The 141,892-nt window shown below is 33.5% G+C and overlaps 14 protein-coding genes, 2 long non-coding RNA genes and 1 other non-coding gene across 26 annotated transcripts; 6 read left to right on the top strand and 11 right to left on the bottom strand.

The window, feature by feature from the left end:
• The first annotated feature begins 43,637 nt into the window (after positions 1-43,637).
• LOC105769218 (abscisic acid 8'-hydroxylase CYP707A1) lies at positions 43,638-46,946 on the top strand. Its single transcript, XM_012589699.2, has 9 exons — positions 43,638-43,960; positions 44,086-44,407; positions 44,604-44,753; positions 44,843-45,091; positions 45,287-45,376; positions 45,501-45,579; positions 45,778-45,884; positions 46,048-46,166; positions 46,543-46,946. The coding sequence occupies exons 1-9, from the start codon at positions 43,761-43,763 to the stop codon at positions 46,640-46,642; spliced, it is 1,416 nt and encodes a 471-aa protein (XP_012445153.1). The 5' UTR covers positions 43,638-43,760; the 3' UTR covers positions 46,643-46,946.
• Positions 46,947-47,773: 827 nt separating this feature from the next.
• LOC105769220 (thioredoxin-like 4, chloroplastic) lies at positions 47,774-50,092 on the bottom strand. The gene is made up of 4 exons (XM_012589701.2): positions 49,927-50,092; positions 48,726-49,344; positions 48,481-48,534; positions 47,774-48,100 (listed from the first exon to the last, which is right to left on the bottom strand). The coding sequence occupies exons 2-4, from the start codon at positions 49,194-49,196 to the stop codon at positions 47,981-47,983; spliced, it is 645 nt and encodes a 214-aa protein (XP_012445155.1). The 5' UTR covers positions 49,197-49,344; positions 49,927-50,092; the 3' UTR covers positions 47,774-47,980.
• Positions 50,093-50,380: 288 nt separating this feature from the next.
• On the top strand, positions 50,381-52,106 carry LOC105769223 (sterol carrier protein 2). Its single transcript, XM_012589710.2, has 4 exons — positions 50,381-50,689; positions 50,784-50,844; positions 51,594-51,696; positions 51,818-52,106. Exons 1-4 carry the CDS (start codon positions 50,564-50,566, stop codon positions 51,897-51,899), a joined length of 372 nt encoding a protein of 123 aa, XP_012445164.1. The 5' UTR covers positions 50,381-50,563; the 3' UTR covers positions 51,900-52,106.
• Positions 52,107-53,066: 960 nt separating this feature from the next.
• On the top strand, positions 53,067-55,611 carry LOC105769217 (alpha-amylase). The gene is made up of 4 exons (XM_012589698.2): positions 53,067-53,490; positions 53,569-53,701; positions 54,339-55,129; positions 55,222-55,611. The coding sequence occupies exons 1-4, from the start codon at positions 53,215-53,217 to the stop codon at positions 55,471-55,473; spliced, it is 1,452 nt and encodes a 483-aa protein (XP_012445152.1). The 5' UTR covers positions 53,067-53,214; the 3' UTR covers positions 55,474-55,611.
• Positions 53,237-54,339, bottom strand: LOC128041307 (uncharacterized). Its single transcript, XR_008196089.1, has 2 exons — positions 54,129-54,339; positions 53,237-53,744 (listed from the first exon to the last, which is right to left on the bottom strand). It is a non-coding gene; the product is annotated as an uncharacterized LOC128041307 (long non-coding RNA).
• A 712-nt stretch (positions 55,612-56,323) lies between the features above and the next one.
• On the bottom strand, positions 56,324-59,464 carry LOC105769215 (protein WEAK CHLOROPLAST MOVEMENT UNDER BLUE LIGHT 1). Its single transcript, XM_012589694.2, has 2 exons — positions 58,637-59,464; positions 56,324-58,451 (listed from the first exon to the last, which is right to left on the bottom strand). Exons 1-2 carry the CDS (start codon positions 59,423-59,425, stop codon positions 56,739-56,741), a joined length of 2,502 nt encoding a protein of 833 aa, XP_012445148.1. The 5' UTR covers positions 59,426-59,464; the 3' UTR covers positions 56,324-56,738.
• Positions 59,465-74,375: 14,911 nt separating this feature from the next.
• On the bottom strand, positions 74,376-77,328 carry LOC105770912 (UDP-glucuronate:xylan alpha-glucuronosyltransferase 2). 2 transcript variants are annotated; one of them, XM_012592278.2, is made up of 3 exons: positions 77,093-77,328; positions 76,347-76,980; positions 74,376-75,420 (listed from the first exon to the last, which is right to left on the bottom strand). In XM_012592278.2, the coding sequence occupies exons 1-3, from the start codon at positions 77,288-77,290 to the stop codon at positions 74,477-74,479; spliced, it is 1,776 nt and encodes a 591-aa protein (XP_012447732.1). In that variant the 5' UTR covers positions 77,291-77,328; the 3' UTR covers positions 74,376-74,476. The 2 variants fall into 2 exon arrangements, with proteins under 2 accessions (XP_012447732.1, XP_012447733.1); XM_012592279.2 differs by having other exon boundaries at positions 77,088-77,227.
• TRNAR-CCU (transfer RNA arginine (anticodon CCU)) lies at positions 76,149-76,221 on the top strand. Its single transcript has one exon. It is a non-coding gene; the product is annotated as a tRNA-Arg (tRNA).
• A 2,020-nt stretch (positions 77,329-79,348) lies between the features above and the next one.
• LOC105769559 (phosphatidate phosphatase PAH2) lies at positions 79,349-87,617 on the bottom strand. 8 transcript variants are annotated; one of them, XM_012590265.2, is made up of 13 exons: positions 87,178-87,615; positions 85,524-86,944; positions 84,536-85,304; positions 84,151-84,458; positions 83,944-84,053; positions 82,951-83,035; positions 82,622-82,708; positions 82,385-82,457; positions 81,613-81,656; positions 81,065-81,193; positions 80,877-80,972; positions 80,446-80,585; positions 79,349-79,712 (listed from the first exon to the last, which is right to left on the bottom strand). In XM_012590265.2, exons 2-12 carry the CDS (start codon positions 86,850-86,852, stop codon positions 80,529-80,531), a joined length of 3,087 nt encoding a protein of 1,028 aa, XP_012445719.1. In that variant the 5' UTR covers positions 86,853-86,944; positions 87,178-87,615; the 3' UTR covers positions 79,349-79,712; positions 80,446-80,528. The 8 variants fall into 8 exon arrangements, with proteins under 8 accessions (XP_012445719.1, XP_052487190.1, XP_052487189.1 ...); XM_052631230.1 differs by lacking the exon at positions 79,349-79,712 and adding an exon at positions 79,752-80,351 and having other exon boundaries at positions 84,151-84,446; positions 87,178-87,616; XM_052631229.1 differs by lacking the exon at positions 79,349-79,712 and adding an exon at positions 79,752-80,351 and having other exon boundaries at positions 87,178-87,613.
• A 3,322-nt stretch (positions 87,618-90,939) lies between these two features.
• LOC105769202 (BRI1 kinase inhibitor 1) lies at positions 90,940-92,290 on the bottom strand. The gene has a single exon (XM_012589677.2). It carries the CDS (start codon positions 92,012-92,014, stop codon positions 91,067-91,069), a length of 948 nt encoding a protein of 315 aa, XP_012445131.1. The 5' UTR covers positions 92,015-92,290; the 3' UTR covers positions 90,940-91,066.
• Positions 92,291-94,157: 1,867 nt separating this feature from the next.
• Positions 94,158-99,438, bottom strand: LOC105769198 (probable protein phosphatase 2C 12). Of its 2 annotated transcripts, XM_012589672.2 has the most exons (10): positions 99,198-99,437; positions 98,540-98,834; positions 98,059-98,230; positions 97,240-97,393; positions 97,093-97,156; positions 96,518-96,625; positions 95,932-96,057; positions 95,261-95,496; positions 94,870-95,072; positions 94,158-94,773 (listed from the first exon to the last, which is right to left on the bottom strand). In XM_012589672.2, exons 2-10 carry the CDS (start codon positions 98,735-98,737, stop codon positions 94,748-94,750), a joined length of 1,287 nt encoding a protein of 428 aa, XP_012445126.1. In that variant the 5' UTR covers positions 98,738-98,834; positions 99,198-99,437; the 3' UTR covers positions 94,158-94,747. The 2 variants fall into 2 exon arrangements, with proteins under 2 accessions (XP_012445126.1, XP_052487394.1); XM_052631434.1 differs by having other exon boundaries at positions 94,158-95,072; positions 99,198-99,438.
• Positions 99,439-104,255: 4,817 nt separating this feature from the next.
• Positions 104,256-105,997, bottom strand: LOC105769201 (uncharacterized). The gene is made up of 5 exons (XM_012589675.2): positions 105,672-105,997; positions 105,456-105,584; positions 105,203-105,367; positions 104,814-105,119; positions 104,256-104,691 (listed from the first exon to the last, which is right to left on the bottom strand). Exons 1-5 carry the CDS (start codon positions 105,948-105,950, stop codon positions 104,551-104,553), a joined length of 1,020 nt encoding a protein of 339 aa, XP_012445129.1. The 5' UTR covers positions 105,951-105,997; the 3' UTR covers positions 104,256-104,550.
• Positions 105,998-110,471: 4,474 nt separating this feature from the next.
• LOC105769200 (uncharacterized) lies at positions 110,472-114,106 on the bottom strand. Its single transcript, XM_012589673.2, has 7 exons — positions 113,762-114,106; positions 113,369-113,426; positions 113,073-113,153; positions 112,936-112,971; positions 112,404-112,643; positions 112,177-112,318; positions 110,472-111,582 (listed from the first exon to the last, which is right to left on the bottom strand). The coding sequence occupies exons 1-7, from the start codon at positions 113,950-113,952 to the stop codon at positions 111,089-111,091; spliced, it is 1,242 nt and encodes a 413-aa protein (XP_012445127.2). The 5' UTR covers positions 113,953-114,106; the 3' UTR covers positions 110,472-111,088.
• A 15,842-nt stretch (positions 114,107-129,948) lies between these two features.
• LOC128041229 (uncharacterized) lies at positions 129,949-131,570 on the bottom strand. Its single transcript, XR_008195941.1, has 3 exons — positions 131,381-131,570; positions 131,163-131,253; positions 129,949-130,162 (listed from the first exon to the last, which is right to left on the bottom strand). It is a non-coding gene; the product is annotated as an uncharacterized LOC128041229 (long non-coding RNA).
• A 1,249-nt stretch (positions 131,571-132,819) lies between these two features.
• Positions 132,820-134,177, top strand: LOC105771133 (probable carboxylesterase 2). Its single transcript, XM_012592536.2, has one exon. It carries the CDS (start codon positions 133,051-133,053, stop codon positions 134,056-134,058), a length of 1,008 nt encoding a protein of 335 aa, XP_012447990.1. The 5' UTR covers positions 132,820-133,050; the 3' UTR covers positions 134,059-134,177.
• A 2,229-nt stretch (positions 134,178-136,406) lies between these two features.
• On the top strand, positions 136,407-137,580 carry LOC105769286 (probable carboxylesterase 2). The gene has a single exon (XM_012589811.2). It carries the CDS (start codon positions 136,498-136,500, stop codon positions 137,455-137,457), a length of 960 nt encoding a protein of 319 aa, XP_012445265.1. The 5' UTR covers positions 136,407-136,497; the 3' UTR covers positions 137,458-137,580.
• A 293-nt stretch (positions 137,581-137,873) lies between these two features.
• LOC105769287 (26S proteasome non-ATPase regulatory subunit 14 homolog) lies at positions 137,874-140,616 on the bottom strand. Its single transcript, XM_012589813.2, has 6 exons — positions 140,420-140,616; positions 139,951-140,128; positions 139,727-139,808; positions 138,799-138,975; positions 138,543-138,710; positions 137,874-138,222 (listed from the first exon to the last, which is right to left on the bottom strand). The coding sequence occupies exons 1-6, from the start codon at positions 140,559-140,561 to the stop codon at positions 138,031-138,033; spliced, it is 939 nt and encodes a 312-aa protein (XP_012445267.1). The 5' UTR covers positions 140,562-140,616; the 3' UTR covers positions 137,874-138,030.
• Positions 140,617-141,892: the final 1,276 nt, after the last annotated feature.

The following is a 141,892-nucleotide window of genomic DNA, read 5'->3' as shown; positions in this document are numbered from 1 at the left end:
ATATATTACCTCAAACGATAACAGTTAGAGACAAAAAGCATAATGTAAATTAGCTAATGCCACTCATTTCCTATAATATTTTGAATTTTTGAAAGCAAAATGTACTCAAAATATTATTAGTTCTTTAGGTTTTTTATGAAAAAATTATTGTATAGATTAAACGTCTGTTATGTCCCATGTCAATATGATTTTATAGTATTAGTTTTAGTGCAACGTGTGTTGTATTTAAAATAATTAATATAATTAAAGTAAAAAATATTATTTAAATTGATAGACATAATTAAAATATTTTAATTATTTTGATCATAATATCAATATTATAACAATATATAAAAGACTTCGTTGAAATATTTAGGAGATTGTCAATTTATTGAATCATATTTTAGGTTAAACCGAGATCGTGAATTATATTTAGCTCATTAATAAAGATTACATAACTTAGAAAACATATATGAAGAATCGAATCAGATCAGAACAAGTCTATCTAATCTCTTGTATCGAGAAAGTTGGATTTGATTAAAACTTTATTATCTTATTGCCAACAGTCTATGCTACCTTGATTGTTATTATTATATTGTATTGGGTTATTTCAACCGCATTTTAGAAGGGACTGTAATAAGTTGATGTATTAATTATTGAATGCACCTTTAAAATTAAAAAATCTAAAATACAAGCATTTTTAAAATTTCTCATTGTTGGAAGGAGAGGGCAGCACCGGTGGTGATTTATGGCAGCATGTCTTGAGGATCCCGCTACTACCAGAACAGGTGGATAGGCTTGTTTTAACTCCGGACGACGAAGGTATTTTTACAGTTAAGAAACTCTGATTTATGAAATTTAAATAATATGCATGGATTAAAAGAATTAGTGAGTTGTATAGACAAAATGAACTATCAATTCAGTGAGGATCTCTAGACACACTTACATATAGCTTTGAAAACTAAATCTGTACTTTGATCGTCCACATTGTTCACTAAATTCAGTGAGGTTCTCTAGACACACACCATCTTATTTAACTTTTTTGACTAAGACTGTTACCGAATCTCTCAATTACAATTTATTCAGACACCAATGTAAGGTTTCTTTGAACTTCAAAAAGAATAGAACGTCCAATGCTTTACAAGTGAGCAATAGAAATACCATGGCTAGGTGACTCCAACCTTGTAAGAAGGCGACACATGCCCTAACTGATTGACAACACAGTTGGATTTAGGACAGATTTCCTTGTCATTTGGAGATTACGTAAATCAAATCAATGTCAATACGTGTCGAAAGGAAAGGACTAGAGGAATTCAGATTCGACACATGGTAATATCCCGTATCTTAGTACATTCTACATTTTCTTTCATGCATGATCGTTAACGTTGAGTTGATAACATTATTATATTATCTTCATGTACAAATTTGGGCAATCAGGACGCAAAAGGTTGTACCATGGAATTTGAGTTTATGGCAATTAAAGTATTCTCCAGTTGTTGAGCATTTTAAAGTCTGAGACACTGAACGACATCAATGGTGTGTTTACACACGCAAATTTGGCCCCATGTATTTGTTTCTTCGGATGATAGGGTAAAAGATCTAACATTTCTAGACATTGGGTTAGGGTTTTATCTACCGAAGCAAATTGCGTTTTATGGTATATTTTCAAAAGTAATTAAAAAGAGTCGAAGCCATGAATAAGGTCCGAATATATAAAAAGAAAGGAATTGTAATATAATTATGTCGGTTTTTGGTAATGTAGCAAGTTTTATATCAATGGTACATATTGAGCACTAGGGTTTATTTCTCTCATTAAAGCAACTATATCTTTCTTTCTTTTTAAGAAAGTGGTGGTGCCACATTTTGATAGGTTAACCAAATACTTTGGGACATAAAGTACTTAATAAATAATGGATACATATACATACAATCAGACATTATGATTGCTACATAATTTGTTCATATTTTTTTTTACTCAGCCAATTGATTACAGAAAAAGGCGTTGGGATCACCCAACCCATGTCAGTTCGAACAAGGAATCAAAAGCAACCAAACTATGCCAACAACCAAAAGAAATAGCAAACCCCAAAATAGATTACCAATATGCTCTAAACAAGGTATTCCTCGACAAACATGCTCTAGCCAAGGCTTCCACCATTCCATTCTTATCTTGATTTGTGACTTCAATCCGAACCTCAGCCATTCGCCTTAAACTTCCTTCAATATTCGCGAACAAATTCGTAAATGACCACGGCCGAAGATGACTATATTTCAACCAATCCGAAACAGTAATTGAATCACATTCTATGAAAGGGGCCTGCTCCTTCCGAATCAACTCTATAACCATTTCTGCAGCTTCTTTAATTGCCATTAGAACTGCCATTGCCAAGCCCCCCGCTGCACATCTACTAGAAAATAAAGCCTAAACCACCCTCTTATCATCCTTCAACACTCCATTATGGACATCTCATTCTTAACAACCCCTGCCAAATTGAACTTTATCCTACCCATGGGAGAAGGATCCCAAACTAAGTCCCGAGTCGTCATCGATCTTCCACCCATACAACATTTCACTGGCCAGCTCCACCAATCAAAGATACATTCATTATGGACAACTCTGGCCCACATTAACGCTCTCATTTTAGAATGAAACAATAAAGCGTCAAGAGTTGTAACCAACTTTTCAGACATTTTACCATTTCGAGATAGCCACACAGTCCAACAAGACGCCGCAATCGCCACTAACCATAAGCTTTTTTGCAGACCTATCAAAGGCATGTTCCAGCACAAAGTAAAGAACTCATCAAAATTCACCTCATTATTCCAATCAAAACTCCACCAAAATACGAGACTAAAAATTATTAATAAAAGGACATAGAAAAAACAAATGATTAACATTTTATGTAACTCTATCACTCCATGCACAACCACTAGATAATGGATCCAACTATTTCCCCCGCCTAATAAAAAAATCTTTCGTTGGTACACGATTAATTGCCAATATCCACATAAAATTACGCACTTTTGGTGGAACCTTCAATTTCCAAATTCTATCAAACGGAAAATCAATAGCACCCATTCCATCAACAGACAGCAAGTACGACAACTTCTTCACTGAGAACTCCCCCCACTATCGTGAATCCATAATATCCGATCTTCCATATCTGCGTTCAGTTCTAAAGTCCCCACCAACGACTTCAATCTATCCACCATGCAACTCTCTCTATCTAACAACTTTCTCGAAAAAACTTTATCCCATTGTACCTCTTCAAAGCTATTATTCGTAGCCCCTTCACAAACCAAACTATTCTTAACCGTTGCTAGTTTGAAGAGTCTTAGAAATTCCACTTTTAGTGATCAGTTCCCGCACCACACATCCTCCCAAAATAACACCAATTTCCCATTTCCAAGCACCCATCTAAAAGAATTCTGCCTAATCCAATTAGACACTTTCTCACTTTTGGAATTTTCCACAATAGCATGCCAAACTACTGACATTTGTCTTGGTCATCTTCAATCTCCAGTTTTGCTTTGTTAACCATACTTTGATTTTATCACCTTTTTCCACAAAGCATTTGCAACGACCCGATAGTCAGGGGTGCAAGAAAGTGAAGCTCGGGACTGATTTCCTGTAAAATGAGTTCGTAAATATTTAATATAAATATTTACGAAGTTAGTCTTGTAGCGAATTAAATTTTGGATAGTCAATTTTCATGGAATTAGAAATTGTTAAGGTGTAGGGACCAAATCGTATAGGTATTAAAAGTTGAATTATAGATTTAAGTAAATTAAAGGGACTAGAATAGTAAATATACATTTACTTAGTGATAGTGGATGACATTGGTAATATGTGTTATATATATATGCTAACTTAATATATATGTTATAATAAATAAATAGTATAAAATGTATGTATATTATATAATAATAAATAAAATAGAAACAAAATTAAAAGAAAGAAAGTGAAAGTAGAAAGAGAGAATACATGCAAATTAAAAAAATAAAAGAAAAAAAGAAATAGCAAGGGATGCACGGTATTAGGGGTTTCTAACCTCCCAACTTCAATTGGTTAGTTAATTTAGTCTTTTTTTTGTAATTTTTATGTTTTTGGAATCCCAGTACCTAGGGCTAGCCGACCCATGTTTTCAATTTTTAGTATTGCTTAAGATTTTAGATGTTGTCATTGTTGAATAGTTTAAATACTAATGGTTAAATTGATAGATTTTTAAGTTAGAAGTGAAAAAGGACTAAATAGTGAAATTATATATTGATTTTGAGCAATATGGACTAAATTGAGAAAAATTTGAAATTTAGGGGTAAAATTGGAAAATACGGAGCTAAATGTAGCTTAAAGTGAAATTAGTATAAAAAATAAAGTTAAATATGAAAATTAAAACGAGTCTCGATTCAGGGACTAAATTGATGATTAAGCAAAATGTGGTGTAAAATTTGAAATTTAGTGAAAATTGAGTTGTGTATTATTAATCTATTGTAATTATTTTATTCCGTAGCGAATGTCATTTCAGAATCCTCGAGTAAGAAAGGGAAAAACGAGGTCGACGTTGAGTAGCTCAGAATATACGGTTTGTGTTTCTATAATCCGAATTAAATAGTAGATTGTTGCATATTTAATTGTTTGCATATGGTAAGCATTTGAGGTGAGTACTTTGGTACTTTGGGATTGAATTGAATTCATAATTGATTTGAAATGGATTGATTTTGTATATTAAGAAATATGTTGATTATATGAATATTGAATTAAATATATGTGATAACATATATATATATGAGATTGTGACATTGATGTATTGAAAAGTGAAATGAAACCTTATTAATTGTTCCGGGCTAAGTCGGATATAGATGGCATGCCATAGGATAGGAAGAGTTCAGGAATTTCTTTGACCTCGAGTCGATGAGGCACTTGGTGCTAACTTGTTTCGATTTAACTGATGAGACACTTAGTGTCAACTTATATAGCGTTGGGCACAGTTATTACTTCAGATTTATCTGATGAGGCACTGGGTGCCAAACTGGTGTGTTGGTTGGATCTGTGTATCTGTCCAAGTCTGAGTCGTGTTAATAGGGAAAATTAAATAATAAATTTATGTGTTTGATATTGAGATGACAAAGTTGAGAAATGAAAATGAGATGAGAAATGAAATATGAAATGATAAAATGAGATCAAGTATGGATCAAAAAGATTAATCATGCCATTGCATGAGTTGAATTACCAAATGCTATATATATATATATGAAATACCATTGATATGTACTTGAACATGTGGAATCTAGTAGATGTAAATGAAGAATGAGTAAATCCGTATTATCGATTTGATATATATATGTTTATAACATTACTTGTACATTACTTGCATGTTAACTACTCTTATTAAGTTTAAATTATTCGTATTATAGAAATACCACTGAGTTATACTCAGCGTGCAATTTTGTTTTCCGTGCGCAGGTTAGGTACGTTTCAAAATATCGTTGGCTCAGCATCCAACCTCAATCCCGAGCTCATGTGTGGTGATATTTCATTTTGTAATGGCATGTACCTAGAGAGTCCTTTGTTGATGTTGTTTATAATGTGTTGACATTTTGGTTTGTTAGTGAAATGATGGTTGATTGTATATATGGTCGTGGTTGAGGCTATGTTGGTATGTTAGCCTAGTTATAGTTTTGGTATGTGTTTAGCTTAAAATTTGGTAGCTTAAGTAGCTAAATATTGGTTCAATTATGGCAAAATTGGTATGAATGAAAGTCTTTGAATGGTTGATGTGTTGTTGGTGTATTTGATGATATAAAATGTGGTACCAATGAGGGTACATTGGTTAGGCACTTAAGATAGTTGTTTTGACATGTTTTGATCATGTTTAATTGAGTTTTGAATAGGTTAAATGGTTAGTAATTGAGTTGCTTAGTGTCCAAGTAAGCATGAAATGGTAAACTTGAGTTTTAAGGTATATTTAGGTGCACATGGCCTGAGACACGGTCTATCACACGGCCGTGTGTCACACACGCGCGTGTGCCCTGGGCGTGTTGAAAAATAGTATAGTTGTAGTTTCCACACGAGCAGGGACATAACCGTGTGTCTTAAGTTAGAAAGTTACATGGGCGGAGACACGAGCTAGGACATGGTCGTGTGTCCCAACTTCGAGAGTCACACAGTCTGGGGCATTTCACATGGCCTAGCCACATAGCCGCGTGTCCCCTTTTTTAGGTATTTTCAAAAATGGCCCTAAACTTTCAAAATTGTTCCAAATTAGTCCCTGTCTATTTTTAAACTATTTTTAGGGTCTCGTAGACTCGAAATAGGGGTTATAAGAGTAACTTTTACTTTGAATTGGAATGAATTAGCAAACCTGGATTAAGTGAAGTAGGTTATTCTACTAATATCATCGAAGGTAGTAATAGTTGGAGTATGGACCAATACTCTGATGCTAATAATTGGAATATTCTTGTTATGTATTCAACTTCTAGCTTTCAAGAGGGGATAAATAGTGATAAGAGTGTAGATAGTGGAATACCAAGTTTAGCATTGTATAGTATGATTCATTATTAGATTGAATAAGACACTATTACGTAAATATTAAATTAGTATATATTGCTCTTGTATGATATAATGTTAATACTTAGCTTGTATCTTCGATTTTAATGGAATTAAATGTTCTAATTGGTTAGTAATGCTTGTGACCCTAATTTGACGACGGAATGGGATTAGAGGTGTTACATCATTTTTGTCCATAGCGAATCTCCAACCCCATTTTGCAATAAGAGTGCAGTTTTTTACCTTAAGATTAACCACACCAGCTCCTACCAACTTTCTCGATAGAAACACTCTTTCTCATCTTACCCTCGCTATTTTTCTTATATTTTTTGATCCTCTCCATAAGAACTGCCTTATGGTTCTGTCAATGCTATTAATCACAATAGTCGGTGCTTGAAATAAGGACAAAAAATAGATAGGAAGGGAAGACAAAATTAAGTTACTTAGCGCTACTCTTTTAGTAAAAGACAACGTTTTACACTTTCAACTTTCCAACCTCGTTCTAAATTTTTCCACAATAGGCTCCCAAGTAGCAATTTTTCTAGGATCAGCACCTAACAGAATCCCAAGGTAATTAAGAGGTAACGTTCCAATCTTGTATCGAAAAAGGGCAACCATACGCTAAAGAAATTCCTCATTTGTCCCAAAACCCACTAAACAAGATTTTGAAAATTAATTCTTAATCCCAAAAATGACTCAAAACACCTTAAAATGTGTTTCACATTATGAACTACCTTTTCATCAACCTTTAAGAAAAGAATTGTGTCATCAACAAATTGAAGATGAGAAAAAGATTGATCCGGAATAATGGAATGAATCCCCAAAATCAACCCCTCCTCTTCTGCCTTTACTAGTAACAAATGCAAAACTTTTATTACTAAAATAAAAAAAATATGGGGAGAGTAGATCCCCCTGCTGAAGTCCCTTACATAATCTGAACTCATTTGTCATCGATCCGTTTATAAACACCGCTGCTCTAGCTGAAGAAACACATTCTACTATCCACCCTCTCCATTTCTCTCCAAACCCCATGTAGAAAAGGACTAAATCAAGAAAATCCCATCTGATGCAGTCGTATGCCTTGGAGAAATCCAACTTTAAAATCAAACTACTGTCAATTGCCTCCCTTTTCTTAATCGAGTGGATTATTTTGTTAGCCACTAGAATACCGTCAAAGATCTACCTCCCTTTTATGAATGCACACTGCGTGTCACTCACGACCCCACCAATAACCTCACTAATTCTTCTGGATAATATTTTAGCCACAACTTTGTACAACGAACCAACCGAGCTTATTGGTCGAAATCAAATATATCAATCGGATTTTCCACTTTTGGAATGAGAGCAATAAAGGAAGAATTGATACTTCTTTCCAGCTTCCCTGAATGATAGAAGCTCGACATCATAGCTAGTAAATCTCCCCTAATCAGCTGCCAACTCTTTTTAAAGAAGCACATATTATAACCATCTGGCCCAATGCTTTAGAATCATCACAACTCCAAACCATCGTTTTGATCTCCTCCATTGTGAAAGGTTGTTCAAGTCGCAATACTTCATCCTCAGAGATTCTTTTAAAGTTTCGGTCTAACCTCATACCCCAATTCCTTCTAGGACAGCTGATGATAACACTCTAGAATAACGTATTTTTATGCATTAATCATGTATTTATTCTGAGTATGATCCTGCTAATTTGAGCTATTTATGATCTTTTATCTCATAAGGACTAAATTTGTGGCAAAAGTAAAATTAAGGGCCAAAAGCGTGAATTTAGAGATAAAATGGGCCAATGTGTGACACAAGGAAAAGTTGGTGTCAAAAGTACAAGCATGGAGGACACAAGGGTTGAAATGCAAAAAGAAGAGACTTTGTTCTGTTAAACTCTATTTTAATTATATTAGGATAATTAATATTGAGATAATTATTAAGGATTTTTTTTAGGATTTTAATTTATTTATCTTTATTTATCTTCAATTAAATGTATTTATCTTTTAGGAATTTAAGTAGGATTAGACTATCTCCCCTAGCACTATAAATAGGGGGTGAAGTGACTCAAAAGAGTAAACACTCTCTCCCCAAAAGTCTAGACTTTTGTTCTTCTCATATTTCCTTTCAATAAAATCTCTATTTTTATTATATTTATTTTTTTTCCACCATAACCACGAGCCACTAAATCCATCTAGTCGAAAGTTGTCGATATTCCCCAAAAAAGGGTTCTTGAGGCTTAGAGTTCGTACTTAGCCTCCTCACTGAGTACTCATCGTTTCTCCGTACTATGGGGCTGATGCTTCCGTCCATGTCCCTTAAGAAGTAAGATTTTCAATGTATGCAAAGGCAGTCGCTTTGTATGTTTTGGGAAGGTAGCACAGTCGGTTCGTTAGCTTACTGCGTCAGAGGTTGGCGAGCCCAATGGACAAAATGGCGTGGGATTCGCCATTGAGAAGCATTGATCTAACATAAGACAATCCCATAGAAGCGATTGTAGGCTAGAGTCAGGTTCCACTAAATCGTAAGTCTAAATCCTTGGAGTTGATGGTCGTAGGTGTCCTCTTCCACTATAACTGGCTTATTCGGTTTGGGAAGGATCATCTAAAAGCCGAGGATTGAACCCAAGGCGGAACGAGACAACTAGAGGCTGGAATCTCCCATAAGAATTTTCTTTCTCTCAACTCTATTTTTAATTACTCAAATTTTTGATTCAATATTCTTAATTCTGTTTTTATTTTATTTTTCGTTTCCAAGATCCAAACCTTTAATTCTATTATTTTTTATTTTTTCCAAGAACGCAGGTTTTCTTGGTCAAAATTCTACCTGGGATTTCACGGAACAAGACATTGTGCAAATCCAGTCCCTCAGGATTTGACCTTACTTCCCTTTTACAATTCTTTTTCATTATTTATTAGAGATAGGATATTTTTGGTGCTTTCAACGACCGCATCAGCTGAAGTGCTCATAGACTTTTTTCTTTAAAAACTTTAGGTCATTGCACCAACCCGACCCAAATCTAAGACCATAAATTGCCCTTTTTTTGCTATGATTTTTACTACTTTATGAAAAAAACCGAGTTGGCATCACCTTCTTTTAACCACAATAGCCTGGATTTATGATGCCATACTGATTCCCGAAATCTCATTGCGTCCCATAATTCCAAATTCAGTCGACTCTCTTCCTCCAATTCTTCCTCATTTAGATGCCTACTACTACCAATATCATCCCATTCCAAAATTTTCCTTTCAATTTCATCTATTTTCATGTCTACGTTTCCATCAGACTTCTCATTCCATTGCTTTATTGCCATCTTCAATCTTCTTAACTTACCAACCAACTTAATGTTCTCACCATTAAACCTTCCCCAGACGTCCTTAATAAGGTTAGTACATTCCCCTTTTTTGAGCTAAGCGTTAAGGAACTTAAAAGGATGGAGACCCCAATCTATAACAGCCCGATTTTGGGTCTAGTAGGAACAATGGTTTCGGGGCCACAAATCTGACGAGAAAAAAAATTTATTTTAAAATTATGACATGGGTTGCATTATGATAGAAAGGTTTCATGAAAATACTGATATGAAAATTTTATCGATTTAGTGATTAATTAAGGAAATGATCTATTTGTATAAAACGTAGAAATTGAATTCTAGAAGCTAGAAAGGTTAAATAGCTATGAAATTCAAAACTAGAGGTCCTTATATAGTAAATAGACTATCAATCAAAAGATGGTAGATTTTTATGGATGAATCATCCATGGAATTTGAGAAAAGAAAAGGACTAAATTGGAACTTGAGAAAATTAAAAGATGATAATTAATTACATGAACATATCATCTTTTCCTATCATCTTCTTCCCCAAAATTTACATGGAAACCCTAGGAGAAAGAAAAGAGACTTTCTTGGCATAAATTGGTAAGTAATCATGTCCCTTTTTTAATAATTTTTATATTTTTGAGATCGAGATAACATGTTCTCTTTATTTTGAGGATTTATTTGAAAAATTATCAATGTATGGAAATTGTGCCATGGGTGAACATGCTGAAAATTGAAAATTTTTGGTAGAAAATGAAAGGTTGTTAGTAAATAAACAACTTTTACAAAGTGATTTTGGGTGAAATTGAGATTTAGGGACTAAATGGTAAACTTGTGAAATTCAAAGGAAAAATTCTAATTTTTGTGAAATCTATGAACTGTTATAGATACATATGAATTTCGTTTAGGCTTGAAAAGGGGATTAAATTGCATGAATTTCATTCTTCGAGCCTAGGGATGAAATAGAAATTAATGAAAAGTTTAAGGGCAAAAATGTAATTTTTCCAAAGAGTATTTTTTAATTAAATTGAATAATGTGAGTGTTAAATAAGTTAAATGTGTTGTTATAAATCAAGAAAGACGAGAAATTGACCTTGATCGATAAAAAGAAAAGTGAGAAAAAGTGAAAAATTATGAAAGAGTACATTCAGAAATAAAACGGTTTAGACAACAACAGTTATGTGATTTTAAAAAATCACCAAAAATGGTAGAAATTGAATTAGAGGCTGAATGATATATGAAATTAAATATGAATGAGTCTATTTTCACATAAAAGAAATGGTGTACACAAAAGAATTTTATATTATGAGATATTTGAACTTGGGTGAGACAGGGGTAGAATGATTTCGGAATCCCCTGTTCTGACTTGGAAAAATCATTAAAAATTGTACAAAAATAATTATGGGTTATAATTTATATGTTTAAAATCCTCTTTGAATTTATTTTAAATATAAATAAACAAGTACATCATTAGAATTCTGTAAATGAGATAATTAATTTTTAGTGAAGAGAGGTCGGAACTGTAGAACAGTGAAACAGGGGAAACTTTAAATAATAAACAAACTGTACTTATTGGCTGGACAAAAAATTCTAAAAATTTTATGGTAAGAAGATATGTGAGTCTAGTTTTAGATAAAATTAACGGATCCTAATTTGGAACTCTGTAGCTCGAGATATAAATAAATTAGTGACTCTGACACAGACAGCTTGAATTTACATACAGGAAAATAGTGATAGTATGGATAATGTTGTTTAAATGTGTTATACATATTAAGGATGTGGAATGGAGAGGAGGAGGAGGAAAATTGGGAAATATATGAATGATTTGTGTATAATTGGTCATATGCTTGATTATAATTGATAAATGATGAAATATAAATGATGCTTATATTTGTGCATTATTGGTTATGGTTTAAGCTCATGTGTGAAAAATAAAGTTTCAGAGTATGTGTGTATGGTATATTCGGTATATGATTTGGCATGAAGTAATGTCATGAATTGTTTATGAATTAACACATGTTGGTAAGCGTGATACATGAATAAATGTTGTGCTCATCCATACTTATAATGCTTATGCTATATGTGTTTTTGGCTAACATATTTGGTGTACATGCTTAGGCTTTGGCCAAGTAGTGGCTGGATTATGCCACGTTAAATTTATAAGTTATGCATTGAAATGGTAAGTGCCTAATTGGAAATATACTTGTAATCATAAAAATGGTGGTATGGTTTAAATTATGTAATCTTTAGTGAAATGGTTTATCATGTGGTTAGTTCCAAAAAGAGTTATGTTTAAATACACTAGCTTGCGACTATGGTTGAATGATATGTTTATATCTTGTGTGATGTGCATAGGAAACGAGTGTGGAAAGGTAATGAAATAGTAAGTTTATATGGCTGAAATTTAATGATTACATGTTAATTTCATGAATTATATAATGTATGATGAGATATATTTGTTGATGAATTGAGAATAAAATAACAATGCGAAAATCGAATAAATGATCAAATTGAGGGGAACATCGGATTTGAGTACTTCTGATCAGTGACAAGTGATAAGTGGTAGCTTAGCTACACTTATTTGATCGGTGACAAGTGACAAGTGACAAGTGATAAGTGGTAGCTTTAGCTACACTTATCTGATCAGTGACAAGTGACAAGTGACAAGTGATAAGTGGTAACTTTAGCTACACTTATCTGATCAGTGACAAGTGACAAGTGATAAATGTGATCCATGTAAGACCATGGCAGGGCTATAGCTTCGGAAAGTGCTAAGTGATCATACACAAGACCATAGTTATACTATGGCAAAGTAGAAGTGAAGTACTCAATTTTCCGTAACCATTCCCTAATTTGATTAAGGATGGTAAGTGACAAATGGGCCCAAAAAAATTATAGTAAATGGGTAAGTGGTAGTGAATTTATACCAGGATGATGAATTGAATTGATGTTTTTATTTAAGCTAAAGTGATATTTTCATTGCAAAATTGAGAATTTCATAAATGAGTTAATGAATAGTATAATTGGTATAATCGATAAACGTTGAGTTAAATGATAAATATGTATTAGTATTGATCAACTTAATGATTTGAATTGTGAACATGAAAAATTTGTGAATTGAATGAAATGAAAATGAAGCATTGAATTATTAAGACTTGTGAATTGCATGAATATCTATCGGGTCTCGTAGGTCCTATTTATTATGAATATAATATTTTGAGGATATATTATAAAGAATTATAAAAGCATGTTAATAATTTGAAAGTTTTAATTTAGATGAAGTTTTATAACTCGATTAAATACTTTTACAAGTGTATGTGTTCTAGTAATGCCTTGTACCCTATTCCGGTGTTGAATACGGGTAAGGGGTGTTACACAATCAACCGACGAATTATATAGCAAAATCGATATATGACCGGAAATTGATCTGTCATATCCTTGTTGAATGAGATCATTGAAGCACACCAACCAATATTCATCAACAAGAAAACGATCCACCCAACTCATCTTATTTTTAGGGTCGAACCAAGTAAATTTCTTCCCCAAAAGCGATAAATCCACCACCTTACATTCGTCAATGAAGCTGTTAAAAGCCTTTGAGCCTGTAAGCAACCTCACACAATTACTCCTTTCACTCCACATAATGTACTCGTATCAATTTGAAAAATATTGTTTTTGTCACGTATCCCTAATCGAGCTTTGTTGACAGAGGCGAATCTAGGGGGCTAGCAGGGCGCCTGGCCCTCCTAAAATGAAAAATTATTATTTAGGCTAAACCCTAAATCCTAAACTCTAAACCTTTAAAATTTTAAACTAGTAAATGTAAAATTACACTTTGGCCCCCTAAAATTATAAAATTTCGATTTAATCCTTTAAAAATTTTAAAGATATAGCCTATAGAAAATTAAAATTTCATTCGGCCTCAAAAAAATTATTCTGGCTTCACCCCTATCCATTGACGTACATTCTTCTAATCGTATTATTTCATTCATATCTAAATATGTATTTTTAAGAAGAAATTGACGGATACGATAATATTATTATTATTGAAAAACGTTTTGTTGATCAATGTTTTGATGACTATAAGAAAAAGAAAATACAAACGAGAGGAGAAAGGTCAAACAAGAAATTAAAGTCGTAAATTATATTGCAGCATGTTTAATAATGTTTAATTTTTTATTATTCAAACTATAAAACTTACGAATCTAATTGCATTTATATATATATATATTAATTTCGTTGACTGTTGTTAACTTTGTGTGGTAATACTAAAATTCCTTAATAACAAATTTAACCTAATATAGACAGTACTATCTCAAGTTTTAAAAAGTAATTCTAAAAATATAAAATAATAAATTTCAAAATATATCTAAAATTTTTGGAGAAGAATTTATATAAATTATCAAAATGTTTAAAATATCAACAAACGTATAAAAATTAAAAATATATCTAAAAATTTCTCCTTTGGATAATTAATGCTTGTTTAGTTGAATTTTAATGCGGCATTTAATTCAACTTTTGGAAATATATGTCTCTTTTCAAATATTACATATATTCTAAAATTTTAAAACATTTTAATTACATCTTTAAACTGTCGTTATTATATTGATAAAGTTTTTCATTACTAAAATAATTAATTTAATTGTTAAATTATATACCAAATCTTATGTAACATAAATTAAAATAAATATTGTAAAAATAAATGTTACAAATATCTTACTTTTGAGGTTTTGAAGCTTTTAAAAAACTACCATTCTCTCTCTCTCTCTTTAATTTTAATCTATTTTAGTTTTAATTTAAAAATTATACGGCAACGTTTTATTTTTCTTTAATATTTATAACACATAAAATTTTACATGTCATTTAACGTTTATAGTAACAATTTCCATAATGAAAGGACCTAATTTACATAACATCAATAGTTTAGAGATATTATTAGAATGTTTTAAAGTAATTTGGAGATCAATTTAGAATGATGGCGGGGGATCTTTGATGCAATTAAATCTATTAAAATTTTTTAAATAAAAACTAAAAAGCTCTTAGATAAACTCATAATTCAACAGTTTCTCACGTCTCTCCCTCTTCCCCACCCCTTCTTTAACCATTCAATAGTTTTCCAGGAAAAACATCATCAAACCCAGATTTCAGCTAGCCTCTGCCACCACAGTCCTTTGTAGGCGTCGATCATCAAGCCAGGATATTGTCAAAATTCACCAACACCATCGTCTCCATCTCCTTATTCACATTCCATTTAGTTTTTGCTGAAAAACATTCAACAAATCTTTTATCTACAAAACAAACTTGAAGCTTCTATCGTCTTCCGTGGCTCCAAAAGTCATCAAGGTAATAATAAAATCAATCATAAAATGTATTTGAATTTAAATGTAAGGATTGCAATAAGATAAAAATAGATGCAATCACCTCTATGTCACGTAGTACCTATAAAAATCTCCGTCGCCTCACCTTTGGTTTTCGTTTTCTATATACCTTTAAGCTATTAGACATAAAAAAAAGTGGAATCACAAAAAATATGCCAAGGGATGAAATTCGACTATAGATTTTTATATATATTGAAGAATCAACATTCAAGAATAACAGAATTCATCTAAAATTATAAATATTTTAAAGTTGAATTTTAATTTATAATCACCATGTATAACATAAATGTTAAGACATCATCTTTTTGTCATAAAGTTAAGTATAGTTAATGAAGAAATAGATAAACAGGGTTAATGGAATAATTATATTGTAATGTATGAGCAGAATAGAGTTGAAGTAGTGTGTAATTTGGGAATGGTAGGAAAGAAGAGAGAATCGGGGGGGCATTCTCGAATTGGAAGACTCTGGAAATGGTCCACCCAGATTGGGACATGTGTAAAGATCCAGCTAGGTGTGACGGTGACGGGCACCACCTGGGGACATCAACATTACGCCCCGGAATCCTGTTTTGTCTTAAGAGCATAACAAGCAAGAAAGCAAAGGTGTGGTGTTGTGAGATGGAACAGGGTGAGAGCTCCACATAGTCAAGGGGCATGGGCAAACATTTTTGTAATGGCTTGGGGTGTCACCGACAAGAGGTGGGTCCCAGAGAATCAGTAAGCGCAAACAAGATGGAGACGGGATTTTGGGGTGGGAGCCGGAGATCCTAGGAATTCTCTTATTGCGTCAGGTGTTGAGCTGGATGCCACTCTTTCCTTTTGCTCAAATTAATCGCCTTTTGTACTTTTTCTTGGACACCAATAATTAAATTTATATACTATTATTAACCTCTTTATAAATGAAAGATGATGACATATTGTATTAATTGAGCGTCAAGTCAAGAAAAAAGTGATGTGAAACTCGTCGTCAACAATAGCAAGAAAAAATGCTGCTTGCTAAAAAGGTGACGTTAATGCGAATTTGAGACAAAACCCAGATTGATGAATAATTCTTTGCATGAAGTGAATCAATTTGATAAGAGGATCCTTTTAGGTTATATTTTTAACATACAAAAATGATAAATGGACAGTGTGTATGATTTTCACCTTTGACTTGATGAGGATCGACACGATGAGTTACTCTGATAGGTTATTAACAAATAGCAGATAATAATGGTCTTCACATCTATAAAATGTCCTTCCATTAGTGTTAAAATTTGGAGAAAAACATCTATACTAATATTAGATGATGTCAACCATCTCACACGCGGATAATATAAGTTTAGATGATTGTAATTTTTCACTTATAATAAATTAATTAATTCCAATCATTTGTGAATAATGATATGTTGTAAATGAAAAGATAAATAATACACCAACTGCTTACACAAGGATAAAATTATAAACCTTCGGACAAGGTTTTCAAGAAGTAGAATTTAGTTAAACTTGTACCACACTTAATAAAACCACCAATGTAGATGTATAAGATCTGTCAGCGAATTCTTAACACTAAACAATTTAAGGTTCATTGGCGGATACTATCCGCCTCTAAATGCAGTCATCTGTTACTTAGGTTTCCATGCAAATATTAGTCATGCCAAATCACAAAACACAAACAATTTCATACTACAACCAAGTTAGTTCACAAGCGGATACTATTCACTGTTAAGCACAAACTGTGCCGATACCCATTCATCCAAGCACTATTCACATGCAGCGACTTACATAACACTTGCATGTTTTGCATGGACTATTCATGGGCCCTTTCCTTGCGTTAACTTCTGATCCACGAAACACTCCAAAGAGCCACAGTTTCTTATTCACAGTATTGCTCCTATGAGCCAATATTTCATATATCCATCTAAACCTCCGCAAATCCTCCTTATTAATTCAAACACTTACGTGTTCCCCCGCAAGGTCAGGACATTCACCATTTGTGGTTTGCATTTACATGCCCTATTGGAGGTAAATCTCATTTTATATCATAATCTCCATACATATCTGCCATCACATCTCAACAATTTCCACCATTTCAGATACGGAGCTTGTACGCCAAGGAAAAAATCCATTCACAACCATTCATGCATAAACCGTCTTTATCATTTTAGTTCATTCTCATAGACATGCACGGTTGATTTTTAATAACATACTTACTTGGAAAAACAACGCTATCAGAAAATTAGATGAGATTTAATAGAATCACAAGTGGAACTCACCAGAGATGATCAAGATGAGCTTTCCCTGTAACACCCCTAACCCGTCTCCGTCGTCGAATTTAGGGTTACGAGGCATTACCGAACAAACACAACCATTTTTAAAACCAATCTGATCACAACATGACAATTTAATTACTTTCGTATAGCTATTATAATTTACAATCAAAATGTAGTTAACATCGTACTCAAACCTATACATGCCATAAGATTAAGTTCAAATTTTTAACAAAATACCCAAAAGAAGTCGATAGTGTGATGGACTATACTGATGATCCCCGAGCTCGTAACGCGTCTCCAAAATCTATAAAATCAAATGAACGAAAACAAACAAAGTAAGCTTTTATAGCTTAGTAAGTCTATAGCATAACAACAAAAATATACATATATATTAACAATTACTTATAGACAAATGCATACATAATTATCAACAATTAAAACCGGATATATATACACTTTATTACTTGCACACTTTCAATTCACATATGTACTTATCATGTGCATAAAATTTATCATACTCATATATACCAATCGTCTATTATATTCGTTTGTATATATATAGACTCATTTAAATTTATACTGAATACATAGCTAATACGTACATTCGAATATATATATATATACATATTCATCATATACATTTAAATGAGTACATTTATATATATATCCCAATTACATACATAAGCAATTATCAAACACATAGGCTCAACTTATATGTATTTAACAACCGCATATACCTAATGCACATATGCCTTTATTATTTGTATACGCCAAATGCATACAACTATGTTTAACCACAGCATAAACCGAAATGTAGATGTATACTCACCAAGCGTATAAAAACCTAATGTTTATGTATTCATCGATTTCATATAACCAAAATCATAGATATAACAATTTCATATTTTCACATAATTTAAATAGATTCACCGGCACTTAGCCTGCTAGGTTTTAAAACCTGATTCAGTACACCGGCTTTTAGCCTACTAGACCTATAGTCCGAAATGTATCACCGGCATTAAGCCTGCTAGACGTAAAGTCTGAATTATTTCACCGGCATCAAGCCTGCTAGGCACATAGCCTGCATAACTGAGATGCAAAGTTAATCTTTCATATAAATCTTTATAACACACATAGATCTTTCTCAAAAACTATATCTCGATAAGAATTGTTTTATATTCAACTCTTCATAGCAACCTCACGTTCGAACCACATATACATAATTCACAACATTAAGTTCAACTCAAGAAACTCAAATCCTATTTTCGATTCACATGTACAATTATATATAATTATTAACATTAGATTCAACTTAAAGAAACTTGTATCTTACATTCTAACCTCTTATATATATATATATATATATATATATATATATATTTCATATCATTTCATTCAATTCAAAACATTGCATCATTTATTCGAACCACATATACACATACAATTTATATCATTAAATTCAACTTAAAGAATTTGTATTACACATTCTAACAATATCATATATTTATTTAATATATGCTATTAACTTCATCTTATTAAACTCAAGCATGCACGATATAACATATTCAATATTTGTAAAATAAAATTTCAACATTCCAATTTCTACTTGTATATCCAGGTTAACAATATGAAAATAACAAAGCTAATTCAACTTATTAAACTTAAAACATACATTATTTAACAATTTATATAATTCATAAAATCAAATTTAGCTTATAGAACATAAAATTCAGCTTATAGAACATATATATATATTCTAATTTAATGACATACATTTGCTATTAGACTTACCTCGGATATCGTGGACACGATCGACTATTCGATTACTTTCGTTTTCCCGATCCAAATTCGTTTTCTTCGTTTCTTGATCTAAACATAATCAAATTTAACCTTTTATTCATCAAAACATTCAATTAAGTTCAAAAATACATAAATGGGAAAATTACCATTTGCCCTAACATTTTGCACTTTTGCAATTTAGTCCTTTTGCACAAAACACAAAATACACAAAATTTGCCCATACCACACAAGGGCTGAATATTCATGGTTCTCATACAAGTCCACACATTGCATTTATTTCACACTTTAGTCCCCCAAAAATTTAATTTCACAATTTAACCCTAATTACTCAATTTCATCAAAATTCAAAAACAATACATGTTAATCTAACAAATATATTTCATTTTCACCTACTAGCATCATAAAATTCAAGCATTCATCAATGGCACATTTCAAAATTATTCACAATTCACAAAATTAAGACATGGGTTTTGAAGAACACGAAGCAACGATCTTAAAACGTAAAAATTTTTAAAACCCAACAAAATACATACCTAAATTAAGGATTACAAGTCTTGAACCAAGCTTTTTTTTTTTTCTTTGTCTTTTGAAGTTTCGCTAAAATGATGAACCTTTTGCATGTTTCTTTTATTTTTATGTTTTATTATAACATATATTATCAAAATTTTAGTTTACCAATTTAACCTTAAATAATTAATATACAAAACATATAATATAAGGTCATTCTTGACCATTGGCATCCACTAACTTATATAGTGGGCTAATTGCATCATAGAACCTCCAAATTATAAAGACAACAACAATTAAACACTTTCATATTTAACCACTAAATTTTCATTTTACGCGATTTAATCTTTTTTATTTAATCAGACACTCAAACGACAAAATTAAAACACGAAAATTTCACACAATTAAATTCACACATAATAAACACACAAAATAATATTAAAATGTTTTTTTTAACTCGGACTTGTGGTCCCGAAACCACTATGTCCAATTAGAGTCGAAATCGGGCTGTTACAACTCTCCCCCCCTTTAGGGATTTTCATCCCTGAAAATCTTACCGGTGAATAGGTTTGGATAGCGTTCTTTCATTGCATCTTCTGACTCCCAAGTTGCTTCTTCAACTCCGTGTTTATGCCACAATACTTTGACTAATGGAATTTTCTTATTTCGTAACTCTTTAACCTCATGAGCTAGAATGTAAATCGGTTCTTCTTCATATGACATATCAGATCTAATCTCAATCTCTGACGGACTAATCACATGTGTAGGATCGGATCGGTACCTACGAAGCATCGAAACATGAAATACATTGTGAATCTTTTCTAGCTCAGGTGGTAACATCAATCTATAGGCAACCGGTCCGACACGCTCTATAATCTCATACGGTCCAATGAATCTCGGACTCAATTTGCCTTTACGACCGAATCTGAGTATTTTCTTCCACGGTGATACTTTCAAAAACACTTTCTCCCCGATCTGAAATTCTATATCCTTTCTTTTCAAATCCGCATAAGATTTCTGACGGTCCGATGCTGATTTCAGACTATCCCGAATCACTTTCACTTTCTGTTCGGTCTCTTTAATCAAATCAACCCCGTGTATCTTATTTTCACTGAGCTCGGTCCAATACAATGGTGTACGACATTTACGACCGTACAAATCTTCGTAAGGTGCCATTTTGATACTAGATTGAAAGCTATTATTATAAGCAAATTCAATCAAAGGTAAGTATCGTTCCCACGTACCTTCAAACTCGAGAATGCAACATCTCAACATATCCTCAAGTATCTGAATGATTCGCTCGGATTGACCATCTGTTTGCGGATGAAAAGCTGTGCTAAAATGTAGCTTCGTACCTAAAGCATCTTGTAATTTCTTCCAAAACCGCGATGTAAATCTCGGGTCTCTGTCTGAAATAATAGAAACAGGTACTCCGTGCAACCTCACAATCTGAAAAATGTACAATTCAGCAAGTTTATCAAGTGAATAATCAATACGGACCGGAACAAAGTGAGCCGATTTTGTTAATCTATCAACAACAACCCAAATTGCATCTTTCTTGCTTGGTGTTAACGGTAAACCGGATACAAAATCCATCGTAACTCTGTCCCATTTCCATTCGGTATCTTGACCAATTTGAAGCAATCCAGAAGGTACCTGATGCTCGGCTTTTACTTGCTGACATATTAAACATTTCGAAACAAAGTCAGAAATGTCTCGTTTCATACCATGCCACCAATAGTGTTGTTTCAAATCGTTATACATTTTCGTACTACCCGGATGAACAGAAAATTGACTATTATGGGCTTCATTCAAAATCATCTGAATTAATTCTGGATTTTTCGGAACACATAATCGGTTTCTGAACCTCAAACAGTCCTCAACATCAACTAGAAACTCTGAATCAACATTTAAATCACACTGAGTTCGTTTTGCAATTAAATCATCATCGGCTTTCTGAGCTTCACAAATCTGTTAAACAAATAAAGGTTTTACTTTCAACTCAGCTACTATCGTTCCATCATCAGACATAGCCACATGCGCGTTCATTGCACGCAAAGCAAATAGTGATTTTTGACTTAGGGCATCAGCAACAACATTAGCCTTTCCCGGATGATAGTCAATCACAAGCTCGTAATCTTTTAGTAATTCTAACCATCAGCGCTGTCTCAAATTCAGATCCTTCTGAGTCATCAAATACTTCAGGTGTAATGACCCAAAATTCACAAGCACCGAAAAAGTACATTATCGGGCCTCCGTCTTAGTAAATTGAGTTCGAAAATAATTATTAGAAATATTTATTAGACTAGTTGTGTGTTTAATTAGGTATTAATTGGGTGAATTTAGTTTAATTAAGAGAAATTAAGAAAAAGGACTAAATTGATCTAGGGGTAAAAGTTGAATTATAGATTAATAAAAAATAAAAGGATTAAAATGGCAATTAAGCCATTAATAAGAAATGGACGGTAAAAGTGATAAAAATCTTAGATTTTATGTTTTATATATATTATTATATTATATTATATTATATTATATTGTATTGTATTATATAAGTAAAAATAAAAAAATGAATGAAATCAATTAGTACAAATTTATAACAATTTATGAATTATTTTAATATGTTGGTTATTTATTTCGATTTATTTATAAATTGTTTGATATGTCCGGTAATGTCTCGTAACCCTATTCCGGCGACGGTTTGGGGTTAGGGGGTGTTACATTTTGTGGTATCAGAGCTATCGGGTTTAGTCGATTCTCGGACTAAATCGGGCTCAGAATTGAGTTTAGATGTACATGCCACAATCGAGTCAAACTGAGTCGGGATTTTTGGATGCTGATATAATTATTTGTTTTGTTTTATAGTTAAAATGTCGAATGAACACGTGGAAGATGTAGATCAAGAAATGTATATCAGAGATAGAGAATTGGATGAAACAGAATCAGCTACACCGAGTGTAAATCCATTAGGTAACCAACCTAATATAGAACGGGAAAATGTTAGAGACAGAGATGACTCCCATTTATCGAGAATTATAGCCGATGCTTTGCAGCGAGTAGCGGAAGCTGCACTGCCACGACATCTACTCCTACTACTAGGCGGGCCCCAATCAAAGAATTACGAAAATACGGTGCTACTGAATTTTTAGGTTTGAAGGGAATTGATCCATCCACTGCAGAAAATTGGATGGAATCAACTAAACGAGTTCTGCAGCAAGTAGAATGTACCCACCGAAAGAGCTTGATCTGTGCTGTTTCTCTACTGCAAGGAGAAGCCTATTTGTGGTGGGAATCTGTAATACGACATCTACCTACAGAACAAATGACATGGGATTTATTTCAAAAAGAATTTCAGAAGAAATATGTTGGGGAGCTGTATATTGAAGATAAGAGGCAGGAGTTTTTGATGTTGAAACAAGGTAACATGTCTGTTGTCGATTATGAACGTGAATTTTCCAGACTCCGCCGATATGCTTCTAAGTTTATACCGACACAGGCTGATAGTTGTAAAAGGTTTCTTCGAGGTTTGAGAGATGAGATCAGGGTACAGCTGGTGTCACATCGAATTACAGAATTTGTAGATTTAGTAGAGAGAGCGAAGATGGTTGAGCAGGTGTTGGGTTTGGATAAAAAGCCTGAGATAGCTAGATCGACTGGGAAACGAGCTGGCATTACTATTTCAAGTCCTCTACCGAAAAGATCCGAGAATTGAGCGGTTGGAAGTCAAGTTTGGATCGGATCGAGGAGATAAAAATCGAGGCAAGCAATTCTTTGTTTCCGGTAGTGTAAAAGGACCTTCACGAAATATTGATATCCCCATTGTGAACAACGTGGGCGAATGTTGGAGGATAACTCGACAATGTTTTCGATCTTGGTCTGAGATCATTTCATCCGGATTGTCAAAAAATGAAGGTGCTTTACTGCAGTATCTCGAGATCGGTATCTCTGCTAGAGGCGGAGGTCGGTAGAGGTAGTTCACTTTCAAGGGAGGAAGTATTAGGAGGAGCGGTGATATAGCTACTCAACGATCAAGCGAAAGTACCTTGAGCTTATGTTGTCGAACACGGAAGAAGACGGCGCCCACGATGTAGTACCGGTATATTCTTACTACATTACGAACTGTTTATGCTTTAATTGATCCGGATCTTCACACTCTTATATAAATTCAAAAGCTGGTTGAATTGGGAAAGTTAAAATGAAATGTCTAGAGTTTTAATAGAAGTGTCTAGCCCTTTGGGACAAAGCGTATCGTAGATAGAGTATGCGGAGATGCCCATTGATGATACATGGTAAAACGTTTTCTGTTGACTTGTTGATTATGCCTTTCGGTGATTTTGATATAATATTGGGTATGGATTGGTTATCCGAATACGGGGTGATTTTGGATTGCTACAAAAAGAGGTTTAGTATTCAGACAGAGGATGGAGACAGACTTGAAGTGAATGGCATTCATACCAGTGGCACGACACGTATTATTTCAGCAATCAAGGCTAGTAAATTGCTACTGACGAGGGTTGTACAAACATATCTAGCTTATGTTATTAATTCTGATTCGATTGGTAGTCAGTGTAGTCAGATTAGAACTGTATGTGAGTTTCCAGATGTATTCCCTGAAGAACTACCGGGCGTACCACCTGACAGAGAGGTTGAATTTGCTATAGAAGTGTACCCAGGTACAGCACCAATCTCTATACCTCCGTACCGAATGTCGCCCACTGAATTAAAAGAGTTGAAGGTACAGTTGCAGGACTTGCTAGATCGTGGATTTATTAGACCGAGTATTTCACCTTGGGGAGCTCCGGTATTGTTTGTTAAAAAGAAAGATGGATCAATGCGGCTTTGTATTGATTATCGGCAGTTGAACAAAGTCACAATCAAGAACCGATATCCGTTGCCTCATATAGATGATTTATTTGATCAGCTAAAAGGAGCTTCGGTATTTTCGAAGATTGATTTGAGGTCCGGGTATTATCAGTTGAAAGTAAAAGAAAGTGATGTGCCGAAGACAGCTTTTCGTACAAGGTATGGTCATTATGAATTTTTGGTGATGCCATTCGGATTGACTAATGCTCCAGCTGTTTTCATGGATTTGATGAACCGTATTTTTCAGCCGTATTTAGATCAGTTCGTGGTGGTTTTCATTGATGACATATTGGTTTATTCGAAGACTGAAGTAGAACATGATCAGCATCTCAAAACCGTGTTACAGATTCTGCGTGAAAAACAGTTGTATGGAAAGCTCAGCAAATGTGAATTCTGGTTATCAGATGTGATATTTTTGGGACATGTAGTATCGGCAGATGGAATCAGAGTTGATCCGAAGAAGATTGAAGCTATTGTTGAATGGAAGGCACCAAAGAATGTATCTGAGGTACGTAGTTTTCTTGGTTTGGCTGGGTATTACAGAAGATTTGTAAATGGATTTTCGAAGATAGCTTTGCCGATGACCAAGTTACTACAGAAGAATGTTCCTTTTATCTGGGATGATCGGTGTCAGAGAAGTTTTGAGACATTGAAACAAATGTTAACAGAGGCACCGGTTTTAACTTTAGGAATCGGGAAAGATTTCATAGTGTCTGATGATGCTTCTCTCCGAATGGTTTGGGTTGTGTATTGATGCAAAATGGAAAAGTAATAGCTTATGCATCTCGACAGTTGAAGCCACATGAACGTAACTACCCGACACGATTTGGAGTTAGTCTGCTGTAATTTTCGCATTGAAGATTTGGAGGCATTATCTTTATGGTGAAAATGTTACATATATACCGATCATAAAGTCTCAAATACCTTCATCGCAAAAGGAGTTGAATCTAAGCAGAGACGATGGATAGAACTTCTAAAAGATTATGATTGTGTTATAGATTATCATCCGGAAAGGCAAATGTGGTAGCAGATGCATTGAGTAGGAAAGGCGGTTGAATTACGGGCAATGTTTGCTCGGCTTAGTATTAATGATGATGGAAGTTTGTTAGTTGAGTTAAGAGTCAAGCCGGTAATGTTTGATCAAATCGAAAAGACAACTAGAGGATGAAAAGTTGATGAAGAGAAGAGAAATGGTACAGCTTGGTACGGTAGAAAATTTTAGTATTGACGAGCATGATTGTTTGAGATTTCAGAATCGAATTTGTGCTCCACTACTTACGAAATTAAAGAGTTGATTCTTGAGAAGCACATAATAGTATTTTGCTTTGCACCGGTGGAACGAAGATGTATCGTGACCTCGAGAAGCTGTATTGGTGGCGAGGATGAAGAAAGATGTAGTCGAGTATGTTGGTAAATGCGACTTGTCACGGTAAAAGCAGAACATCAGTGCAAGCGGGTTTACTTGACCTATTAGTATCCCCAGTGGAAATGGGATTGTATTACTATGGACTTTGTTACGGGATTACCGTTGTCGACAAGTAAAAAGAATGCCATATGGGTAATTGTTGATCGACTCACAAAGTCGCTCACTTTATAGCGATCGAGGCGATTGGTCACTCTGAAGCTTACGAAGTTTATATTCGTGAAATTGTTAGATTACATGGTATTCGGTATCAATAATTTCAGCATCGAGATCCTCGTTTTACATCAAGATTTTGGAGGCGATTACATGAGTCGTTGGGTACACGGCTTAATTTTAGCATTGCATTTCATCCATAAGCTGACAGACGGTCAAGCGGGTAATTCAAATTTTGGAAGATATGTTGAGAGCTTGTATTATCGACTTTGCGTGCGGTTGGGAGCGATATTTGCCATTAGCGAATTTGTTTATAATAATAGTTTCAATCTAGTATTCGGATGGCTCGTATGAAGCACTATATGGTCGAAGGTCTCGATCACCGATATGTTGGACAGAATTGAATGAAAGAAAAGTGATTGGGCCGGAATAGATTCAAGAGACAGAGGAAACAGTTAAAAAGATTAAATATAAACTGAAAGCAGCATTCGACAGACAGAAATCTTACGCAGATCTGAAACGACGAGATATTGAATATTTCGTTGGTGATAAAGTATTCCTCAAAGTATCGCCATGGAAGAAAATTTTGAGATTTGGTCGGAAGGGAAAATTGAGTCCACGTTTTATTGGGCCGTATGAAATTGTAGAAAGAATCGGACCGGTTGCCTATCGATTGGCTTTACCTCCGAAATTACAAAGGATTCATGATGTTTTTCATGTTTCGATGCTTCGGAGATATAGATCAGATCCTTCTCATGTTATTCCCACTGAAGACATTGAAATTCGATCTGATTTAACTTAAGAAGAAGAGCCGGTTCAGATATTAGCACGAGAAGTGAAAGAATTAAGAAATAAACGGGTTCCTTTAGTAAAAGTCTTATGGAGAAGCCATAGTGTGGAAGAAGCAACTTGGGAACGGAAGAGGCGATGAGAGCACAATATCCTCATCTCTTTCGGGTAAATTTCGAGGACGAAATTTATTAAGGGGAGAAATGTAATGACCCAAAATTCACAAGCACGAAAAAGTACATTATCGGACCTCCGTCTTAGTAAATTGAGTTCGAAAATAATTATTAGAAATATTTATTAGACTAGTTGTGTGTTTAATTAGGTATTAATTGGGTGAATTTAGTTTAATTAAGAGAAATTAAGAAAAAGGACTAAATTGATCTAGGGTAAAAGTTAAATTATAGATTAATAAAAAAAGGATTAAAATGGCAATTAAGCCATTAATAAGAAATGGGACAGTAAAAGTGATAAAAATCTTAGATTTTTATGTTTTATATATATTATTTTATTATATTATATTATATTATATTGTATTATATTATATAAGTAAAAATAAAAATAAAGTAAAAAAAAAGATGACAAATGTATGGTAAATATTGAAGACATGTGTAATAGTAATAATTACATGGGTACACTTGTAATAAAAATAAATATGTGCTTAATTAATAAGTAAAAGATTTTTTTAATATATTATTATTAATATTATTAGTTAAAATAAAAGATATAAAGTAAAAGAAAGAAAGAAACAAAGAAGAAAAGAAACAGAATAGCTAGAAAAGAAGCAGGGAAAGAGACGAAAACAGGGGAAGATAAGGGAAAGAAAATAAAAGGAAAACTAAGGATTTAAAGCTTCAAGTTAATTGGTAAGCTAAATTTAGCCCTTTCCTCTTCATTTTGATATTTTAAAAGCTTTAAAACAAAATTTTGTTGAAGTTAAGTGGAGGTTATGGAAGTTCATAGGTTTTGAACATGATTCATTTTGAACAAGTTGTTAAATTGATGGTTTATTTGATAGAGTTTCTAGTTAGAGTTGATAAAAGGATTAAATTGTGAACTAGACTATAAGTTTTGAATTTTAGGGATTAAATTGAGGAAAATTCGAAATTAGTGAAAAATGCTGAAAAATTAGTAGATAAATTTGAGTTTAGAAGAAATTTGAATAGAAATAGAGTGTGAATTAAGTTAGAAAAATAAGTAAGCTTAGTTAGAATTAAATTGGGAATAAGTAGGAATTGAATAAGAATTTTATTATTATTATTATTGTTAATATAATTATTATTATTTTTAATGATTGTAATTAATAGTGAAAATAATTATTACTTTCGTAGCTAACAAGGAAAAGCGAGGCATCGGCATCTAAAGGAAAAGAAAAGATCGTTGAGGAGTAAAGCGCGTATTCGGGTTTGTATTACTATAACTTAATCTATTTAATAAATGCTATATTGAAATTGTATTCATGAGACATTTAAAGGAAGGTAAGTATTAACATTTGAAATTAAGTAAGAATATGTGTGAATATTGAATTATATGTGAATTGAAATAACAGATGTTTTGTATTGATTGAATATTTGAAATTGTTGTGGAAATGAATTCGAAATTGGAAAAGTAAAATAATACCCTATTAACTTATCGGACTAGATTGGATACAAATGGCATGCCATAGGATTTGTGATGTGATGAGGAGATTTGTAGTTCGACCGAGAAGATGACTATGTTATTATATGCTTCGGTTTATCCGAAGAGGCATTAAATGCCTTATTGGTGTGTTTGGGAGGATATGATATACTGGTGTGTTATGGAGGATTTAAATTATTCCGGGTGTGTTTAGGTTGGATATTTTGGTGTGTTTGGGTGGAATCCGCGTATCTGTCAGAGTCCGAGCCTTGTTAATAGGGTAAATAATTGAGATGGAAATTTGAAAATGAGATTAGTTGATTTGACATTATTGAAAAATATGAGAAAGAATGTATGATATAAATTATGAATTGATTTAGTATGTAAATATTTAAATATATAAATTTAAGATTTATGGAATGATATATGAATATTTATATTTAGTTTAAAGTGATTTTAAAGACTATGGTCAATATTTGAAATTTTATTATTATTAAATAGTTTAATTTATAGTAATACCACTGAGTATAAAATACTCATGCTGCAGTTGTTTCCGTTACTGCAAGTTGAAAAGGGGTTAGAGTCTCGGTTCAGCATCCAGGACAATCCCGACTCCGACATAAAGATTTTGGTGATGTTTTCTTCCTTTAAGAGAAAGTGGCATGTACATAGGATTTATAATAGTTATTTTGGCATGTTATATAGTTTTGTTGTAAAGTAAGATATTATGTGTTTTGATGAGTATATTAGAAAAATGGTATAAGTTATTTTTATAGCATTGGTATCAAGTTGAAATGGCTTAGTTAGTTTTATGTGTTAATTAGAAATGATAATTGGATTTTATTTACTTAAGTTGTTATGTCTATATGTCAAGTAGGATTAAGTATATAAATGCATTGGTTGAAATCTTGAAATTGGGTTGGTTATGTTTGAAATTTTGCGGGGGTTTAATGTAAAAATAAGTCGAAATCTTTAAATTTTTATAAATAAAAAATAAAAAATGAATGAAATCAATTAGTACAAATTTATAACAATTTATGAATTATTTTAATATGTTGGTTATTTATTTCGATTTATTTATAAATTGTTTGATATGTCCGGTAATGCCTCGTAACCCTGTTCCGGCGACGGTTTGGGGTTAGGGGGTGTTACATCAGGCTTTTGTGATCGGAATAAACATGACATTTTTCACCAAACAGATAGTGGCGCCATATTTTCAACGCAAATACAATAGCGGCTAATTCCAGATCGTGCGTTGGATAGTTCTTTTCATGCGGCTTTAACTGCCTCGAGGCATAGGCTACAACTTTGCCTTCTTGCATCAAAACACAGCCCAAACCATTTAAGGATGCATCACTATAAATAACAAACTCTTTACCCGATTCTGGCTGAACTAAGACTGGAGCTTCAGTCAAAAGAACTTTCAATTGATCAAAACTTTTCTGACACTTTTCTGACCACTCGAACTTAACGTCTTTTTGTAGTAACTTTGTCATCGGGGTCGCAATCACAGAGAACCTTTTCACGAACCGTCTATAATAACCAGCGAGCCCCAGAAAGCTTCGAACTTCCGAAACATTCCTCGGAGGTTTCCAATCAAGTATAGCTGAAATTTTACTCGGATCAACCCGAATACCCGATGCTGATACAACATGGCTCAGAAAACTGACTTCACGTAACCAGAACTCACATTTACTAAACTTTGCATACAACTGCTTTTCTCGCAAAGTTTGTAATACAAGTCTCAGATGTTCGGCATGCTCATTTTCGTCTCGAGAGTAGATCAAAATGTCATCAATAAATACTACCACAAACCGATCCAGATACTTCCTAAAGATCCGATTCATCAAATCCATGAAAATAGCAGGTGCATTAGTAAGTCCGAAAGGCATAACAAGAAACTCATAATGTCCGTACCTCATTTGGAAAGCAGTCTTTGGCACATCAGAGTCTTTAACTCGCAACTGATAGTAGCCTGATCTCAAATCTATCTTCGAAAACACAGTAGCCCCTTTCAACTGATCGAACAAATCATCAATCCGTGGTAACGGATACTTATTCTTTATAGTCACCTTATTGAGTTGCCGGTAATCAATGCACATTCTCATCGTTCCGTCTTTCTTTTTCACAAACAAAACTGGTGTACCCCAAGGAGAGAAACTCGGTCGTGCAAAACCTTTATCACCAACTCTTGCAAGCTGTACTTTCAATTCTTTTAATTGATTGATTGTCATACTGATGCGGAGCTATCGAGATTGAGTCGCCCGGTACTAACTCAATACCAAACTTTACCTCTCGAATAGGTGGCAAACCCGGTAATTCTTCGGGAAACACGTCTGAATACTCACACACTACTGGCACAGATTCAATCTTCTTTTCGGTCACTTTACTATCAAGAACAAATGCAAGGTAAGCTTCACAACCTTTTCTCACATACTTCTGAGCCGACATCGATGATATTATTGCTGGTAAACCATTCAGATCATTAGATTCAATCCGAATAATCTCATCATTCTGACACCGTAGATCAATAGTTTTCCGTTTGCAGTTTACTATAGCATCATGCAGAGTTAACCAATCCATACCCAAAATTATATCAAACTCGTCGAATGGTAGCAACATCAAATCAGCCGGAAAACATAAATCTCGAATCATCAACAGACAATTCTTGCACACTTTGTCAACCAAAACACACCGGCCCAGGGGGTTCGATACTTTAATTACAAACTCAGTAGACTCAACAGGCAAAGTCTTACTGAATACTAAAGTCTCGCACACACAAGAATGAGTCAAACCAGGATCAATCAATGCAATAACATTAGTATCATAAAGAGTGAAAGTACCAGTAATAACATCTGGAGAAGAAGCCTCCTCCCGAGCTCGGATGGCATATGCTCTGGCAGGTGCACGAACCTCAGATCGAACTGCCGTGTCCTTTGTCCCTCTTTGACTACCACTTACATTACCCAAATGTCTTGGTGGTCTACCTCGTACTGACACATTACTCGGTCTGGTATTCTGCATAGTGTTTTGCTCAGCTACCATCGGACAGTCTCGAATGAAATGGTCCTTTGAACCACACTTAAAGCAAGATCGATCATGTAATCTGCAATCTCTAGGATGCCATTTCCCGCAATGCTTGCACTTTGATCTATTTTGTTGAACACTACCAACGCTAGCAACTGAAGTAGCTCGTGAACTCACAGGGGGTCGATCTCGATCTTACTTAGGAAACCCTACAGTAGCTTTAGATCGGCTATGATCCTCTCTGGATTTTCTTGAGGTCGACTGGAACGATTTACTAAATGATCATTTACGGGAATCTCGAGCTTTATAGTCAGCTTTCCTCTTCTCTTTCCCGAGCTCTTCAGCTTTACAAGCTCGTTCAACAAGTACTACGAACTCCTTTATCTCAAGTATGCCCACTAACAGTTTAATATCTTCATTCAGCCCATCTTCAAATCTTTTACACATAATAGCTTCAGTCGAAACACACTCTCGAGCATATCTACTGAGTCTCACAAATTTCCGTTCATATTCTGTCACTGTCATCCGACCCTGTTTCAATTCAAGAAATTCCTTACGTTTCTGATCAATGAATCTCTGGCTGATGTATTTCTTACGGAACTCAGTCTGAAAGAATTCCCAGGTCACTCGCTCTTTCGGAACCACCGATACTAGTGTATTCCACCAGTGATATGCAGTGTCCTGTAGCAAGGATATGGCACATTTCAAGCACTCATCAGGGGTGCAAGACAACTCATCAAATACTCGAATAGTATTATCAAGCCAGAATTCAGCTCGCTCAGCATCATCATCATCAGTAGCTCTGAACTCTTCGGCCCCGTGTTTTCGAATTTTATCAACAGGAGGCTTAAGTAATCTCATCGGATCACTTACTTGAGGTATAACAGAAACCGAAGATGGATTAGTCGGGGGTGGAGGTTGTTGTGCAACCGGATTAGTTCGAACATATTGAGTAAACCAGTCATTCATCATTTGGTAAAAGGCTTGTTTAGCCTCTCCTTCCTGGTTACTTGAGGTCTGTCGAGAATCTACCGACTCTGTCCCTTGTGCGGGAGCAGGCGCTATACTCTCAACATCATCAGCTACGGCTCGATCGGGATCTATTACTATACGAAAACACATTTTTAGATATCAGCAGTCATCACACTATCTCAGTATAAAAATTATGGCATGTATAGCTAGACTCATACACACTACATTAGTCCGAGAATCGACTAAACCGTAGCTCTGATACCAATAAAATGTAATACCCCTAACTCGTCTCCGTCACCGAATTTAGGGTTACGAGGCATTACCGAACAAACACAACCATTTTTAAAACCAATCTGATCACAACATGACAATTTAATTACTTTCGTATAGCTATTATAATTTACAATCAAAATGTAGTTAACATCGTACTCAAACCTATACATGCCATAAGATTAAGTTCAAATTTTAACAAAATACCCAAAAGAAGTCGATAGTGTGATGGACTATCTTGATGATCCCCGAGCTCATGTAAGCGTCTCCAAAATCTATAAAATCAAATGAACGAAAACAAACAAAGTAAGCTTTTATAGCTTAGTAAGTCTATAGCATAACAACAAAAATTTACATATATATTAACAATTACTTATAGACAAATGCATACATAATTATCAACAATTAAAACCAGATGTATATACACTTTATTACTTGCACACTTTCAATTCACATATGTACTTATCATGTGCATAAAATTTATCATACTCATATATACCAATCGTCTATTATATTCGTTTGTATATATATAGACTCATTTAAATTTATACCGAATACATAGCTAATACGTATATTCGAATATATATATATATATACATATTCATCATATACATTTAAATGAGTACATTTATATATATATATATATATATATATATATATATATATATATATATCCCAATTACATACATAAGCAATTATCAAACACATAGGCTCAACTTATATGTATTTAACAACCGCATATACCTAATGTACATATGCCTTTATTATTTGTATACTCCAAATGCATACAACTATGTTTAACCACAGCATAAACCGAAATGTAGATGTATACTCACCAAGCGTATAAAAACCTAATGTTTATGTATTCATCGATTTCATATAACCAAAATCATAGATATAACAATTTCATATTTTCACATAATTTAAATAGATTCACCGGCACTTAGCCTGCTAGGTTTTAAAACCTGATTCAGTACACCGGCTTTTAGCCTGCTAGACCTATAGTCCGAAATGTATCACCGGCATTAAGCCTGCTAGACGTAAAGTCTGAATTATTTCACCTGCATCAAGCCTGCTAGGAACATAGCCTGCATAACTGAGATGCAAAGTTAATCTTTCATATAAATCTTTATAACACACATAGATCTTTCTCAAAAACTATATCTCGATAAGAATTGTTTTATATTCAACTCTTCATAGCAACCTCACATTCGAACCACATATACATAATTCACAACATTAAGTTCAACTCAAGAAACTCAAATCCTATTTTCGATTCACATGTACAATTATATATAATTATTAACATTAGATTCAACTTAAAGAAACTTGTATCTTACATTCTAACCTCTTATATATATATATATATATATATATATATATATATATATATATATATATATTTTATATCATTTCATTCAATTCAAAACATTGCATCATTTATTCGAACCACATATACACATACAATTTATATCATTAAATTCAACTTAAAGAATTTGTATTACACATTCTAACAATAGCATATATTTATTTAATATATGCTATTAACTTCATCTTATTAAACTCAAGCATGCACGATATAACATATTCAATATTTGTAAAATAAAATTTCAACATTCCAATTTCTACTTGTATATCCAGGTTAACAATATGAAAATAACAAAGCTAATTCAACTTATTAAACTTAAAACATACATTCGGCTAACAATTTATATAATTCATAAAATCAAATTTAGCTTATAGAACATAAAATTCAGCTTATAGAACATATATATATTCTAATTTAATGACATACATTTGCTATTAGACTTACCTCGGATATCAGCGGACACGATCGACTATTCGATTACTTTCGTTTTTCCCCGATCCAAATTCGTTTTCTTCGTTTCTTGATCTAAACATAATCAAATTTAACCTTTTTATTCATCAAAACATTCAATTAGGTTCAAAAATACATAAATGGGAAAATTACCATTTTGCCCCTAACATTTTGCACTTTTTGCAATTTAGTCCTTTTTGCACAAAACACAAAATACACAAAATTTGCCCATACCACACAAGGGCCAAATATTCATGGTTCTCATACAAGTCCACACATTGCATTTATTTCACACTTTAGTCCCCCAAAAATTTAATTTCACAATTTAACCCTAATTACTCAATTTCATCAAAAATTCAAAAACAATACATGTTAATCTAACAAATATATTTCATATTTCACCTACTAGCATCATAAAATTCAAGCATTCATCAATGGCACATTTCAAAATTATTCACAATTCACAAAATTAAGACATGGGTTTTGAAGAACACGAAGCAACGATCTTAAAAACGTAAAAATTTTTAAAAACCCAACAAAATACATACCTAAATTAAGGATTACAAGTGCCGAACCAAGCTTTCTTTTTTTTTTCTTTGTCTTTTGAAGTTTCGGCTAAAATGATGAACCTTTTTGCATGTTTCTTTTATTTTTATGTTTTATTATAACATATATTATCAAAATTTTTAGTTTACCAATTTAACCTTAAATAATTAATATACAAAACATATAATATAAGGTCATTCTTGACCATTGGCATCCACTAACTTATATAGTGGGCTAATTGCATCATAGAACCTCCAAATTATAAAGACAACAACAATTAAACACTTTCATATTTAACCACTAAATTTTCATTTTACGCGATTTAATCTTTTTTATTTAATCAGACACTCAAACGACAAAATTAAAACACGAAAATTTCACACAATTAAATTCACACATAATAAACACACAAAATAATATTAAAATATTTTTTTTAACTCGGACTTGTGGTCCCGAAACCACTATGTCCAATTAGAGTCGAAATCGGGCTGTTACATTCCCTATCTTACAGGTTCTTTCGCTTTTATACTAGGGCCTTCTCTCATTTCTTTAGCTAGATAAAATTAAATATTCATTAAGCACAGAAACAATTGAACTTTTAATTAAAAAAAGGAATTGGAAACATGCAAATATTAACCTGAAATAAGTTTCCTTCCCTCCAAATTCCAGTAGAAACCTAGATAAATGATTCCTACAACCCTATCATTATCTGGTATTAAACTAAAGAAGGACTTAAGAATTTGCTAGCAATTGGCTTGAGAAAGTCTGTTACTAAACAAGTTGAAGGTTGGTACCTTCTTCACAAAGCAATAACACACTAGGCTTCTATTTTATAGAACAGGGATGAAAAGAGAAACAAAAAATAAAGTTCTTCTCCATTAAGCCTTCATCTTATTTATAAAGGACTTAGCCTATAATCCCACTATAGCAGGTTACCTAATCACTATTCATGCATACACAATTCCACTAATCAGACACCATTAACAAGGCTCTACAGGTGTCATGCAAAATGACACGTTCTTTACTAAGAGTTTGACACGTAACTGATACATGTCCTACCTACCCCAGTTAAACTGTTGAATAAGTATCTTAACTGTAAAAGAACTCGCCATTGGTGTGTTTATGCACGGGAGAACTCGCCAATGCAGAAGTTCGTCAAAACTAAAGATGCGAAAGCAAACTAGATGGCGGATCTTAGTGAAATGCTAAACAATTCCATCCCAGACTAGGTCTAATCTTGTTGATTAGATGGACTAACTTACAAGATTACGCCACCATGTCAACTAGTCAAGATGTGGATTCTAAAACTTGGGGTGTGACATGTTTCCTACAAATAAGAACTATGGAATGACCTAATTAACACATCAATGAGCATTGTTACTCCATCAAAAAAATAGTGGCAATTTATTTTTAGAATAAATCCTATTTTTTTACAAAAAAAAATCAAAAAAATTATGGTTCCTATAAAGAAAGTTAATTAAAGTTTTCATTTTGTGCATTCAATTCATGTTATTTGAGCTCACACTCAAAGTAAGCTAGGATTCAATGATAGTAGAGAAAGTTGTTTGGTAGAAAGCTAAGAAACGACTTAGACCGTCTCGCTCAAAACACAAGTAATAATTCAATTTAAGGTTTAAGAACAAAAATTAAACATTTATTGTGCAAGTTCACTATTTTCTTAATTGATTTTTCCAACAAAAAAATTAGTCATATTTAAGCAAAGATGATCAATGATTTATTGATGCTCGTGTAAAACATGAGGTTGCAACTCATTGTGATCATATTGAAGATAAAAAAAAATACTCCACCTTAATTACATGGAAAAGATTATTGCTGTTCCACGAGCTACAATCCTTATTGTTGAAGAGGTAGCACCTCGTCCCCTTGAATAAATTTGACGCATGTAACACCCCCCACCTGATTTGATAACAGATATGAGAAAGAGATGTTACATTTAAGCACATAATCATATTTTTAAATTGTATTCATACACTTGCTTTATAACACTTCTAATATACATTTATAGTTCATATTTACACTACCAAAACTAAGTGTTATATATATATATATATATATATATATATATATATATATATATATATATATCACACTTAGTAAGTATTCAATTGGAATGAATCTTACCTTATATATATAATTCAATTAATTTTAATAATATTTATTTACACAATTTCTTTCACTGTTACACTTAAACTTTTAATTCATTTTCAAAACATAAAATCATTTAAATTAACTTTATAACTCATAAATTTAACTTTAAAATATATTATCACTAATTAACTTTCACATTCACATATCAAAATATTTCTCTCATTCATAACATAAACACTTAGCACTTAATTCACATGTTCACTTTTATCTTTATTTTCACATATTATTACACATACATCTACACATTGTAACAGCCCGATTTTCATTGGCATCGAAAAATACGGTTTTAGAATCCCATTTTTATAAACCGAGCCCGTAAATATTAAATATCATTAATATTTACAAAGATAAGGTAATATTGTAAGGAAGTTTGGTTAAAAATTTTGTCGAATTAATAATTAATTAAGGGTTAGGGACTAAATCCAATCACTATAAAATTTTAATTGGTCAAAGGTTGGATGGTTTAAATAGCAATTAGTTAAGGATTTAAAATGGTAAAGAAACCATTTGTAATGATAACAATACCATCCACTAAGTTTAGTTAGTGTTATAATTAACTTAATTAATGACTTCCTAAGAAATTAAAAGAAAAGAAAGGTAAACTTCATCTTCCACCAAAACAACATCACACACATTTTGATAATCTTTTATATGATTTTTCAAACCTTTAGACCTCTAACGAAATATTTCGCACGAAAACAACATTGAATCTGTAATTTATAAAACTATCCAACAATAATATGCACTTGAAATACTTTTAATCCAACTAATTTCATGATAAAAAAACAATATAATTTTCATGTGATAGCATTAATTTTAGAAAATTCTAGTTGTTGAAATAATTGACCATTGATTTGACTGCCCCATAATGCAACCAAATATTTAGCACCGCTTCATTTCTAGCAAGATCAAGAAGCCAAAAGCAAGCTACCTATTTATTTTTACTTCTCTTGAATTAATTGGAAATTTATTTTTTCCAATAAACTCATTACTTATCCCCCATTTCTAACAACTTATCAATTCAGGTTTTCATGGAAAATAAAAATGTAATTTTAAGCCACGATTTTTTTATATAAATAAGAGAAGACACCATATTATCTTATATCAATTTATTCTTTATATAAGGAGAATCAAGTTTATCTTCTAAAAGTAATTTCATATATAACATCAAGAATACGTAGATTTAGTCAATTAACAACCAAGTTTCCTTCCCTTTTCACAGACTGAAATTAATAATATGATAAGTGATGGGTTTTATTACCTAACACATCAACATTTTATAATTTTAAATATAATAATTAAGACCACTATTTATCACATTAAATAATATTTTCATCTATTTTTAGAATATGCTTTAATTTTGAAATAAATTCTTTTTAATTTTGGAATAAATTCCATTAGCTATATTTTTCTTCCATCTATCATTTTTACTGATTTATTTTATAGGTGGTAGGTTTTTAATATTGGTGTAAATATAATTTATGTATTCATTTTATCATTTTGATCCTTATTTTTTGGGGTCATTTTGGCTTCAACTTTTAAATTTTAATTAAATTGCTTATTTTTTTTGTTAAAAAGCTGACTAAATTGTTAAAATTTAATAGCATTGACGTGGTAGCTCACGTGAATGTTATGCATACTTTCTTGCTAACATGGATAAATTTTCTAAAAGTTTTATGATTTTTTTAATTTATTGGTTTTTAAATATTTTAATTTTTATGAACTATCGTGTTCTACCATGCTAGTGACCACATTAATGTCGTTAAAATTTTAATAGTTCAATCAATTTTTCAGTCCAAAAGAAAATTTTTTAATTAAATTTTAAAGGTTGAGAACCAAAATGACCCCCTCAGAAAATTACTGAATGTCATGAGTTAAATTTATTATCACTCCTTCAATATTTGATATGCCATTTTATTTTTATCTACTTCTTGTTGTTTCTATAAAAATTTAAAGGGTAAACTGCACATAGGGTCACTCTAAAATAGGATTTGTCCTATTTTGGTCACTCCAAATTTATTTCTCAATTCAGTCACTCTAAATAAAAATAATTGTGCAAATTAGTCACCGTGGTTAAAATTTGCATTTTCTATTAACGGATTTCTGATGTGGCAAATAATTGACACATGACATTTTTTGTTGACTTTTGACTAAAGTTTAGGGACCTCCTTATGATTAGTCAAAAACTTTTCTCCACTAAAATTTATATAGAGGTCCCTAAACTTTAGTCAAAAGTCAGCAAAAAAATGTCACATGTCAGTCACTCAATGCGCTAACATGTCACATTAGCAATCCGTTAAAAGAAAACGAAAATTTTAACGGTAATGATTAATTTGCACAATTATCTTATTTAGAATAACTAAATTGAGAAAAAAAAATTAGAGTGACCAAAATAGGATAAACCTTATTTTAGAATGACCATGGGTGTAGTTTACCCAATTTTAAATCATCGAAAATCATTCTAATATCAAATATCAGAATTTAAAATTCAACATTTATTATTGTGTTTAATTTCTTAATCATATTATTTATGAAATGTTATAATTTTTAAAAAAATTAAAAATAGTTAAAAATACTTTAATTAATACATACAACTAACCCATTCGTTATATCGATTAAAAATTAGTTATTATATATAATTTGTAAAATTGTTTATTGAGTTGGTGTCACCATTAACCAACTCCCAATTCAATTATAAAATTACCAAAAATTCATTATTTTTACAAAGTAACAAATATTATTTTGAGGCTATATTTGTCTTTTGATATTTTATATAAATGTAAAAAATACTTACACATGATAGGATTTGAACCTAAGATATCATAATATTCAATGTCTTAACTTTTCCATTTTACCAAAATCTAATTTGACTTTTATGTAATTATTTATAAATTTATTACATAATTTTCACCCTTGATGATCTTTATTAAAATAATTACAATAACTAAAATTATTTCTTTACTATTAAAATAATAATAAAATCATTAAACCTTTTATTAATTCAAACGAGAAATGATTGTGTTAGGTCAAATTATGGTTACAACCCATCTATTATGTTTAAATTGGTATCTATTGAGAGACTCGACTCTTTCAAGAAAAGTCTTCAAAGTATAGTTAGTTGGATAGTTGATCGAACCTTCAACAATGATTGATATTGTCCCCAGGTTGAGCCAAGATTGTCTATTGACTCTTGATGAGAGCTCAAACTTAAAGCGGGGTTCACGGAGCGAGAGTGCCTCGTTGGATTGTATGAGCACCTATCAGAAGAACGTGCTCATCTTGCACCTATAGGGTTCAAACCCTTGACCTATAGCATATAGGTCACTATAAGAGAAATATGGTACCACTTGATTTAGCGCGCACACCACCTATTAGGGGGAGATACATGTCTTGCATTTAGTAGAATTTAAACCCTCAACCTATAGCCTATAGCATATGAATCATTATGGGAGTTATAGTACCCTAAACCTTCAACTTTCAACAAGTCTTTTCTAAAAAAAAATTTCAATTGAAATAAAGTTTTATGGAAGATTTCAAATTAACCGAATAAGATAAATATTAGTTAAATTTAGTTGAAGTACTATAGGGTCTCACAAACAAGTAATTGTAAAATCAATTTATTTGGCAAAGAGAATAATTTGGATGTTCCTCTGGTTTTGATCAGAGGTGTCTTGAATGACTTGGCCAATGGACCTGGAAAATTGTGGATGGAACTCTCACATTATTTATTAATTAAATTATAAAAATACCCTAATAAGTTTATATGCTTCGCCTTCATTGGTACAACTTTAGAGTCAGACCCCACATATTACACAATCTGATTTTTGGTTCCAGGAGGACCACGGCCATTATTTTTACTTTCGGGGATGAGGTGTAAAAATTCCAAGCAGTAGTAAGAGGAATTGGTTTGTTTTTATGCAATTCCAAAAATTCATGTGCCTATTTTTGTTTCAATTTTCTATTTTATTTATTGTGTATTATATTAATTTAGTTTGTAATTATAATTGTAATTGTTTGAATATATATATATTTTTATATTATAGTTTTTTTACCTAGTACCGTGTTTTTAATAAATTTATTACTATTTAAATAGTGACGTATTGATTAAAATTATTGGTAAAACAATATTTAAAAGATATAAACAAATTAAAAAATAAACATAAATTTTAGAAGATAATTTAATTTTAATATTATGAATATAGGAAGAAAAATTGAAAAGTAAAACTATTATAATAAAATTTAAAATAAATTTTAATTTTAGAAATCATGTATATCTAATACCTTTTCATTTTAGAAACAAAGTTTTAAATAATGTAAATTATGAAAAATAAAAAATAGTTGACTAATTTTTGTTTGTTGGGATAATTTTATAAATTTATTAAGGGTAAACTATACCACAAGTCATCTATTTATTGTCCCTTTTCTTTTTTGGTCATCCATTCCCATTAAGTGCCATTAAATCTCTGTTGAGACGATAACTTGACAGGAAAAAAAATTGTATAATAAATTTAGCCCTTATCATTTACATGTTATATCGATTTCGTCATAATTTAAAAAAAAAATTAATCCTTAAAATTTACAAATAATCTCAATTTAATCTTCAAAATTTACCTTTCTCTTTCACTTCTCCCATCGCCACTACCATCATTACCTCCACCTCCTCCTCCTCCAGCTTTCTCCAAAGAAAACTTTTTTTTTTTTTTGTTACCGTCGGTGCCCTCGGCAACAACGATGTCAGCTGGCAAAATGACTATACCGATGACCTCATTGAAGAAGAAAATGGTCTCAATGACCATAATGTTGTTCTTAAATGTGCTAAAATCCAAAACGCCATCTCTAAAGGTTGTTACTCTCTTCACTTCTCTTTTTAAAGCTTTTTTCGATCTGAGATTTAAAAAAAAACACATGAAACTTTTGGTCTTTCTTTATGCTGTATTTGTTTTTGGTTTTCACGTCTGAATTACTTAGCCGTAATGGTTTTTGAAAAAAAAAACACACATTTTTTTCTAGTTGCTGTGAAACATTTCAATTTTTATGTTCTGAAAATTTAAATCTTTACGTTCACATATATTATGTTATTTCTTGATATTTGTTCATTGGATTTCTTGTTTTGTTTGTATAAATTTTGGTGTTGTTTTGTGAACTCAGAAGAAAGAAAAAAAGTGGAGAAAAAAGGGAAGTTGTTTTTGGATAAAGGTGGGGGTGGAACCAACAATGGTAATGGCAATGGGGAAGTGGAAGAGGGAATTAAATTTTGAGGATGAAATTGAGATTATTTATAAATTTTGAGGGTTAATTTTTTAAAATTATGATCAAAATGATATAATATGTAAAAGTTAAAGGCTAATTTTTTATTATATCAATTTTTTAATTGTCACGTTATTCTCATATCAGAGATTTAACGACACTTAACGGAAATGGGTCAAAAAATAATTTTGATTTGTTGGGTGACCAAATTAAATAAAATGATAGTTGGATGACCAAAAAAGAAAAGAGGCAATAGTTGGGTGACTTGTTGTGTAGTTTGCCTAATTATTTAAATTCAAAATTTTAAATTAAATTAATATTTATTAGGTATATAATTTAATTAATATGCCATTATTTAAATTTAAAAGAATTATAATCTTCTATGATTTTTTTATTTTTAGAAAATGTTATATCACTTAAATTAAATTTAAAATCTTAAATTGAGACAGATTAAAACCAAAAAAGGTTTAAAGATTTTTAGAACAAAACTTTTAAAGATTATTTTTTTAGATTTTATTATTCATTTTAAAAGATTATAATTTTAAACAATTGTTTTTATTAATTTAAAAATAAAATATAAAAAATTATGTTGCCACATGTCAACAGGATAGGTATGACATGGCAAAAAAATTAGGCTGTTAACATCATATGGAAACTTAAAACCTGGTAATATAATATAAAAATATGTTATTTGTAATTCTAACCTTTTAAAAATAATAGTGAATAAATGGATATTTAAATATTAACATGTATGATTCGTTGCCTTTCTTAATATCAACAAAAATAAATGGTAATAAAGATAAGGATAGGTTTGAATTTGGTACATGAGCTTATACCTGGTGAAAATTGTCTGTAAAATAACGTCCAATGGTTTTTGGTGGATTTCTATGAATATCTTTTATGTCACATTGAATGACATACATACATACATACATATTTCCTTCTTGTCAGTATCTTTCTTTCAATTTTTCTATATAAGCGAATGCCTTCTCCTTCCACGAGTGACCATATAGCCAAACCTAGAAAATCTTGCATTTTATCGTAGAACGAGTAAGGGTTAACCTAATTTAGCTAACAGCTCTCCAAAGGGGGATCATTGTGGTCGACACAAAAATGGCTGGAATTCTTGTATATGCCACCATCTTACTTATGACTCTAGTCTGGTGTAGATTGTTAAGAAGACAAAAGAAAGGATCCCAAGGGAAAAGTGAGACCCAGCTTCCTCCTGGATCAATGGGGTGGCCTTATATAGGAGAAACTCTCCAACTCTATTCTCGAGACCCAAATGTATTTTTCGCTTCCAAACAGAAAAGGTTTTCGAAACCCTCCTCGCTTTGCCCTTCTGCTGCCTTTGATTCTCTTTGTCTTCTTTTTTCTCTTTTACTTTTTTTTTTTTTTGGGTGCTTTTTTCACTGAACTTCAGTACATGGTGGTTCAGGTATGGAGAGATTTTCAAAACGCACATATTAGGCTGCCCTTCTGTTATGTTGGCTAGTCCCGAGGCAGCTCGCTTTGTGTTAGTAACTCAAGCTCACTTGTTTAAGCCCACGTACCCCCACAGCAAGGAGCGTCTCGTTGGTCCAGCGGCGTTGTTTTTTCACCAAGGAGACTACCACACTCGTCTCAGGAAGCTGGTTCAAGCCTCATTGTCTATTGAGGCTATTCGGAACTTGGTGCCCGATATCGATGCCCTAGCAGCCTCTACCGTAGATTCTTGGCATGGGGGGCATGTCGTTAACACCTTTCATGAAATAAAAAAGGTTATTGTTCGGTTCAATGTCGTCGTCAAACAAATGATTGGGTCAAATAGTTTTTTTTTTTTATAGTTCTTTTCCCACTTTAACAAGTACTGAGACAAAACAGTTTTTCCTATTAAAATATTTTAGTTTTGAAAAGTTTTGTTTCATACTGTCTTTGGATCTCTCTGCTTAACAATTTGTCTCCAAATGATTGCAGTTCTCTTTCGAAGTTGGCATACTAATGATTTTTGGCCGCCTCGAGGCTCGATATAGAGAGGAGCTTAAGAAGAACTACTTCATAGTTGACAAAGGCTACAACTCCTTCCCTACAAACATCCCTGGAACTCCATACAGAAAGGCATTGCAGGTAATAAGCAAATCCAATTCCTGTTAGTTCACTCCAAAAATTAACCGCCTTCTTCCCTTTTTCCGGTGACTAAAACGGATTCCCTGCAGGCAAGGAAGAGGTTAAGTAAGATATTGAGTGATATCATAAGTGAAAGGAAGGAGAAGAAGTTGCTGGAAAAGGATCTTTTGGGTTGCCTACTTAATTCCAAGGCTGAAAAAGGCCAAATCCTAACCGACGATAAAATCGCCGATAACATCATCGGAACTCTTTTCGCTGCTCAGGACACAACGGCCAGTGTCATGACATGGATCGTCAAGTACCTCCATGACAACCCGAAACTTCTAGAGGCAGTTAAGGTAGGGCCTGGAACAAGCCAAATTAACCATTTTTTCCCTTTTTTTGCCGGGGTCTAGAACAGTCTCTCTTTCTGTATGATCACTATGCCCTCATTCATTCATTGTCTTTGTTGTTGAAATTTTTATGTCCAGGCAAGATCAGTACTACTACAGCATAAACTTAATAAAACTAATATGGTGAGCCTGTTTTTGTAGGCTGAACAAAAGGCAATTAAAATATTAACTGAAGAAAGCAATCAGCCGCTGAGTTGGTCACACACTAGGAATATGCCAATTACTTACAAGGTGACTAAGAACCGTCAATTACAATGACTTGCATAGTGAAATTTGTTCCTTCCTTGATTCCCTAACTTGGATTTGGCTACCCACTAAATCTGGCTAACAGTGGAAAGCATTTTGACATGGTCAGGTTATATTGGAGACTTTAAGAATGGCAAGCATCATATCCTTCACCTTTAGAGAAGCAGTTGCTGATGTGGAATACAAAGGTGAGGATCAATCGATTTATGTAATACATGAACCCCGTAAGTTAGATTTATTTGGGTGTAGACTACATTGTCATAAAAGTGCAACTTTGCCTAAAAATGGAACAAACATCCATGTAAAAACGATTAGACATGAATGATGATCCCTTTAGGTTTTGCTGCTGAAGTACTTAGCCTTGTCGACTCTAAATTTGCCAACAGGTTACCTCATTCCGAAAGGTTGGAAAGTAATGCCTCTGTTCAGAAACATTCATCACAATCCCGATTTTTTTACTGATCCGCAGAAATTCGATCCTTCTAGGTTTGAGGTATGTAAGTGTTTTCGATGTATACAATGTGTTTGGATATTTTCATTTATGGTTTTGGCATAAACGTTTATGGTTTATGATTAAAGGCGTTTCTCTGGTTGTAGTACATAAGATGAGTTTATCTCACTGGGTTCCTTTTTTTTTTTTTTTTGGTTTTGGGTAGGTTGCCCCAAAACCCAATACTTTCATGCCATTTGGCAGTGGAGTGCACGCCTGTCCTGGAAATGAGCTTGCAAAATTGGAGATGCTTATAGTGACCCACCACTTGGTTTCCAAGTTCAGGTATGTTGTTTGGAAATTAAAGTGCAAATAATATGCAATGCTCCTATCATACATACACACCACACTGCTTTTAACAGTAACTTGAGTGTTGGACCATATTCTCCTAACGGTCCCCTTCACCGAGATTTTCTTATTGTCACTGCAAAAAAACATTCTTAATCAAGTTTTAAGGGAATGTTCTACTATATGATGTTTTGAGACAATCCTTCAATGATATTCCTGTTCATGTGAGTGGCTATTTGAAGTAAGGTGACTAAATTCATTAAAATGATGGAAAGAGACACCAAGAAATCGAATTATAGACCCTTGGTGTTGGAAGGGGACTTGTTTCTTTGTAAATAACTGCTGACAGTAACATTTTTGTTGGGTTTTGCAGGTGGGAAGTGGTAGGATCCGAAAGTGGAATTCAGTATGGCCCATTTCCAGTCCCTCAGCAAGGACTCCCCACCAGATTTTGGAAAGAATCTACAACTTAGAAAGGCAAGCACCGATGCTGGGTGGATTACAATAACAACAGTAATGCAATGCTCCGCTCCGATTTCGCTCCCTTTGTCTCTACAGCAAAACTTTCAACTGAGCAGTTTCCATTTTTACCACCTGATTTATATTAAATCCCCTTCCAAGCTCTTCTGGGGATACCAACTTGTTTCCCATCCATCTCAGTTTTAGTTCATTCTCATTGTCATTAAAAGCCTTTTTTACTCCATCTTTTAGCGGCAAGCAAGTTGTAGCTCCAAATTTGATATTTATGATAATCGAAAGGTTTCAGTTAACAAACAAGTACTATTCCAAATTTTACATTTTGTATCTGCAAATCGTTTTCACAAAGGAGTAAACATAATGCTTTTGTATTCGTAGCTTGCCGTTTTCCACAAATCATGACCACACTTATGATGTACCCTTGGAGCTCTCTGCCAGGGGCTGCAAAGGATACATGTGTCAAACTACCATTGGATAAGTTGCAATGGATGTTGTCTCCAACAGGTGTGCACCCTTTGAAGCACACCCAAGCTTGCTGACCACAGTTTGTGCTGTCTTGCCCTTATGGACCCTACTAACTAGATGTGGATACCAGAGCTTGATAGCCTCGATTCAATTCCCATTTTAATCATTACCAGCCAGCACCAGCTTTGGCTGGCCATGATATTTTTATGCATCCTTTACTGATGTGGGGAACGCATTTAGTTTAACCCTGCTGAGTCAATCGAGTTCATAATGGCCTGCTTGCTTGTTTTCTTTTCTTCACATACTTCAAATCTGGCATAAGAAGATGAACAAAAGTTATCTTCATCCTTCCGAGTGTTGTATGTTTTGATTAAATCCTACTTAAACCACTCTCTTCAATTTGTTTCATTGGAAAATCCGTCTCCAAGACATGACATAGAACCTTATCATGCAGTGAGTGGCCAAGGAATATATGATCTGTATATATGGTTTTCCCCTCGTTTGAATCGTGTCATATTCCTGATCATCTAATTTCTAGATATGCCATATCTAGAGTTTGACTTGAGAGGTTCACTAATTTTTACAAATGCCATATCTAAAACTAAAAGGCTTCTTCATCTTCATCAGATAAATTCCAAGCATATTATAACTCAACACACTGCTGAAAATGAACAAGCAAATAATGCCATTGATCATAAAGAGCAAAACAATGGGGCAAAAAGAAAACAGTTTCACTATTTAAGTACACCCTGTAAATAATGATTACAGTAATAATATGTTGTATACCAATTAATCTGGTCCATCCATTCCAAGCATCTTATTGACTATTTTATTGCAAAAGCAAAGTTTGAAAATAAGGGAACCTTTGCTTAAGTATCTTGAGTAGTAGATGTATATTTCATAATGGCTTCAACAATTCTCTCCTTGTCTCTGGTTGGAAATGCTTCCAAGAGAACTCCATTCTTATAGAAGTGAAAAAGAGGCACTGCCTGCAATAATTCAGATTCATCTTAATATACAGTGAGACGTGACAATCATCTTTGCATATTAGGATACATCTAAAACATCCATCCTGATTTTTGTAATAGATGTAAAATTTTACCTTTCATACTGATTTCTTTATTAGCAGTTTGATTTAAAAACAAACGTTCATAAGTAGCCAAAATTGTTTTCTCCACAAATTAAGATTTCTAGTCTGTTTCAGCTATAATAGAATCATCCAACAGAAAAGACAGCAAGCAAATTTTGGTTACGCTCAAGTTCCCATATTCATCATAAATGAATCATCCTAAATAGCTGATAATTGTAACAGATTTGCAAAATAGTCAGTATTTGGAGGAATGGGATTAAATGTTCAAATAGAGATTACCCTGATTCTAAGTCTTTCAGCAACTTCAGACTGTTCATCATACTCATCGATTACCTGCGGAAGAAAACATATAATAAGAGCTCATGTTTTTGTGGCTCAAAATCCCCTCCTATCAACCATGAAAATTCTATCTTAAGCTCTTCTATGCTTTAACAGAAGCCATAAATTAGAATATAGGATAGATGCATGAATTATAAGCAATCAACAAAAAATTTCAAAGTTCGGGTTGTGAAAAAGACACTCACATTATGTTTCAAGAAAATTACTCCAGCATCTTCATCGCCAGCACCCTTGCATAACTTTGAGAACCCTTGCTCGATGTACTTACAGCTTCCACAAGAAGTCCGATAAAAATCTACTACAACTAAAGAATTAGTTTCTTTGGCCTTTTCAAGAATTTTTAAGAATTCTTCATCAGTCTTAAATTCTCTAACACAGTCCACAGGGCACAGATCGTCGTCTTCGTCAGATAATTCCCCTTGATTTTCATCACCCACACCTTTGATGCACCCGTGTTGTAATGCGTGGCTAATTTCCAAAGCATCCAAGTGGGAACTTATAGTTATAGATGGTATTTTGGCCCTCAAAAGACTAACATGACTTTGATGATGATGTAAGTTGGGGAAGGTACAGGCAATTCTATGATTGAATTGTCCATAAAGATTTTTTCTGAAAATGAAAGAGGCATTACTGTACAGAATATTCTGCTGTTTCATCACTGCCTACAGCAATCCCTCCACCACAGAAATATAAATGAAACCACCCAAAATTTATGAATTTAGAGGATGAACTTCAGATCATCTTTCAAGCATATATCCCTTGTTCCTTGAATGCTAATCAATCAGACTGCCATCAGTAAGTTCACTATATACATATATACCAACACAAACATACAAACCATCAGAATTTTCTCCAAGATTAAAAGCTGTGCTCTATTTCTAACGTAAATAACCCTCCATGGATTCATGATAAGTCTAAAACTGAATGACAAACAAAAATAGAAGGTATGATATAGGACTTCATATTCCCAAGTTATCAGAAGTGGAATAAATGACAGTGTTTTCATATCTTTATCCAAACTCCACAATCTTGAACTAAATAAAGCAATATCCACGTTCCACTTACACCCCAATTTTCTGATCTTCCTTTCTGTTTTTACTTTACTTCACACTAGGCCATTTTCTCTATGAAACCCACAGTTATTATTGAAGTTATGTTTTCTTTCTGCTAAGCAAAAGCATCCTAAAACTTATCGATCCACTGATAAGATCAGTTTATAGCTCATAAACACTCGTCGGTCCTCACATATTTGCGAAAAACATAAACTACAGGGAACCAAGTTTCGACAAGAACAGCAAGCTAAAAGTTATGAAACTGAGTATTAAAACTACGAGTTTTCTGCATAGGAGAGAAATTGAAGAACTTAATGAAAAGCTAGCAGCTTACCTGAGGGCAGTCGAGAGTTGAGCTTATGTCGATAACTGAAGAAGCTTCGAATGAGAAGCGGACACGCCACTACCATATCCGCTTTTCAAGTTTCGTACTTTATCCATATATCCCTTTATTCGCCTCTTCCTTAATTCTTTGTCTAAGTGGAACGTCTTTTGTCCCAAATGTTATTATACTAACAAAACCAAAATCAAATTTGCATGTAAAGGTGAATCAGCTGCTACTAATTAAATTGAAACCGTCTTTTCACCCTTCCTACTTAAATTAATCTTTGAATGACATGATTATTCTTGGAATTAGTTAGCAAAGCACAACTAAGAATCTAATTAGTATTAATAAAGTCTTTTAATGAGAAAATAAATTTTGGGTTAGCCCATCGATCATAAAATATCAAAACCCAAATCCTAAAGGCCCAAAAGACATCATCTTCAGGAGAAAAATGCAAGCAACTACTCTCAAATTCCATGCTAGAACTTTCATCCAATAAAAAAGTTTTTATTGGAAAGCGTGTCAGGTTTGATTATATCGCCTGGGAAACAGTCTCGTACGGGCGAAGGAAACAAATTTCAATCGTAAGCCCAAGCTAATTTCCAGTCTCTTCTTCTTCTTCGGTTTCTGTAATTTTGGTTTAATAATGGCGAATACCGAGTTGAAATCCGATAATTTGTTTGAGATGATGAAGGCTCACTTGGCTAGTGATGCTGGTAAAGAGCTCACCAAGAAGATCGGCCTCGTTTACCAAATCAATATTGCCCCCAAGGTCCATCCTTTAGTCAAAATTTAGCCTTTTTCCAAAATTTCAATTTTTATTTAAAAGCTTGCTTTAATTTCTGGGTTTTATTTATGACTTGTAGAAAATTGGATTTGATGAGGTTTCTTACATTGTTGACCTCAAGAAAGGAGAGGTTACCAAAGGTTAGCCCCTTTAATTATTTAAGAGATATTCCTTTTTTGTTAATTCAATCTTTTCTTTGTCTTGGTTGGGTTTGTTTATATGCTCTGCCTCTTGATTAGATCGTAGCTTGTAAATTGCGATGATGGAATATAGTTTGAAGTTTGTATCTTTTGCATTGTATAATCTGCTGAAGTTTTTGCTACAAAAGTTAATCTTTCTATTGGAAATTAAATTGCTTGCTTGCAAGTATCTGGCCTCTAGACCGCTGCTCCTTTGCTGCTACCTATAATATACATTTTGTAGCCAGGATTTTTATCTTTTTGTCATTTTTATATTTTTTTCAATCATGTTTATTTGGTTATTAACCTCTCTGTCTCTGCGATAATGGTAGCACAGCTGACCCCATTTCACTAATTCAATAGCTTCCCCATCTTTTTGCCATGGTAATAAAAATATATTAATTTTATGTCAGCTTGGACTGCTACCCCTTATTAGTTGTTCAATGGCTAAGGCCACTGATTTTTTCACCCAACTAGCACTTGAAGATATGGTGCTTTTATGTTAAAGATTAAATTTTCTGTCTCTTTGCCATATGAAATTGGCAATCTTGACTTTTTCTGTTTGTAACCGTTTAGTGTTTATTTCGGTTACTTTCTCCTGGAGATTCAAGTATGATTTTGTCAATTCGTAGACATATACAATCAAGTCCCCCTTCTTGTTTCGTCTTTCAATATAAAGATGTTTATTATCCTATCACTCTGAAATGCAGGTAAATATGAAGGGGGAAAGCCTGATGCTATATTTTCGTTCAAGGATGATGATTTTATGAAGGTTGCCACTGGAAAGATGAATCCACAGATTGCTTTTATGAGGTACAATTCTATAATTTCCATTTATTTTCCCTCTAATGTTAGTGATTTCTTTTGTCTCGGGGGATGGGGGTTTGCAATGTCGAGGATTTCCCTTGTTAATACAGTGATATTGATGATGCAGGGGTGCGATGAAGATTAAGGGGAGCTTGAGCGCAGCTCAGAAATTCACTCCTGACATTTTCCCAAAGCCTGCAAAGATGTGAGCAGAGATGCTAATGTATTATGTGTTAGTTCTTTCGTATGTTGCCCCAAGTGGGAAAATTATAAATGGACTGTCAACCTCTTTCTTTGATAGTACACTTGACTTTTGTCATTGCTTTATATATTAGATTACCAGATCGTAAGGCGACTAATCCACAAGGGTTTGGACTATAAGGTTCCCCAATACATTATATTGAACAACTTCGATATGTTCCTTGGTTTTTTAATAAATATAACTATATGCTTTGCTGGATCCACTATGGCCATTTTAATAAAATGATTGCATTAAGTACTCCAAGTCTGCTCAATGATAGCAAAGATGAAGGGAATTTTTCAATCGAGACTGAAAGTTTCGGAATAAGATGGCAATCGAAGAGTTTTTGTCTTTTTCTTTTGATAAATGCCAATTAAAGAGGATATGTTTAGCCAAAAATAATAGCCTTTGATTACATTATACTTAGATAAGTCAGAAATGAACAGAAGAAAATTTTCTAAGGATTTCCATATACTAAATATTTTTTATCTGCTGATCTAGATAGATGGAAGTTATTCAGCATTTGTACAAAATATATTTGACCATACGGTAGTAATGGTTTTTCAAATATATAGAAAAAAAAATTAAAATTTGAATATATCCATAAAAAAAAACATGTCTAGATAGGGGGAAATGCAGCATTGCATGTATTGTTTTTCTCGTGTGAATGAAGGTTGGCCGCAATTACTACTTATATATTATACATTCCTAGCTTTTCGATATTATTACGTCTCTTGCCATTAATCTCAAACCAGAACCCTTTCATAGGTTTCCAGGATCTGTTATTTCCTGTAGGATGGCGACGTTACCGGCCTATACATGCACTATTTTAAAAGGGAATTTTGCTTTGACAAAAAAAAAAAGCACTTTTTTTTTTTGCAATTTTCACAACTTGCAAGTTACAACGTGATTTGTGTGTAGGCAAGATAAATACTTATTACGTAAAGTAGATGATGAGAATTTCGTGTGAGAAAAGAGCTTATCTCCATGTATGAAATGACCCACCAGAAACCCTACTTGCGGGGACCTCATCGAGTATTCCCCTTTGGAGTGTCGTGGGAAACGAAGAATTGAAAATCGTTTTTGGCTTTAACTGATGAAGTCGCTACTCGCTACCCATGCACCACAATGTGCCTTCACTGATCGAATGTCCGCAAAATAAAGGGTTTTAGTGTAAACACCTTCCTCCTGATTATTCTCAGCTATGTCCAACATCTTTGGCTGTTTTATCCAGGAACCAAATAAAGAGGATAAGAATATGTATATGGCAATAATTAATACAGATGACTTATTTGCGAATCAAGATTGAAGCAAAGAAACATTTCCTCAGTTTCAGTGTTCACAATGAACCATATGTGCATTGTGTCATCTTGAAACAGGAATTGGTGCCTATATATAGCCAGAAGCATATCACCTTTCACCAAGCTCGTCTCATGAGGCTGAGAGAACGAAACATATATATAAAAATACAGAGAATGAGTTGTGTAACTTCACTTGGCTTCCTTTCTCTTTTCCTCTATATCTTTCCATCTTTGACATCTCCAAGCTTGCTATTCCAGGTATAGCTTGCACTTTGTTATTTCATCTACCCTCACGATTTATCTGCAACTCTGCGACTAATTGATGATGACATGTAGGGTTTCAACTGGGAGTCGTGTAATAAGGCTGGAGGATGGTATAAGTCTCTCAAGAACTCCATCCCTGATATCGCTAATGCTGGTGTTACTCATGTCTGGCTTCCCCCACCCTCTCAGTCAGTTGGACCCCAAGGTATTTCATGTTTCGAGTGCCTATTATTGATTGTGCTCCTGAGCTGATGCCAATTAAGATTATGTTAATTACCCTTAACACTGAAAGATCTAAGGAAAATTAATGAGTAAAAATACACCTTTCAATCAATTCATGCAATTATCCATAAAAAATGACATGTCACAAATTTGGAAATTTAATCTCAACATCTATAACTCCTTTCCTATTCTCGGACTGCCGCCTCTTTGTACTAAAAGAAATTTACCTTTCTATTAGTACTCTTCCCATGAAAGAGATATTACAGTTTGACCAAAATAAACATGAAAGTGAAAGATGAGACATTCCCATGTTTGTTGAGGAGGGATAAAGAGCTCGATGCTACTTAATCAAGGTTTTGGCTTTGAGCTTTATTGATGGAAAAGATAATGTTTGGAGAGCTTTAATTTACCTCCTATTTAGAAGCCCGGCTTGATTTCAGATTTGATCAGACTCAATGTGACTACTAAACAAGAGTGAATTTCAAATAATAAAAAAAATCGGACATGCATATACATAATCTCTGTTTACTTTCTGTCCTGTCTCCCCTTCTCTTTTATTGTATTACTTCGAATTGCTGTTAAGGAAGCACGTAACAAATATTTTTCCATGTGTGCTCCAGGATATCTGCCAGGAAGGCTATATGATCTTGATGCATCGAAGTATGGATCTCAGGCTGAATTGAAGTCACTAATAGAAGCTTTCCATCAGAAGGGAATAAAATGTTTAGCTGACATAGTAATAAACCATAGAACAGCAGAGAGGAAAGATGGGAGAGGAATATACTGCATTTTCGAAGGAGGAACTCCAGACGATCGATTAGATTGGGGACCATCTTTTATTTGTGGGAACGATAAGGAGTATTCAGATGGGACAGGCAATCCCGACACTGGACTGGATTATCCACCAGCTCCCGACATTGACCATCTCAACCCAAGGGTTCAAAAAGAGTTGTCTGACTGGATGAATTGGTTAAAGACCGAAATTGGTTTTGATGGATGGAGGTTTGATTTCGTGAGAGGGTATGCCCCAAGCATCACCAAAATCTATATGGAACGAACTTCACCAGATTTTGCTGTTGGGGAGAAATGGGAAGATCTTTCCTTGGGGCAGGATAGTCAAGATGCACACCGTGGAGCTCTCAAAGATTGGGTTGAAGCTGCCGGTGGAGTTGTCAAAGCATTCGATTTCACCACGAAAGGGGTTCTGAATGCTGCAGTGCAAGGGGAGTTGTGGCGGTTGAAGGATTCCAATGGGGAACCTCCTGGAATGATTGGACTGTTGCCCCAAAATGCAGTGACTTTCATCGATAATCATGACACAGGGTCTACTCAAAAGCTTTGGCCTTTCCCATCTGATAAAGTCATGCAGGGCTATGCTTATATTCTCACCCATCCCGGCACTCCATCAATAGTAATTTCTGTCATCCTCTCTTCTTTCTTTCTTCTCGTTTTTCATTATCACCATTCACCAACCCAGTGAATACTTGAATTTATGATGTGCAGTTCTATGATCACTTTGTTGATTGGGGATTAAAGGATGAGATTACTAAATTGGCAACCATAAGGAGAAAGAATGGGATCAGTGAAGCTAGCAAGGTTGATATTCTAGCCTCTGATTCTGATCTGTATGTTGCTGCAATTGATGAGAAAATCATTACCAAGATTGGCCCAAAGATGGACCTGGGCAACCTTGTACCTTCCAACTACCAGCTTGCTACCTCAGGGAAAGACTACGCCGTGTGGGCAAAGAAGTGAGACAGTGGACACAACTCAATGTTCAAATAGTGTCCCTCAACGATGTTCAAAAGGCTCATACTTGGTTAAATTTCTCAATGGCTATGTCTGTATGAATGTTACTGAGAAAATAAATAAATGAATATATGTTTAATAGTACTACTCTAATTTACTTTGTGATGATTGCCTTGTCAAAAATATGCTGTCAAATCTCTTAAACAATTTTCCAGGGGTAGTATAGCTTCAAGTTATATTTTTTTATGGAGAGGTTTTTTTTACAGAAGATTAGTATACATGCATATACAGGGCGGTAAGGAAGGAAAATAAAATAGAATAAAAAGTGAAAGAGAAGGGGAAGGGGAAAAATTAAACCGTGAAAAAGAAAGGAAAGAGAATAATAAAGAAAGAGATGAAGTGATGGGATTCAATTGCAATTTCAAAAGGAGATTTGATTGAAAATAAATAAAAATTTTCAAATCATCATTGGAAACCGAGATTTGATGTCAAATTATGTTAAATTTGTGGAGCAGTGTTCAAAATATATTATTTTGGTTGATGTAATTTCCTTTTTCATATTGTTTTGATAAAGCAACAGGCAAGTTTAACAGGGATCTCATGAATGCTACCATAAATCAGGAGGGCTTGAAAAGCTGCTATTGTTATAAGATAGTCCTTAAAATGTCTCCATTCTTGATAGTCGTTTCATGCATGATAACCAATAAGACTTTGATATGTCATAGTGTACTTGAAATTTCAGAAATTTTATATTTTTTCTTTTGCATTGATCTATTCCAATTGAAACATATCATGTTTTGATGACATTGTTTATGCTTCCAATTATGAATTATTAACACACAAACAATCCCTTACAAAAATATTTTTAAGAAAATACAGAACATAGTATTAGGGCCCCGCTCTAGATTTTATTCAAGATTTTTGCATCGGATTGCAGTTCAAGGGCCCAAATCTACTAGTTTCTTTAAAATTTTGTTTTCGGAAGGACTAGGTTAGAAATTTCTTAAAATAAGCATACTGTGAAGAACAAATCAAATTCTATCCTCGTAACAAACATCGCTTTTACAAGTGTCTCAAAAGCCTACACAGAACCATCTCCCTTACTCACTCCAGAGTCCAAATCCTTCAGCCATACATGATACAACCCTTCCCAGTATGCAAAAAAATGTTGTCAACTTTATCGTACATCAAAAAGATGTTCTCAATGACTACGATAACCCAGGAAAGAGGGAGGTAAAATCACAACAATAGGTACCGTATAACACGACACTTCATTTACGACTTACGTGGGACTTGGATGCACTTGAGTGTGACTTCTTCCAGGAAAAAAAGGTGAAAATCTTGGGCAATAATGACTTCTTTTTCTTTCTAAGCTTGGGTTTGGGGAGTGATTCGGTTTCTGTGGTGTTCCCCTGCTTACATGGCTTGGAGCTTGCTAAAGCATTGGGTTTAAAGTTTTTGGTTTCTTTCTTTCCTTCAGAACTTGGCCTTGGAGGGTTTTCCCCTTGACTCAATTCAGTAGCCTTTGGTTCACCCCTCCACTTTCTCCATTCTTGCTCAATACCAAACTTCCTTTCCCTGGCCTTCTCAGCCTTCACCATAGCAACTTTTAGTGCTTCCTTTCTTACAGCCATCTCTCGGCTTACTTCTTCCAACCTTTCCAAGCTTATTGACTCTGATTGCTTAGCTACCTCAACTTGAGATACAACAGCTTCCACCCTCAACTTGGCTTCTTCCTTTGCCTCATTTGCACGTTCACCGAGGTTATAGTACTCCTCTGTGGAAAGTGTTACACCAGGTGGTGAATCCACATTATCAATGCTTTTAGTTGATTCGCTCTTTTCAAATGCTTCGATTGCAGCTAAAGCTAACTTTTCCGAAGCCTTGGCGGCCTCTATCTCTTTTTCAGCTGCAAGTAATCGACTCTCCATAGCACTTGCTCCCGCCTTTACTTGCGCTGCTTCTTCTTCTGCTTTGTGCAAATCTTCACGGGCTATTTCAGCAAGTGACTTAGCCTCATCAGCCACTCGTGTTACTGTTGCCAGCTCAGCCTCCGAAAGAGCAACTGCACTCGAAGCCATGTGTTCTCTCTGCTTACTGTTGGCAAGCTCAGACTTATTCCTGTCAAGCTCTAATTTTAATGAAATGGTAGCCACCTTCAAACAATCCACTTCTGCACTTGCTTTTTCTATATTGACCTTGGCGTCTTCAAGTTCCTTCTGTAATGAGGCAACGAAAGCGTGTACATCAATGTGAGTTGTCGTCTTTGATGTCTGTGACTTATAAGAAGCTAACTCAGCTTTTAAATCAAGGAGCAGGGCTGAAGCAAAGTCTATCTTTGATTTCAGATCCTTTGCTGAATAAATTTGTTGATTGAGTCTCTGAAGCTCCTCCTCAACCTGTTTTAGTTCCTTCTCCCAATGCTTAGTATCTTGGTCTCGGGCCAGGGTTACTCTAATCCTTTTCTCTTCTGCTTCCACATGGGCAGCATGTGCAGACTCTAAGATCTCCCTTGTGGCAATCAACTCAATAGTCAATTCTTCCACCATTTTCTCAACCTCCTTTGAAGCAGAAACAACCTCTTCAGCTTTCTTAACCGCGGTATCTCTTTCATTCATCAAAAAAGCATATTCCTTATTTAATGTTTCTAACTTTTCTTTAACGAATTTCAGTTCCGAAACTGCAGCTGCATGCCTGGATTTAGCAACCTCAAGCTGTGCCCTTGCTGCAACACTAGCCTCATCTCCAATCCCGTGTTCCATCTCATCCACTCTAAACTTGGCTAGTTCATAGTCTTGCTTTGCCTGATTCTCTTCAGTTTGTGCTCTCTCCAAGTGCAGCTTGAGCTTTTCTGTTTGTCTCTTTGTGCTGTCGAGCTCCTTTAATACATTCATTTTTTCCTCTTCAGCATCCTCTGGTCGTTTCTTATATTCAGGCTTCTCTTTCTGTACTCTCACAAACATTTGTTCTACAAGCTTGCTTCTCTATAACACAAAAATAAATTTTAAGTTTCAGTGGAAATGAACAAAGTAGGCAGGGAGAAAACAAGAATTTATGATGATCAAATAATAGTGATAAAAAGCTTAACAAAATTAAAGATAAACGACATTCATTAGACATAACAAAAATATATTGCAGCATTGCGATTTTATTAACATATCTAATATACCTCCAAAGTTCGATTTCTATGAGCTTTCCAATCAACGATTCCTCCAAACTTGGAAACAGCTTCTTTAACTGATTCAAAAGGTGCTAAAAGATCTCTTTTTAAATCTACTTGCTTTTTCTGTGAAGGGCTAAAAGATTTAGCAGATCTGATCATCTTTCGATGATGCGGAGTGAGATCAGCGATTTGGGATACATGATCCTCATTTTTAGCATCTCCTGTCTTAGAGTCATTGATGGCGCCATCAAGCATAACAGGAGAACCATCAGGAGAGGACCTAGCATCAAAAAGGGGCAAGGTAAGCCCACTCGTTTTCAATTCATGGGCGGAAAGAGAAGGCAAAAGCTTGCGATTGTCGTTATTAATAAGCGAATTAACAACAGAATTGGCTTCTTGAGATTGTTGTCCATCAGAAAGTCTAGCTGGTTCTAAATGGTCATTTTTAGAATCTCCAACCATTGGATTGGAGCCAGTACTTTGAGAGGGTTCTTCATCAGAATTGTCATGAGTTCCCCCAGTCCTCGATTCATTCATCAGTCTACCCTGATGATCTGTCTCAATTTCAACTGACGAAGTTATATCTGCACATTCTGTTCTACTGTCTCCTTGTCCTTTAATTACCGACAAATGACTTTCAGGTTGTTTTGTTTCGTTACTTGCTGGACCTTTACCAGAATTATGGTCCATTTCTACAAGCAATGAAACAGGTTCTGAACGAGGCATCTCTTCTTCTTTTACATTCCCCATCTTTGAAGATGATAAGGTGTCTGAAACCAAGAAAACAGACACCATTCAGGGGACGTGGAAAAGAAACAAAAATTCACAGCTTAATCAAGATCTAATTCCACGAACAAAAGGAGCAGAGTTGAAAATCAGCAATTATATGTTTAACATAAAGAGTAAATTTTAGAAAATGAATTAGTGCCTACAACTGCATTCATCTAGTGTAGATCCTCAATTTAAGTTAACAAGTTTTGACCAAAGAAATCAGGAGCAAAAGTTAGAAAAAAAAAACATTAAAAATTAAAATGGAATAGAGGTTTTTTATGGGTTCAGCTGGGTCTAAGCCTGGTTTTAAAACAATTTCCAGGATCAAGCCCGGCCCTACTCATCCAAAGAGTATATTTCACTATTTAAAAATAAAAAAATATTTAAATTTTTTTATTTTTGAATAGTAAAACAGGTTAAACCAAAGCCTGACCAAAAATGGGCCAGCCCAACTGAGCCATCCTGCAGTACATGAACACCTCTTCTGGAAAGGTAGAACAATTTGTCATCTCGTACTTGTTTTCCTCTATCCATGTTGGCACATGCACCATATAGATGCCATCTTTTATTAGGCACAGATGTTTAATTAAAGAATTTCATGCAAAAGCCCCTTTCACTTAAATGTAAAAAGACACGCCAACTTTCATCTCAAGTCTCAAAAACAAAACGCCATTCAACCCCACAACTTTCATCTGTAATCTTGAATTCGATTACTAAAAGTTGGGGAATAAATGTGTAAAGGAAGTAAAAGAAGCTAAAATGTTAATCAAGAAGCCACAAATTATTTGAAGTCTCGATTGTTTCCGTCAGCCAAAAAGATGGAAAATACATAAATAAAACAAGCTTGATTACTTAAGCCAACGTCGTGATAATAAACTCAACCGACTCAAACACTAGTAATTTAAAAAAATTCTCAGAGCTTCATTCTCACAGAAAAAAAAACGCCGCTTAATTCATAATTAAAGCATCGATTGTCAGAGATTAATGAAAAGCTAATTAATAAATGTCATTCCAAAAAAAAGAAAAAGGAACTTACCCGTATTTCCCAAACACCAAATGATTGACAAAGAGTGAAAAGTAAGCGAATGATATTTGAGATTCAGAAAATCAAAGAGAAACGACTCCTTAATAAATAGAGAAGGGGTGAGGAAAATTTACGGCTAAAATTAAGAAAATGAAAGAAACAGAAAAAAAGCCAGAGGGATCACGCGTGCCTATCTATTTCTCGTCTCTCTTTTTCTTTTAACAGTTCAGTTCCTCTCTTCGTCGATATATTTTTTTATTAGTAGTTGTATAATCTATTAGTATTATTTTAAATTTTGAAGTGGAAATTCTGTTTTTAAACTATAGGAGTTGGCTTTGAAGGAGCACAATTGTGTTTCGGCCAAAGGAATCTCACATTATAAGTTGTTTTATTTAACAAAAAAATGTGATTTTAAAATTTTAACCACATTTCAGCTTAGCTCAAACCTCAAATCAGTTGGCTTCCCCAAAAATAAGAACGGAAAAGGTTTGGAATTTTTTTTTTTTTGGAAACAATGACGAGGATAGGACAACGCTGACTGACGGAAGAGCCTCTAAAGCTGAAATCGAAAATCAAATCATGAATGTTATATCAAAATAAAATAGTAGAGTTATCTCTCGTATTTTTCAACTTTTCTTTTTCAGATAAATTGTGTTTTTTTCACCTTAGAAAAATAATTTATTGTACATTTAGGTATTAGTTTTTATAAGCTTTCAGAGAATGTTGTGTTTACGTTTTGAGAGTTCTTATTTCGGATTGCGGCGTTTAGTTTATCTCCATCTTTTGTACTCTTCTTTTTTGTCGTTTTAGTGAAATTATCTTTACCCGTGGTTTTTTATCCTCTTCGGAGGGGGTTTTGTAACACCCCTAACCCGTATCCGTCGTCAGAACAGGATTACAAAGCATTACTGTAACACCCCTAATCCACATTCGTTGCAGGAATAGGGTTTTGGAGCATTACCGATCAAACAGACATAAATTACAAACATTTCTTATCATATTATATTTAGATCAAAAACCAATTAAACTCATACATATTGTTCCTTATTCGAGCCCTCGAGTCCCAAAATACGTATTAGAAACAAATCGGGACTAATTTGGAGACTCAGAGAATTTTTCGCGAAATATTAAAAATTTTCAAAGCTGCAGGGTTCACACGCCCGTGTAACTCTCACGGTCAAGAGACACGCCTGTGTCTCAGGCAGTATGGGTATTCGAAAGAGGGACACACGACCATGTCCCAGCCTGTGTCTATACCCGTGTAACTCACTGACTTAGGTCACACGGCCAAGCCACACGCCCGTGTGCCAGACCGTGTGCCAGGCCGTGTGCCCTTTCGAAATGGCCTCGCACTACTGTGTGTCTGGCTGTGTGGACTCAAAATGCACCTTAAACAACAAGTTTACCATTCCCTGCAAGCTTGGACAATAAGCAACTCAAAAATTATTCGTTTAACCAATTCAAAACACAATCAAATACATCCAAATCATATCAAAACTTACATCCTATGTGTCTAACCAATGTACCCTCATTGGTACCACAATTATATCATCAAATCATATCATCAAGTATCATTCAAGTCTAATTTGTAAACATGTCAAATTCAATCTATTTTGCCTATTTCATGTTCACTTAAACATTAACTTAAACATGCCATAATATGACCTCAAACATAAACACATATTTATATGTATATAACCAACCAATATTAACTTATAATCTTATTTACAATCAATCCACAAAATGGTTAATAGTTAGACACCTTAGGTACATGCCGACACAAAAAGGATAAACATCACCACGTTTGAGATCGAGATCGTTGTTGGATGCTGAATCAACGATCAAATTAAGTACCTAACCTGCGCACGAAAAACAAAATTTTACGTTGAGTAAAACTCAGTGATATTTTTATAATCTGGATATCAAAAGATATAAAATCACAAATATACAATCTAATTATTACAACAACCATATCACATTTCATTTGTTTCACAATATCTCAATTCTCATATTTGCTATATAAATAGTTTTTCACAATATAATACACATATCATTTAAACAATAATTTTGTTCATTCCATAACCAATTCATTAATACACAATTCATGTGTTTCAATCCATATTTCAATTCACTGTCCCATTTTCATTTCACTTACAATATCATCTAACATTAGTCATAATGCAATTTCAATTAATTACCCCTATTAACACGACTCAAACTCGGACAGATTCACGGATCCAACCAAAACACATCAGTTTGGCACCCAGTGTCTCATCGAATAATTCGAAGTAATAATTTGACACCTAGTGTCTCATCGGCTAAACCGAAGTAAATTGACACCTAGTGCCTCATCGAATTAATCCAAAGTAGTAAATTAATACTCAGTGTCTCATCGACTCGAAGTCGAAGAAATCTCTGAACTCTTCCAATCCTATGGCATGCCATCTATATCCGACTCAACCTGATACAGTTAATAGGGTTTCATTTCACTTTTCAAATACAACCAATATTCATTTCAATTCAAATAATCAATATATTTAATATATATACCAATTCAATCAATATAAATTTAATAAATTCAACACATACTAAATCAATTCATTTCAATTGCAAAACACAATAATCCTCACCCCAACACTTACCATATACATTAAATTGAATTATAACAATTAACAACTAAATTCAGATTATAGAAATACAAACTGAAAATTTCGAGCTATTCCTCGTCAACTTTATTTTTCCCCTTTTTAGTCGATGATTCCGGTAAGACGTTAACTACAAAATTAAAACAATTAAAAATATCAATACAACACAATTCAATTTCATATTGAATATTTCAATTTTTACTCAATATTTGTCTAAATTTCAATTTAGTCCCTAAACTAGACTAGCTTTTATTCTTGATTTAATTCTTTATTTTCATGCAAATTTCACTTTAGAATAAATTCAACTCCCTATTTTCATGCAAATTCCACTTTAGAATAAATTCAACTCCCTATTTTCACATAAGTTCTTAAATTTCAAATTTTTCACAATTTAGTTCCTATTACACAAAATTTACTATTTGTTCTACAATTTAATACTTTTCCATTTCTAACTTAAAATCTATCAATTTAGTTCATAATACTAAAATTATTCAACATTAACAACATCTAAAAACTCAATAATTTCTAAAATTTTGACATGGGTGGGTATTATTTAATCTAGAAATTCCAAAAACATAAAAATTACAAGAAAATGAATTAAATTGACTAACCAATTGAACTTTGAACAATTGAAATCTCTAGCTTTGTGTCTTTCTCCTTCCTTATTTCTCTTTTCTTTTCTTTCTATTTCGTTTAACCTTCTGTCTTTCTTTTTATTTCTTTTATTTATTATATTTATTTATTACAATATATAATATAATATATAATTAATAATTAAGATATAATATTATAATATATATTAACTTTAAGTTTTATAAATATCTATCTTATACTGCCTCATTTATAAGCAATGGCATAATTGCTTATTTAGTCCCTTTAATTTTTCTTTAATCTATAATTCAACTTTCACCGTTTATGCAATTCAGTCCTTATACCTAATTACTCTTAATTCATGCAAATTCACCTAACCAAAACCTAATTAACCACACAACTAAAATATTTACGAGTCTGATTTACAAAAACGGAGTCTCGAAAATGCATTTTTTAACACCCGTGACTATCGGGTCATTATAATTACCGGGGTTTACGGATCAACCATACATAAATTTCAAACGTTTCATTACATATCAATACTCATAATAAAACCAATCAAAATCATATATTTTGTCTCTTAAACAAGCCCTCAAGATCCAAAATACATATTAGAAACAAATCAAGATTACATCGGAAACTCAGAGAATTTTTTAGAAATATTTAAAATTTTCAACATTGTAGGGGTCACACAGTCGTGTGGTCAGGCCGTGTGACTCACACGGTCAATAAACATGCCTGTGTCTTAGGCCATGTGGGCATTCGAAATAGGGACACACGGTCATGTCCAGCCCGTGCGCAAACAGTGTAACTCTCTGACTTGGGTCACACGACCAAGTCACACGCCCGTGTGCCAGGCCGTGTGAGCATACAGACTTACATTTTTAAAAGATATAGGAGACATATGACCGTGTCACCTAGCCGTGTGTCACACACGGCTGAGACACACATCCGTGTCTCTACCCGTGTGGACGAAAATAGGTCATTTTCTAAGCCACATTTCTCACCCAAATTTACACTAATCTAGCCTCAACAAATTGGACACCAACGAACCATAACAAGGCATTAAAATCAAGCTAAAATCAAGTTTTAAACATATTTTATCACACATACTAACAATACAATTATACCCTAATCTCATATCAATATGCAAGTTCATTATATAAATAAAATATTATTCATAATATTTTCATAAACTAAATTTTAACCAAAATTGAACAAAAGCCTATACATGTCATATAAATCGTATTTAATATTTTAAAAACTACTGAGATAAGCTGGATAGCGTGACTTGAGTGCTGATGCGATCGTCCAACCTTCCGAAAATATACAAAGACATTAAACAACACATATAAGCTTAATGAAGCTTAGTAAGTTCGACGGGTTAAACAAAAAGCTTACTGAACCTACTATTACAAGCCAAATAAATTAAACTATTCATGTCAATTCCCTGTCATTCACTAATAATTTTCTGTCATTCATAACTTCTATCGATAAATACATCCGTATTTAAATCAATATAAAAAAATGAATAACATGTCTTTCAATTTCATTTAATAAATCACCTTACCGAAATTTTTCCATTCGAAGAATGACTTACGAATAAGAATACATTGTCAAGAAGCTCATAAGAGCTGGTCCTCCCGAATACGCCAAGAGAAGCTCGAAAGCTGAACAAAAGCTCGTAAGAGCTTAACAGAAGCTCGTAAGAACTGAATAGAAAGTAAAACACGAGAGTTCACAATAAATGTTAAACCCCGGTTTACTTGGGAAAAATTTTGTTGTCTCCTTCCAATACCATCATACACCAAAATACGAATGTACTCAAATCTCGCGTTCCATTCAAACCGAATATCCAATTTAATATTATAATTCCAACAATGATTCATTTCCAACAATAGAATAAATTCATAATATCATTCATAAAATTTATACAAATATTAAATTTTAACGGTACGAACTTACCAGGATTGAATTGTAGTAATTGTAGAAGTTCAGTGACTATTCTGTTATTTTTCCTTTTTCACGAATATCTACGGATTTTAATCTAAAATATAAAATTACTCACTTCTTATCATGTATTACAATTCATTTCATAATTAATACCCTTTTATTTTTGAATTTTCACAATTACCTAAACTTTTATAATTTTTCAATTTAATCCCTTAATTAGTTAATCTATCAAATTAACTATTTTTTCTTAATCAATAATCTATCCAAATATTCCAGGTCTTCATACAGCCCTAATAAACCAAAATTCACTATCAAACCCTAATATTTTAACCTTTTCACAATTTAATCCTAAAATCAATATTTAACAAAATCATTTTATAAAATCATCACACAACACAATCAAAGCTCTAAATCCATGTTATTAATCAAAAACATTTAATATTCATTAATGGAAACTTCCAAAATTTTTAATAAAATCAAAAACTAAGGTAAGGTTTAGTTGGACCTAATTGTAACAATCTCAAAAACATAAAAATTACAAGAAACGGATAAGAATTGAACTCACATGAAGAAAAAATATGAAGAACCAGCTTAAGCTCTCTCCTATGTTATTTTGAACCGAAAATTGAAGAAGAAAATGTCTAGAAACTTTCTAATTTCAGATTTGTTTTATTTTAGTTTCACCAAAATTACAATTTTGCCATTGAGTGACCTTATTGTATTATTTTTCTCTTATTATGCCGCCTCATCCATTAAATTTAGGTACAATTATTACTTAGGTCCTTATTTATTAATCAAACCATTTAGTCACTTAAATATTATAATTAGCAAGTTTGCATCTTTTTCAATTTAGTCATTTTAATTAATTAACTATCGAAACGTTAAAATTTTTACTGAAACTTTAATACCATCTTAATGTCACTCCATAAATATTCATAAAATATTTATGGCTCAGTTTATAGAAATGAGGTCCGATACATCACTTTCTAAAACCACTTGACCTAATAAATCATTATAAAACACAAATTATTAATTCAAAAATATTTTTAAAACCACATTTGACTTGTAAATGTTAAATAATAATATTTACAAATTTATTCACCGGATTTGGTGGCCTCGAACCACTATTTCTGACACCACTTAAAAAAATCAGGCTATTACAAGTTTTCCACGTAAAATATTTGTGTTCGATCTTTTCAATTTCTTCATTATTTTACTTGTTTGTTGCTTAATCGAGTTTATTCTCAACAAACTAGTATCAGAGATAGTTTGATTTTCACAATCAACATATTTAAAGATGGCAGCAAAATGTTTGATATTGATAAGTTCGATAACATCACAAATTTCAATCCGTGACAAGTTCGGATGATGACAATTCTGATTTAGGGAGATCTTGAGAAGATCCTTACAGAGAAGAAGCCTGCGAACATGGATAAATCAAAATGGAATAGGTTAGATAAAAAGACTTTATCCATGATTCAATTATGTCTCACAAATAATGTGTTACAAGAGGTTTTGATGGAGAAAATAACATTCACCTTATGAAAAAGGTTAGAAACGCGACTAAGTCTCTAGCTAACCGATTAGTGCTGAAACAACAGTTATACACATTTTGCATGAACGAAGGTGAGCACCTTAGATATTACATTAGTAAATTTATTACTCTTTTAAATGATTTAAAGAACGTTGAGGTCCAAATTGACGATGAATATCAGGCTATACTATTATTGTGCTCTTTACCCCCTTCATACAAGTCTTTCAAGGAGACCTCGATTTATGGTAGAGATAATCTCTCATTTGAGGATGTGAAGGGTTATTTGTTGAACAAAGATAAGCTTGACAATGGGTTTGGTTTGGATAGAAAGTCAGACAAGTAAGCCTCGATATTGGTAGCACCAAGGAAGCGAGACAATAGATGTCGCTATTCTAAAAAGTTAGGTCATGTCAAGGCAGATTGTTACAAACAGCGAAATAAAAAGGTTGTTATGAGCAACAAGGAAGATTTAGCTGGTGCTAATTTGGCCAATGAAAAGGGTGATGATTTATTGTTGGTGTTAACAAGTGAAAGCTCCGAGCTTACATTTGAGTGGATCCTGGATTTGGGGTGTTCTTTCCATATGTGTCCCAACAGGGATTGGTTCTCCACATATAGTTCAGTTGAAGGTGGAGTTTATGCTAATGAGGAATGATTCACCTAGTAAGGTAATCGATATTGGTATTGTTTAGATCAGGATGCACAACAGGATAATTAGGACACTGTCAGATGTCAGACATGTGTCTAACTTAAAGAAAAATCTCATCTCCTTAGGAATTTTAGACTCGAAGAGTTGTAGAATTGACATCAAGTCAAGCGACATTAAGGTATTCCATAGGGCTCTCATTTTGATGAAAGGTAAAAAGATTGACAGCCTTTATGTTCTGGAAGAATTAATGGTGATTGGTGAAACAGGACGTCCCTCGTCTGTTAAGGAGTCGAAGTCGACTCGTTTGAAGTAGAGATAACTTAGTCATAGAAAGGAAAAAGATATTATCGTTTTGTATAAGAGAGATTCTCTTTTGGGTGCAGGTTTTGAAAAGATAGGACATTGCGTTTGTGAAAATCAAACCTGAGTCAATTTTGATTTGGAAGTGCACAAGTCGAAAATTAGAAGTCTTCCAGCTTCTAAGCACAAATTTGACTTGATTAATATCTTGTATAGTTTGTGTAACACCCCTAACCCATATCCATCACCAAAATAAGGTTACGGACTATTACTGGAATATACAGATCAAATACAAATATTTCATATTATTTAACATTCATGTCAGAAATTATTCATAGTCTCTTATGTGAGTCATCGAGGCCCAAAACATGCATTAGAAACAAGTCGGGACTAAACCGAGTATTCGGAGAATTTTTCATAAAATTTCAAATTTTTTCCAATGTACAAGGGACACACGCCCGTGTGGTCAGGCCGTGTGGCTCACACGGCCAAGAGACACGCTCGTGTCTTAGGCCGTGTGGGCATTCGAAATAGGGCACATGATTGTGTCTAGCCCGTGTCCGTACCCGTGTAACTCTCTGACTTGGGTTACACGGCCAAGCCATACGCCTGTGTGCTAGGCCATGTGATTAATTCTGAGCATTTTGTTTTGAATTTTAAATATGCAGGGGACACATGGCCAAGTCGCACACCCATGTGCTAGGCCATGTGACACACACGGCTGAGACACACGCTTGTGTTTCTGCCCGTGTGGATAAAATAGTCCATTTTCAAGCCTTATTTCTCACCCAAATTTGCCTTCCACCTACATAAACACTTAAACATATTCTCAAGCCAATACAAGACATTCAAATCAAGTCAATATCAAGTCTTATTCATGATATAATACCTCTTATAACCAAGTTTACAAACTTAACTAACTTACCAAATTCACAAATATGCATATTTTACCAAATATGCTAACTCAATTTAATCGTCACTATATCAAATATGATTCTATCAATCAACCAATTCAAACACATGCATCAAACATGTTATAACCCCTTATATACATATTAAAATATGTCCATCACAAGTCATTTCAATGGCTAGTTACAACCAAAATATTTATATGCCATTATTGGCTATTTAACCTATACATGCCATTATAACCAAAACTAGCTTCATATTTATACCGAAATGGGCCGATGGATAGTGTGAGTGATCTCCGCCAAGCTTCCAACCCAACAAGCTTCTAAATTACTATAAACAAGGGAAAAATAAACAGAGTAAACTATAAAGCTTAGTAAATTCGTATAATAGGAAATTAACTTACCATTTAATTCACATTTAAGGTAAGCTAATTAAACATGCTAAAACCAAAACACATATCCTCATCAAGCATGTTACTCATGTAATTCACATGAATATCAAGAAACATAAATGAGCTCATCAATATTCAATTTCCGTAAACATATACTTTTCACATCAAATATCCATGAAACATGTACATAACATATATTTGTATTTTAAGTATATACTCATAAAATTTCGTCTCAATTTCTTAATATCTCATGTCAGAACTTTGCCCGTTGAATCATTTAAAGTACCGATGGATACACGGGTAATACACACTAAGTGTACAAATCAGTAATCTGTCAATTCACATTCGAGAATGCTCATAAGAGCACATAAACGGGAAGCTCTCTCTCAAGCCATATAACAAGAAGCTCATGTGAGCCATGTAATGGGAAGCTTATCCGAGCTGTATAACAGAAAGCTCATAAGAGTCATATTCAGGAAGCTCATGCGAGCCAATAACGGGTAGCTCCGAAGAGCCATTAACGGGAAGCTCCGGATAGCCATATATCGGGAAGTTCAAGGGAGCCATATCGAGAAGCTCCGAAGAGCCATTAATCAGGAAGCTCACAAAGAGCCTTTAATCGGGAAGCTCACGAAGAGCCATATATCGGGACGCTCATAAGAGTTGCGGTGTGTCCACAACACATTTAGGATCACAATCGATCGGAATGCTTCGAAGAGCTATTAACGGGAAGCTTGCAAGAACCATATAACGAGAAGCTCAAGAGGGCTAATAACGGGACGCTTTTTCGAGCTGTGGTGTGTCCGCAACATATGCAGGACCACAACCAATACGAGAACCCTATATCCATCGAATTTCATTTATTCAATCGAGACATAATGTTTGTCAAGCATTGTCGGATATAAGATTAATTTCGAATACATAGCAACAATACAATTCACATACACTACATTCAATATAATTATATAAATATACAATTTAGTTACACGAACTTACCTTAACAAGTGTTCGTGTATTTGTAATCTACTAATCCGAAACTTTTTCTTTTTCTCGATCTAATTCCGTATTTGGTCTATATAGATCTATATGAATGGATTTAACATCAATTTATATTCAATTCAATCCAATTCACATTTTAGGCAAAATTACCATTTTGCCCCTATACTTTTAATTAATTCTGATTTCGTCCCTAGGCTTAGAAAATGAAATTCATGCAATTTAATCCTTATTTCAAGCCTAGAACAGCCCATGTATTTCATAAAATTTATAATTTTTCCATGAATTTTACATCTTTACAATTTAGTCCCTAAATCACAATTTCATCAAAATTCCTTTTACAAAAGTTGTTTATCTATCAACAACCTATCATTTTCCACCATAAAACTTCATAATTCATGCATAATCATCCATGGAAAAACCCTAATACTTTGATAAATTTACAAATTAATCCCCGAGATAGCTAAATTAAGCTATTACGATCTCGAAAACATAAAAATCATTAAAAACGGGACTTGAATACTCACCTAATTGAGCCAAATAAGGTTGCTACCTTCAAGCTCTTCTAATTAGAGTTTCCATGTAAAAATAATTTGGGAAATATGATAATATGATGATATTTTCATTATTCTATCATTTATCATCTTTTATTATTTTACTTTCCAATTTCATCCTTTTCTTTATTTAATTTTCCATGGATGAATCATCATACTTATCTACTAATTCATCTTAATGGTCTATTTGTCATATAAGGACCTCAAATTTTGAATTCCATAGCTATTTGATCCCTTTAACTACTAGAATTCAACTTTTGCATTTTATGCAATTTGGTCATTTCCATCTAATTAGACATGTAATCGGTAAAATTTTCCTAAGGAAATTTTCATATGACATTCCTATCATACGATAGATCATAAAATAATATTAAAATAAATTCTCTTTCGGACTCAGATTTGTGGTCCCGAAACTACTGTTCCGATTTTACTGAAAACGGGTTATTACAGTTCGAGATAAGCTTGTGGCGAGATTTGACAAAGAAGGCGTTGTGGGAGTACGAGTTAAGGTGGAGATTTGTGGAGTTATGCCTCGTATTTTTCAACTTTTCTTTTCCCAATTAAATTATGTTTTTAGTTTCTCACATAAATTTTGATTAGTGTAAGTTATTTTAATATTATTTTCTCACTTAAATTCTGATTAGTATATGTTATTTTAATATTATTTTACCTACGAATTTAGCTTATAAATAGATCTTTTTTTTTACCTTAGAGAAAAATAACCCATTACACATTTAGGTATTAATTTTTACAAGCTTTAAGAGAATTTTGTGTTTACATTTTGAGGGTTCTTATTTCGGGTTTCGGGGTTCAGTTTTATCTTCATCTTTTGTGCTCTTCGTTTTTGTTGTTTTAGTGAAATTATTTTTGCTCGTGATTTTTTATCTTCTTCGGAGGGATTTTTCCACATAAAATATTTGTGCTTGATATTTTCAATTTCTTCATTATTTTACTTGTTTGTTGCTTAATTGGGTTTATTCCCAACAAATATGGTTCAAGATTAAGACTTAGATATTATTTATTAAACCGAAAATTTGAATTTTAAAATTAATTATTATACATTTTAGTCTTGAATTTATATTGTAAAATTATTTGATAAATTAGTAAAATTAAATATTGAATCTTATTATATTATTGGATGAAAGTAAATCTTGATTTTTAAAATGATTTATTTCTTAATTTTAAACATATTAATATAATATTTTATGTTATTTTAGGTAATTTGAGAAAAATTAAATATGGAAATCTGAATAGTTTTTCAAAAAGGTAATTTATTTGAAATATATATTTTAAATAAAATAAAATAAACAAATTTGAATTAAGGGATAAATAGCTATTTATTTTCTTTAAAATTTTATATTAACTAAAAATTAATATAATTATCTTAAAAAGATTAATATACTTATTAAACATATTAAGCATCTCTGCCTAAGATGCACTAAAAAAAAACATTAAAATTTATGAATTAAGCCTTTTGATTAACTGTTTCATAGTTTATCATTACTGTATTGAATTAGTAGTTAATGACCACTAAGTCAATAGGTCAAATGGCATAATAGATGAAATTTTAATATTTGAAGATTTAATTAAATTTTTTTGAAAAAGATGAATGATTTATTACATCCTTTAGCTTAAAAAATTAATTAATTATTAAATGCATCCTTGGAAACAAGGTTTTCTCCAGGTTGTTTAAGTAATTGGAGGGATCGAGATTTGTGTGAGAGTTTGGAGATAATTCTGTAAGTGGCAATAGAAAAAGTAAGAAAGTGTGATTTGATAGTATTATTTTGCCTAATTTTTTTATTTAAAATCATTAACCCATTGAAATTTTTTAACTAAATTTATGTTCATTGTAATATTATCTTTTCCGATTATATGACTATAAAATAAATATTATTTTTATTTCAAAATTTCACACAAAAATTTAATAAAAACATTTCAATTATATTAATAATTAAATTTAAATTTTAAAATCTGAAAAATAAATAAACTAAATTCTTTTCGTACAAAAAAAGGATAATAAATGAGAGTAAAAGTATTGCAAAACTTCTTATATTATAGTTTGGATTGCATTTCTCTTTACTAAAATTATTTTTCAATCATGTTATGGATTTTTATGATTATTTGGTTTCTCAAATATGTAATATTGTAAACAGTCTTTTGCTTCAAAATTCTCTTCACGTATGTTGTTTTGGATAATAAATCCGAGATTGACAACAAAAACTTGATTTTAATTTTCAAACTTGAAAATAGTGGAATATGCATAATTTTATATGCACTCTACAATATCTGATATCTATTTATACTATATATAAATGCAGGTACGCATGCTCTCTAAATAAGATTCCATATATATACAAGGTACCTACATAAATCTGCTCAACCACCATTTGATATAATTCTTGCCTTGCACACAAATAATCAAGTTTCTTGTGACACTGCTTCCCTCAGGTAAGTCTGTCATGGTGGTTGAGACTAGCAATCAAACAAAAAGAGAATTATTAAACCAAAGGCCGCTGCAGTCCGTTACGGAAAGGGAACTCATTAATTTAAACTTGTGTTTGCAGCAAATTCTAGCCTTTAATTAATATCCATTGAAGTCCTCCGTTAAATGCCTCAAACTTGCATCCCAAAACAATCCCATTATTTATTCCTAAATATGTTCAATCCTGATTACCCTAAGTCAACATCAGATGGCAAGTTTTTTGCCTCTAGATAAATGTATATAAACTGGTTTCCAGGTAAGTGTTAAATGGGGTAGATATTTAATTTTTAAACCCCTTCTAGAGGATCTTTAGCATATATGTATAAGATTGGGATTACTTTACCAAAAGTTAAACTTCATAGTAACATAATAAATATATTTTTAAAGCATTGTTGGTCAGTAGTAGACGGACCACCTTACATCAAGTTTGGCATTGTGTTCTTAGGGTGTATTTTATTTAAAAGCCCAAGTGTTTAAATAAATTTATAAAGCGGGAGTACTTTGCTTGAATGTGTGAAGTCATGATAAGCTCAAGAGTTAAATATGGAAAGACTCAAACTCTTTATCTATAACATATAAGTCATTAATGGAGGAGTATCATACCATTTAAGCAAATACTTGAGTTGAGAGACAAAGACATTTCGAGAATATAATATTAAATTTATTGAAAGAAAGATATACCTACTTTAAACAAACAACACTTTACAAATTTTATCTCCATAAAATCCATCATTTACAACTACATTATATGTCAATTTCGCGGAGTACATAATCTTCACTCTGCTCATGACGAGATCATGTCAATTAGAGCGAATGCGAATTCCCAGAGGAATAAGAAGCATCAAGTAAATTCTATGCTGCATGTATTATACAAAGAACTTAAACGCTGTAATCAATGTCTGCTCATACAAATAATATGGTAAAGCTACGAAGGCATAAATTATAAGGAAAACATCTCAATAATGTATTCCTACAAAACCAAATTAACAAAAATATTCATCAGAAAAGAAAGAAAGAAAAAAAAAGAAACAATCACAAATTCTAATTGATCAAAAATTTTCGCCTTGGGTCTGTAATATTTATCTTCCAATGCTCATCTTGGAACCCTTCCTTTTCAGCCATTTTCCTATCCCAGTCCAATTCAATCTTTCTTCGCTCTGTCAACCCACACTGCTGCTGCAACTTCTCATCCATGGCGTCATAAAACTTCCACCATCTTTGATGTGCCACATCGCTGGCGTAAACACGTTGGTCCCCAATGTCCCAGTTACAATCGTAATCCCTGTAACAATGCCAAGGCTTCAACCCCAAGTAATGAATGGAGTAAACTTTGGGTGGGTCGGCTGCAAAAAGCTGGCTCTTTAAACCAGTTTCAACGGTGCTGTTGGCCCAGAAGTTCTTGAGAAAGTTCACTCTCCTCGGCAAACGATGCCACCAAACGAACACTTCATTCAGAAAACCTTGGTCTCCTCCATTGTACGAGAATATTTCCTTACGTTTGTTCATTAAAAGCTTAAAGGTGCAGTTTGATGGCTCGACCACCATAATACCCGAATTGAAAATCCAAATATCGTTGCCTGTAGCCGTCATTTGAGGGAAATGGAAAAGGAGATCAATGTTCTTTAAGACAAGGATGTCTGCATCAATGAATATGACCTTGTCATAATCCGTCATCTGCCATAGCCTGAACTTGCTGTAGTTGTATTCATTGTAGGTGCCTTTTTCGGCTCGAGGGTTTCGAATTCTTTTGATGAAGCGCAGTTGCCACCCGGCCGCCTTGAGTGCGTCGCGTTTTGGCTCCGTGATGGACCGGTCTAGGAGAAGGATCAGGTCACGGTTGGTGCCGGTTTTTAGGAGACTTTGGGCAAGGGTTATGGCACCACAAACGTAGGATTCAGATGAATGGAGGACTGTGACATAGGCTTCACGCTTGGCGGCACTTGTCGCCTGTTGGATCTTGGAAACATCAAATACTTCGTCGTTTCCTGAAAATGTTTATTCGTTGTCTCTCCATTATTGCATGATTCATGGAATTTCAATCAATTTTGGGTGCTTAGTCATCACCAAACTGGACTAATTAGTGCTAATCAAATTTACTGCTGCAAGTAACGATGAGTACTAGAATGACGCATTGCTTGCAAATAAAGGAAAATATGATGATATATTGAGTTAACGTTAGATGTACAAATATGCTATCGAGCTTTGATTGCGAATGTTGAACTAAAAGAGTTAATGCATGTGACGAAAATTTGTTGCATTTACAATGATGAAAGATTGGAGTTGGTATACATAGTGGGAATCAAAGATATATAGAAATGTAGAGGGAGAGGTCCCCCTTCGACTTTTAGTTGACTAAATTGATTCCTTAGTCATAACTAATGAAAACAATTAGCAGAACATATAATTCTTTTTTTTAATTAATAATTATGGAAAAAAGCAGTGGAGCCAAAGACAACAAAAGCATAACAACTATAACTTAGACTTTGTCAGCAAGCAAAATCAATTTACTTGGAAGTTGGTGATGGTGTCAACATCAATTGTTTATAATAGTTTTTCTCCTTTATTTCATACTATTTTTTCATTCTTTCGTTTTCATGTCCCTACTTTTGATCTTCAACTACTTGCAGAAAGTTCAGTTAATTGATGACGAAAGTTGAAAAGTTGAAAAGACAAGTAATTAGAAGTAGACTAAAATAACATGCCTAAGCAGCGAGCGCCTGTAGCTCAGTGGATAGAGCGTCTGTTTCCTAAGCAGAAAGTCATAGGTTCGACCCCTATCTGGCGCGTTTGTTTTGCTCTTAATTTTTATATTCTTTTTAGAGCTGTCTATGTCTTCCATTCCTCAACCAATGCAAGCATTCATACATGAGGGAAAGAAGAAACAGAAGTAGGAATTTAAGATGAAGCATACCTTGTCCCCATAATGGCAAAGCCAGATTGCAAGAACCAATAGGCAAAGATACCTTTTCTTCTAATCTTGTTATTTCGGGTTCATAGTACCACCACTCACCTTCCTGTTTCACCAAATCATTGCATCGAAATACCTCCAACATTGGCCTGCACTTGCTCAGGAACACCACTTTCGTCCTCCAATTCCAATCCCTCTTCCCCTTTTTAACTGCCAGATTTGCCACTATCAGGTGAACTTGGAGCCTAAACACGTCCCTAGCCCATCCATCTACTGGGTACTCACACGGCAGTTTCGCCACTATCAAGTCCAAGTCATCGTATTTGCTGAAATCCGGCATTGGTATCTCAGGGCACATTGGCCCATCGATTTCTTCCTCTTCGTCAATCCATTCCGGAAACAAATCTTTCCATTCGAAAAGCTCCGATACTCGCTGGAAATGGATTGGGATTGTCTCTCCATGTTTCTCCCATTCACTGTAATCCTCATCTTCAAAGTTCAACATCCCAATCTTAACTCCACCTCCAATCTCATCTATGAAACTTGGCACTTCCAGCATTGTCAAATTCCTCTTTCTCTTTGGTTTCATGGCTTCAGTTTCTTCCAGGACTGCCTCCATCTTCACCCCTTTCTCCACCTACAACAATCGTATGAAATAAGACAAACAGATAATATGATATATAAACATATCATAATCATACATACATGCAAATCAAAACAAAAATGGAATTTGAGTCAGCTCACCTTACCTTGTGATGGCACTCACGCAAAGAGCACCTAACAAGCGATGCCGCATTCTGGAAATAAGCTGAAGACGATGGGCGCAAAAGAAGGGATGCATAGATAACCAGAAAGAAAGCAAGAAAAACCAGGTTGATTCTAATAACCAAAGCTTTTGAAGGAGCTGCCTTGATAATCTTTTGAAGAACTAGTCCCAACTCACCCATTCTTAAGCTAAGGTGTGCTACCTCAATGCGACCTCAATATATATATATATAGGTGTATATTCTGTATGCAAAATTATAATAATTATAACTACCTCTTTTATAGTTCAATAAATTAGAATACGAAAATTTTAGAGTAAAATGCAAAAGAAATCGAACCATTTAAAAAGCTCCACCTGTCGTTTCCTTCGTATTGGGTTTCCTTGTTAATAAAGCTTGTAATTTACTACCATCCCAGTCTTAATCCCATGCTGTTGGAAACAATTTCCCCTATCTTCCCAACATACCCCTCCTCAACACACTAAACTACAAATTTGTACGGTAAACTTGTACACCAGTTCCAATGGAACTTTAAATACCCTTTGTTTTTTTTTCACTTTAAAATTTCATGTTTTCAGAAGAAAAAAAAAAAAGAGTTAAATTCATTTTTACGTAAATATTACTTATCATATGCATGTGTACTTATAAGCTTATCAAATTCATTGCCTCAAATATTTCCTTTCCAAATGAAAGCATAAAATCATTCGGAAAATCCAACCCACCAATAATGATAAAATTAAAAGGTAGCGGCAACCGCTTCCCTACTTTTTCGGACCTCTTAATTTGTTAGCTTTATTTTGGTACATCATTTGTTTACTTTTTTTAGGTACAAGTAGGTTTTAATGGAGCATATAAAAATTATGAGAATAAATAAAGGCAAATACAAGGGATAAAAGGGTAAGAGACAATTTTCATGAAATATTTAGATGAATAATAATTTTAGCAGGCCTTCCAACAACTATTTGGTTGCCCTGTCAACTTCCTACATGCTCTGAAATGTCACTTTTAGCCCCTAGAAAAAGAAATTGCTCGCCACGTTCTACCATATCTGCTTCTTTTTTACAGTTGGTCACTTTTTTTTTTTTAATTTAAGGTTGTATTTTATGCCTATATATTTATTCATTTTGAATTAATTAAAATTAAATTGCTTATCATAAATTAAAATATTTTAATTTTTATCTTGTTTGAATTAGATTACATGAATTGGATTAGGAACTGATTATGGGTATTAATCTTGGTTTGGAGAAAAGCATTTAAATGATCGAAGAATCAATATGGACTAATCGAATCGAGTGACTAAATTAAATATTTTATATTTTATATTTTTAATAATTTATTTAATCGAACTGATTGTAGCGATATCATTTCGATTCTAAAATTTTGATTTTTATAATATCAATAATTAAATATAAAATGCTTTATTATATTTAACAAAATCACTATAGTGCTCAAAATTTAGGTTAGCAGTCGATATTTATCAGAACTCATCCGAAATTATTAGAAACTAGACGACCAAAGCCAAAATGAAAGGTGAACTATCAAAGTTTGGAAGTAAATGTCAACTTCTTCATTATTACAATAGATTTGGATTTGGGATATAATATAAATTTATTTGAATAAAAAGAACAGTTCGAACCTTGCTCCTTAAAGTAAAATGATGATACACCAAACATCCGGAATGCTTGAAATCCTGCATGCTAGTTGAATAAGCTATTGCCTATTGTATTTACTATCTCTTCTTTTTAATTTATTTCTTTGAGATTGTGAGGTTGAAGTTTTAAATTAGGGACAAAATTCTTCTCGTATTATTACTTTAATCCTACACTTCTTTCTTCTTTTAAAAGACATTGAATTCCTTATCACTTTAGTTGGTATATTTAATAACCTTAATTATCTCATTCTTGATATAATATAAGCCATGTGTGGTATTACCTCATGTTTTTCTAGACCAAGCGGCCTCGACTTTTTTGCCTAGCTCAGTGCGACAGCTAAAATTAACAGAATTTTATATATGAATCCCCAGTTGTCGTCCTTGACTGGTTCCTTGGATTTGTACAAAGCATCAAACATTATAAATTGACTCTGATCTCTTTTATGTTAGTTAAAGGCTCCAATATGCGTCTGCATGTTTTATTTATGGATATGGTATAAATATGAGAAGCCTTGAATCACTTCTACATCGGGAAGCCAAAACATTGTGCAAGGGACAGACAACTAGGTTTTGATTATCGGAAATTGCGATTAATACTAGTAGCTACTTTGTTGATGGTAAGCAAGGTATGAATGTTGACGAGTTCAATGAATGGTTAAAAGAGATTTAATGAAGACAAAGATAGGATAAGCAAATACGAGCTTGCCAACACCGAGAGGATGGTTTGCTGGGAGAAGAGCAAGCATGGAAGTGATGTCAATGGCAATGGCTTTATTCATGACAATGAGAGATTTTGTTTCTTCTTCTAAAGTGTTTTGATTCGAGTCCACATCCCTCTATTCCTTCCATTCCTTTCTTCTTCTTTGATATGTTTATCTATCTATATGTTGAGTTGAACAAGTTAATAATCCAAAATATCGACTAGTCTTCAAGTTGAATGCTATTATCTACAGCCTGAGAATAAAAAAAAATTAAAAAAAAAAACCCCACATCTACAGAATGAAAAGAATTTTCAATTAATTATACAAATTCATCTTGTATCAGTTTTCTGATGTATATACTCCACTAAATTCTGTAAATTGGATACAGATAATCTTATCTGAACTAATGATGAAAATATATTCTGTATCAACAATAAAAATATATATATATTTTAGAAAAAACAAAGATTTAAGAGTACCCTTTCTCCCTAGAGAGTTTTTGAGGAATGTGTTCTTACACTTTCTAACTCTGTCGAATCGCATGGATTCACTATACAGAAATATATATCAGAAAACTGCGACGCCAAATACAACTGAGATGAATGAACCTTTTCTTTTGTGCAAATTAATTCACTTTGGACAACGAGAGTCGGCCAGTCCTATATTTTTCAAGACCATGGAGGAAGTTCTTGCCAACAGCAATGGATCACACATATAACCCATAATTTCCCCACACAAGCTTGTGACAATTCTGAAAGATATACAGGCTTTAATGACGATACCTAGTTAGATCCCGGAAAGTGCAGGCTAAGAGTGGGAAGGTGTCGGAACATGTCTAATATTGACTGCTCTATGGAGTTATATAAACTGCAACTCAATTTCCAAGCACATCCTAGAATGTTATTGACACGATTCATTTCAGATAACTAGCCAACAATCCATCTGGAGTTTATAACAAAAAAGGCAAAACTGACATCAAAATGTACCTCGACAACTCCAAAATCGTGGTAGACATCATTGTCTATCTCAGTATCCGATTGCTCAAGCAACATAATTCTAGCTGACTTCTTCATATATTAATCAGAGGTGGCGGCAGTTTCCAGAAATTCCATGAGTTAAATTCTTCCTGCAATCAAAAGAAATAAAGGATAAAAAAAATGAAAACCCATAAAAATAATTAAAGAAACTAGAGATTTTAAACAGTATATCATCAGAAAAAGGCGAGACAGGGGTTATAGTTGTCGCCTAGGTGAAAGCTGGAAAATCTAGAAAGCAAGGAATGATTGGGTTTCTTATCAAGAAAAAAGGACAACAAAACTCATTTTCAACCATCTTTACAAATGGAAAGGCTCCAATTGGGGGAGAAAAACCCACTCCATATTGTGAGTTATAAATGGAAAAGAACAGGTAAAAAAACCTGCTCAGAGGCCATTGGTGGAAACATGCGATGAACAAGATCATGAAGGGAACTGTAAGATTTCGTGGCAACATGATGGTTTGTAACAACCTCACCCTGCAAACTTGCAACTGTTAGAAGAGAAGTTTGGTGCAGTAACATTAGAAGCATTTGGTCATCTTTCTTCAAGCATGAAAATCTTAGATTACCTTCGGATTAATAGTGAAGATTTTCCCTTTTGGGATTCCGACCTTAAGATAGCTCATTTCATCAGTGTCTCTGTTCCCAAAGCCAGCATAGAATGGATTGCAGTCTAAAGGAAACAATGCTTTGATAGCCTACGAGTCAAGAGATATGAAGAGAAGGCATTAAAATTTTATTAATTTTAGCCATAAAGAATTTTAAGCTAAAAGTTCAGACACAACATTAAGACAGATTGAGATCACAAGGAATGAAGTGTTGAGGTAAAAACTAATTCAAGAGTTGTAATAATATAAAAAAAAATTATAACTAAACCAATTTAAAATCTCATTTTGCGGAGAAGTCCAATAAAATAAGACATCCCTTGAAACACTGTAGATTCCTCTCAGACCTGTATGCACTATGCAACCCATCCAACTGATTTGACTCGCAACCCAATGGGAGATGTATAAAAACTTGAAAATGCAGGAAATAATAATATTAATTTATTCAACGGTGAAAATAACATTATCAGATACCATAATCAGAACCAAGTTTGTAAGAGCAGAGAACTAACCTCTAAGCACGCAATCTTGAATTCATGAGGAGCTCTTCTGATAACTGAGAAATATATAGGATGTGTCAGTCCAAATAACGTGATTTAGGGTATTTTTTGGGGCGGGAGACAATGAGACGAACAAGAAAAGATGTATGGAAAACTCAATATGATTGAAGGGTTAAAAGTATATGCACCAAATCAGAAACATTATCATTTAACTACTTAACCTTTAATTTGGGTTACAAAGTAGTCATGCATAGGAAGCTTTTAACTTCCTACGCAAAGGCACATAAGAGGAACACAAGCTTTCATATTTATTGTAGCTCAAAGTGTCACATAACTTAACTTTGACTTTTACGTTTTAATTGCATGTCTCATGCATCTATTTCCAAAGGTAAAACTATGGCTGCTCATCTTAGTTATTGAAGAAATGTCATAAATATCACTAATGCACCATATCTCATGGATTTCATAAAAGTGAATATAAAAGGAGTTATTTGCCTTATCCTACAGTGGATTGGCAATTTAGATGGTCGTATGCCACAAAATATTTTAATTTCATGTACTAATTAGACTATGAAATTAAAATGGTAATTTAGAATAACATAACTGATATCCTAGACTACTAAATGCATAATTCATGCAACAAAACCCAAAAGATAATAGAAGGGAATTAAAATGGTATATGTAGCATATAAACAGCAATCCCAAAACAACAGTCACATATCTCACACATGAAAAGCACCACCAGAAAACTGTTTCATTAAGTCCCGAAAATGCAGACAGTTACCTTCTCTATATAGGGACGGAAAAAGGCCATCTGGGGAAATAACAATTGGACCATCTGGTAAACCCTTACCATCCTACAAACAATAAGACATGTTTGGTAAACAGTTTCCCATTTTTATGAGCAATGGTGGTAAGCCAAACAAAGAAAAAGGACAAAGAAAACATGATTTTTTTTTTGACTTCTTGAATCTTATGTTACTGCACAATATAAGAAAAGCATTAAACTAGCACAGTTCACCTGTTTGAGGTTGACTAAAAATTGTCTAGTGATATACGCCTGGGATATCGCCCGTGCACTCAGAAAAAGCAACTCATACCCATTTTCCTGCAATGTGGAAGAAGAATTTTGATGCATTGAAGAATGCTAACAGTGTTATTCATATTCACGCATATGCAAAATCTGGAAAGGCTTTTTCTTTCTACCATCCAAAATAATACCATGATAGTATACTAGGGCCTTTGATAAAATGTACATGGTTTACGAACCAAAGGCTTTTTTCTGGTTGTGCACACAAGAAGGAATAAAAAGTATCATGAGCTGAAAATTTAAGATGAAAACTAACCAACCTTAATAGCTGAAAATAAATGTGCAACACCTGTTTGTAACCAATCTATCCCAACCATAGGCATGAACTGACCTAGAACATCTGATCTGTATAAACAACATAAATGCCAGAAATGACAGAAAAAGAAACCTCAGTCAGCAGCAGTTCAGAAAATAAGAAATAGCCATGGTAAAAGAGAAGCCTATTAAAAATTTCAAAGAGCAACTCAAGGTAATGTGATGCTAGCTGTCTCCAATATAATGGTGGGCTGCAAGAGTAGAACTACGAAAACAAGCAGAACTCATTTTCGGAAAAGGACATCCATGAATTTTGAGCCAAGATTAAGATTTGAAGACAAAACAAAATATTCTTAGGTTATCCAAAAGTTGATGCTAATGCTGCATATTATAACAAATAAAAAGGATCGACTGAAACAAAGAACTAAAGAAAAATGCCACCAATAAAGCTCATGGAACTCCTAACAAGTTCATTTCTAGTGACTGAAATGACACTAATCATGGCCACTTTCTTGGGGCTATCAAAAGATAGCAATCTGACTTTTTTTTTTCCTGGTATATCTTACAACCAGATGATCAAATAGTAGTTCTCTGTTGTTTCACCCTAACCAACAGACTAGCATCCATATCAATGCTTTCTTCTTTCTTTTGTATGAGTGTGTTTCTCAGGCAATTAACCTAAAACTCAGCCCATTGGTGGCATGACTCAATTTGGATGGAGATCCCCCTCCTAACTCAACTGCAAACAAGCTTTAGTACCAAAGCTCACAAAGCCAGTAAAATATAATTACCAAATTAAACTTATATGGATTGTAATGTGAAGCATGTACTGAATATCATTTGTGACATGTGGCTTTCATATAAAACTGACATTTAATTACCAGAAAGTGAACTTAACGACTTACAAATGAACTTTAACCAATAACCAGTACTCAATCTAAAACATGAAGTAGCATAACGTGATGTTCTGGATCAGCAAATCTCAGAAACATCCTTACCTTGTAATTGTCCCATCAACATCTGAGATTACTATACGAGTGTTCCATTTCCACAAATAGATTCTCGCATCAACCTGTTCCGTACATGATTTTGAGTGAGCACATCCAGACTACAACAGCCAAATCAGAATTGACCTTAACAACCAAAAATTAAATAAGAATTCAGAAGGAACATTTAACTTCAAGTAAGAAATTAGCAAAAAGGACCTGCTGCTTCCCTAGCATAGAGGTGGAAAATGTGAAGGTTATATGATTAATCCCATCCTTTAAATTCAACGATGCCAGCTGTTCAGAGGTTGGAGTGATTGCCCTGATCATCTTCTTCACCTGCTTGGGTTTAAGCACATTTTTATCATCATCACTAGCAACAGCACCGTCTACAGCATTCTTAGCATCCAAACCTCTGTTATCAGCTGGAGCCAGCAGCACATCTTTCCTAGATATTGATCTTTTCATAGAAAAAGGCCAAAGCCTCCAGCTTCTGCTACAGGAGACTACGGCTTCTGATGGATCCCCTTCAATGGATTTTACCACTCTGTCAAACAAAGAAAAAAAATGAAACGAAAAGAAAAAGATAACCAAGTTCTTTTACCAATGCAAGGATTGTAAAGAGTATTTTCCAGCTTCCTTGAAGTCTCACTCTCCTCACAACTTGACTTTCCATGTGCCAATGGCCGTTCATCATCTTCCTTGATTGATATCCACTTCAGGGTTTCACAACTAGAATCCAGAGAATGGCTTAGAGGAAGATTGTTGTTTACATCAAACTTGGCCACAACAGGCCACGTAGTAGGAAGTGATTCAATCTGCCACCCATTCTTCTCACCAGCTACCTTATGATTTCTAGAAATACTAATAGGATTAGAGACTATCCCTGCCTTTTCAACAGAAAAATCCAGATCAGTTGATGGACTCTCCTGAACAAAATTGTGAGGATTGAAACATGGCTCATTATTCACATTACATAAACCATTTACTTCTTCAGTTTCAGTACAAATTGAGGAATGAAGATCTTTATTTACACAATCTGGCTCATGGAGTTTGAATTCATCAAGGTCACTGAAAAGGAATTGCTCATCCTCTGAAGTCGCTGATGGTGGAACACTTCTCTTTGGGTCACTATCACTATAAAAGTTCAGAGAATCATCAACAGACCCCAAAGAAGGATGGAGAACATCCTTGATAGTTCTCGCATTTTCAACATCATCACCTAAATCACTGATGGTGGAAGTAATGTGAATGCTATGAGACCTCATTTCCTCCAAACCAATTACAGGATCAACACCGACCATTTCAACTGACATGGTTAATACCCCTTCAGAATCTAACTCCTTGTCCTCAGTTTTCTTGAGAACTGTAACCTGAAGTAAGTTCAGCAAGACTTTCAACTATCACGAGAATGCTATTCAAAGAGAAAACCTAGGTTCAATATCATTTCTAATGTAGTTCAAAGCAGTTTTGTTGCCTTTAAAAGAGTAATGCATTACTAGATAAGTTGCAAAATTAAGCATACCCTTAAAATCTTATTTTGTTTAAAAAGTCTCTTGCAATTAAACAGAACATTTTCGATGAGAGCTCACCTCTGGAACTAGCTCAGTCGCTCTAAGCAGTGGTTCAGCATGAACTTGTGCTTTACCATTTTCTATGTCAGGAAGGCATAGTGTTTGATGAGTTTGCTGACTGGAACAATCCAATGTTATTACTGAGCTCTCTGATGTTTTGCAGTAAACAAAAGCTTGAGGACCATCTGAAACATTCTCCTTATTGGAAATCCAACAGCCTGGTAAAACAACATTGTTTTCATTATCAGCCACTTCTTCATCAAACCGCTTGTCAATACACGATTCAAACTTATATTCACTTTGCAGATCAGGAACACTCATCCCTGAGACAGCAACGGTCTCATTGTCAGCATGATCAAAATTCCTGACACTACGGTCATCCATAGTTCCTAATACATTGGCAATTAGTTTGCATTTATCTTCCATAAAACCTTCACCTAACAAGGAGGTTTCAACAATTTGCTGCTCAGTGCTTACACAAGACACTTGTACATTAGCTTCCTCAACAGAACATTCTAGGTTCTCAAGGCCAGTATGAGAACAGCTGACATTTTGCTCGTTGCAGTAATCAGTTTTGTCCAGTACGGTCTGGCAATCAATACTCTTGTCCTTATCATGTACATAAGCCTGAGACAGGTTTTCTGCATCATTCTGTATCTCCTCTTTGAAACCTTTATCGGCCAATGCGTCACTTGAAGAAGAAAATCGTAAAGCATTATTGTTTGATCTGATAGAGGTGAGATTGGTAGACCACTTCACCTCCAGCAGCTCAGCAGCAAACTCGGCACGCTCCAATGACTCTGATCTCATTACACCAGTACCACCAGCACCGTCCTGGTAACTATCCTCCTTTTTAGACCTTTCTCCAAAAACACGCCCAAATATCCGTGACCTCCGGGAACTAGTCCGACCCACAAGCTTCCCATTACCCAGATCAACCTGAGCCACTGAGTTTGAGTTATCATTATCATAGCTGCAACTCTCGGACTTCATTGGCTCTCTATTACCAGACAACGGCTCATCCCCGGAAGAAAAAGGAAATGATACACCATCAGATTTACTTTCTTCAACATCAATCTCCCTGAGAAAATATGCTTCCCCTGTATGATCAAGAAACATGTGGAAATTCGCTTCAATGCCATTAACAGCGATGCTTACCGCCCTTTCCTTTGACTTTAAAACCCCTTGAAATTTACCGAACTTAACATACCAAGGCGATGATTTGAAGCTCCCATCGGGTTGTTCTACTACAATTATATCCACTGCACCGCCAAAAGGATGAAAGGGACCAGAAAAAGTAAACACACCGCGGGAGATATAGCTACCTAGCCTGCCCACCGCATACATCCTCCTTTCTATGAATTTCTAGGATCACCCAAATCTCAAATACTTGAAACTTCAACCATAATCTACTGAATAAAAGTGTTAAGCTGTAAATTCTGCAAAAAACCCAGATTATAAACACTCAAATTTGAGTACATAATTAAAAAGGTCCAATCGATCATATGGTTTTTTAGCTGAAGACAAAATAAGGCACTACTTAGAGAGAGAGAAAACAAAATGTATAAATTTGGGAATTGGTCAATGCAAACTAGCTGGAAGAAACAAACAAGAAAAGCATTAATCACGCTACCAAAGAAGATAAAAACAGGAGAAAGAAAGGAACACTCACTTTCTATTATGTTCGATAGCGTGTTTCTGAGTTGCAAATTCAACGCTAAAAAAGAAAAAGAAAAAAAGGAAGAGACGTGACCAGCCAAGCCAAACTAAATAAAAAACCAACCGCCAAAAAGAGAAAGGGCAGGCAGACAGTTGACGTTAATTAAAAAGCATATTCGTATCTGGAAGATACAGTGTAATTAAAATCCCCACTTGCAACAACTAACTAAATAAAAAGAGAATCTACGGCTCTCAAAAAACTAACAAAAGCATAGAAAAGGAAAACACCCGGGAAAAATAGAAAGAGAAAGCTTCAAGCTTGAAAGAAAGGCCAAGAGTGAGAGAGGAAGATCTTTTGTTTTGGTGATTTACTGTTTTCTAACTCGGGAAATGTCGAGAAAGAGAGAGTTGAGAAGAAATCTATGACATGTCTGCAAGAAGAGCATTTAAGTTAGGTGTAATGTAATTGGTTCTGTCTTTCTCCTAGGACCAGACACCAATAAACACAAAACATCATACGTAAAACATATCTATGCATGAATGAAGATAGGATGAATAACCATATAACAGAACCCAACTACAACCATTGACTAAACTCTAATGAACTTAAGCCAATCCCTTAGTTTAGGATCACTACAAACAATACTGAACTTAAGTATTACTATTCATATTTTTCTTATCTAAAAGAAAGGTTGATATTAAGATTCACATTTTAAATTTATCAATTTTTTTAAAGATTTGTTAGATTTTACTCTTAAGTGTTTGTACTTACAAATCAATTGAGTTACATTTTAATTTAAATCGGTAGATTAAAATTTTTATGATGGATTGACACAAGCCAACTCATCCCAATCTTGGCTGTTTCGTTTATGATGTAAATATGGAGATTTTGGACGCTACAAATGTGAAAATTACATTGTACTTATCATGAACAAATGCTCTGTTACTACGTGTATGAATATTAAGGAAGATGTCACAGTCACATTTTGCAGGAAAAACAAAGCCATGTCAAATTCTCTATTAGATTCTTGACGTGTGGATTTACTATCTTTACTTTAATTTGGTTATTTGTAGTCCTTGTACTTTTAGAAATTAAAAAATTTACTCATAACCAAATGATAACTGTTAAATTCAGGAAGTTATATCATTTTAAAATTTGATGTGTCAAACATATTATTGCATGTGTAATCCTATGTCATTTGTTATTTTTCCATATTACTCACAAAAATCAATTAATAAATTTAATGATGATCGCTTGCTTTAATACTAAAATTTTGAAATTCAAAAATATAACTACTAAGAATGATTCGATTAGTGAATATGGACTAAATTTATAACTTTACACATAATACAAGACTAATAACATAATTTAATCAAATAGATTTAACAGGATTAAAATTTCAAAATTTAAAAAGTACAAAGATTAAAATTGATCAAATTGAAGTAGATATACTAAATCTATAATTTACACAAAGTACAAGGTCTAATACAGAATTTGCCCTATATTTAATTTCAAAAAAACAAAAACCGGAAGGCATGTATTTATTTGGGTCAACCCAACCATAGGCAGTTGGGTCCCCTGAGGTCTAAACAGCTACATCATTCAATCTAAAAAGCCCAATCAATAATATAAAGAAATAACCTAGAAATGTATGCAACTTTCACTCCTGGTGAATGGTTGGTGACAAATAAATTCCAAGACAGCTTAACTCAATCGATTATATGATAAACTTATAAGATGGGTAAGTAGTCTAGTCTAGATCTTTACTTTGATGTCAACATGGTGAAACTCAGATTGAACTTTGGATTGTTGTGAGCTTATGGGTTTTCTTTTTTTTTTTTTTTTGGTATCAGATGTTTCAACTGATCAGTTTTTCCAAATCAGTGGTTTGTCAGCTAGTTGTTATTATCTGATGAACAGGGCTTGCAATTATATTAATAGATTTTTAATCAAATGATTGAATTCCCCTAACCTTGTTGTTTTTTGGAACTCTATTCCAACTGCTATATGTTAGAAAGCTGTCTATTCCTTCTATTGTGTTTCTCTCTTTCTGAAAAACTTCAAGAGAAAACACAGACACAATGACAAAAACTGGTTCTGATATTCAGAAATATTCAAGTTTAAGAAGGGGGAAAAAGAAAAGAAAAATAAAAATTCCTTGGTCAAAAGAAAATCTTCCATGAAAATTTTCACTAAGACATGGGATTTTCTTGTTAGTCCAATGAAATTGAGACATCATATGACCACAAAAACCTCTCAATGTCTCTTTCCCTTCCCTTATAATTGATGGGGAAAGTGTACCCTTCAATCAGTTGCTTCTTTGCTCTTATTTTACTGATCTTTCATGTTTATTGAATTTTATATCCCTGCGCCACTATTTTTTTATTCTCAAGTTAAATGCTTTATGTTCATTGTTTGTTTCAGTAACTTTCTTCTGGAAAAGTTTAAAATGAAACAATCCATATCCAGGAAGCATTGCAAAACAATCTGATTCTGTTGTTTTTGTGTACAGTGAAAAATAAACTAACACATTCCATGGACCAGAAAAGGGCACATTACTTTTACATGCTGGCTGTTTCACATCAAGATTGTTTAGAATTCCAATCATGGGGGGTTTATTTATTTATTTCTTGAGCCCTGCAGGCATCACCTTTTTGTGGGGCTTCTTTGTTTTTCATGCTGTTTGATAAAAGGGAATTCCCAGGTGGTCAATTCCATGATTTCAGATATATAATCATCCCATATCTAAAATCCCAGCCAATAAAATAATACTAGTTTTTATTTATCTTATTTTAGCAATGCATGCATGTGTATAACTCATGCACACATACTTGAAAAAAATGAGTATCTTGAGCATGGCAGATCTTGTTGCCTTTATAGACTGTGTAGCTTATGCAGTTTATATATACACTTAAAGATAAAAGGGGAAACTCAGACAAGTGCTGCCATCATTACAACCTATCATCATCCTCCTTATTATGATCATGGGTTTTTGATCTTAAGATCTGTGGCACTCAAAATGAATCAATGTCTTTGATATGAATTAGCTTCCAACACTGATGAAGGCATATGCAATTAGTTGTGCTTGGTACTTTTGGAGAAATTCTGAAGCTGTCAAGTCATCATGAGTGTCCCAAGCTCTTTTTTGAGACCCACCATTGGTACCACTTGATCTTTTAGGGTATCTACGACCATAAATGGTTTTTTGTTCCCTTTTGATTGCCTTTTTTCTTGTAGGGACTGAAGATTTTAAAAAAGCTACTGTGCTCTTCTGTTTAGCTTTACTTCCCTCCTCCTACTTGCAGTAGATTCTAACTTTGCTTTTTTCCTGTGGGCTCTTATAGTGTTTGAATCATGGGACAATGCTGAAGAACGAAAAATTTCAAGCAAAATGACCAGATGAAAAAAAAAAGAAAAAAGGGGGTAGGTTTGATGATGATTTGTTAATCTTTTTACTGAAAATTTTGTGACCTTTGATCTGTGCTGAGGTTAATCACACTGTTTGAGTTCATTAAGGGATTATTAAAACAAAGCTCTACTAAACAAAAAATAGTAAGAAAATAAAATACGTTATAAATGGCATCTCATATTTAACATACTGGAATTTAACAGCTTTAAGTATTAATTTACTGCAACTAATGAATCATGTGAACTAATTTCTTAATCTTCAAATCTTTTGATGTTGAAATTGTGTTAATTGTTCATCAAACTGTGACATACTCTGCAAGGTAAAAGGCAATAAAAGAACCAGTTTTTCATTTTAAGATAGAGAAATTCATTAAAGCAATCGTCTCATACTCCTTTATATTGTACCATTTTATACACAGGATAATATGTAACTATATATATAAATTGATAGAAGTTGAATAAACATATGAACAGAAGAAAATCAAAATTATGCCTAGCATTTAAATTTGTCTTCCCCTTGAATGGAATTCTTGCAATGAGCAATTGCAGCTTGAATTGCAGCCTGCAACTCTTCCATGGTGCTGTCACTGGTTGAAGAAGGGAAACCTGTGGTTGCAACAAGAAGACCACTGTTTGTAGGCGATGTCCTCATTGAAGCCGGAGCTGAATAATACTCTCCTCTTCCTTTCCTTGCTCTCAACTCTTTCTCTTTGTTCTTCCAACTTAAATTGCCTGAAAACGAGTGAGATTGCCTCTGGAGATGCCAGTTATCTCTCCTTCCTCTGAAAAACAACAATGGCCGAACCATCCTCACGTACCTCTTCAAAACATGTCTCAAGTCGAATCTCATCTTTGTCTTGTGCTTCTCTTTCTCTTCTGTTTCTCTAACGCCACGCCCTTTGTGGTGCCACCTTGTTAACCGGAATAACGTGAAAGACTTGGACTTTGGCCTTCCGTTGGCTTCGATGTTGTAGCTTTGAGGACGATTCCCGACTTTGCCATGGTTCTTGTTGCTGCTTTTGATATTGCTGTCGCTTTTGCTTTTGCAACCGGTGTTGGGTTTATCAGGTTTTGGTTCATCTGTTATGGGACCGTTGAAGCCATCCAATGAATTTGTAGAGCAACGTGGAGAGACTGGAAGGTGGGAAAGGAGGTGGAGAGGGAGCAAATGACCATGAAAGAAAATGTCATCCGCAGGAGACAAATCGATGGCCATTGAAGGTGGGGTTTTGGTTTTACCAGGGACACTGTTAGACGAAGAGTGGAGAGAGACAACTGTGAAGGAGAATTCATGGGAAGGAGAGGAAGCTGCTGAAGGAGGTGAAGCAGGAGGAGATTGCTTATCTGCTGACCCTTCTTTTGGTTCTTGTTTTAACTTGCCTTCTCCATGCTTTCTGTCTACGACTTGCTCCGTGGTTTTTTGCTGCTGGTAACCATTCATGATTGTAATTAAGCTACCTCCACGATATCTGGTTATCTGAAATGAAATGAACTATTTCTCCCTTGGGATGGTTTGTTTTTGTGTGTGTGTGTGTGTGTGTGTGTGTGTGTTTGTGAGAGAGAGAGAGAGTGTGTGCGGGGGGGGGATAAAGAGATTAGGAGGCAATGGGTGGAGGGGAGAGAGAGAGAGAGGTGTATAAATGGGACATATATTTGGTTACTTTTTTATGTATTATTCTTCAATAGATAGAAAGGGTGGTGGTGCGGTGGCCATTGGTGCACTATGGAGATGAGATGATACAATTAGCAGATTATGAATCAAAAAAGGTTGGTGGGTCCTTGCCAAATCCAACAAAGAAATTTAGATCACAAACATCCAAATTTGCCCACAACAGGCAGATGGTATGGCAAAGCAAAAAAAGAACTTAAAAAACTTTATTCTCTATATGTGAGTTGTTCTGCCAATAAGAATGGCGAGGGAAAAAAGAAAAAATGTTTAAAGTGGATCATCTTGAGACTACACAGTACACACAGAAAGATGTGCATTCATTCCAAGAAGAATCTTAGAAAGTTGAGATTTGAATATAATAACCAGACACTATCATCCTTTCATTTTTACGGGAATAACCTATCCTCTCTTTTTGCACGCAAGTTAACCGTGGGGAGAAAAAAAAGAGTAGTAGTATGTTTCTTAAGATTTCTTTCTACTATATTGTTGTTTTTTGTGCGTGTAAAACGAGGTTTCAACAACGCTCATCTGTCACCTTGACTTGGAAATGATGTCATCAAGAGGTCTGAGCTGAGGGTTCATATTTAATACTTGCATGGTTCAACTTCAACATACACATTTTCTTAATAAATTCAAATGCATTTATACAAAATTTCTCTTTGAAAGGACACGATTTGACATGCCACTTTCAATAGTTGTAAGCTGATTTTGATAATTATTATTTTGGGTTTATTGAAAAAGAGATGAGAATAGCGTCGTGATCCATCATAATAAACATGTTGTGCAGTTGAAAATTAAATTAATTTGTTTTAAGAATTTAGAAAGAGAGTACGGCCTAGATCCGTATAAATGCAAATGGTTTAAATTGTAGGTGCAGAGATGACTACCCCACCATTAAACGTTAGATGATCATTAAGTCTACGGTGAAAGACTTGAGGCTTAATTGCAAAGCAAAGCAGGCTTTGTTGGGGGCAAAAGTTTCATTCATCAGTCAATTTAAGAAGAAAGGAAAACCATGTGCAGATATGTCTGCGCTTGGTCTCGTGACAGCTAGTTTGAAGCGTCCGATTACACACAGAGACTTCCACAGTTAGGTGAGATGGTTGTAGACCCAGACGCACGTGTACAAAGATGGTCCTTCCAAGATCAGTAGCCCATGAGGGAATTTTTGTTCATTTAGTTAAGGTCAACATCTTAATCATGGAGGCATTATTTTGGACTGACAGACTCATCTTTGCCACTTGAGCCACTCAAAAAAATAATAATCTTATTCGATTTCTATAAAGATAAGAAGGGAAGGTTGTGAACAAAACAGGGCATAAAACAAATATTTCACGTTCAAAACCCATATAATTAAGATCCTTTATCTTTATTCCTTGGGTCGGTTCTTTTTCTGCCTTTGCCTCTGTCCACTCAATACCTTCCACACTTTCTCTAATAGTTAACTAAGGACAAGAAAACCCAACAATCCCCCACTCTCTACCTTCTAAGAAATGTTATATATCTCATTATATATCTCATGTTAGAAAATTCCATTGCTTATATTTAGTTTTTGATCTCTAATACCGTGAATAATGAGGGAAGATGTAGGAAACTTGCCCATCTAAGGAACTTGAAAGCGAGTTTCACATGTATGTTGACTAAAGCCAAACACCCTCCAGCCAAGCATTTTCTTCTACTCGCCCCTACAGCAAAGCTGGCCCCAACTGGTATACACGAACAATTCCAGTTTTCGACATATCTATCCTCAGACAAGGCAGGATCCAGCTATTAGGTACCGTTATCATAAAAGATCAAAGCCATATACACAGACCAAGCATACGTGTATTTACGGCTAAAAGATCAACCAACCACAGGCAGAGCTGATTAAAATGAATTTATCAAAACAGTAGAAAATAATATTGAAACAAATAAATAATAGAATGCATTGCATTACATTTCTTAAGAAATAATAGAATTAATAAAAATTTCCATTCCAAAGATTTAACTTCCCACTTGTCGAAGGAAGGAACAAATAACAACATGAACAAATTTCATTCAGCAAACTAATCATGCAAAGCTTTTCCTAACTTCTGACAAATTCCCTATATATTATAAGCATTACACTTCAATCCCACTATCATTTAATGTTAGTTTTATGAACTGGAGCGACTGGTATACAATGGGATGGACATCGATGGAAAAATGGAATTACCTATGAAGCATATCTTCTCTCTTTTTTTAATTTTTTTTCTTTTTCCATTTTCACTCGACTTAAACACAAGTCTTCTTACTTGGAACCCAGAAAACAAAAATCTAAACACATATCTGAACTTTGTTCTTCTGGCTTGAGTATAGATGGAAATGAACCCTCAGTTGAAAGTGGACCAGAATGCTCCATGACCCCCCAATAAGAAATTGAAGGAAATTACTATAGTATATGATTGTGATATCTTTCCCATTTACGACCACCTCTGAAACAATTGTTAGCGCCCATAAAATGCTGCAGTAATTTGGGGGGTCTAGCTAATCGCTGTCACTACCATGTCTACCTGAAAACAGAGAAAACAAGAAAAGGATATTCAAGGATCTTTTAGTACCATAAATTTGCAAAGGGGGGAGAAGATATAGGAGAGCTTTGTTATTACTTCCTGATGGTCTTTTCCCTTCCATGGCTTCTTTCTTCTCCTGGCAAGTAGAGCAAAGGAAAGGACCATCCCATGGACGCAACTTTACTGAATTAGATGTCCCAGCATGAATTGAAATACCCTCTCCAGGTTTCATCTCTAATTGACAGACTGCACATGTGAACAGCTTAAACATGTTGCACAGTGGATATTTTGTAGCAAACCTGCATTCAACAGAACGGTTCCTAATAAGATAAAACTACAAACTACTTTTTCGTCTCCTCATTCATAGCAAGCTATGACCCACACAGCTGATAGAAAGAATAGAAGCACGTGCAAGCCAGATGTTAATCTGACACTTGAAGTAAAAACTTCATGTTTAAATGAATAAATTATTATCAAAAGCACAAACCTTTCTGAAAGCATAGCAGATCCCTCCTCAAATAGTTCTTCCACCACATCTGGCTCCATGTATTCTTTATCAGACTGAGAAGATGCCTCAGAATGCTTCTTGCGAAACATGGCCTTCAACTTACCTTTTACAGCCTTCTTTGGTGGTGGCAAAGGAGCAGATGGCTTCTCTAGTGGTAAGATATCAACAACAATGCAGGTTGTATCATCTCGAAGACCCTTTGTATGTACAGCTTCCTGCTTGTCAGACCAAGGAGTCAGAAGCAATGAAGAAAGGCAGCGGTCACTAACATATCGCAAAGCCAGAAGGGCATAGCGAATTGGCCAAAAGGAAAAAGAGGTGGGAATAGTGCTCCCGGGAGCATAATGTAGACTAGATGTGTGCATGGGTTGGACTTGCATGGACATCTAAAATCCTTGCACAAGGACCAGCCCAACCCATCAAGCCACAAGTAAGATTTTGGTTTATCATTTTTAAAATAAATTTACAATTAAAATTATTTTAAAATATTTTATTAATAAAAAATCCCAGGCCAAGCCCAAGCTTTAAAAAGAACATTGTCCAAGCTTTAAGAAGGCCCAATTCAAATCAGGTCAGGTTTACCAAGGTGCATGGGAAGCTTAGCCCTTGGACAAGTCAAATTTTTAGACAAAAGTAATTGAGGAGCATACTTTCACAATCTGTGCAGCTGCAGCATCTGGTGACATCCCTCGACAGCAATCTAGAGCTACTTCAGCTGATAACACATCCCAAACACCATCACTAGAGATGATTAACCGACCACCAGCTGTAGACAACTGCAGAAAATAAACAAGTAGGTAAAAATAAACTACTAATAACAATAACAATTGAGAAGATTTTCTAATTGAGGAGATGGGTATTAGGGAGCTAGGATGGTGAAACAGCTAGCACCTTTTGAATGAGAAGTAAAAAAAAAAAGTGAAGGCCAAAGCACTTCAATGTGCAAGTATAGAACACATGACGATATGAAATTAATGGCTCAACTACGTCCTTCAGGCTTAAGGTATCATGAGTTCAGAGAAGATATTTGTCCTAAGTTCAATGATGTCCATTTCTAGCCAAGTATATAACAAGGTCCTTATCCATAAGGACTAGTTAATTTAACAATTAATTTAACAAGGTGCTCTGAAAGGAAATGTACAGAAAACACTATTTGAGCACAGAAGTTCAATAAAAATTGCAGACAGGCTAATTACAGATATCAAACGATATTCAGTTAGACCATGAAATACAAACCTTTACTTGTTTTACATATGGAACAGGAACAATGTACTCCCCAACATCCATATCACCAATAGAACGTGACAGACACAAGCCTCCGGGCCAACATCTCAAAGGACCAATCTACAAAACAATGTTACCATTAAGTTGCCCACTTCGATCCATACAATTATTCAAATAAGGTTTTGTACTTGACTGCAGATACTGAAATACTCTACGAAGAACCAATTTATCAGCATATCAATATCATGTTTTTAAGCCTGCATCAAAACGAGACAGATATGGGGAAAAAATGTTGCCAATTACATTTGTTACAGCTACAATTAGCCAGTTTTACTAAGGAATCCTCTAATTCACATCAATTATCATATAAGTTCTTTTGGTACAATTTTTCCATGAAGCCAACTGAAGCCTGAAACTAGCTTCTACATTGTATTTCCAAGTATTTGTTAGCACAATCATTCACCCGAATTTATATATTGAGGGTGTTAAGTTTCACTGATGGAAATAAATGGATAAGAATCTAGCAAGATTGTTGTTACAACACTCAAAAACATCAAGATGCATAATTGTAATGGAAGAGAAGATACCTGTGTACCACCACCAGTATTTAACCGACCAACCTCACCACCACTTGAAGTGATCCGCTCCCTCCTAACAAGATGAAAACAGAAACTATGACATCGGTATGTAGGGGAAACTTCAAAAATCCGGTAAACACTATGTTGATAACTTACTCCTCTTCATTGCATTCAAGCCTATGATCAGCTGACAAGTAATATATTCCACCTTCACCCGATTCAAATATACAACGAGAATCACCAACAGATGCAACTGTTACAACCCATCCATCTATTATCACAAAGGTCACAGTAGTTCCCGATGTTTTTGCTGGAAACAAAAACATAACATGCATATAAATTACTAAACATGCAAGAGAAAACCCAAGAAGCTATCACCCAAATTTTAAAAATTAAAAGGAAAAAAAACTACTTGATTACACGTTTCTCTTCTCCCACTCAATGGGTGAAAGAAATTACATACTTAAGTACATAAATTTATATGCTTAAGTAAAATCATCTTAACTAAATAGAGGGGAAATAGTCATAAATTAAAGATCTACTGTAATAAGATCATACAAATATGGGACAAGCTGATCTATAAATAAACATCTACAAATCTGTTTTCTGCATTTTTTTCATACAAGAGAAAGCATACATAATATAGCACATAACCAAACAGTCGCCCCAGTTACATCCTAAGTAATCAGTAAAACTTCCAAACTGCAACTCTTCCTCTATATAAACACAGTCTTCTCCATGGAGAATCTTAATGATAAAGCAGCACCAAAAATAATAATAAAATGATAGGGAGAAAATTAAATTGTTAGTGGTGAAATAGGATATAATTTGCGTGATAGTATCAACCACTCCTGAAGTAAGTGTGCAAATCTAATAAAACTAGAATTTTGTCTGGCAAACTACTCCCTTTCTGTCCAAAGGTTATCCCATAAAACATATACTCGGATATGTTTACGCAAAGAAAACAACTCATACCTTTCGCTTGAAAATCTTTATCTGTTTTGACAAAGCCTGCAACCAGAGCCCTCGGCAGCGCAGCAACCCATTCATCTCTATTAAGATCCGCAGGAATAGCACTTAGGATATTATTAAGGAGATTCTCTTTAGTGTAAATAGCAGCAGCAGACCCGTTGTGTCCATCAAAGAGCTATAAGAAAAGAAAGGATTTAGCAAGCCAACCTACATAAAGAGAAAAAGTAGAAAAATAAAGAAGATCGAGGCTGCATCACTTTAAAAAGCCTCTTCCCAAGGATTTCCTAAAGCAAAAAGATTTCGCAGAACAAAACAAATTGTACAGATTATAACACCAAAATACCTAACAGACCAAAACTTTTAAACATTTATATGCTAGAGACGCAAATAAAAAGGTTTTATGGTAAAGTTTGGCGATTTTGCTCGAGCATTTAGAATGTGGTTACCGTTTAAATAGCTAGTATAAGAGACGGAAAATTCATACCCCGAAAACTGAGAATGTGGCGACGCCATCTCCCATTGCTCTTTGGCATTCAGTTTTAAGCAACGTAAAGTCTTCACCTTTCTTGCTCTGGCTCGCTTGTCCGTGTAAAATCTCCGGATTTTCGATCTTTTCGCTTTCCGATTCTCGTTTTAGTAAAACCGACAGCGGCACTGTTTGATGTTCACCTTTCGAGGACATTGTTAAAATATTTCCAAATCCAAAAACCACACCAGTAGCTAAAAGTCGTCCTCCTAATGCAATGCCTCTAATTCTCCATGAATTCCATTATAAAAGCCTGAAAGGCACACAACGAAGGCTTCAATGATCAAATCTCATCACAAAGGAATAAAAGAAAAATGAATCGATCAATGATCATCTTTTACATATACACACGGCAATGACTGGGATAAAAATCGAGATCTTCAACAAAACAACAGAAAATATGATTAACATAAAATTTAAACGATCAGATTTTACATCAAAAACGAGAGAGAGAGAGAGAGAGAGAGTCAATGTAGACCAAAAAAAAAACACATTATAAAAAGATTCTATAAATCTGTTAACCGCAAAAGAAAAAAAGAGAAGGAATCTCGATTCGTAAAAGAGAAATGCAGATAAGAAGATGGAAAATATATATAAAAGGGAAAAATAAAATTACAGTGTGAAAAGAAGGGAATGATGAAGAAGAGAAATCCGTGGATAGCAGAGGACGGGGGGAGATTAGGCGCGAAGAGACTATGAAGAAGACGCGGCGAATTGCATTAGTCGCTGCGATCGAGAGATACGGATCCCGGCGTCCTTCAAATTTTCCATTCTTTCTCGATTGGAAAAGAACCAACTCTTTGGAGCGAGCGAGCGAGAGAGAGAGAGAAATGAAAACAGCAGGAAAAAAAAATGAACAACGCTCCCTTTAACGATGCGGAATTGAAGCGGCTTTCTTTCTTGATTTTCCCTTTTTTTTTCATTTTTTCTAATATCTGACGTGGCGGAAACGGAGCCGTTTTTAAGGCTTTGTGTCGTTTTAAATTTATGCTCCTAGCCACGGGCTGCGGGGTATTTTTGAACCGTCGGATAAGAATCAAAAGATATATATAAGAAAATAAAATTTTTCCGGACTTTGGCCCACAACGAGATATATTCGTGGGCCACACGTTTACCCATTCCCTTTTTTTTTTTCCTCTTTTTAAATGAAGTCGCCGAGCTAGAGAGGGTTGGCAGACGGTTAAACAAAACGACGCGTAGCGTAGGTGTATTAAGGTAGATCTCACAAAGGGACGAAGTCTATGTCAATTTTGCAGCTCCTTACAAAACGGCGAAACGGGCGGAGCATGCAGAAGGAAAGAAATATCTATACTATTTTTATAAAACCTCATTGATTTAGTACCCATGTATAAAAGAAATTACAGTCATATATTAATAGATTGATATCAATGTTGCGATTTTTATAAAAACCTATCTAAAAGAGATCAATATACCATAATTCCACCTTCAATTATGTTAGAATTTCTAAATATAAAACACTAATAAACTCTACATTCACTCTTACATTTTCTTTTTTCTTTTTCTAATTTCATCTCGTATATCTATCTTTTTTCACTTTGATCTTAATTATTTTTATTATCTTTTAATTTTCATCATTCAAAATCAAGTCAAATTAATTGATTAATTTGTTAAAATTTTAACGGTACTAACATAGCAACATGTGTGTACTTCGTAAGTTAAAAAATACATAAAAATTAAGGTTAAAATCCAAAATCAAATTTTAAAAAAAATTAAGGTCAAAAGGATTAAAAAAAATGTTAGGAATCCTATTATTTTGTTGATTCAACTTTTCTGTTCATATTAGTTCCGATTTATTTCCTAGACAAACCTTGTCCCTATCCCTTTTACATGTATAACTTTTTTTTCTTATGTTAAATAGATCCAACTCAATTTATTTAAAATAGCTCTTGTGTCAGTCACTAACTTCAACTCAACCTAATGTGACATCAACAACGACGTCTTGGATTGGCAGTTGCAGTCGTGGGTAGGCTAAGGTTAAGACAAACAGAGCAATGGCATGTTTTATTTATTTACATAGCAAGCTGGAACAGAAGGCCCAGGACTGAAGTGACATCTGAAGATGGGGCCGCACTAATAGCGCTTCTATACATCTTTTGCAGGTCTTGAGGTTTAAGTAAGTCTAGCATTTTCTCAACCACATGGTGTGCTTTGACAAACCTTTAAACCCAAAATTATGGCAGCTCCTTTCAACCTGTTTACCTGCAAATTGGATATTATAAAATAATAGCGGAAAAGGGTGATCAAATAACAGTAAGTCAAACTCAACAAATGAATCCAATGTTAATTAGCTATAAAGAAATAATAATAGGATTGTTGCTGGTACTAGTATATATAAATATTTATTGGTATCAAGGTGAATTAGAAAGGTACTAAGGATGTGTCACCGAGGACTCATCGATGTGAGGACATGGTCTTAAAGAAGAATTTCGAATCCTATATATTTTATGTGTGGAAGTTCAACCGGTATACAAGTGTTGGTAACGTTTTCAATTTGCGAGGGAATTGAAGTTAATGTAAAAACAAGAGAGGAGTCTACCTCAGACACTCTAGCTCCAGCTATCACTTGTCTGTCAAGCCTTATCCATACATGACCTACTGTGTATATCTCTTGCTAAACAAGCTTAATTAGTGGAAATCTAAAATGGAAAGTTTGAAATAGGCCAGTTTAAGGCGCATGAAAATGATAAATATAGCTTGATAAGAGTTTTTGGGTGTCGTCACTTAGAATTATTAGTACGCAGCCATGTGCTATACTTGAAATGTCAATAGAGTGATGGACAAGGTGAATGAATGTCTCATTGTAGGTCCCAATTGCCTCAAGATTAATAAAGTAAACAACAAATTGCACGTTCTGCAAGTTACAAGGAAAAAAAAGAAGATATGGATTCCAAAATTGGTTGTCTTTATCAAGACAATATTCTATTGCACATATATACGCTATTTTGATAACAATTGTTGAATTTTTCTTGATTACCTAGGCATAGAATTAATAAAAGTTGAAGAGAATAAGAAATATCAATGATTATCTAACTTTAGCAGGATTGGTATATATCCAAAATGATTACCTAAACTGACTTTTGCTGGTATGGCTCCCTAAGCTTACAGCTTGCCACTTTGTTCGGGATATTTGTAACACCTATAATGCAAACCTAAACTTCAAAAGGAAAAAGAGCATAACTCGTTGAAAAACTTCAATGCATGCATATTAATATTCGATTTTTCTCACTGCAATAATTCCATAGAGAAGCTCATGCAGCACGTAGTCAGAAGGTGGGCTTACAAATATAGAACAAAAACTGTCCTTGTTTATGTTGTGGGTTATATTATTTAGATTTGAAAATGAATGATTGATATAAATATATATTTTATATGAATATATTATTTTTTTAAAGATTGTTATATATTTGGAGGATTATAAGGTAGGGTGTAAGAGACTTGAGAGAGAAAAATAGATATGGTATGGGGCAACAGAAAGGGATAGTTTATTACTATAAATGCAAATTGTTAAACAAACCATATTTTACTCCTCCTTTTTCACTGTCCTTTCTTGTTTCTTTCTTTAAGACCATTTGAGGAGCTTTATATGAAACCTAGATCATATGTGAGAAGTTCAATTCTTGATCATTCTAATTATAAAACCAACTAGACATTTTTTCCCTGGTGAAAACGTGCAGATATTATCAACAGCAGCAGTGATCAATGTCAAATCTTGTGTGGTTTTCACAAACCTAATCAGCTGACCGCTACCCTTACATTCCTAGTTTCCAACCAATGCTGCATGATTTCCTGGACTAACAGAAGATTTTTATTACATTCTTTGCAGGAGATCAGTTTTAAACAATGGATCAGCAATGAGATTATTGAAATTTACACCATACAAGCCATAATTGATAACTCAATGAAAAAGTTTACACAAAAATGGATGTCGCCATTCTAGCATTGGACATGGAAGTACTTCACAAAAGAGAGAAAAAAAAGCAAACAAATACAATCTACCAATTATTGATACCTCTAGGCTATGTACGTCCTCTAAGTTGTTTTGTTTAGTTTTGTTCTGTTTTGATTTTTAGCAATACTGAGATTACTATTTGTAACTAAACAAGTTAACGAAACTTGTTTACTTAACCTGACTTGTTTACTTAACCTGGACTTTTCTTACTTAATTCATATAATTAAGAGTTGGTAGACTAACATCTAGCAATCTAGAGTTCAAGCTTCAAACATCCAACCTGCAGCCTCCTTTATACAAGAAAACAAAAAGGCCCTTACTGTTTTCAAAATCCAATTTTGTTCACAAGTAGTTGCAGGTAGAGGACGGCTTAAAGTCCAAACATTTTTCTTAAAACATGCAGTTACAAGGAAGTCATGAACCATTATAAATCTATGGTCCTGCTATCTAGTTATCACTTATAGAGGAAATAAACAACAAAAACAACATGAATTAAATTGATAACAAACAAGTCAAAATCCACCAGTAACATGAGGTTAAAGAGTCAACTTCATTTGACAAATTCTTATGCTTAGATATTCTACATTTGCAGAAAGCATTTTTTTAACTTCAATTAGAACCATTAAACAGAAGCAACAAAATCACCCACTTAATTGTAAACAGGGGTGGTTTGTTAGCGACACGACCCAATCTCCTAAACAATTGTTCTTCACCAGTAAGCTTCAGCTTAGTACAAAGTGTAAAATTGGTGAAGAAAATGCAGAGAGATCGAAGAGACGAAGAGCCTGAGAAAGCTGCGGTAGATTGACAGCTCCCATTCTTTTCTTGTTTTCGGTAGCATTCCCTGTACGATACCTTTTGTCTGGCAGAAGGGCGAAGTGAAGAAAAACTATTTCACCAACCTATATTCCCAAGCTTGAAATAGACCTGTCCATGGGCCAGGCGGCCCGGCCCGGTCCGATGGCCCGCCCGAAATATGGGAGGGTTTAGGTAAAAATATAGGCCCGAAATATGGGCTTCGGCAAAATTTTAGGTCCGTTTAAAAAATGGGCCGGGCCTCGGGCAAGTTTTTTGGCCCGGGCCCGGCCCGGCCCGAAAAATATTAAATATATTTTTTTATTTTTAAAATATAATAGTTTTTTATTTTAAGTTTATTTACTTTCATTTCATTAACTAGTGTTACAAAATAATAATAATAAAACATCAAGTTTGTTTTACTAATCAAATGTTAGATTTTGTTACAACAATTAATACAATTAATACAATTAATAATTTGATAAATTTACTAATCAAATGTTAGATTTTATTACAACAATTAATACAATTAATACAATTAATAATTTGATAAATTTACTAATCAAATGTTAGATTTTATTACAACAATTAATACAATTAACAATTAATAATTTGATAATTTTACTAACAATTAATTTTAATAACAATTAGTTTTAATTTTATTAAAAAAATAATTTTAATTTTAATTAAAAACGGGCCGGGCCGGGCCAGACTCGGGTCCCATATTTTTCTTCGGGCCAGGCCTGGGCAAAATCTTAGGCCCATATTTCGGGCCAGGCTGGGCTCGGGCCTAGTAAACGGGCTGAATTTTTTGTGGGCCCAACCAGAACCCGGCCCGGCCCATGGACAGGTCTAGCTTGAAATGATAACCATCAAATAGTGGCATAAATACACAATATAAACACTGAGTTGAACTGGAAAGCTCATTTTCAAAACTGAATTGGTGTTTAATACAAATGAGCTTCAAGTATTTCATTAAGAATTCCTGAATCATAATCATCGTACAACAGTGATCCTTATTCATCAACATTGAACACAAAGAAACAAGCCAACCAGTTTCTTATTACTGCCACTACCGGCTAAAGCTACAACAAGCATGAAACAGAAGGAACAACATAGGTTCCTCTCAGCATTTAATCGAATACTTCTCAATGGCCTAAAGAATGAGATCAAGTTCGTACATCTTCATAATTCATATTAGTAATTAGTATTTTATCACGCCCAAGCTCTTCAACCAGGGGAGCATTTCTTCAAGCCCGTCTTTCAAGCTTCTAGGTCTATAATCCAACTCCAGTTTGGCCTTGTCACAAGTATATGCCCATTGATGTCTTAAGACATGCACAGTCTGCTCAAAAATGGAATAAAGGGTTCTTGTGAAATATTAAGAAGATTGTAGGAAACATTACAGATTTGAACAGGTTTAAATGCAAGTATATTGATGGATGGAAGCCATAGAGCAGATCATACCGGGGGACTAATGAGAGGAAGCTTTCCTGTAATTCGGGCAAAAAGAACAGAAATCCATCCATAAACTTCAATCAAGCCTAAAGGGATGTTGAATTTAGGCCTAGCAGTTCCAGTGATAATGGCAGCTATATCAAAAACATGCCTGAATGATGCATTTTCTCCCGTAAGTAAATATCTTTCCCCTAGTCGACCCTTTTCCATGGCTGCAATATGGCCCTCTACTACATCATCAACATGACTAAAAGAAAACTTATCATTTCCACGGCCTATGTAACCAGGTAATCGCCAATTAAACCGCTCAATTAACTGGAAAAGAAAAAGTACAATTCAATCTTATAATTAACACAAGTTGTAAAACAAAATACACAGAAATTGAAAGAAATTCTTACTAATTGAGCAACAACATTGCCTGTGGTAAGCTTGCCAGGGCCATAAATTACACCTGGATAAACCGGAACAATTGGCATCCCCTCAGCTATAGCTTGCAAAGCAACCTTATCGGCGGCGGCCTTTGATTTCTCGTACTCCGTGCAGAAAGCTTTCTCCAGGTGAATCTGCCAATCAGTATTTACAAAATCAGAAACAAAATGTCTTTCACTTATTGAATCTTTTAATCTGAGTGATTAACTGTTTCTTTTTTACTTGATTCTCATCGGCGATATATCCATCGGTAGGACCAAAAGCGAAGAACGAAGACGTGTAAATGATCTTATTAATCGTCTTCGTCTCCTTAGCTGCTTGCAACAGGTTCTTCAGACCACCAACGTTGACCTTTCATTGAACAATTTGATGACGAGATGTCAGTACATAAGTTAAAAAGGAGTTATTAAGTGGGAAGTGAAATTCGATTGAGCTTACGGAGAAGAATCTAGAGTGATCTGGAAGCCAGGGTTCGACGAGGGCGGCGGTGTGGAAGATGATGTCGCAGTCGGAGCAGGCGTCCAGGAGGGATGGGTAGTCGGTGACGTCGCCGTACGCGAGTTCCAGAGAAGCTCCATCGGTGGGTGAAGATGAAGGAAGGCCAGAGAGGTCGCTGGTGCGCCGGACCAAGGCTCGGACGGTGTAGCCGCGGTTTACCAGAGCGTGGCACAGCCTTCCACCTAGATAACCCGATGCGCCAGTTAGCAGTATCTTCATATGCTTTTCTGGTTTTCAAGTCAAATGTCAACTATGATTTCTTTTCTGATACAACCCTTTTTTAAGCTTTTAAAATAGGTGAAATAACCTCTCCAGTCCCTCTTAATTTTGATGTTAAGCAAATTGGTCCTTCTCAAAAAAATTAGAGCAATTTAATCTTATCAATTTTGAAAGTGAGCAATTAATGACAAATTTAATCCTTATCCAATTTTTCTGAGAGGAACCAATTTACTCAATTTTGAAATTGAAAGAGATTGAAAAAATCTTTTAACCTTTAAAATATTAGAATTTGACATTTTCAACAATATGATATAAAAATAATATTATTTTACTTAAATAATAAGAAAGTGAAAATGGACTAGCTAAAAGAAAAATATTAAATCCAAATTATTTAATTAAATAATACTATAGTAAAATGAGGGCACTGTTACGGGATTGCCACCAAATCGGTGCTATTGGTAACGATTTGGGCTAACTTATGGTGTTTTGTGCCCAAATCACTACCGTTAAACCCGATTTCACATAAATTAGAGTGGTGTAGGTTATTTGGAGAAGGCATCGATGTTGTTGGTGGCGATTTGGGTTTATGTATGGTTTTTTTTTTTTTTTTCCAAAATCACCTCAATCAAACTCAATTTCACAAAAATCTGAGTAGTGTCGATCACTTAGGGAAGGACAGGGAGTTGTCTTATCCCTAGCAATTGCCAAAATTAAATATTTACAGATATCTTATTTAAATTGTGCAGATTCAAATATCGTGGACGTGATACACCCCTTCAGATATCCATTATCTGAATCCAAATATTTACTTTTAACAAGGTTTGAAGTCAAGACCCGTATATATAAAGTTATGCTTTAAATATTGATTATAATTTCCTCAAATTAATAAACAACATATAAAAATGCTTTCTAAAATTAAATATAATAAATTTTAATAAAAAATATATTCTTTGATATCTTATTCTAAAATCTCATATAGCTTATCTTAAATCATATGTAATCATAAACTTGGATCATTAGAATTTCTAAATTCGTGTTTCTCCTCTTTATATTTGATCAATTCGCTAAATTACTTTAAACCAAAAATTAATTAATGTTTATATAATTAAAATAATATTTGATAAGCCATAAAAGTAACATATTTTTAATCTCATTCTTGATGCATTTTTGGATGATTTAATATGTAAATTAGTGAATTTGATGCTCCTAGTCCTTTAAATTCATGTTTCTATACTTAGGTGAGCATAGGGGAGTGAAAGGAGCGAAAAACAAGCCAAAATCGGACAAAAACAGCTGTTTTCAGGATCGACACAGGCTGGGCATTTCCATATGAGCTGGACACAAGCCCGTGTGAGCCACACTGGCTGGCCACACGCCCTTGTGCCAGCCCGTGTTGATATCGCACCATGCTTCCCAACTACAAGGAAAAATCTAATTTTTAGGCTTTCTAAGCATTCTAAAGTCTATAAATACATATTAGAAGAAGGTCGAAGGGGGGGACGGAGAGAAGAACGAAGAAAAGATTCAAAGAACGCCATCAGAATCAACTCGGAAGTGGATCTCCTTCAAGATTGAATATCTCCATTAATTTCAGTCGAAGTTTTATTGAGTTTCTTTATGTCTTGTTGTTATCCTAATTTTGAGATGTTTCCATTCCAGATTATGAACTAAATTCCCTAGATACCTAGGGAAGATGAAACCTATAATGAATTGTATTATTCGATTTCTGATTTACATGATAAATACTTGATTCTTATTCTCAATTATGTATGTTTATTTTGTGTTTTAATATTTTCAGGATATTAATTCATGTTTAATATGCTTATTTCAGTGGAGCAAAAGTCCTTATTTAAGAGTAGATCTAGCATAATTGAGTAGAGTTGCATGCAATCCTAAAAATAGGACGACATAAATCTACCGGATTAGTTTCAAATCTAATAGGGGAATCCATAGATCGAGTTAATGCGACAATAAGGGTTTTAATTAGAAAGAGATTTCAATTAATCAACCTAGAGTCAGTTGTTCTTGCTCTCGAAAGAGATATTAGCATAATTTAGGGATTTCTACTGATCAAGACACAAATGAACAAATCGTTTAATTCAGATTCAGAATAATAGGTGAAGTCTAGGTGGATTCTTTCTTGGGTATTATTTATCTCATTGGTTATCTTCAATTATTTTCCTAATTCATTCTCTGTTGCGTTGTTAGTAAATTAGTTTAGTTAATTTTAGATTAAAAACAATCTCATCAATTTGTTGGCTAAATAATAGAAAAACAGTAATTACTAGTGCTTTTAGTCCTCGTGGATACATTATTCTCTACTCACCATAGCTATACTATTATTCGATAGGTGCACTTGTCTTTGTCGTAATTATAGTTAGTTTAGTGACCATCAATATTATAATATGAATTTATTTTATAACGTATGTAGTTTTATTTAGTACATACTATATTATAAAATAATATACATACATGTTTAATAACATATAATATATCAATTGTTATATATAAGTAAAGTATGAATGTATAATATTTGAATACAATTATAATATTATAATGTGCATTCTTTAATTAATGATTTGCAACATAAATCTTAAACATATAACTATTTAAAGGTAGACTATAATACATACAATTAACATTATATAATTAAGATAGATTATTAATAATATGCAACCTCATATATAACTATTTTATTATAATGTATATTTTTATATTAGTGATATGTAAACTTAAACCCTAAATTTGTAACTAATTTTATGGTAGATTAATATATATATATATATATATATATATATAATTAGCATTATGAAGAGTTTTGTTGGTGATGGTAATACTGAATAGTGAAGAAAACCTTTCAATTACATTCATATTTGATCCACCAAACTAGACTCTTCTGTACATATCAAGAGTGAAGATAACTCAACGATTCTGCCATATTTCGGGGTTAGTTCTAATTCTTTTACTTTGGTGAAACAATGTGAAACATCTTTTGCAAAAATCTCTTGAGACACACAATACAAATGATTGTTCTTGAATAAAAAATATTTTGACTTATTCCAAACACAAGTTGCTCTCAATTAATTATTCTCAATATAAAGGTTGTTCTGAATAATAGTTATTTTATAGTGATATTTTTGTTAGAAGAACTTGCTTTGAATAATGACTCTTCTAGGAGAAGAAACCAATTTAAATAAAAATTGTTCCAAGCAATGATTGTTTTAAATATAACCGTTCTTGAAATGTCATTATTCTAAATAAGAGTTATTCCAACCTTTAGTTGTTCGAACTACACTAAATGAGAATTGTTCTAAATATAGATATTACAAATGATTGTTTTAAACATAATTATTCTCAAACAATGTTTATTTCAAGAAATATTTTCTTTTGTAAAAGATTATAAATGAAACAATATTGCTAATTTTGTATCCACACTCTTTAAACATTTGAAGCTTATTAATCTACAATTGACATGCTTCACCTCTTTCAATTAGATTAATATCTATGAGTATAAATTATAACAACTAAATCTCCTAAACAATTAAGCCTAACATAATATAAATTCAAGCTTGTAGAGCACAAACCGAAATTGCCAAAGCTTTCTAATCTTGCTTAAGTTTCACTCATCCAGCACTTGGGTCTTGCCTTTAGTGCTTGGCCCTTCACTCACAAGCTTGACCGAAACCTATATTCAAGCACAAGCTTCACCTTTCCTTCACCAAGGAATGGGCTCACTCTGTACTTTGTTTCTATTCTCTCAATTTAACTAAAAAGTTCTAAGACTTCCTCCACTTCGAAGATAATACTCATGGCAATAAGGTGAAAACCATAGAAATTCTCTCTTTTTCTTGGCTTAAGCCGTGAGGAAGAAGACGAGTATTCTTTTTTGTTCTTATTCTAAGGTGGATAGGAGAGAGAGAATGGATAGAGTTTTAATTTAATGAAGGGCCCTTTGGATGGGAGATTAATTTCAGTATGGTGCGTTTAGCTTTTTTTTTTGTCTCATGCTACAGTATTGTTACAATATCTAATCTCACAGCTACTGCTATTTTTATACTAACCAAAGATAAACACACCGTCCATCCAAACCCACCCAAATTATCTACACTAAAGATTGATCCCACGGTTGACAATTATTCCCACTCAACATAATGCTAATCTATGGCCTTCATTAGTCCCATCTCCACCTGCTTTCTAATGTCATGGAAATTTTACTTGACGAGTCCTTGGCCAAACTTCTCTATTGGTCCTTCATAAATCCTAATTAATTCACTTCTTTTCTCCCTTACATTACACGCTAGTTTACTTTCCTTTATAAATTAGTCCTTGAATCACCTTTACTCGTATCTCGATGATTTCCCATATCACATTTAATGCGATGCTTGTACTCAGGAATTCATTTCGCCTACGGCACAAATTATGATCCCAAACATTTCGAGGCGTTACATAATTTACAATGTGTAAAGGAGGTTTATTTATGGTCTTATAATTTTGGACATAGAAAATAACTGAAGTATGATATAAATAAACACAATTATAATATAAATTCATAAATGTCAAAATCTATATAACGGAAAAATACATGAATATCGAGAAATATACAGACCCCAAATCTACAATATCAACTACTGATATAGATCTCTTTGGAGGGTTAAGAAATGATAAATACAAATAATATGAAATGGGAAACTAAATACCTTTTGCCTTCCCTACTTCTATGCTATACAAATAAGCTTTTTCCTTTTTCACGTGAAACAGAGAATTTCTACCCTGGTAATCTAGGTTCATGATCTTGCAATTTAGAAGCATTAGCGCAATAACGTTTTATTTTCATTATGATGGTGATTCTAAGAAACTCCACATCAAATTTAGAGCATGAATAGTAAAGTGACTGTTTATTGTTTATGTTGGAACTGGGAACAGAGGTCTTATTAGCTCAAATCATGGCAAGTAATCATTAGTGGCCTACGAAACAGAATTAGAGATCACATCTCGCCATCCATTCACATTGCCCCTTCTTGTACCTTTGGCGGTCCCATTTTGCTATGGTGAGGCTCCATTTAATTCTCATGCCGGTAAGATTACGGGTTCTGCAAATTCAGGAAAAAGCCTGTGCTGAAAGTAGTCAGTAAGGTATGTTATAGTCTGGACCGACGAATGCATTTGATTGGATTGAAATGGGAATTCCGCCACAGAGAAGTATAAGGGTGTCGGCTCGAGGAATCTGATGACTTCATATCCCAACCTTCGACATCCTTGGGGACACAGACATCAAAAAGTATTTGACCAAGAACCCCATTGACATCAATGCTTGAGGGTTGAGGCAAACGGATTAGGCTTTCCTTTTGTTCATCTTGTACAGACCCAAAATCTCTACCTTCATAGTATTCTATTGAACTAGGCAAGAGGAAATGATCACTTTGCATCAGAGGAGTTCCCTGAAAACTCAGGTTTGGGCTTAAGGCTGTTTTGCTGATATTGGAGATTGGCTCAGAGATCTCATCATGTGCCCCAGCTGATCCCACTTGTTCACCCTCAAGTTGTTGAATTCTTCCAAAATATAAGGCAGATGCCTTACCAAGAAGCTCAGTCACAGCAGCCCTGTAATCAACTGGATAATCCCGATAATGACCTGTAAAGACCATTAATTGACACAAGTTGAATGCCGATGCTATTGCCTCAATAAGCTTTCAGATTGTATTCAAATACAAGAAGCTAAAGCTACTGCTGCAAATGAAATTATTATATTTTAGGAATTCATTTTATCAATTCTACATATTTGCTGGACTCCACCACATCTTATATATCCAGATTTGTTAAAGTTATATAAGTGATCTATGATAATTTCACCACCAACTACCTAGTTATTTCAAATCAAGAAGCTTTGACCAACTAGAAACAGTTACAAGAAATTTCTCTATTCTGTACATCTTCTCCTTCTCTTTTTGATCTCCTTCTTCTTTCATTTTTCTCCACTGATGCATCAGCTAGGCTTATGTTTAAGAAATAAATTAACAAACCTATTCTTATGCATGCAAACAACATGGGTCCGGACCCATGTGACGGATGCTTGAAGACAAATGAATGACTATCAATAATAAGTCCCACCCCCCCAACCACACAGTCCCAATATGTTACAACTGTGTTGCCGAACCCTGATTAACACTTTATATATAGTATGATCATGTTCTAATATAAGCAGTTTCTCATAAGTTTAGAAACAGACCTACATGAGATGAACCATTAAACTTAACAAGTTTTACGTCACCCCCAAGTTGTTGTATTCTTTGAGCGAAATTGTGGATGATTTGATAAGGAGCAAGATCGTCAGTTTCCGAGCATAATATGAGATATGGGCCCCCCATCCTCTGCAAAAGAATGGTAATGAGTAAACTATAAATATAAGAAAAATGGAAGTAATAAGTTAACTAATAAAATTTATAGTACACTTACAATAGAAGCATATAGAGTCTGCCAATACTCAGCACGATGGGATTCAAACCTGCTGAGGAAGAGAGCATCAAGTCCAGAAGCAATGCCATTTGCTATCCATGATGCTATTCTTGGAGGATGAGACATTCTGAGAACTGTTGGGTGAACAACAAATCGAGCACCCAAATCACTGGTAAAATCCACAGGACTGGAATCAAAAATATGGCCTGAAAAGCACTCCTTCACCAGTTGGAGGTCATCCTTCATTGGAAGTAAAAGAAGATTTACTAGACAAGTAGAACTTAAATGTCCGTAGCAATGTTCATAAACCATATTGATTATTACTCTAGGAACGCATTTTTCCGAAATGCCATTATACCAACAATTGGTTTATTTTTATGTCATATGGAAAAGAGAGACAATGATTGTCAGGATTGATGTGGTAATATTTCTCTTAACAACAAAACCAATTTTTATCTATTCAGTAATCAAAAGAAAATGGGAAAGAATGAATACAATAGCATGATGTAAAAGTTGTCGAAAGATAACATACTGGATTTACTTCCACTTCACAGGATCCCTCAATCATCTGCAGCAAAGAAATCATAAAGTTATATCAGCACAGAAACAAATGGAAACAAGTATTTTCACATATAAGGTTAAAAACAAATGGAGTTTTCAAAGTATGACCTGAAGAACCTTGTACATGCAGGCCTTAGGGCCACCAGAAAAAGATGAAAAGACCACAGGGCATGGCCTAATCTTTAGCTCCTGCATGCAACCAAAAAGAGAAAAACCCACTCAATGCACTAAAGCATAAAATTTCAGAATACAGGGTTACTGAAAAAGTGAAGATTGAAAGCATTGGCAGGAAACTAATCTTTCCATCTTGAAACACTTTAGACAGACTGTGTTCAGACTTCAGAGGAAACCATATGAAATGAAGCTTTCCCTTTGTAAGACACTGATTGAATGAATTGAGTTACCTCAACAAGTTCCTTAAGAAGATCATGTGCTAGAGCTGCAGCCTTCTCGGGGAAGAACCTACACAGATTACAAACATCAAAATCCAACTCCAAATTCAGTCAGCCTTGAGCAGGTGCACATCGAATTTCAGTCCAAAAGTATCAATCAAAGATTTAACTTCATTTAACATTTGCATAGCATATTCCTTTATAATCAGAAATGTAAAACAATCAAAGAAATTCCAGATGAAGCATTTAAAAGTAAGGGTCAATGATTCTAATTCCCCACCATCAAGAAAGAACAATTTCACAGCACTGGAAATCAAGTGGTACAGCAAGCCAAAAGCATCCAGCAACCATTAATAGTTAAATAAAAAAGGGAATCCAAAGCCGAATATAGCTGAAGACCCATACATGTTTAGGAACTCTGAATGACAAACCAATGAATCCCAACCCAAAGAAGCGTAAAGCTGAACATAGTTCTTCAAGTGCTTCTCTTGACTCGACATCCAAGCAAATACTACAATTATCCCTCCCCCTTCCCCTCTCCTTCTTTCCACCCTTTCCTTTCTCCCCCAATAATATCTCCCCCCAAATCCCCACATTCTCCCTTGCTCTATCGAATTTCCAAACAACAATTGAGCTTTATTTTTAGTCCGTACGCTTCTAAAAAACAAAAAAAGAGAGAGAGAGAGACAGATATTGCAGAGAAATGATTCAATCCATGGGCGAAAAATGGAATAAATCAATAATGCAAGTTTGATTTTTATTTATTTATTTATTCTTATTTTCAGCATTTTATAGGGGATGGACAACCAAGGGGAGCTATGAAGCATGAACGAAAATATATCGGATTTCCTGCGGTCGTTCTTATCATCCAATTCCTGTAATCGTCAGCTTCCACTAGTGGAGTTGGTTCTCTACATTTTAAGATGACAATAATACCACATCGATTCCCTCGTGTCAGTTAATAATTGGATACATGTTTATTTTTGTTTTTCAAAAGTCAAGTCTTGGTCAGTTGAGACGCACACAAATGTGATGCGGCCGAGCGTAGGAGAACGACTCTAATTTTTCCATTTTGCAAAAAGAAAAAGTGTTTCTTATTCTGTCGTTGATTTTCTCTCACCAATTTTTGGATTTTTTGTTGCTTTACGTGTTAGTCCACATCGATCCAAATAGATGCATAATGCAAAGTTGTGGCTTGAGAATTGACGTGTCGGAAACATATCTCCAATTCCAACACTAGTAAAACTTTCCCCTAGTTTATATTTCTTAGTGCCAAACGGTGCCGTTGCTATTTATTTAAATTAGGAAAAGATAAACATAGATTTGATATCTCGTGACTTAAATTAGATCGACGCCAATCTTCAATGCAAGGGAAAGTCAAATCCACATTTTAGCTGATTTCTTCTTTTTCGCCAATATCTTACAAGGCTACAATTTTTGATTAGTCAAAGGCGACGTGCGTTCCAATCCAAGTTTACTCAAAATGGGTTAATTAAATTTGGTTTCTAAGACTTGAAAGGTTAATTAAGTGGTAATTTATAAAGAAGTTGCCACTTTCTACCATCACTCCATTTATCATGGATTAAATTAAAAGTTAAAAAATAAATGGATGAGAATTTTGATTTTGGTCCCCAGGTTAATTACATAAGTTATCATGTTTTGGATATACTAATTAACAATAAAATGAAAGCAAAAGGCTTGAATTAAATAGTATGAAAGCGAAATTTAGTTTTAAGAATTCAAGTATTAGTGTTGATTTTCTGTTCATTAGGAGTATGTAATTTTGCTATTTGTATTTTAATTATTTATTGAACCGATCAAATTAGTTGAATCGAGAATTAGTGTCCTTTATTTTTACTTTTTTTTGATAAATTACAAGAGGAGCGCAAAGCTCTAACAACAACACGTCTAGTACGACTTGAACCCAAGCTACACTTGAGGCGGTGAACTCCGTACCTACCAAACCAACACACAAGGTTCATATTATCCATTATTATTAAATCCACATAAGTTGCAAATACACCAACAATAATTGTTATTGACTCTAAAATTTAGTCTATTTTAGAGTTTGGAGGAGCGGGCCAAACCTCTTATACCTAAAAAATTAATGATATAACAATAAATTAAAGTTATAAAAGGTGAAATAATAGCATCATTTAGTATCTCCAAAATAATAGTTTTTTTATAAAATAAAAAAAATTAAGTACAAAACTAGTATGGGAAACAAATTAATTATAAAAATAGGTTGAAAGCTACAAAACACATTGATGTAGCCTAACTAGTTAGCGGTACTACCCTTACTTTTTGCAAATCGCCAATCATGGTTTTAAAAAAATAGTAGTGCCGCCTGACACATTGGCAGCACTTGTTTAAATTTTCAAAACAGTACATATATTTTCTGGTATACACTGGACAAAAAAATACTAAAAAAATGATAATGATATCGCCTGACACATTAGCGACTAACCACCCTGTAGTTCCATTGTCATATGTTTAGTTCACCATGTTTTCATATATGACACTCTGTACTGAAACCAGGATTGCATGTCAGCAAATAATGTTGATATGAATGGTGGACATGTCTTTCACCAGTAGCATGATTTAGTTACAAATTGTTTTCGCATCAAATTTTTAATGGTCTTGTGTCATTCGTGCAACAGTGCATGTATGAGGCCTAACATATTTTTTGAATCTCTCACAGTTGCGACCTCTGCATCAATGCAGCCCGTACCATCAATTTGCAACATTTTGTAGACCTCTAACACTCTCCAATATATAATGTCGGTTTAGATACAACGACTTTGTAGTCCACTGACACTTTCTTACTATACTTATTGATGACAAATACACATTCCTCCTTGTTTGCGAATTGTTAACCTATAGTCACTCTTCTGATTCAAAATCTGGCACCAATCTATGAAAATGTATTATATTTGGATATTTAGGGAACTCAAATGCATGCGCAGCATCAGGATCTACGCTCAACATGTAGATTGAAAGATCATTTCGTATAACAATGCTTTGAGTTGGGTTCCCGAGCGAAGGGGCATATACAATATCATCATCGCCTGTGTTTTCCTCGTCTATATCATCCGGGACCTCACCAAGATCAGGGTCACTAAAATCTTCACATTGGTGATTAAAACCACCATCATTATCAAGTCCTTCATCGTCGTCTACATCGATACCAATCACCAATGGATGTATTTGTAAATGGGGACCTAGATTAAGGTTGTTATACACAATCAGAGCATTGTGTGGATTTTCTCCCCATGTCAATGTCGCTCCATAATCGCACAGTTCTACCTACCCAACATTCAGATCAAAGTCAAACTCGTGTACAAAAGACCACCTATCGACAAAAGCTTTTGGAACCTTTGTATACGGGTCTTCAACTTCATATTGTTAATTTAATGGAGTGACATTTTGAACGGGCTCAACATCCGCCAACTCCATGAACAACTCAACAAGTTCAACGTTCTCAGGCGAGCAATTCAGTGCGATCATAGTCTCCACTTCATCATCCTTTACAAGTTCCATCTCCTTATATTTGCACGAATTTGACGAAATTAGAAATTTGTAAAATAGTTTGGACATCCTCTTCCCACAACGTCAAGCAACTTTCGCACTAATATTTTGTTTCACTTCATCGAGTTTTACACTTTTGTTGAACATCATTCTTATTTGATGGCACAATTCAAACATACGACCAATTGTTGTTTGTAAAATTATCACATCAAAATGAAAGTATACAAAAAATTGGTTATTCATTTTCGATACTAAATCTGTAAATTAAATTAAATTAAAACTAAAAATATTAGTTCTTATTAAAACAATTCATACCATTTTAAATCAACAAAAAAAGTTTTATCAAATAATATAACTTGTATCTCATACTATTAATTATCAATATATAGACACATAATCATACATAATGGTAAAATAAATTAAAAATATAAAGATAACTACAAACTAACCTTATCAATTTGATTTTAAGGTTAAAAAAAAAACCTTGATTTCTCAAATGAGAAACAAATATTGTTGATTTTCAATTCTAATTTCTAACACCCATTTTTTTTCTCTCTTCTTTTGTTTGTTTGAAACCATAAACAGTCAAATTTTGTTCTTTGGTTGGAGGAGAATTAAATATAAGATATTGATGTCGCCGACAAGAAGCACTCATTAAAAAATAATTTTTTTCTCACAATGGTCAAATTTTTTAAAAATTTTAAATCGATATCACCTGACTACTTGACGGCACCACCTTACATCACTTTTTTTTTTTGTTTCTGCAATCTTTTTTTTTCTGTCAGCCCTATTTTTTTTCAAAAATTTCACCATTGTCACCAATATGTTAGGCGACACCATTAAAACATTAATTTTTTTCATAACGTTTTGTTCCGTATATAGCAGAAAATACGAGTATTTTTTGAAAATTTATACCGATGTCGCCAATGTACCAAGTGGCACCACTAAAAAGAATATTTTTTAAAAATCCATGGTTACTAATAATTTACAAAAAGTGAAGATGGTACCACCAATTAATCAGACAAATTCAGTAGATTTCAACCCATTTTTGTAATTAATCTGTTTCTCATATTATTTTTATATTTATTTTTTATAAAATCCCGAAATAATAACATCATTTCATTTAAGCTAAAATTTGTAATTCAACTCAAGCAATAAGGTAATTAATTGAAGTGAGTTAATTTATGTAAAAATTAAAATTTTATCTATAAATTTATTTGTGTGATAAGAAATGAATACATGAATTTAAACTTGTATTTTATGAAAAATTGTAATTATAATGAAATTATTAAATTTTCATGTTTATTTTAATAAGACCAAATATTAGTGGTCAGACCATTATGAATTACGCGCCACAGATTTTGGGATGGCTCGTTAACAAGTTGCAAGAACAAACGGTGAATACATTAGCTCGCCACGAAATATTAGTGGCACATGATTTATCTGTCAAAGTAATAAAATCCCCCCGAGATGTGAGAAGTAGACAGTGGAATCTACAACGCCAATATTAAAGAAATTAAGGTTTATTTGTTGGGTGTTTAATTGGTTAATCGATTGGTTAATCGCATTGAATTAATATTAATTGAATTAATTGATTTTTTTAACTCTTTAACTTTTAATTGAATCGAAATTTTTTAAACTAAATTAATCGAACCGAATTATTTGGGTTAATTTAGTCATTAACGAATTAATCAAAATTGTTATATTTTTTTTGTTAAAACAAGTATAAAATATATTTAAAAATAATTGTTAATGATCATTTAACCGAATTAACTAAATTAAAATTAACTGAAATTAACCAAATTGGTAATATATAATATTGATTTTTTGAAAGCTTGATTAATTCGGTTAATTACTCAATTTCGAACCGAATAACCGATAACCAAATTTTCAAAAAATTATTAACCGACCTCCAACTGAATTAGATTAGTTAACCGACCGATTAAAGGAATTAATTCAGTTCGGTCAATTAATTCGGTTTTAATCGAAATTTGAACACGTGTATCTATAAGTCTTAAAAGAATACGAAAAAAATCGAGTTTTATACTAAATTCACATGAATTGAGTTTTTGCATTAATTTTGATTCAATTAAGCATGTGATTAAAAAATCAATTAATTTTTAATTATTTTTATCTTTAGTCATGTTAATCGTTAAAATTAATTAATGGATTAATCAAATAACAACACGTGATGGCATTTAATTTAATATTATATTTTTCCATAAAAATCATTAGAATTATAAAAAATAAAATATTACAAATTTATATAAACTTATAATATTATAAAATTTACAAAACTAATAAAAATTCATAAAAACTAAAAATATTATAAAAATTCTAATTAATTATAAAAAAATAAAAATAAAACATGTTAAAAATATTGAAAACTTTCAGTGAACTTATAAAATTTGTAAATATTATAAAAATAATAAACATTATAAGAACATATAAAAATTCAAATAAAATATAAAATTATCAATAATTATAAAATTATAAAAAATCATAATAAGTTCTAATAAATTATTAAAAATATAATTTTTAATAAAATATATAAAAATATATATATATAAATTCATTTGTTGGTGTAACACCCCTAACCCAAATTTGTCGCCAGAACAGGGTTACAGAGCATTACCGGAGTTTATAAATCAAACAAACAAAAAATGCAAACATTTCATATCATATAGCATTCAAGTCAAAAACCAATCAAAATCATACATATTGTCCCTTATACGAGCCCTTGAGGCCCAAAACACACATTAGAAACAAATCGGGACTAAATTGGAAACTCAGAGAATTTTTCCCAAAATTTCAAAATTTACCTTAGATGCAAGGGACACACGCCCGTGTGGCCTAACCGTGTGAGCCACACGGCCAAGAGACACACCTGTGTCTTAGGCCGTGTGGGTATTCGATGTAAGACACATGGTCGTGTCCCAATCCGTGTCCATACCCGTGTAACTCTCTGACTTAGGTCACACGGCCTAGCACACGGGCGTGTGTCTTGGCCGTGTGCAAAAACCTGAGAATTCTGTTTCTCAATTTTAAAGATGTAGGGGACACACGGCCAGAACACACGCTCATGTGTTAGGCTGTGTGGACGAAAATAGGTCATTTTCAAGCCACATTTCTCACCCCATTTGTCATCAACCTAACTCAACACTTTTACACATCAACAACATATCTCATAGCATTCAAATCAAGCTAAATCCAAGTTTTATACATATATTATTATCACATATACTTTAGTATTCAAACTTATCAAATTGACCAAATTCACATATATGCATACTTGTACTAAATATTAACATATCTATAAGATTATCATTATTCAACTATACCAAACACTCACATCTAACATGATATAGTCTCTTATATGCACATCAAAACATGTTCATCACAAGCCATCCCTATGGCTAGATATAACAAAACATTAATAAGCCAACATTGGCCAAATTAACTTATACATGTCATTAAAACCAGAATCAAATCACCCAAAATTACCAATAGAACCAATGGATAGTGAGATATAACTCCGACAAGCTTCCAACCTATTCGAGCTTCCAATAATCTGTAGGGTAAATAAAAACAAATACGTAAGCAATGAATGCTTAGTAAGCTTGTGTAATCTTTAATCATATTAATTCATTTCAAATATGAAATCTATACATATCAAGAATAATCCAACATTGATACCACAATACTCATGAAGTTATATTCATCAAATCATAAGGTGAATAAATCCACAACATCACTTATACATATTATCCCAAGCTTAGTAGGATTTTATATAACTTTAACTCGTCCAAATTTCTTTGTTTTCATTTGCATTTCTTTACTTTCCACACTTATTCCATATGCATGACACACAAGTCATAAACATATCATTCAACCATGGTCACAAGCTAGTGCATTTAACCAAAGCCTTTTTCGAATTGATCACATGATAAGTCATTTCATAAGAAATTACATAATTTAAACCTTACCACTCTTTCATGAGCACTAGCATATTTTCACTTAAATACTTACCGATTCAATGCATCATATAAATAAACATATTCCCATTCAACCAATAGCTTAGCACTTGCCTAAATATCAAGCAACAACACTGGTTAATGTATTTGCACATATGACATATAAATTCAACATTGATAAACTTATTTTCTTGACATGTCACACTTGAGTTTATTATTTGTCTCAACATACATAATTTCCTTGTATCAACATATCAAAGATAGTCACGTATTTACATGTCATGATACATATCATTCTCTTACCATTTCTTCATAAACATATATCATTCATTTCATTATATCAATATTTCATGTACCGTCATTTTCATGAATTTCGTGTATATTTATTCTGGTAACAGTTCATGATCATGAATATACATAATTATCAGGCAAGTTTCATATACATGTATTTTCCATGTCATGTTTCAATATATCAAATAAATATCATTTCCATGTATTTCAAGTATATACCGGTAATAGTCCATTTCAAACTCACGTTATCTCATATCAGAACTTTACCCGTTGAATCATTTAAAATATCGATGGATACAAAGGTAGTACACATGAAGTGTACGAATCTAAAATTCGTCAATTCATATTCGGGGGTACTCTTAGAGCACATAATCGGAAAGCCATCTCTCGAGCCATATAACGGGAAGCTCATGTGAGTCGTGTAATGGGAAGCTTATCCGGGTTGTATAACAGGAAACTCATAAGAGCTATAATCGGGAAGCTCATGCGAGCCAATAATGGGTAGCTCCGAAGAGCCATTAACGAGAAGCTTCGGATAGCCATATATCGGGAAGTTCAAGCGAGCCATATCGGGAAGCTCCGGAGAGCTATTAATCAGGAAGCTCACAAAGAGCCTTTAATCGGGAAGCTTACGAAGAACCATATAACGGGAAGCTCATAAGAGTTGTGGTGTGTCTATAACACATGCAAAATCACAACCAATTAGGATGCTCCGAAGATCTATTAACGGGAAGCTCGCAATAACCATATAACGGGAAGCTCGAGAGGGCTAATATGTAACAGCCTGGTTTTAGTTAAATCGGAACAGTAGTTTTGGAACCATAAATTCGAGGTTAAAATATTATTTTAATATTATTTTTGGTATTTACAGGATGTGATTATATATGTGTGAAAGTTTCGTAAAGAAATTTTACTATTTGAATGCTTAATTCGGTAAAAAGGACTAAATCACGTAAAGCGTAAAAGTTGTGTTCTATTAGCTAAAGGTATTAAATAGCTATAGAAATTTAGTGTGGAAGTCTTTATTTTGTAATTATCCCCTGAAATAGATAGTGGAATATGATGGTTTGGCATTTTGTGTAATAAATAATGTTTATAAAGGTAAATTATGTAAATTAGTTAAAAATGACAAAACAAATAAAACAAAAAGGAAAAGTTATCATCTTTAACCATTATTCAACCGAAAATTGAAAGAGAAAGAAGCCATGGAAGCTCTAACTTTCGGCCAACCCCATTTTTCTTGCATGTGAGTATCGTTTGTCCCATATTTGATAATTTTTATGTTTTTAAGATCGTTGCTTCGTGTTCTAGCTAGCCCATGCCCTAATTTTTGAATTGGCGGATGAATTTGTGAGTTGCCATTGATGATAGCTTGATGTTTTTGAATATTGATGGTGGAAAATGAATAATTGTTGATAGATTAATATGTTTTGTAAAGTGATTTTTGACAAAAATGTCAAATAGGGATTAAATTGTGAAATATGCAAAGTGAGTGGTTGAAATGTGAAATAAATGAAATTTTTGGGCTGCTAGGGGCACTATAGTAATTCGGATAAGCTTGGGTTATATTGAATTGTGTGAATTTTGTGTATTTGTGAAATAGGAACTAAATTGAATAAATGTGAAACTTTAGGGGCTAAAGTGCAAAAGTGTCCAAATAGGTATTTTTGGATGAAATTGAATGAATAGGTAATTAAATGAGTTAAATTTGAATTCATATAGATCAAGAAAGAAAGAAATCAGATTTAGATCGAGGGAAATCGAAAGTTGACAAGTAGTTAATCTGATCCTTTCGTTTATGTACGAGGTAAGTTCATAAGTAAATAAATATTTTTGAATTCAAATGTATATGTTTTATATTGCCAAATTGATTTATATGTAGATACATATATTGTCGAATTGATTTGTATATGTATATATATTGCCGAATTGATTTGAGATCTTGTATAATATCATATCTGGGATATGGCATCGGCATCGATTTGAGATCCCGTATAAGACCATATTTGGTATATGGCATTGGCATCGATTTGATATCCCGTATAAGACCATATCTGGGATATGGCATCAGCATTGATTTGAGATTTCGTATAAGACCATATCTGGGATATGGCATCGATATGAGACTTCGTGTAAGACCATAACTGGGCTATTGGCATCGATATGAGATTTCCATGTAAGACCATGTATGGGACATGGCATTTGTACGATACATTATGTACGAGTTTTCCCTAGTATCCTTAGTATTCCAAGTGATTCAACGGGTAACCCAAAGATTATGTTAAAGAAAAGACAAGGTAAGATCATGTTAAAAGGATACAGGTATGTACGAAAAATTCATGAGTAATGAAATCGATGTATACTGGACATTTGGCAAGAATGTAAATGAGTAAGTCATACTTATGAGAATGATCTTGTGATGACCTTGTGATTATAGTTCTATACTTATGAGGTATAAATATGTCGTAAATTTGATTGATGATTGTGTGAGGCTTTTAGGCCAAATTAAATTGAGACATGATATGTTTAAGTCTTTGTTGTTGATGTATAGGTGAAATTGGCCAATGAATGGCATGTAAATATATGATAATGATTAGCTATTAGAATGGCTAGTTATGGATATGCTTTGGTGTTATGTGTATCTAAATAAATGTTAATACAAAGAACTCATGAAAGAGTAAAATTTGCAATAAAACAGTTTTAGATAGTAGCAGTTGTATAAATTTGAAAAATCACCAAAAATTTTGGGAATTTCATTAGAGGTTGAATAAGACATGAACTTAAACCTTATTGAGTCTAGTTTCACATAGAAGAAATGGTGTAAGCAAAAGAATCTCGTATTATGAGATATTTGAATTTTTGTGAGATAAGGTCAGGATGATTTCTGAATCCCCTGTTCTGAATTTAGAAAATCATTAAAAATTTTATAAAAATAATTATGGGTTAGAATTTATATGATTAAAATTATTAATGAGTATTTTCAAGAGAAACAAACAATAATATCATCCAAATCCTGTACTAAAAGATAATTAATTTTTAGAGAAGAAGGGTCAGAACTACCAGACAGCAGAAGAGGGACGACTTCGAAGAATTAACTGTACTTATTGAGTAAACCAAAAATTATGAAAATTTTATGGTACGAAGATATGTGACTCTAGTTTCTTTAAAATCAAGCGGATCTTAATTTTGAGTTCTGTAGCACAAGATAAAAATAATTTAGTGACTATGACTCGAGTAGACAACTTGATGTGAACATGAGTAAATAGTGGAACTATGTGCAATTTTGATTGTATTATCTTGAGAACATGTTGTGAGGATTGGTAAAAATATGTTAACAAATTGCTTATTATTTACATACCAACTTACTAAGCTATATAACTTACCCATTTTCTTTCTTTTTCCTATAGTGTCACAAATACTAGCTCGGGTTGGAGATCGTCGAAGATTCTATCACACTATCAAGCTATTGATCGGTATCAACGTATTCAAGCATTTTAAGTTTATGGCATGTATAGGGACTTAGCCATTTTAGGTATGAGTTATTATGTTTTGGTTTGTAATGGTTAAAGGTTTGATTTATGTGTAGCCATGTAACTTGGCTTATATTGGCTAATTGGTTGTAAGCCTATATATATATATTAATTACATGTCAATGTCTTGTGATGTGAGTTGTGTTTGCATGATACATGATGAGTTGTGGGTATGGCCTAAATTCCTAATGGTTGTATGTGCTAGAAGTCTTGATGTCCAATGGCTAAGTTTTGCTCAATGGTATGGTATGTTAATTAGATATAATTATGCTCGTATAAGAGTTGTTGATGATGCATATGTATAAATAGTTTTAAATTGAATGAAAATTTTATGGCCCGATTTTGTATGGTTGCTTGTGTTTAAAACTGGTAATGCCTCGTATCTTGTCCCGGTGTCGAACATGGGTAAGGGGTGTTACATAATATCGGGACGCTCTTTCGAGCTGTGGTGTGTCCGCAACATTTGTAAGACCACAACCAATATGGGAAATCTTGTATCCATCGAATTTCATTTATTCAATTGGGACTTGATGTTTGTTAGGCATTGCCGGATATAATATTAATTTCATATTCATAGTAACAATAAAATCACATACACAACATTCAATTCAAGCATATAAATATACACAATTTAGTTACACGAACTTACCTGGCTAAATTGCAGAAACACCAAGATTCAAGGGCATTTTGGTAATTCTCTAATTTTCTCTATTTTCCACCCGGTCTTAATCTAAATTAATAATTTAATTAAATTTATTAATTTATATAATAAAAAAATTCATTTCATGCAATTTGGTCATTTTTACATTTTTACAAAATTACCCCTAAAGTTTTACTTTTATTCAATTTAGGCCTTCATTCCAAAACATGCAAATTAACCATTTTTAACACAAACCCAATCTAGCCAAATATTCAAGGCATTCAATAAATCCCATTTTTGCAATAATTTCACAACAAACCTTTGTATTTTTACCATTTCAACAATTTAGTCCCTAATCGGGAAATTCATCAAAAATCACCTAATAAAATACTTTTAATTAACAAATAATATCTCAAATTCATAATTTAACATCAAGAATCATATATATTCATCAACGGAAACATCCAAAATCTTTAAGAAAATAAAAATCAAAGATAAGATTTAGTTGGACTTAATTATAACAATCACAAAAACATAAAAATTACAAAAAAAAAGGGTAAGAATTGAACTCACATGAAGCAAAATTGAAGAACCAGCTCAAGGAGCTCTCCCATGTCTGTTTTTGAACCGAAATTGAGAAAGAAATGTCTAGAAAACCTTTAAATCTAATTTGTTTACTTTTAATTTCAACTTATTTACCATTTTGCCATTGAATGTCATTTTTTTTTTATTTTCCATCCTTACGCCGCCTCACCCTTTTGAAATAATTATTTTTTAAGTCCTCCCTCATTTATTAATTAAGCCATTTAGTCACTTTATTATAATTAGTAAGTTTTGCACCTTTTTTAATTTAGTCATTTTTAATTAATTAACTGTCAAAACGTTAAAATTTTTCGACAAAAAATTAAAGCTACCTTAATGACACTCCGTAAATATTTATAAAAATATTTATGGCTCGGTTTATAGAAACGAGATCTCGATACCTCATTTTTTAAAGCCACTTAACCGAGTAAATCATTATAAAACACAAATTACTAATTCAAAAACCTTTCTAAAACCATATTTGACTCATAAATATTAAATAATAATATTTTAAGAACTTACTTTCCAGATTTGGTGGCCTCGAACCACTATTTTCGACACTACTAAAAATTAGGTTGTTATAGTTGGTTCCTCATTTTGGAAATTAAACCCCAAAAATAAAAATTATACATGACATTAGACCAACCGTTGGATAATGGGAATGATCATTAGAATCAATGTAGTTTTAATTAGACCGAACTAGTTGTACCACTAATCGACAAGGGTACCGGTTCAGAGAAAGTCATTAGACTGATTGATCTAGGAACCGATATTGACCAATTGTATGAAGTGGTTGAATTGGATTTTTTTTATTTTTTAATAATTTATTTAGTTAAATTGGAAGAATAGGTTGTGTAACGACCCTATAGTTAGGGGTGTCGGAAAGTGCATTCCCAAGACTCCGTTCTCGTAAACCGAACTCGTAAATATTTTTAATAAATATTTACGAAGTTGGTTGTGTAGATAATTAGACTTCGATTAAGTGAATTTGCATGAATTAAGAATTATTATAGTGTAAGGACTAAATCGCGTATAGAGTAAAAGTTGAATTGTAAGATTAAAAATAATTAAAGGGACTAAAGAAACAATTATACCTTATTTCTTTAAGTGGACACATTGATGGTTGTATTATATATATGATAATTTAATATATATTATATGTTTTAATGAATGAAATAAAATTTATATTTATAAGTTATATAATAATAATGATTATTATAATAAAAACATAAAGAGAAAGTGGTGGCATGCAAAAAAATAAAATTAAAGAAGAAAGGAAAAGAAAGAAAGAAGGGTGACTGACTAGGGGTGAGCATTCAATCGAATCGAATCGAAACGAATCGAAAATTTTTGAGTTAATCGAGTTTTTGAATCTCATTTTATCATCCTAACTTTATTTGAAGTTTTCTCGAATCGAGTCGAGTGAGATGGAATTCGAATTGAATCGAATCGAATATATTTGTTCGAGTTAAATTTTAAAAAATAATTTTGGGTCCTTGTAACCGTTGTCACCCATCGTAATAAAATTTGTCCACCTTAATCAATTTTTTTATTAACTTTCATCACCTCATAATTTATTTATTAATTTTTTATATCTTGGTTAGCTTATTTGTTTGCTTAGTTGTTTCAATTATCTTGATTCTTGTCACTATGTATTTTGGAATTAAAAATATATTAAATATAAAAATATAATTTTTTAATAAAAGTTATTTTAAAAATAAAATGTGAAATTGATACAAATATAAAATTTTAACACGAATATTTTATGGCATAATAAAGAATTCAATTTTAATATAAATATTCAATATGACTAAACAATTCAATAATATAAATAATATAAAATGTGAAATTTAATTTAATAATATAAATAGTATATATAAATAAAATTATTACTATTTATGTTTAGTTATTTTTTTTGGATAATTTTGATTTTTAATTTGAGAGTAAAGGATGAGAAGTAAAAGTTTAGGGGAAAATAAAAGTTTTGGGGAATAAAAGTTTGAGGAAAGTAAATAGGGAGTAAAATTTTGGAGGAAAATATTAAAAAAATTGGAGGGGGAGGGTTTGGGGTAGATGGGAGGTGGGATGGGAAGATAATAAAATTTTTAGGGGAAAAGTGAGAGGGAGTAAAAATTTTGGGGGAAAATAAAAAGTTTTGAGGATTTTTGGGAGTAAAATTTTGAGAAAAAGTAAATGGAAGAGTAAAATTTTGGTGGGAAATGGATTTTGGGTAGATTGGGGGGTTGGGAGGGGTGGGGAGTAAAAGTTTTGGGGGGAAAGTGGGAAGGAGTAAAAGTTTTGAGGGAAAAGTAAAAAAGTTAATTTGGGAGTTTAGGATAAAAATATAAAATATTATAGTTTGATATTCGAATTATTTGAGTTATTTGAATTCGAAAACTCAACTCGATTCGAACTCGAAATTCAAAAAAAAAATTGAGTTGATTCGAATAACTCGATTCGTTTAACTCGAAATTCGAATTTTATATTGGTATCAATTTCACATTTTATTTTTAAAATAACTTTTATTAAAAAAATCATATTTTTACATTTAATATATTTTTAATTCCAAAATACATAGTGACAAGAATCTGAAAATAATTGAAACAACTAAGCAAGCAAAGAAGCTAACCAGTATATAAAAAATTAATAAATAAATTATGAGGTGATGAAAGTTAATAAAAAATTTGATTAAGGTAGTCAAATTTTATTACATGGGTGACAATGGTTACAAGGATCCAAAATTATTTTTTAAAATTTAACTCGAACAAATATATTTGATTCGATTCGATTCGATTCGAATTCCATCTCACTCGACTCGATTCGAAAAAACTTCAAATAAAGTTGGGATGATAAAACGAGATTCGAAAACTCGATTAACTCGAAAATTTTCGATTCGATTCGATCGAATGCTCACCCCTACCAGCAACGATCCCGATCTCAAATGTGGTGATGTTTATCTTTTGTAATTGCATGTACCTAGGATGTATTTGGGATTTTAATGAATTTGGTATATGTTATTTAGTTGAGTTTGAGTAATGTTGGTTTGGTATGTATATAAACATATGTTATGTTTGATACCATAATTTGGGTATGTTATTTTGAACCTAAAATTGTTAGGTGTTTGTGAATTTACTAATGATGTTTAGGTGGTTATAAACTAGGCTAAATGGAGTAATTTTGGGTATGTTTTAAACTTTGATTTGAATGATGGATTGATATTATGTTTTGATGATATAAATGTGGTACCAATAAGGGTACATTGGTTAGGCACCTAGGATGATTGTTTTGGCACGTTTTGAGGGTGTTTAATCGTATTTTGAATAGGTTAAACGAACGATTTTTGAGTTGGTTAATACCCAAGCAAGTAGAAAATGGTAAACTTGTTGTTTAAGGCACATTTTAAGTCCACGCGGCCAGACATGCGGGCGTATGACTTGGCCATGTGAGACACACGGCTAGTACACGGGCGTGCGAGGCTATTTTTGAAGGTTACACGGCTTCGCACACGGGCGTGTGGCTTGGCCATGTGATCCAAGTCAATGAGTTACATGGGCACGGACAAGGGCTAGGACACGACCGTGTGTTCCTACTTCGAATGCCCACACGGCATTGTGACCCCTGCAGTTAAAATTTTTCTAACTTTTTCCTAAAATTTTCAAATATTCTTGATTTAGTCCCAAATCGTTTCTAAAGTGATTTTTAGGCCTCGAAAGCTTGAATAAGAGATGTTATGCATGTTAATCATGAATTATATTATGATTTTTGAAATGAATGATTTAGATTACTCGGTAATGCTCTAAAACCCTATTTCGGCGACGGATACGGGTTAGGGGTGTTACAGGTTGAACTGGTGACTTAACCAATTTGACCATTGATCTGGTTTTGGAAACTTTGGTCATGTAACACCCTGATCCCGAATACGGAATACTCGAATACTAATGCGCTACATCAGGTCACTAGAGCAACCCAGCAAAATTTTCAAATAATTTAAAACATTGAAATACATTTTATATAAGAGAAAATACCATACATGGTTATACTGAAAATAGTAATAAAAGTAGTTATACAAAATATGTGGAGCTCTAATATTATCGTATATCAAAATAGTCAAAATAACAAAAATGATAAATGAGTTACAGACCTACAAAAAGAATACAAGGCCTTATGAATACAATGCCCACTAATGCATAAGGTACTGTACTCTGAATACGTGATGCTAGGAGTCTTTCATCGATGATGTTCCTCGGACACGAACAAAAGTCTACAAATTTGAACATTAAGGCAATTTGAAGGTTGAGCTTTATAGGCTCAGTGGTACACAACAAATCTACCATACTTCAAGCAATTCATAAATATAAGCATGCAAATCAAATGTATACATAGAAACATGACATGAGTATCGAATAATTAAATCATAAGTCATTAAATCTATATAACCAAATCACTTGCATATCAAACTTGTCAAACTTGTTAGATTGCACATACAACTCAAATAATCGGGTATTCGGATAGTCTCGCGCCACTCATGGCCGCTAGTCAAATAATCCCGGGTGTCCATAGGGTTATCTCGAGTGCCACTCATGGCCGCTACTTAGGTTAGAGCCCGAAGGCTAAGCACAAACAAAGCATCAAACATATAATCACAAAAATACAACCATGACATTTGAGTCTCATACTCGTTTCAACTTGCTTATCATTCCAGCTAAAATATTAACTAATGAGATGTGACACTCTGCTACCTTGATATTCTGACCTTTTCTCATTCAAAAATTAATAACTCTTAATATATAAATCTAAATCGAGCACCGTTTGTTTTAGACGAAACTAGAATTTTGTACGGTTATAGGCTTACTTCCTATTTTATCTTATGAAATTTTTGGTGATTTTTCAAAGTCACTGCTAAATATGTTTTATAAAAAATTTACTGCCAGAATTTTATGACCTTTCAACACTCAAAATTCATATATTTTAAAATTCAAATCAAAATTGATCTCTATTTATTCTAAACTAAACTAGACTGACTCACGGTTACAATAATGTATAGATCACTTCTTAATTATTTTTACAGAATTTATGTCACATTTTTAAACATACTGTTCATATAATAATTTGTTTCTAACAGATTTCACAACTAAGTTTTTAACTTCATTTTAAATCATCCAAACATGATTTCCACCCAAAGACATATAACATGCATACATTATCAAAAAGCATTATATTTATGACTTATCAAGAAGCATAAGAGAGTTAGAGGGTACCACCTTGATGGAAGAACACCAACAAAGTTTCTTGCCTAGCTCTCTACCACTTTGCCTTTACCCTTAGCTTTAGAAGATTCACCACCGTCTTTAACTATAACCATGTAACACACAAGATTTCCCACAAAAAAATAAGAGTTGATAGGATGAAAAATACATGCTTTAAATAAATAAATAAATAATATATGAGAAGATGGGTAGAGACTTTTTCAAACTCAAACCTTCCCAAACACCCAAAAACCTCCACCTTCATCATTGATGAACATAGATATATTTTTTTCATGGAACTTAAAAAAAGCTAGATCAAGACCCTTGCCTTCTTTGAGATTTGGAGGATGAAAAATGGTGAGAACTCACTTCAAATCTTTCTCCCTGTGCATGGTTTGTTAAGGGAAATAGATGGAAAGAAAAAAAAATAGGGTGATTATAATAGAGGGAAAAATGGGGACAAATCCACTTTATCCCATACCTCAATCAGTCAAGCTATCCATCTTTTTCCCATTAATTGGGAGAAGACTTTTATTCAAAAATGGTAAAATCACAATATTAGCCAACCATCTTCACTCTACTTCACACAAGCTTCCCAACGTCCTTAATTTCTTATAAAAAGGTCCAAAATCCACCCAAATTAATTCCAACAAAATTCAATCCCAAAATAAATTTATCCATCTCCAACCCAGGTCAACGCTCGAACGTTGACTCGAGAATTTAGGGCCGTTACATGTTAGAACATTTCATGCTGACATATTCTAATATTAACTATACCAAAAATGTTTTATATCATACAATACTTAGGAAACAAAGTTTAACTTTTCAATGTCCAAACTACTGTACTATACTTAAAAAATTTGAGATAAAGTTAAAAAAATAGTATTTTATCAACAAAGAGGAGAGAGTTCCACGAATATCATTTTATTTGTGGAAGATCGAGAATAATTTATCCAACATGAAAATGACCCTTAACGATTTGACGACCATTTCCATTATTTAATGATTGGTTTGATGTCATGTATTCATTATGATTTTAGGAGTTGACTTTTTTATAATTTTTAGAATTTATTATATTATTTATGAATTTTATAAATTTTATAAAATTTTAAATATGTTTTATTAATGTTATAAAAAATATATAATTTATTAGAATTCTCATAAATTTTATAATATTTATAAGTATCATGATTTTTAAAAATAACATTTATAAATTTATATTAATAATTTTGATGTGATTTTTATTCTATTTTTATGAAAATATAAGATTAAACTAAAACTATTATATCTAATTTATCCATCTATTGCTTTTTATGGTTAACGTAATCAAAGATGTAAAGGTTTAATGGCCAACATCTCAATTGGTGAATTTAGTGCGATAATTAAATGATTCTTTCTTAAAATCCTTTTTCACATATAAGTCAAAATGTAATAACGTAACGTGTAGTTTAGCTCACAACCGACGTTATTATATTAACTGTAGATATAATCTTTAAATATTATATATAAAATGAAAAAATAAATATTGATATATTCAAAATTATGTTTTTCTATTTATGGTGTGATTTATATATACAAGTCTTGAAGACAATGCCACTCTTTTCAATGAGACTTGGTAGTGGTTGGCTGGCTGCTGGTGGTTTTTTAAAAATGTTAAAAAATTAAATGGCGGGCAACATCCGTAATCTGTCTTTGAACAGAATAATAAGCCACGTATTTTTGTCTTCGTCAAAAAGTCAATAGCTGTCTTTTGAATGCTGAAAATCTGTCGCCCTGTTTTTGTTCAGAGCATGTCTTCATTTTAAGCAATTTTCTTCCTTTGTCTGCGTAAGATTTCACAGTTTGCTTAGTTTTTCTCTTCACAGTTTACCCCCTTTATCAATCTCTCTGACACACAAAAGACATGGAATCTAACGCCTCGGAGGTTGCTCTTGATTTGTTTCCCTACCTTAAAGTCTACAAAAATGGAACGCTCGAGAGAATCGCCGGAGTCGAAGTAGTTCCCCCGGGACTTGACCCTGAAACCAACGTCTTATCAAAAGACATCGTCATCGTCCCCGAAACCGGCGTCTCAGCTAGGATTTACCGCCCCAACTTAATTAGTGAAGATCGAAAGCTTCCCCTTGTAGTTTATTTTCATGGTGGAGCCTTCTGTGTAGCATCGCCAGCTTTTCCGCCCTACCATACCAGCCTCAACAAGCTCGTTGCTGAGGCTAACATCATTGCTCTTTCAGTTGATTACAGGTTGGTCCCGGAGCATCCTCTTCCTACTGCATATGAAGATTCATGGGTTGCACTTCAGTGGATTGCTTCTCACAAGGATGAAGATGGCAACCAGGAAGCTTGGATCAAGGACTATGTTGGGTTCGAACAGGTGTTTTTGGCTGGTGATAGTGCTGGGGGCAATATTGCACATCACTTGGCTTTACGAATCAAGGAATCGAATTTGGGTCAAAAGCTGAAGATTCTTGGTATCGGTATGATCCATCCTTACTTTTGGGGAACGAGCCCGATTGGACCGGAGCTTAATGATCGGTCCAGGAAAGAATTAGTGGATAAGTGGTGGTTATACGTTTGTCCCACCGACAAAGGGTGCGATGATCCGCTTATCAATCCGTTTGTGGATGGTGAGAGTGCTGATCTTGCAGGCTTGGCATGTGATAGAATCCTTATAATTGTTGCAGAGAAGGATATACTAAAGGGTAGAGGGTGGTTGTATTATGATAAATTGGTGAAATCAGGGTGGAAAGGTAAGGCAGAGATTATGGAGACGGAAGGTGAGGATCATGTGTTCCATATCTTTAATCCTGATTGTGACAACGCCAACCGCTTGACCAAGCGTTTGGCTTCTTTCTTTAACCAAGGGAAGCTTCCTTTCCAATTAAAATGTCAAAGCGAGGTGCTTGGTTAGTAAGTAAACTAAAATAAGAAGGGTGAGATTGAGATATAACCTATTGTCAACATGCGCTGCATCTGTTTGTATTTCCTTTCCATTATACAATTTGTCTTAATTGATGCACTTTTCTGAAAGTGTCGTTTCCTCCTATATGGGCCATGGCCATGGTTACACTTTTGTCTTTCCTTGTTTTCTAAGGAGAGAATTTTTCTAGATAAACAAATAAAACAAGCTAAAATGCACTAAAAAAAGCCAAAATGCAAGTTCCTACAGACTTAAACAAGCACAGAGGAAGGAGAGAAGAAGCCAGCTTCTCAGGGAGTAATTCATCTTCCTCCTCTACTGCCTTGTATTTTTATAGCAGAAATCAGCATTCCCTGCACTATCAGCCATCATTAATTTGCCTTATGGAAGACAATTTACATTGCATCGAGAACTTTGTTATTTGGAGTTTCACATTTGAACTTGTAGATCAAACATTTTAAATGCAACTTGTTTTAACAGGAGAATTCATTGCTCCCTTCCAAGCCAATGGCCTTGAAGCCCCTCAACGGCCTGTTCATTGGTTATGGCGATAAGTCTATGAAAATTAAATATATTTATTATAATTTAAATATTTAAAAATATGTTAAGTTGTTTATGCTAAAAAAAATTAATAAAAGAAAAAGTATACCATGATAATAAAATATTTATATAATTACTATGTAATAAAAATAATAATTATGTTTTTAAAAATATATATATATATGTGCACCTAAAGCATGATTAGGTTAACTATATATAAATATAGGTCAACTTAATCAAAATTTGAGATCCATTTCAAGCCAAATTAAATTTATATAATTATGTATGATATTGATATTATGTATGGACTTGACCTAACCACAAATTAATTTAATCCATGAATATTTCTAGTCAAATCTAAATTATTCATACAATAGTATTTTAATTTAATCAACCTGTTTTAAATATGGTACAAGTTAGATTTTAATTCACACTTAGCCTTCAACCTAATGACTAAGCTCGCACCCAAATTAATAGATAAATTGATGGATTAATACTTTTAGGGATTGAATTTGGATTTAAAATGTAGGGTATTGTTTGAGACTTAGGGTGGAATTAAATAATTAATCCTTTTATTAATGCTAAAAATGAAATGGCCTATAACATCTGCAATCCCATTTTGAACGGGGTAGTAAGTCCAATTTTTTAGGTTTAACTCATATGTTGCTATTAAATTATATATATTTTCTATTTTGATAATTAAATTTTTATTTTGCTAACAGTGATACTTAAATTATTTATTTTTCAAGTTGGTACCATCGTTTGAAATGTTAAGTCTATTTAAAAGCTGAACAAATAAATTGGTAACTTAACTATGCTTTTTTCATTTTCATTTTCATTTTGGTACCTAAACATTTTTTTGACCACAAACGATACCTAAACTACTTTTTTTTCCCTAAATTGGTACTTTTGTCCGTTCAATAGTCAACTAAACAATTAAGTTTATTTAAAAAATATAACAATTAAAAGTTGGCATGTGGCAAAAAAAAGTCAAAAATATTATTTGCTCTTACATATAAATATTATCAAATCAGTTATTAAAAAAATTTATAAAAAAATATTTAAAAATAGACAAATCGGTTCAGTCAGTCTGTATCGATTCAACCCCTATCTCCAACCAGCTACCTTGATCGATTTCTATTCCAACCAGTTGATTCGATCTGGTTTTGAAAACACTGATTTTAATTGATGAAATAACTTTTTTTTATCCCATTAGGTCGAGCAAGCAGGCGGTGAAGTTTGAAAATAAATTTAATCACCAATGTCTTGACCTTAGGAGGGCGAGTTTCAAGCACTGCTGTTATTACTAGACATTAAAAAGGAAGGAAAAAAATGAAAAATTAGAAAAAAAAATAAAGAAATAATGCAAAAGAAAAAAAAAAGGGAATAAAAGAATTTAAAATATATTTTTTAAGTTTTTATGATGTGGTAGAATATTATTGATTGTAACTCTTTTAATAGATATAATATTTTGGTGTAAAATGGGTAATAGAATAATAGTTTAAATATCACTCGTGACAAAAAACATATTTAGGTAAAAAAAGAAAACATAATTTATATACCAATTTGTGTGTTAAGCATTTTTTGAATTAGACTTAAAGGTTTGACTATCGGATATACTAACTTGAGAAAAAAATAGTTTAAGTACCATTTGTGAAAAAAAAAATTTAGGTAACAAGATAGAAAAAAAAAGGTGTAATTTGTGTATTAAGCAAATGTTTTACGTCATTGTTCAAAAGTCATAGCCGCCTGCCCGCCTCCGTTCTATTTAAAACATTTCCTCTATTTAAGCAATTTTGGTCTGCATAAGATCTCACACACTGCTTACTTAGTTTTCCTCTTTACTGTGTCCCCCTCTCTCAATCTCTCCCTGTCCGACACACAAAAGACATGAGTTCTATCACTTCAGAAGTTGCTCTTGATTTGTTTCCCTTCCTTAAAGTATACAAAGATGGAACCCTCAAGAGACTCGCCGGAGTCGAAGTAGTTCCCCCTGGACTTGACCCTGAAACCAACGTTTTATCAAAGGACATCCTCATCCTACCCAAAACGGGCGTCTCAGCTAGGATTTACCGCCCCAACTTGGTTACTGAACCTCAAAAGCTGCCCCTTGTAGTTTATTTTCATGGCGGAGCCTTTTGTGCAGCATCGCCTGCTTCTCTGGAGTACCATACCAGCCTCAACAAGCTCGTTGCTGAGGCTAACATCATAGCTCTTTCAGTTGACTATAGGTTAGTCCCGGAACATCCTCTTCCGACTGCATATGAAGATTCATGGGCTGCACTCCAGTGGGTGGCTTCCCACAAGGAGGAAAATGGCAACCATGAGGCTTGGATCAAGGATTATGTTGAGTTAGATGAGGTGTTTTTGACTGGTGATAGTTCTGGTGCCAATATTGCACATCATTTGGCTTTACGAATTAAGGAATCTAATTTGAGTTACAAGCTGAAGATCGCTGGTATTGGTATGATCCATCCTTACTTTTGGGGAACCAACCCGATTGGATCGGAGGTTACTGATCAGTTCAGGAAAGAATTAGTGGATAAGTGGTGGTTGTATGTTTGTCCCTCTGATAAAGGGTGCGATGATCCGCTAATCAATCCGTTTGTGGATGGATCCTCTGATCTTGCAAACTTGGCATGTGATAGAATCCTTGTTATTGTTGCAGAGAAGGATATACTAAGGGACAGAGGGAAGTTGTATTATGATAAATTGGTGAAATCTGGGTGGAAGGGAAAGGCAGAGTTTATGGAGACAGAAGGCGAGGATCATGTGTTCCATATCTTTCATCCAGATTGTGCCAAGGCCAAGAGCTTGATCCAACGTTTGGCTTCTTTCTTTAAAATGTGAAAGCCATGTGCTTGGTAGAAAAACCAAGTTAAAAAATTTGATCGACATCTACCTACTATGCCCATCATGTGGACCTCTTTACCCTGTTTTTTCTTCTGGTATTAATTGAAGCACTTTTCTGAAGATTTTTGTAGAATTTTATTTAATTGGCATTAAGGATCCTGGACCATTGATAGTGGCCATTGTCGTGATGATGAGTTCACGACCATAATTCTATTGCTATTCGGGAAATAGGCACTTGTTAAGATTGCCCTTCAGTTTCTTTTTCTCCACCTTTTCTTTTTTAAAGGTTCTTTTATGAGATACCTTTTTCAAAATGATGTGTCTCAACACAAAACGCTGAATATAGGCATAAACACATAAACATATGCCAAAATGCTAATGAAATCTCAACACATACACAGAGTGAGGGAGGGTGAGAGAGAAGAAAGCATAAAAAATTTTAATGAATCAACATGATAGTCTCTTTGAATCTTCACAACAATGCATGAACAGTGCACTTGACCAACAATATATGATATCAATATAGATGCAATTCATTAACTTAAAGAAGTTAATACAGATGCTAAGAGTCTAGAACACAACAGTGTCAAGCATAGTTCCCAAAGTCTGAACTATGTTTGAGGACATCAAGTTTGAGACGTGTTCCTCTAAGTGCTTCTTGGCATCTTGTCTCCCAACATTTGCTATTGCTAGCTTCTCAGGGGGTAATTCATCTTCCTCCTGCACTGCCTTGTTGTATTTTATAGCTAAATTAAGCATTTCCTGCACGAGTCAAAACAAGCCACCATCATTATGGAACACTATTTTCATTATAACAAGAAATTCATTATTTGGAGATCACATTTGAACTTTTGAGCAAACATTCTAAATGAAACTTCTTTAATATGGAGAAGTCATTGCAACTTGCAAGGGAATTTCAACACACTTATTAAGGGTTTTTCCTTCCCTTCCAAGTCAATGACCTTTAAGTACCTCATATCAATGAGGGACAACATAAATTCACATATTATCTTACAATTATGCAACCAACGGTTCAACACCATATACTAAGGTGATAACGTCTGCAAAAAGCCTTCACTCACCTGAACAGTCTGTTCATTGGTTTTCGAATGGGTATCAAAACGCCGAAGTGTCAGTCCATCTGTCCACTTCTTTTTATGAAGATTCAATAGCATCTTTTCCTCAAGTTCATTCTTTCTGTAGTTAATGGCTATAGAGTAGTAGTGTCTATTTAGTCCATGGATCAAGGCCTGGCAGTGAAACACAATAAGATGAGATCAGCTCCCATAACAAAGCAGCCATTAGGAAAAATTCACACAGTATTCTTTCAGCACTGACTTGGATAGATGGCTTATTAAGATGCCCTAGATTTGAAGTTGTCTGACGTGGTTCTTGGCCAAGCATCATGGTTTGTGGATTGATCAAACGGAATGCATCAATTACCACCTTCCCCTTAACACTCTGAATTGGGTCCACCACCACTGCTACAGCCCTTTGATTCAAAGCTTCAAAACTCTGCAAGCGGTGGCAGATATTAGAAACAGATAGGCCACCTTTCATTGACACAACAGTAACAAAAAACAATATAACCATTGAAATGGTCTTCACTTGAAAAGATTGAAACGGAAAAAATAAGCCAAATGACATAGGATAGGAAAAAAGCAAGTACCAAAACTTATTTGGCCTTGAATATGCACTAGTATAATATTTAATAACCTACATTGATAATTTGTGCCATTACAATATTTATCAACTCTTATATACTCAAAATATCTTTGACACATTTTACATATATTTCTGGGAAGGGGGTGACAGAGAGGGGGGTTACAAAACAATATAACCATTGAAATGGTCTTCACTTGAAAAGATTAAAACGGAAAAAATAAGCCAAATGACATAGGATAGGAAAAAAGCAAGTACCAAAACTTATTTGGCCTTGAATATGCACTAGTATAATATTTAATAACCTACATTGATAATTCGAGCCATTACAATATTTATTAACTCTTATATACTCAAAATATCTTTGACACATTTTACATACATTTCTGGGAAGGGGGTGACAGAGAGGGGGGTTACAAAGCCATGAATTGCAATAAATATAATGCAGTGTCCGAAATGATACATTAAGAACAGAGTTGTATACTAAGTATTAACACTAAGTGGAGACATTAAAGCCTATGACAGACAAGAAAATCTTCTACACCATAGCTAGTCAACAAACATGTGTATGGTGGAGCACTATGCAAAAGAGGTTAATTACGACCTGCTGTGTGTTTATGTCGACACCAGAAAGCCAGCAGCCGAATCCTGGATGTGAATGGTACCAACCCACAACCATCTCTGGCCTGCAACAACAAGCATAAAGATCAGCAGTCAATCAAGAGAAATAAGTGATAAAGGAGTACAAAGCAACCTTGCAAAGTTAATACTGGCCCAAAACTGTTACAAGTTCATATGAATAAGACTAGATACTAGAGTAGATAAAACCTTCCAGTTTGTTTGAGCATGTCAAGCATATTCGTTTGGAAAACATGATCCACAGCTTCGACACTAACACCGGTACCACTCTGTGGCATTGCAAAGACATCCACGACACGCACAGTGTACTCATCAACAAACTCTCCCAACATCAAACCCATAACTTCCATGGGAACTCCAGCTCTTCCTATAAAATGTTCAAATCAACCAAACAAAGAAACACAATTACAACATTCCACTGCAAAAGTTAAACTCTTTAGCCCTAAAATAGAGCGAAATAGCTCACGGTTCTCATAGATAAGTAGATGAATAAGAAAAATAGCATTTATGATTTAATAAAGAAAACCCTAAACCGCAAAATCAAAGCAGTGTGATTTTTTAAACAAAGGCGAAACCCTAGTAGTGAAGTAAATACAAATAAAAATAATAAAAGATAAAGAATTTCATATAAGCAAATGAGAGGGTGAGGGAAAAATACCATGCTTGAGCATTTTGAGGAGGGCGAGAGAGGAGATATAGACCTGCTCCGAAGAATCAAGGGTCGGGGAATCCGGCGGCGGATGACCCAAAGCGCCGCCAGCACCGGCGAACATCCTTTGCAAACGGTCCAATCCTGACATTGTCGATCGGAGTTTTCAGAAAACTTTTCTTTGGTAGCAAGACAAATGAAAGCTTGGTGGGATGTGAAGGCTTGATATATATTTCATATGTAGAACAAACTATTTCGGTCCAGTCCGGTCTACATAACTTAAAGGGCCTAAGACAAGATATCTGGTCTGGAAATATTTGATGGTCCAATGCTTAATGGGCTTATTTGTTTTTAATGTTCGGCTCGACCGAACTTAATCACAGCCACCCTGCCTAACTATAACTATCAACACGTGATTTTCTTTCTTCTATTATTTAACAAAAAAACAAAAATTTGAAGATGACTCAATAGTAAACAAAGGTTTGCTCAATATATTCTCTTATAACAAAATTCAAAACGAAGACTCACTTTCTTGGAAGTTTGTATATTAACACAAAAATATAAGTAAAAATTGACCCAAAAAGAAAAAAGTATACGTGCAGAATTCACCAATATTGAAGCTTGTTTTATTTGTGAAACATATCTAATTGACCAATATTTTATTTTATAAATATATAATTATTTTTGTTGAATTAATAGGTAAAATTTTTGTCCAATTAGATATCTATATTTGGCTTATTGATTTAAATTGGTATTTGAGCTTATTTTTTATCCGAATTAATATTTACGATAAATGACTTGTTTAAACCAATTTAAACTAAGAAGCCAAGTTCATGTATCAATTTGAACCAAAATGTCAAGTTCGTTACTTTATAGAATAAAAAATTTTAAGTACCAAATTAAATCTTGAACCCAAGTTTGAGTACCTAATTTAACAAAAAGAAAAGTTAATTACTAATTTGATACAATAAATCAAGTTTAGGTTACAAAATATATAGGTATACCTTTTCCTTTTTACCCAACTTTTTTTTTCTTCTAAAATTATTTGATTAATTTATTCTCTATAGTGCAGGAACCTTTTATAAGACTTCCTTCAGGCAAAAGTCTCCAGAAGAGAAATAAACTTTGGCTTCAAACTAAAATCCAGTTGACCAAACTTTTTTCTACGTTAGACTAACAATAAACTCAAATTCAAATAACAACATTTATGAAATATCATTTTTATAGTTTATTGGATTACAATCAACCTTGAGCCGTCTATAATAATCTAGTTGTCCGCTAAGATAATTGTTATACACATTTTTGTCTTTCTTTTAATTTTTAAATTAAATAATTATAATATATTATATAATTTACATGTAATTGTATTTATTAATATTTTTTCATTCATAATTTTTATGTAAATTTTCTTACTTAAATTTTGTAATTTTATTTCACTTAAGAATAGATTTGATACAAAAGATTCTTATAAAAAATAATTTA

The sequence above is a fragment of the Gossypium raimondii genome, chromosome 5 (assembly GCF_025698545.1).
Source record: "Gossypium raimondii isolate GPD5lz chromosome 5, ASM2569854v1, whole genome shotgun sequence".
Taxonomy (NCBI): Eukaryota; Viridiplantae; Streptophyta; class Magnoliopsida; order Malvales; family Malvaceae; genus Gossypium; species Gossypium raimondii.
This window is presented reverse-complemented; position numbering and strand designations above follow the sequence as displayed.

Bases quoted from the DNA above. Each gene is read 5' to 3' on its own strand.
- LOC105769218 (XM_012589699.2), top strand. From the start codon at position 43,761: ATGGCTGGAATTCTTGTATATGCCACCATCTTACTTATGACTCTAGTC. The intron at 45,092-45,286 runs GTAGGGCCTGGA...CTGTTTTTGTAG, and splicing joins AACTTCTAGAGGCAGTTAAG to GCTGAACAAAAGGCAATTAA. The intron at 46,167-46,542 runs GTATGTTGTTTG...TGGGTTTTGCAG, and splicing joins CACTTGGTTTCCAAGTTCAG to GTGGGAAGTGGTAGGATCCG.
- LOC105769220 (XM_012589701.2), bottom strand. From the start codon at position 49,196: ATGAAACAGCAGAATATTCTGTACAGTAATGCCTCTTTCATTTTCAGA. The intron at 48,535-48,725 runs GTGAGTGTCTTT...TTTCTTCCGCAG, and splicing joins TAATTTTCTTGAAACATAAT to GTAATCGATGAGTATGATGA. The intron at 48,101-48,480 runs GTAATCTCTATT...GAATTATTGCAG, and splicing joins CTGAAAGACTTAGAATCAGG to GCAGTGCCTCTTTTTCACTT.
- LOC105769223 (XM_012589710.2), top strand. From the start codon at position 50,564: ATGGCGAATACCGAGTTGAAATCCGATAATTTGTTTGAGATGATGAAG. The intron at 50,690-50,783 runs GTCCATCCTTTA...TATGACTTGTAG, and splicing joins AAATCAATATTGCCCCCAAG to AAAATTGGATTTGATGAGGT. The intron at 50,845-51,593 runs GTTAGCCCCTTT...TCTGAAATGCAG, and splicing joins GAAAGGAGAGGTTACCAAAG to GTAAATATGAAGGGGGAAAG.
- LOC105769217 (XM_012589698.2), top strand. From the start codon at position 53,215: ATGACTTATTTGCGAATCAAGATTGAAGCAAAGAAACATTTCCTCAGT. The intron at 53,491-53,568 runs GTATAGCTTGCA...GATGACATGTAG, and splicing joins CTCCAAGCTTGCTATTCCAG to GGTTTCAACTGGGAGTCGTG. The intron at 53,702-54,338 runs GTATTTCATGTT...TGTGTGCTCCAG, and splicing joins TCAGTCAGTTGGACCCCAAG to GATATCTGCCAGGAAGGCTA.
- LOC105769215 (XM_012589694.2), bottom strand. From the start codon at position 59,425: ATGGTGTCTGTTTTCTTGGTTTCAGACACCTTATCATCTTCAAAGATG. The intron at 58,452-58,636 runs GTATATTAGATA...TTTGTGTTATAG, and splicing joins ATAGAAATCGAACTTTGGAG to AGAAGCAAGCTTGTAGAACA.
- LOC105770912 (XM_012592278.2), bottom strand. From the start codon at position 77,290: ATGGGTGAGTTGGGACTAGTTCTTCAAAAGATTATCAAGGCAGCTCCT. The intron at 76,981-77,092 runs GTAAGGTGAGCT...CGATTGTTGTAG, and splicing joins TGCGTGAGTGCCATCACAAG to GTGGAGAAAGGGGTGAAGAT. The intron at 75,421-76,346 runs GTATGCTTCATC...AAACATTTTCAG, and splicing joins TTTGCCATTATGGGGACAAG to GAAACGACGAAGTATTTGAT.
- LOC105769559 (XM_012590265.2), bottom strand. From the start codon at position 86,852: ATGTATGCGGTGGGCAGGCTAGGTAGCTATATCTCCCGCGGTGTGTTT. The intron at 84,459-84,535 runs GTAAAAGAACTT...AATCCATTGAAG, and splicing joins TCTTTACAATCCTTGCATTG to GGGATCCATCAGAAGCCGTA. The intron at 81,657-82,384 runs GTAACTGTCTGC...TATATTTCTCAG, and splicing joins TCCGTCCCTATATAGAGAAG to TTATCAGAAGAGCTCCTCAT.
- LOC105769202 (XM_012589677.2), bottom strand. From the start codon at position 92,014: ATGAATGGTTACCAGCAGCAAAAAACCACGGAGCAAGTCGTAGACAGA.
- LOC105769198 (XM_052631434.1), bottom strand. From the start codon at position 98,737: ATGTCCTCGAAAGGTGAACATCAAACAGTGCCGCTGTCGGTTTTACTA. The intron at 97,157-97,239 runs GTAAGTTATCAA...TCATCTTGTTAG, and splicing joins CTTGAATGCAATGAAGAGGA to GAGGGAGCGGATCACTTCAA. The intron at 96,626-97,092 runs GTATCTTCTCTT...ATTGTTTTGTAG, and splicing joins ATACTGGTGGTGGTACACAG to ATTGGTCCTTTGAGATGTTG.
- LOC105769201 (XM_012589675.2), bottom strand. From the start codon at position 105,950: ATGAAGATACTGCTAACTGGCGCATCGGGTTATCTAGGTGGAAGGCTG. The intron at 105,585-105,671 runs GTAAGCTCAATC...GTTCAATGAAAG, and splicing joins ATCACTCTAGATTCTTCTCC to GTCAACGTTGGTGGTCTGAA. The intron at 105,368-105,455 runs GTAAAAAAGAAA...ACTGATTGGCAG, and splicing joins ATATCGCCGATGAGAATCAA to ATTCACCTGGAGAAAGCTTT.
- LOC105769200 (XM_012589673.2), bottom strand. From the start codon at position 113,952: ATGTGGGGATTTGGGGGGAGATATTATTGGGGGAGAAAGGAAAGGGTG. The intron at 113,427-113,761 runs GTATGGGTCTTC...TAATCTGTGTAG, and splicing joins CATTCAGAGTTCCTAAACAT to GTTCTTCCCCGAGAAGGCTG. The intron at 112,319-112,403 runs GTAAGTGTACTA...ATTCTTTTGCAG, and splicing joins AGACTCTATATGCTTCTATT to AGGATGGGGGGCCCATATCT.
- LOC105771133 (XM_012592536.2), top strand. From the start codon at position 133,051: ATGGAATCTAACGCCTCGGAGGTTGCTCTTGATTTGTTTCCCTACCTT.
- LOC105769286 (XM_012589811.2), top strand. From the start codon at position 136,498: ATGAGTTCTATCACTTCAGAAGTTGCTCTTGATTTGTTTCCCTTCCTT.
- LOC105769287 (XM_012589813.2), bottom strand. From the start codon at position 140,561: ATGTCAGGATTGGACCGTTTGCAAAGGATGTTCGCCGGTGCTGGCGGC. The intron at 139,809-139,950 runs GTTTTATCTACT...TTGTTGTTGCAG, and splicing joins ATGCTCAAACAAACTGGAAG to GCCAGAGATGGTTGTGGGTT. The intron at 138,976-139,726 runs GTCGTAATTAAC...CACCGCTTGCAG, and splicing joins TCGACATAAACACACAGCAG to AGTTTTGAAGCTTTGAATCA.